A 139,141-nucleotide genomic window follows, 5' to 3' on the forward strand; every position below is an offset into this window, starting at 1 on the left:
TTTCCCCACCTTGAACAAATAGCAATGTTTTTGTACATCCATGCAACTGATTTTATACAAATGTCTACTTTTTTTTTTCAATGGCTTATGTCATGTTGGTCAAAATGCACTATACTGGTTCCTTGCTGAATAGTCCTACTCCATCAAACAAATTGACCTTATTTCATTGCTTGTGTCATTACATACAAATGTGTTGAAGTTGTCGTAGTCTGTCTAGCATGTATATATATACTATATATATATATATATATATATATATATATATATATATGATCTGACAGACCTGTCAGGATGTATAGAAAGATGTACCATGGTGCACAGCTCTGACCAAGGGGTGTTGTTTTACTGTATATTGGTCATTGCTATTTGCATAATGCTGTAAAAGCTTTGTTTTCATTATAATGTCACAATGTCTGTCAACAGAAAAACACTTTGAAACATATTCGCTGTCTTGCAATCAACCCCTGCCACACACAATAATGTGTAACTTTTTAGTTTTGAAATTGAGAATAGTGCTGCCTTGCGCATTGTTCATTAGGAAATACTTACAGAGTAAACTGTCATATTGACAACAAGACAAAACTGTTTGACTATCTTGACATAAACAATGACATCATGACCTGTCATATTAAGTGCACTTACCGTTTCATTGAGGCATAAACTAAGCATTTTGAGCAAGATACACACTTTTGGAGGTTTTCCACTATGTGGTGCAGTTTGCACTAATTGTTTTGAGAAATGCATGTTGTGCAATTACATTAATACACAGGATTAGATGTTAAAATCCCTTGTGCCAAAATCCAAGGTAAAAACACATTCAGAAGCCCCTACTCAAATTAACTTTAAAAAGCACGCTACCCACAAATCCGCCAACAAATGTTTCGTTAAGTTAGGCCCACGACACCTCATGAAGGCTTAACAGTGAAACCAGCGTCCTGGAGACACTCCCCTCCATGCTGCCACCATATTACCACATTAAAATATCCAATACCCAACATACTCTTAACCAGCCTAGGCATGGTCTAGGTTGGCTAGGTTGGTCCGTCCCGTTGACGTGGACTGAACCATAACCATAAAAACTGTAGCCAACCACCATCAACCTAGGCCCAGCCCATCACAAGCACAAAACAAATTAGCCAGTTAGCTTACGCCCCATGTTGCCACCATATTAACACAATAAACATCCAAATACCCTTAACCAACCTAGGCATGGTTGGCTAGGTTGGTCTGTCCCTCTACATTTGACAATGTATTTCATAGGGGTCATCTTTGCCCTTGGACATTTTCAGCCGGTTGGAAATTGGACTAATTTTATTTTTAATTTTTATTTATTTTATTTTATTTGTTTGTTGTATGTTGTATGTCTTGGTGTCACGGGTACGCTGGCGACTACGCCGCTCCGTCCGGCATCTATTGTCTTTGCTATTCTGTGCCAATGACAATGTCTTATAGGCCTATGTGGAGCGCTTTGGGTTGCACTCTGCATGTTAAATGCGCTATACAAATAAATCTGACTTGACTTGACTTGACAAAGGAACTTCATAAACTGTCAATGGCCACATTAGCCGAGGCAATAAACCAAACTGCAAACACCACAGCTTGAGCTTACCTGGCAGCCCTGACTTGTCAATTTTTGCAATACCTTGCCTAGTGACCTGTCTCAAGTCTTCCACCTGTGATTTATCACTAGGCTTGCATCATACCACCTTCCCAGACTCTTCACTGGTTTCTCCAGAACTGTGGGAATCACTTCTTTATTTATAGCAAACTTCTTATCTATTACCTTCCCTTTAACAATTGAGAGACTCCTAGACTTATTTGACTTCACCTTCATTCTGGCCCATTGCAAATTGCTATTTAACTTATCCAGCAACCTGTTGGTGCATGGAAAGGTTGACGTCAAGGTTGTCATGTCGTCCATGAAAGCCCTAATCGGAGGGAGGCGTGGCCTTCATTATGATTCAAAATGCAAAGTGACTTAGAAAAATGGTATTATTCTCTTTCCAATTTCCAAGACACATCAAGCAACTAAAGAAAAATACTAAGGGGATGAAAAGATCTGTGTTCAATGGTTTAGAACAGGATAGAACAGGGATAGACAAAGGACCATGTCAGGTGTAAAACAAGGTAAAGAAATATGTATACTCACACTGCCCAGATACCAGCTGTGCCTCCTACTGCCAGGATAACAGGAAGTAATGCCCAGGCCCACATTATAGACCATCAGATTATCTGTACGTAGTTCACATGACAGGGATCATCAACTCAAGCATCACAGTCAGTCCTCAAAAGCAAAATATTTTATATACTCTATGACACCAAATGTTTACCTTTTGTTTCAGAGGCAAATATAGAATATAAATTTATTTTCTAAGAAACAAAGCTATCATAACATAATGAGGGATATCTCCGATTTGCCTTGAGTCGTGAAAACATTAAAAGTTAAAACTTTGAATCCCAGAATCCACATGAATGAGTAATAGGCTAGTATGACAACAGTAACTCTTAGTAACTGTAAGCTATTGGGGTTTAAATAAAAACATTTTTAAAAGCATACTGAGAGCAACATCTAAGTTGATAACAAATAAAAGAACATTACATACCAATGCAATTGGTCAACACCATGAGACAACCATGAGACAACCTTGAAATGCCTAGTGTAAGTACAAACCACAGCAGTCCCAACTTCTGTCTAAACCCAAGCCCCTCCTTGCTCAAAGAAAGTAATGTTACAATATTGTCTAGATTAGACCAACTCCTTATCTGAGTGTACTTTGATCTCTGTCCTTCATTTGTTTCTGGTAGGAAACTAACCTTCATAACATGATCTGTTAATTACTGTGTTAGGTGTGATTTATGCCATGAATATATTCCTTCGTATTATTTTTTTCAGTTCAGAATACATGAAATGTCTTAATTACATAAGTTCATTCTAATTCTAAAGCTTACGCATTATTAGTCCTGATATGAACTGAATCAGTACAAATTTGTAATGAAATCAAACCTGATCTAATGCACAACACTCTGCACTAGGTTGCTGAAATCAGAAATAAAACAACAGGACATAAAGGGGATGTGCTGTGAACTTACTAAACTAAACTGAGTAATATTAGACTAATGTCTATTCATCAGAATCACATAATGGACAAGAGAGAATGCCTACCTATCCAAGCAATTAACTAATCATACATCTAAAATGTTCTAAGATACATACATGAAGCACTGATAATCAGCAGTAGTGATATCACAACATTAAGTTGTGGAAAATGAGTACAGTTTGCAAAATAAGAACTTAGAAGATAAACATAGAAATCTAAAATATGTTGGATTGTCACAAAAACTCGAGACAAACTAATGAAAAACATTTCTTTGGATCATTTACTCAAAGTTATTTTTTCACAACTTCCCCTTCATTTTGAGTGAACTTTGTGCTTGGCATTAACATTGAGAAGACAACCACCCCCAACACATAACCACCCATGCACAGACACAGATGTAGGCCTACATATGACACAGAAAGTAGATGGTAGTCTTTAACTGCAATGATCTAGGATATAAAAGGGGAACTCACCTTCTTTGAACACATCTAAAATCTGACTGTTGACTAATCAGTTATGGATATTAGCTGTGCTATAAAATAGGTAGGAGTAAATTGTGATTATGGTTTAATGATTCATCCTCTCTTTATCATCTTCAAGACAGCCAGGGGCGCGTCTAGATTTCTAGGCTGACCAGCAATGGTACCATAAAACACATGCTTGGTTATGTGGCCGCTGACCAAAGCTAGTACCGGTAATAATAATAATAATAATAATAATAATAATAATAATAATATTTTTTATTTGTAATGCACCTTTCATACACAGAATGCAGCTCAAAGTGATTTACATTTGGAACATGTAACACAATAATTAAATATAGCTGCAAGCAGCAATGCGGGGGCCAAGCAGTGCGCTATAGCAGGAATGGCGTTGCCATGGCATGAGCAAGCACTCACAGCAAGTTTGATTGCAATTGGATAAAGAATGGCTGAGAAATAAGCTCATTTACTTTGTTATAGTGCCCTTAGAGGCACAAATTACACCAATGTCCTTGTGCGTTCTCAGAATCAGCTACTCTGGACTTCATACACCAAAGAGTTGCTGAGATGTGAGCTCAATTTGTCTATTTCAGCACCCCTAGAGGCCAAATGAGACCACTTTCCTTGCATTTCCTCACAATCAGCTACTTTGTCTCTGTATGAAGTTTGGACTTCATACATCAAAGCGTTGCTGAGATACAAGCTCACTTCCTGAGTTGCAGCGCCCCCTATAGAGGCCAAATGATGCCAATTTCCTATTGCGTCATCACAATCAGATACCAAGTCCCTGTACCAAGTTTGGACTTTATACGTTAAAGCGTTGCTGAGATACGAGTTCACTTCCTGTATTGCAGCGCCCCCTATAGAGGCCAAATGATGCCAATTTCCTAGGGCGTCATCATAATCAGGTAACATGTCCCTGTACCAAGTTTGGACTTCATACATCAAAGCGTTGCTGAGATACGAGTTCACTTCCTGTATTGCAGTGCCCCCTATAGAGGCCAAATGATGCCAATTTCCTAGGGCGTCATCATAATCAGGTAACATGTCCCTGTACCAAGTTTGGACTTCATACATTAAAGCGTAGCGGAGATGTTATCCCACTTCCTGTTAGGCGGCATCGTCGCCATGTGTGATTTGCTGTCACAGGCAAATAAACTTGAAATTAAAAAATCTGACAAGTATCGTTTATGTATTCGGTCTGAAGATCATCTCCGCCAAGTTCTGTGAAAATCGGATGAAATTTGTAACCGCTGAAACTTTTCGTAGAGTTTAGACTAAACCCAATATGGCGGAGGTCCAATATGGCAGAAAGTGATGGGATAGGGGTCGATGAACTCGGGATGTTCCAAGGATTAAGACGCTACCTCAATTGTGAAAATCAGACAAAAGAGTCAAGGATCGTGCGCATGAACGCATGTCCAGCATTGAACTGGTGGTGGCGCTAGAGTGTTCAATGTATATGCATAAAAATTGCTGTGAGTGATGGGGACAGTGTCCTGACTAATGGTATCGAGTTTTGTTATGTTAACTCAAAGCGTCACGGAGATGTTAGTCCACTTCCTGTTTGGCGGCTTCATCACCATATTTGATTGGCTGTCACGGGCAAACAAAAATGAAATTGAAAAATCTGACAAGTATCGTTTGTGCGGCTCGGGCAGAAGATCATCTCCGCCAAGTTCTGTGAAAATCGGATAAAATTTGTAACCGCTGAAACTTTTCGTAGAGTTTGGACTAAATCCAATATGGCGGAGGTCCAATATGGATATGGAGTGTTGGGCATAGAATTCTGTAAATTTGTGAAAGTGATCATGGGACAGTGCTGAATCAGTGTACCAAATTTCCTAACTTTAGACCCAGCGATTCAATTTTCGGCCAGATTTTGACCTGTTGGTGGCGCTAGATGGCTGGGTTTAGAGGTCCGTAAATAAGTGTGAGTGGTCAGTGGAGTGTCCCGAAACTTTCTGCCAAAAAATCTGAACTTTTTAGCCAGGCGTTCTATGGGCTGCCATAGACTCCAATGTCAGATAAATAGGAAAAGCTAGTAACTCAATGGGTGCCTTCGCAGCTTCGCTGCTTGGCCCCCAATAAGAGTCAGTTATTATCAGTCATTCCTCTTCATTGCTGTGGCCGTTTATGATCCAATCAGCAACATATCAGAACTACTTTGCAGTATGCAGTATGTAAGGGATAACGGCAGCCGAGGTGTCCTGTATACGGAATTAATGGACGAGGGCGAGGGGCAAAGAACTCCCCCGTATAACTGTAGAATAATCTGAAAAAGTAGTCTAAAGGATGTTAACTAAAGGCTCTCATACAGGTATGTTTTCAGGTCTTTTTTTTTTTAAGATACTCACTTAACTCGCCTGTTTGATGTACAGAGGCAGGGTGTTCCATAGCTTTGGGGCATAATGGATAAAAGCAGCTTCTCCACTTAGATAGATACTTTATTGATCCCCAAGGGAAAATTCAAGCTCCACTTTGCTTGTGGAGCACTTTGGGTAGCCTACAATTATAAAATTAGTATTATAAGATCCTTTGTGGTTGATAAGATATTAAAAACTCAGAGATATATGAAGGTGCTATGCCATTCAGAGCTTTGTAAGTAATTAATTAGTGAAGCCTTACACAGTAGTTCATAACAATAACTCAAAGACAAATCATGGGAGGTTGGTTTTAGCATTTATTGGTTGAAGTTTGATCATATGTTTGTTTATGATTTGTGTGTATGTGACTGTCTTCAAAGCTCCAACTCGATCTTTACATCCATCTTGCTCTTGTATGGTTCAAGAATGGGGTGCACTTCCTCTGCCAGGAATCTGGTAACCTAGAAGACAGAACAGAGAGAAATGTTTGCATCCACGTGTTGTAGGTACGTTTGACTGTATGAGCATGTAGCCACGTGCATTTGTGCGTGTCTCTGTGTGTCTGTCCACACCTGTTGGGGTGCACGGCCAATGAAGGTCTTGGGGTCCAGCAGGGCGTCCAGCTGGCCAAGAATTGGGGCGAAGTAGGGGTCAGCTTTGACCCGAGCCAACAGGTCATTGTCACCCCCTTCCTGTTTTACCACTGCTGCAGCCTGCTGCGACAGCACACGGATCTTCTCATGGCAATCCTGTATGTGAGTGTGAATGTGTGTGAATGTGTGTGTGTGTGTGTGTGTGTGTGTGAGAAAGAGAGGGAGAGAGAGAGAGAGAATCAAAAGACAAGACTTACATTAGAATCAGTTATTGTTAATGATGAACACTAAAAACAAGTAAATAACTAGATGTACCGCATAGCGGTACAAAATGACCGCCGCTCAGTCCTGTACATCCGTTCCGCGAAAATAAATCACACTTCAATTTGTCTCCATATTTTACTCCATCCCCCACTCTTGAAACTTTTGTGTATGCTTGTTTGGCATGCCTGAGTGTGTGTGTGTGCGGCTGCACAGAAAGTAGCCTACTGGTGCTGAAAAGGTGAATAGATTGTAGAATAGCCAAAGAAGATGTAGCATTGTTATAAAACCTTTAAAATCTCTAAACAATCACAAGTAGGGCAGTTCATCACAGTTCATCCATTGCAACTGCAACACCTGTAGGCTACATTGTATTTGGGAAAAGCAAAAGGTATCAGCATAATGTTATTTATTTATTTATTTTTTATGTATTTATAAACAAAAACATCTCTGTCAGTTCCATGCCGTTTTCAACAGCTATCAAAACAAAGGTCATTTTGGATGGATGGATTTTTTGTGAATGTTTCTTCTTCTACATAAGATTTTAGTCATCTTTAGTTCATGTAATACTTTATTGTCAATGCACAAATTAAGTAACAGTAGTCTGAAACGTTATTGTTAATGCACAAATTAAGTAACAGTAGCCTAGTCTGAAACGAAATGCTGTTTTACATCTAACCAGTGGTGCAAATAACTGACATGTCCAAATGGACCTTGATGAAATGCGCCGCTAGACTGTTCATACACATTTTAACGGGCCAAAGTTGAAGAGCTTTTGTCCGTTATTGTTCGCGTAAAATATAGGCTGATTCATGTTCCCTTGCATTGTGTAACTGAGGTCCATGGCTAGTCTGGCTTTCATCAGACCAAGCTCAATCTTTTAAGAAATCAAAAAAAAAAAATAGCGGCGGCAGATCAGGCTGGGTTCACCCAGCCTAGTCCATAGGCACCGATATTGTTTAATTTTCCGATTGAGATATACACGCTCTGGCTATTCTAAATGCAAAAATTCATCAGGGAGTTATGACAAAACGGTAATAGAAAGCTGTTAGCTTCCCTAAGCTACAGGTAGGATTATAAGGTAGGCCTATTTACAACATAAATTGTCAATAGGCTATGCTGGCGACACAAATAAAATCTCCTTTGGAAACCAATGGCTTACACGCCTTACAGTATCAAGCGGACTTAAACTGTCATATCGCGGGCTTAAAAGTTGTAATAACATTCACGCAGCTCCATGAGTCAAGGAAAGCGCTTGAATGAAGTAGCCACTTCTAAATGGGACCCACTACACAGTAGCTTAAGGTGTGTTGCTAAAGCAGCCATAATGAAATTAAGGTGTCATTGTTTGGATACTTCACACACCGCGTGCTTTTAATTTCACAAGACTACAACTACCAAGCTGTAATCAAAGCACATCGATTCCCCTCTCACACCATGCACGCACTTACAAACAAACAAAACAAAATAAACAGGCGGCTCAGTCTCACGCATGTATAGGCAAAACTGTATCAGACCGGTGTAACGTTGGTAAATCTTCCATTGCACAGAATGATTTTGTAGCACGTGCAATAAATGACAGTCGAAAGACACAAACAGTGCTGCTATCAATTTGCTTGGTATAACCGCATTTATAGTTTTCTACAAATGCAATCAATGAAATGCCTCCATCACTCAACCAACGCTAACGGTAACATTACCTAGGTCCTTATTGATATTACAAGATTAATGTACCTGCAGTAAAAACCAAGCATGTCCGATAAACATCCTCAGATTTATTTCGGCTTCAAGAAGAAATGGGAATTACACTTCATGTGAACATCGTCCTATCCTTATTAGATGTCCGCTGCGGTAAATTACAGTCCTTCTAGGAAGCGTCCATTGTTTTTTCCAACCCACTTTTAACTTCCAACAAAATTACGTCTCACTGCAACGATGCGCCATCTAGTGGACAAACGACTACTTATCGCCAATACTGAAAATGCAGCCATGATGATGATGATGAATATTTATTTTGGCTTTCTTTTAATCCTACTGAATTTGTAATTATGTATAGGCCGTTCTAATACCGATAGTATGTGGGTGCCTGTGTGTGTGCATGTGTATATGTGTGCACCGCCATTTACAGGCCAATGAGTGTACTAAATGTACACATAACCTAATTTTTTTAGTCCCCCCCATGGATGAAATTCTACGAAACTTGGCATACCCCCAGAGAATGCCAGGTCAATCATACACATAAAATTTGGTGCAGTTCTGAACATCATAACTGAAGATAGGGGCAATTAAAGCAGAATAATATTGCATTTTCATTTTTTACCGGGGGGTGGGGGTGCAAATCACAAATGAGTGATTATGAGCCAGGTTGATGTGGGCCCTTGAGACCAACATACCATAAAAGATTCTTCATCCTCAGTGCCACGGTTCAGGTAGTTATTTAGGAAAAACTGTTTTTTTTTTTGTTCGGGGGCCCAGCCCGGGGCTGTGGGGGTGGTGGTCCCCGGGACCTAAATGAAATTTTCCGTAAAAAGTCTAGTGGGGCTACATACCCACCAAATTTCATGTACCCCGGTGGTTCGGTGTCCCGGGTATCAATGACCAAAAATTCAGGGAGTAGATGACGGGAAAAATTCTTGAATTGTGTGCATGTACAAATTTATGTTTATGTGTGTGGGTGTGGGTGTGTGTGTGTATGTGCGTGCTTGTGTGTTTGCCTGCGTATGTGTGTTTGTGCATGTGCATGCATGCGTACATATGTCTACTGTGTGAGTAGGTGTCATACGTATGATTACTGTAAATGTATGTGTGTGCGTGTGTATCTGTTTATGCACATGTGTGCACATGGAATGGGTTAACATGACCCCTGGAGGCAAACATACGGAAAAAATTGGTCATCCTAGGCCCTACAGTTCTTAAGATATTCACAGAGAACTGTGTCTGCCCTACCCTCCTTTCGGGGGGTCCAGTCCAGCGGGGGCTACAGATCAAAACGAAGAATGACGGTTCTATGCTATCCATGTGGGGGTACATGCCCACCAAGTTTTGTGTACCCCGGTCTTTCAGTGTCCCGGGAATCCTTGTTGGTGTACGTCACTAAATGTACACATAAATTATTTTATTGTAAGGCCCCCCATGAACGCCGCTTCGCTGCGCGGCGGTCATAACTAACACCTCAAAACATGTAGCTTGGTATGACAAGTAAATAACAAACACCCCAAAACATGTAGCTTGGTATGACAAGTAAATAACTAACACCTCAAAACGTGTAGAACACACAGAGAGACGCTAAGGATATATTTTACCGTATGTGGTGTATGTATATGTGTGCACGAAGCAGTGTGTGTGTGTCTGTTTGTGTGTGTCTGTTTGTGTGTGTCTGTTTGTGTGTTTCAAGATGTGACATCGGCTCAGCTCCTCCATACCTGTCTGTTTCCGCCGGCCTTCACGATGGCCATGATGATGTTCTCTGTGGCCATAAAGGGCAGCTCATGACGAATGTGTCTCTCGATCACCTAACAAAGAAAGGGAGACGGGAATGAAGAAAGACCATTTAAACAATGCTCAACAATCTTAATATATATATACACACAGCACTTTTGAATAAACTCACAACTCTTGGTTATTGCTGTACCTTAGGATAGACCACCAGTCCTTCAGTAATGTTCTGAAGGGTGCTGAGGATGATGTCTGCCGTGAGGAAGGACTCAGGCAGTGAGATTCGCCTGTGACAGAGGAGAATGTCAGAGTGTCAAAGTACTCCTAAAAAGAAGGATATTTGTGTATGTTTGTTTGAGTGAGTGCAAGTGTATGTATGCATTTATATGTGTGTGCCAGTTCATGTTTGTGTGTGTGTGTGTGCGTCTATGTACCTGTTGGCACTGTCATCCAGCGTTCTCTCCAGCCACTGAACAGCACAAGTCTGCAGAGGGTCAGACACTAGCGCCATCAGGTGGCGGGCCAAACTACAGCAACGCTCAGCACGCATTGGGTTCCTCTTATACGGCATTGCACTGGAGCCTGACAGAGACCGAATGAGTGAGTGACAAGAGTGACAGACAGACAGACAGACAGACAGAAACAGAGAAAAGAGAGGTTGGTAAGAAATGCATTAAGCAGAAGTGGAGTTGATTTTAAAAAGCCATGACCTGACATCACAACAATGAAACTCACCGATCTGCTCCTTCTCAAAAGGCTCCTCGATCTCTTTCAGGTTAGCCAGCAGACGAATATCAGTGCAGATCTATAGAGGCCAAAAAGCATAACATTCTACTTGAAAGTTTTGCATTATAACACAGGCATTATAACAATCCCTGTGTCATTTTGATGAAAATTCTCACTGTAGTTCCAGAGCCACATTCAGAGTTTTGTTTTTATTTCTAAGATGGGATTTAAAGAAAAACAAATTAAGCCTTCTTGAATCAGTGTGTCTGTACACTCTACGGAACTGCCTTGTTTCCTCACTGTGAATGACTGTCTTGACAAAATGAGAAGCCCTCTACTACTCTACTCTACTACAACTGCAAGACCCCCGAGAAGCCACAATAAGTATGTCCAGCTTACCTTGTGAATGGAAGCCCCCATACTGGCCAGCACAACAACAGAGTCTATGTCCACCTTGCGGCTATAGGTCTGCCCAGTCACCAGGTAGGCCCTGCACCAAGACACACACATTTGGTTAGATGACATCATTTCATGTTATCAGGAGAACGTGTATACCTAATATTCTCTTTGATGTAGGTGATGCTTGATGTAGGTGAATTATATCTTTATAATTATGGCTCATTTGCTTATGGTGTGGTTTCCATAATAGAATACTGAGAGTATTGGATTCAGAACTTATATTCATTATTAGTTTATGTCCTGATGTTTCTGTTATGTGTTCTTTTTCCACATATGAGATGACTGTTTTATTTCATTCTGGTGTTGTACTGTCCCTGTGTACAGTATATCTGTGTGTGACTATGTATTTAGAGATAACGGGGAATATTATGGTTTTGCAGTGTTTTGCTGTTCTGCATGGGTGCATCCCCTGCGTCAGTAGCTATCTGCTCTGGATTGGCAGGTTGACACTAGTCAAGTTTGATTCAGTGTGGTCCATGTAAGATGCGATGACCAACTCTATCTCCCATCAGCCTGGAAGGATACTTAAACCCTAACTATTTCCTTAGTTAGAGCAGTTGGTGGATCTTTATGCAAAGTCATGCTGTCTCTCCTTTGATGCGCATCATTTAAAAAAAAAAAACCTGATTTCCTGATTTTCCCTACCATTGGCCTGACTGGGTCTTCATCTGTGGTATCAAATTTACTATCAATAGATATCTACAAATATACAAAACAGCTTGCTATATAAGCCGCATTGTGCATTGTGTAGGTCTAATATAAAAATAATTGTGAGATTGCTGATGAATATATAAAAAAAGCTACAATTATACTCAGCTAGATGTAACTTTTCTTATTGTTCTACAAGTACTTACTTTTTAAAGCCAGCCATTTCTGTAACCATTCTGTCCAGATCCTCTACCTAAAAGTAGAATTTTAGATAAAATGTATTTGCTTCATATACAAGCAAATCTAAAGTTGAGCATTTACATTGCTAGATATACGTATGTGCAAGAGTACCATCCATAGTCACAGAACAAACACAATCAACAAAAGTCCTCACCTTGTCATGGTCCCCCTGAAAGAGCTGGAGGAAGCTGGCCTGGGTGCCCGTAGTGCCTTTGACCCCCCGGAAACGAATGTCATCGCGAGCGCGCTGAAGGTTCCGCATGTCCATGGTGAGATCCTGCAGCCAGAGGCACGCTCGCTTACCCACCGTGGTCAGCTGGGCAGGCCTGGAGGAGAAAGAGAAGAAAGACAGGGATGACATGAGAAGTAGACCCATAAAGACGCAGAGAAAGAAAGAGAGAGAGAGAGAGAGAGAGAGAGAGACTTGACAAAATAGCACAGGAAAAATATACATATCCCTATAGCAGCCCTTTATAAACATACTTACTGGTAATGGGTGAAGCCCAGGGTGGGTAGATTGGCATACTTCTCTGAAAAGTTGGCAAGTCGATCAATAACACGAGCCAGCTGACACATGGAGATGGGAGATAATGTTAGGTAAACAACAAACAACTGTACTGCACTCAGCAAACAGCTGACGGCTAATGACAGATGTGCTTACCTTGGGGAGGAGGATGTCAAAGCCATCCCTAAGCATAATTAGGTCCTAAGAGAAAAATGTAAACAAAACAGAAAAATCATGTTCATTTATTCATGTTTCCTGGCTTGCTTTGTCATTTAGCACTGGTTAGCACTCTGGACTTGTAACCGGAGGGTTGTCGGTTCGAGCCCTGACCAGTGGGCCGCGGCTGAAGTGCCCTTGAGCAAGGCACCTAACCCCTCACTGCTCCCCGAGCGCCGCCGTTGTAGCAGGCAGCTCACTGCGCCGGGATTAGTGTGTGCTTCACCTCACTGTGTGCTGTTTGTGCTTCACTAATTCACTGATTGGGTTAAATGCAGAGACCAAATTTCCCTCACGGGATCAAAAAAGTATATATACTATACTATACTATTTAAAGAATTACAGACAGATCTAATCCAGTCTCTGTACTATTCCTGAGTTCTTCAATAGTTCTATTCCCGAGCTATCCGATAGTTCTATTCATGGAGTTCAAACTCCAGTGTGATTCTGTTACTGACCGTGTTGTCTCCGACGTAGCAGGAGGTGGCGCCCAGGTGGATGATGGGAGCAGCGGCTGGGCAGCAGTGGGCGAAGGTGTGCACGTGAGCCATGACGTCGTGACGGAGCTTCTTCTCCTCCTCCGCCGCCATGGCGAAGTCAATGTCGTTTGCGTGGCTCTCCATCTCTGCCACCTGGGCATCTGTGATAGGCAGGCCCAGAGCCTGCACGAAAAGAGGGACAGAGAGAGAGAGAGAGAGAGGGACAGAGAGAGAGAGAGAGAGAATGAGGGGAGGAGGATAAGAAAGGGAATGTAAAGATAGAAGAGAAAAAACGTTAAGGATGCAGGGGTATTGGAATATTTAAATGGGGAGTGGGGTGAGGAGAGCAGGGGATGGGGATGATGATGATGACCGCTCTGATGACCAAGCTGACACTCACACATGCATTCACACAAGGTTAGGACCTACTACTAAGTTCTGCACCACACGTAGGGCTAGCGTGTAGGGAGCAGTTAGGTTCTGTCTAGGCTTGTGTTTTTGTGTTGTACGCTGCGGAAGGCATTAGTTTAGTTAACCCCTAGTTATTTAGAGCTTGGGGCTTTCCTGCCTCGTAACACCTTGCATCTGGCATACACTTTCTGGCCTACACTTGACTACTGAGTAGTCTTTTGACATAAGTATAAATATATATACTCTTTTGATACCGTGAGGGAAATTTGGTCTCTGCATTTATCCCAATCCGTGAATTAGTGAAACACACTCAGCACACAGTGAACACACAGCACACACTAATCCCGGCGCAATGAGCTGCCTGCAACAACAGCGGCGCTTGGGGAGGAGTGAGGGGTTAGGTGCCTTGCTCAAGGGCACTTCAGCCGGGGTTACTGGTCGGGGTTCGAACCGGCAACCCTCCGGTTACAAGTCCGAAGCGCTAACCAGTAGGCCACGGCTGCCCCATGATGTTACATATTGACTGTTATCTACATAACAAAAATTTGTATTTCAGTGTACAATTCTATGTAATGTTACAGGGATAAGTATTCTTGTAACAAGAATACTTAGGCTTACATTCAGCCTAGCAAATTAAGTGATACTGAATATGAGAATATGTGAATGTACACTACTTGAAGGCGGAAACAGGATCGAAACAAAAAGCTGTGATATGACGTCAGGTAGGTGGGAATGATATGAGTGCATGATAACATAATAAGAACATAATGTTGTTCACTCATCAAAGAGCAGAGAGAGGGGAGTTTAAGAGATCACCAAACTCTCCAAGCCTCTCTTTCGGATCTTTAATTCATCTTTTTTTTTTCCATTCAATTCTTAATAATCACATTCTGAAATTCTACTAGGACTAGGGACATAAGGTGAGAATATTTCTCATGGGTATTTTTTTTTAAACTTTTATTTGAGACATTGCTGATAATCAAGAACGAGAGAGTTGCGAACAAGTTGTTTTAGTTTGATTTCATGAAGCTGATAACATCTCAACGTCACCACAATAGTGTACTTGTATGTATGGGGGAAATATGGCCATGTGAGAATGAACACCCAGCTGTTATAGCCTATAATAATGTGTATGACTCATCATAATCAGTATCAATAAGTCTGTGTGCCTTGGCATTTTAGTTTGACCTTTGGTTAGCCTTAGCCCCAAAAAGGTTGAGAACCTCTGCTCTAGGCCTAGGCCTTATACACTTGATTGTCTGGGTTTCATCAGTAGGCCATTTATTTACTTCTAACAAGGGTTAGTTTCATCATGCCAAGGGACATATTTCCAAAGGGTAAAGTTCACCTCTCTAGGGTCACTCTCCAATTACCCTGACATTTAGTCTCACTATTTTAAAACAGACATACAGAGAGCTGCACATAGCATATAATCAAAAGCCATGTGTCTCTTTCTCTCTCAAACAGACACACAAATACATAAACAATTACATATTCACATTCATTCATTCTCTCTCACTCACGCATTTCTGAAAAGGTACTGATAAGAGGAGTGACCTTTGATGAAATGAACCAGTGTCCCTCAGCTCAGATCTGTGCAGGACACTATGTAGCTTATTATACATCCCCCTCTACTAAAAGACAGGGTGAGGAGGATGGGCATGTGACTGGTGAACCCACACCAATTATTTCCTCGTGAGATAGCCTACTCAGTGTGTTGATGAATGGAAAAACACGTGGCTTTACTTAGGTTTGTTCATTCTTTTAATCAATGACAGTCATGTGTATTCCTGATAAGATAAATTAACAGTAAATGTGAAACAACTTTCATGTTGCTTAACTTTGTAAATTGTATCTGCATTAACACAGGACCTGTTCACCCAGTCAATGACGGTGGTGATGACCAAAATGCAACGTTTGGTTCTTTGAAATTGCACATAAAAACGAAAAGCCAGCCTGACACAAGGCGTATCTGAGCAGATCGACGCAACGCCTACCCTAACATGATTTGTTATTGTTGGTGGACCCTGTGAAATGTAACATTGTACTCTATCCAAATGTGCAAATGCCCGTGATTATGATGAAACTGCAGCATTAGCCTGCTGTATTCGTACTGTGCTACTCGTGCAAAAAAGGACCTCCTTTAAACTATATTTAGAAGATGGGAACTTGAGATGATTTGTTCAAGGTCGAAAACTTTGGACACTTTCCCCAATGATCGCAGACTGCATGACTCCCAATAAGACAAAATATAGCTCTACCTATAGCGCAAATAAGCTGATTATAGCCGCAGTAGACTAGAAAACGTTTAGACGAGTTCACAATCATAATATCATTAAGCATGCAAGCACAGGACCAAAGTAGGTTATCAAACCTTTTCAGCTTTGGCGAGGTAGATCCAGAGCTTCCTCCAGGTAGTGAATTTCTTCCTGTCACTGAAGTTATAAGCCATCTCCTTACTAGCATATCTTGACACCAGAGGCGACCGGTATTTCATAAACTCGTCTGAAGATGCATCCATGACTGCGAAGTTAAACAATATAAACCGTCAAAAATTGTGAACACAACACGCACTCCAGCCCAAGCCTGCTGCTCTCATCAGACAGTTTGAGCCTCCAGTCCCATGTCCAGTCCTCACATGGGTATGTGATTACGGCAGTTCAAGTGTAGCCTACTACGACATAAGGTCGTTTTTGCGTCAAAAATATCACTCAACGGCAGAAGGTCAATATGAAAGGGATAATCACAGATCAGTGGGGATAATAGTGGTCTGTTCACAGAAATGAATGCACATGCACGGTCGACGTTGTAAAACGGCCCCGACGCGAAGCGGAGCACTTTAATCTGGCCCGCCGAGCATTTAGTTTATCATAGATCCGGCCCGCCACGCACTTTGATCCGGCCTGCCGAGCATTTAATTAGCGATAGACGACGTTGTGAGTAACTTTAGGCTACTGCAAACAGACATGGGCAGTATTTTAATTATATGTATTTTAATTACTTACTAAGTATTTTGTAATTTGTATTTTGCAGGATTGGAGCAAATTTAATGTAGTTTGTAACAAAATACTTTGAGGGATTGGGATTGTATTTAGAGTATTTCAAATACCTAGATACTTCTGTAATTTTTGTCATTTTTTGTCTAATAAGCCAAAATTTCACCACTCAGTTAGATATACCTATAACCATGACAATATGCTTATCATAGTCTGGGAGTCAAAGGCCAGAATCTTGGTGAACCTGGTTTTGTCGGTTAAAGTTTTTTTTTTGTTGCCTAGGGGTTACTCCATAAGAATAGGGTGGGTGCCCAATGATATACCTTAAGCAATTCCCTATATTCAGCTAAAAGGAAAGTCAAATGAGGGAGCCAAAATGGTCAACATGGGTTGTAAACCCAATTTTTTGTTTGTGCCGCAAATTGTATGTCACCATGTAGACAACTTAAAAGCATTATGTCTGTCTTTTCTGTTTCATCATCTCCTTAGAACATTAAAAGTTGAAAAAAACTTCAGGAGCTTGAATTGTCAGGTGTGTCAAAACGATACAGATAAGATACTGGGGGAGAACATTAGGACATGGACTAGATGACCTCTGACCCCATGACCTTGAGTACTGTACCTAATAGCTGATGTTCCCTCTCACTACAAGACAGTATTAAAACCACTTAATGGATTTGACATGAGGATTTATGCCAGGGATAACTTCCGTCAAGGTATGCAGAAATAATGAAGGAGACGGACGCAAAGACCTCCCCGATGCGAAAAGAGTTTTCTCCACCGAGTTAATTAATTCTGTATATCGGGACACCTTACAGGAAGTTATTCTGTAATTCTGTATTCTGACATTTTTCACACCAGTATTTTGTATTTTATTTTGTTACATTTTATGAGCCAGTATTTTTAATTTGTAACAAAATAGTTTTTGATGTAGGCCTATTTGTGCCCACCTCTGACTGCAAACTGCTTTACACTCTTCTTAGAGAGTGATTACAATGTCAATGTCAAAACAGCTTGTTACATCGAGATACATAGTATCTCTTCTGCAGCAGATTTAACTACGTTATGCTATGGGAATGCATTTGAGCCCGTATGCACGAGAGGGAGAGAGCGCGGCAGGTTCCAGCTGGCTTGACATTGTTGATAATTGATAGGCCTACCTATTTAAATAAGAAACTTTTAAAAGGAAATCCCACTACTGACCACTTATAAACTGTGAGAGGGCACAAGCCATAGGCGCACTAGCCGTAGGCTATATTTGAGTGGAGCTGGCAAGAATCTTACAGTGACAGTGCACCATTTACAAATGAATTAAACAAGATCAAATTAACAGTATTTCTTAATAAATTAATTTTCTACAACAAAATTACTTTGTCATTTAAATGATGTAAAACTATATATACAGTATATTACACACATTATTTTTTGTTGTGTGGCCCGCAGGCCAATTTTCAAAACCCATGATGTGGGCCTTGAGTCAAAAAGTTTGGACACCCCTGGTTTACAGTATCAAAGGCTGCAGGTATATAATTAATACTGATGACTGAGCAGACTCCTGATTTGAGGTGCTGCTGTTTACGGGTTTGAGTCCGGGTGTGTGCAGGGCTGAGCCACGCAGGTTAAACAGTAACAGTAAATGTAAATAGGTTACATTAGCTACTCTCAATGCTTCAGTCACAGAGCAATTTCAGTAGAATGACCACTCTTGAAACCAGACTGCAAACGGTCTAGCAGTTTGTTCTGATACAGGAAGTCATAAACTTGCTTGAAGAACACTTCGTCCAAAGCCAACAAGAAAGGAAGAAGGGAGACAGGTCTGCAGTTCTTTAACAATTGTATGAAGTGTACTTTTTTTTTTAGCAAAGACATAACCCTTGCCTGTTTAAAAGAAGAAGGAACTATTCCAGAACTGAGTGTAGTAGACTGCAGAAGAATAGACGGGACAGGATCCAAAGGGCATGTTGTTGGATGACTTTGCTGAAGCAGTAGAGAAACCTCTTCAAGAGGAGAGAAAGAGTCCAACAAGTCACAAGGCAAAGCTCTCCTAATGGGCTCATCAAACTGAGCACTTATCCTGTTGTGTTTGCGGCACAAAACTAGTAAACATAAAACGAATGCAACTTTCTGTGAAAATGTTGCAAGGTCATCTGCTGACAGTGAAGTAGCTGATGGCAGTGGTGGAGGATTGAGAAGAGGCTTGAAAGTTGAAAAAAGTTTTCTACTGTCAGTTGTGCTCTCAATCTTGCTCTGAATGTATTTTTTGCAAGTGTAACAGTGAATGAAAAAGATGATAGCAAAGACTGGTAGTTAAGATCATTTCCATCTCTGGATTTACGTCATTTTCTCTCAGCAGCTCTAAGTATTACTATTAATATAGTAATAGTAACAGATAGATAGATAGATAGATAGATAGATACTTTATTGATCCCCAAGGGGAAATTCAAGGAAGAGGAAATTCAATTGAACAATATATCTAACCGAGTGATAAAATAGTATTTTTTGTAATTTCATCACCTTTATGGAACTACCTTGTTTCTTATATCAATTAACATTTGTCAAAATGTTTTTAATAGAAAAAAAACCCTCTAGCTTAGCCAAAAGTGTAGACCCAAAAATTCACCATTTTGGGGATATTATTGAATTTATATTGAGTTTTTGGGAAAATGTCTAAATGTCATATTTTTTAATCTGTTTAAGGTACCCAATTTATTTGAACTATTTAACCTGTGAGAGGTTTATGTTTGAAGGAAATTTGATGTGGGGATTTGATACGTATTTGATAGAAAAGGAGTTTTTTGCTAATAGGACACTGTTTTTACTGGAAATGTCCCCATAGCATAGGAAAAAGTGTGTAAAAATGTGCCATTTTGGAATACGGTGGCCATATTGGATTTTTGGACAAAATTCAACATGCCCCAAGTTATAATCTGTTCCAAAAGGGGTTCTGACCAGGAATCCATTGAGAAAACTTTGACCAAAAAATAGGCCTAATGTTTCCAGCAGATGACCTACAGCCAATGGATGTCTTAGGCCTATTTTCTAACTCTGGTGGGAGGCCTACCTTGCCAAAAATAAAACATCATGAAATTCCCTCAGATGGTAGCATAAACCATAGGCCTATGGCTCAAGGATTGGAATTATGTAAAACAAATACATAAATTCTGTCAAAATACTGGAAATGTTGTCCCAATTTAGTACTATAGCCTAATCTGAAACAAGAAAATGTCCAATGATTCTAAAAATGGAAACATGCTTTTAAAACAGTAGCCTAGCCTATAGATATATTTTTGTACACTTAGCCTACATTATCCATGTATCTATGCATGCCATCGTATCCTTCCTGTCCCACATTTGCCTACTGTACCTGTCCCAACATATCTAAATTCACCCTACACCATAGGCTATCTGGAGCGTGATCAGACAATTTATTGCGACTTAGTGGTTCCTATAGCCGCATGTTTGTTATGTTTCGTGGTGCAGGTTGCACGAGTTTCTGTTGCTGTTTGCAGAGCCTGGGCTGTCTAGAGACCGCATTTTTCACGGTGTGTTGTTCAGGGGACAGGCAGCTAGCGGAATGAGGAGCTGTTTGCTGTATGTGACAAAAAACGCGTGGTCCTAATAGGCTACATTTGCATTAAATGTAGACTAGCCTATTAACTTTTGCAGTAGGCGTAAACTATACAAGCAAACCCACACTGAACATAAACAATCCGTTTCCTGTACAAGCTTTTTTTTGGGTCCAGCTTCTCGGAAAATCCATGCAGTTAGTGTGAACTGTTGATAACAATTTGAGAATTTCCTGTTTGGGTTAAAACGTAAGCATTCCTCTCTCCGACGGTGGCTGCGCAATAACGACCCAGCAAATAGCCTCATGCTGTGAATTTTGATCATAATGTAGGCTATGAATTGGTCACGGTCAGTCTAAATAAAGAATACATCGGAGTCGAGGAACTGGGAATGATAATTATAAAATGCTTGCGAAGGGTGAGAGGAAATGAAAAAGAAGATAGCACTCATTTGTAAGAGAACGTGAAAGACGCAGCAAGCGTTTGGCACTGCGCGTGCATAAGCTTTCAGATCGGTCGCAAGGATAGCCTACAGCAGAGAAAAGAAAGTACGAAGGGGTGACATATTAAACCGGCCGATGAGACAAGATGGCCGGCCACTTCACCGGCAGATGCGCTGGTAAGTCACTGTGTTGCAGACCACGTTGCTTGAATTCTTCATTCCAGTCAAACCCACTGCTTGCCAACCCTACACCCTGCCATTAAAATGTCATGTCTGTGTCAAACGCATCATAATACAGAAATACATGGAGCCAGGTCAGCTGCTGTGATAATATCTTTCTCTCTATCTCTGGTTTTATGAAGAGCCTGCCTTGCCTGCGCGACGTATTTTGCTCATAGGTGGGCTGCAGACTGGGAAAAGCTCTGCAGGCAACACCATCCTGGGGAAGCAGGTGTTCCCAACAGAGAAAGTGACATCAGAGAGTGGCGCATTCCGAGTGGAAGTGTTTGGGCAGATGGTCACTGTGGTGGACACGCCTGGGTTAGGCTGGAGTGAGGATGGAGTAATGGATGGTGGTCAGCCGCTGGAGTCAGCTGACACCTGGAACCTGAGCTCGGGTGTACTGCTCTGCTCTCCGGGGCCTCATGTCATTCTGTTGGTGCTCTCCGTTTCCCAACCCCTCACTGAGAACCACAGGAAAACACTGGAAACTCACCTGGAGGGAATGGGAAGAGGTGCGTGATAAAAAATCACATGGGGGTCCCAGTATGCCACCTTCTGTCCCTCCCTCTCTTCCTGTCTCTCTTGCAATTTATGTGCAGTATCAGTGGTCATGAAACTAAGTTGTGACTGGATACTCTTCACAGGTGTCTGGAGGTACACCATTGTGTTATTCACAGGTATTGATAGACTTGGTGCAGATGAATGCTTGGAAAGCCACATCATCGAGGGAGGAAAGCCTCTCCAGCGCCTTGTGGAGAGGTGTGGTAACAGGTACTGTTGGGCAACTAAAGCTATTTAGTGTTGAATCATGACATTCGCTCAAGTTTTTTTATTTTAACAAATATGTCTCCTACAGGTACCACAGCTTGGACAACACTCAGCTAAATGAGAGGACTCAGGTTCAGGAACTATTACTGAAGATGGAAGAGGTGGTTGAGCAGAACCAAGGATGGTTCCTAGAGGTGGATGGTTCCTGGGACCTCCTGCGCGACTACAGAGCCAAGAACAACCTGATGTGGAATGTGGTGGTACAGGCAGAAAGGAGAGCGACGGAGTCATGGAACCTCCAGGAGGGGATGGATGTATCACCCCCGAGAGGTTGGGAGGGTTACTCTTATGTGTTTTCATCAAAATAAATATTTCACTGAAATATCAAAAATATTACGATTGGTCTCAATTGTAGTCGCTTAGGCAATAGGCATAATTGTTGTCAGTCTAACTGCTCTGTTGGGAGTGCAGCTTTGGTACCATCTAGTGGTAAGCCAAAATATGATGTCTTATAGAGCAATTCACAGTTTATTGGGGCTATGCAAAGGAAGCCTCGTTTGGAAGTAATTTATATTACCTTAGAACTTGTATCATCTGATGTCCTTTCCCTCCTCCCTCTCCTCCTCTCCTCTCCCCTCTCCTCTCCTCTCCTCTCCTCTCCCCTCCTCTCTCTCCTCTCCTTTCCCTCCTCTCCTCTCCTCTCTTCTCCTCTCTCCTCTCTTCTCCTCTCCTCTCCTCTCCCCTCCTCTCCCCTCCTCTCCTCCTCCCCCTCCTCTCCTCTCCTCTCCTCTCCTCTCCTCTCCCTCCCCTCCTTTCCCTCCTCTCCTCTCCTCTCCTCTCCTCTCCCCTCCTCTCCTCCTCTCTCGCTTCTGTACGTCTCAGAGCTCAGGATTATCCTGCTGGGTTGGAAGGGTGCGGGGAAGAGCATGGCAGGGAACACCATCCTGGGTTTCCAGGGCTTCGAGGTGGGCAAGCAGACAGAGGTCAGCCTCAGGAGACAATCTCAGGTGTCAGGGCGTCGGGTCACCTTGGTGGACACCCCGGGGTGGGGCTGGTGGTCCGTGAAGCAAACACCCAAACAGGCGAAGCGTGAGGCACAGAGGGCCGGCGAGCTCCTCCGCCCGGGGCCGCATGCCCTGCTCCTGGTCATTCCCATTGTGTCCACCCTCACATCCCGGAAGAGATTCGTTCTGGAAGACCACATGGAGAAGATCTTTGGCCAGGAGTGGCCCCAGTACACTCTGGTGCTGTTTACCTGCGGGGACTGGCTCCGAGGCCTTGGCTACTCCATCGAGGAGCACATCCAGAGAGGCGGGAAGGAGTTGGTCAGGCTGCTGGAGACCTGTGGGAATTACTACCACGTCCTGGACAACAAGAGCCCTGAAGGCCACAGACAAATCCCTGAACTGCTCAACAAAGTAGAAGAGATCATTGCACATAATACAACAGAGCCTTACCTATACATAGACAGTAAGTATTGATATAGGCCTTCTTACTCTTGGTCATATTCGCCATTGTAGATATAGACTCAACTGTTTACACCTGGTTTATGCGTCTTGGGCTAACGGATCAGAAGAGGACAGCTGAGAGATTAGGACATGCACACACTCACACACACACACACACACTTATTTTTACAGTTGCCACTTGTTTTTAGATTTGTTACTTCCTAACAAACCTAGTTAAGATAACCCAGAGGAAGTTGAAAACCTGAAAATAGAACTGCTCGGGGGGCTTCAATCTCCAAACTTAACAAAAGCCAAACCTCTATTAGGAGGTTAACCACTTCCTTTGGGTTAATTTATCCATGTCTGTCACTTAACCCCCTACTTGGAAATGTACTCCCGGTCAGTTTAGATTACGAAAAGTAGTTAGTCAAATGTGTCCCATGCCACATTAGTATGGGGTTTCAGTGATTGGATGCATCTTTTTGGTTGTTTATATCTAGTTAACTATAACCAAGAGTTCACACATATCAGGTGATACCACCCTCATAGTGTATATCTTTTTGATCACAGGGGATCATAATGAAGATTCCGTGGGAATGACAGAGTCTCCAGGATGTGCAACATGTAATCTCCAGTGAAGAACAGGATGCACACAATGTTAAGCTTGGACTTTTCAACCAAACTGTTGTGCATGGCAGTTTGTTTAAATGCAGTTTTGACAGAAGTCATATAATCATTCAGGTTTATTTGTACACCTTTGGAAAAACATGTTCCTCTGATTTCTTCTTTCTGATGTATATGATTGTGTTTCTGTCCAAATCTAGTTTAGGTTTCCAATGTACTATCATTGCCATTCCTTCACTTGTAATGCAGCACACCTTACTCTTGCACTCGGTGATTACCCTTATACGTTTACAGAAATAACTCTGAAGAACCACATGTTTCTCCCCTGTTCACCCTCACTTTTCCCTTGTCTTCCACAAACCCCCTACTGTATTTATTTATTTAACTGGCTTCTCTTGCATTTTACATATTATTGATAGTAGCTCTTTTATGCCTCCCTTGCACTTTTGAAAGATATGAATTGGAACTTATTATGCCTTGCCTGATTGAGATAATTGCACACGCTATTTAGCTGCATTTAAAGCTGTTTATAAGTTACTGTTGAAAATTGTTTTGACAAAGTCCTCAACAATGGATATTTTATGCAAGCCTATATATGGTAGCTATAACACTTATTATTATTACTTATTCACACCGATTTTCTTCATGTTCAAGAACTCATTAACTCATTTCTGTCAGGTTCACACATGACCATACATTTAGTAATTGTGTCCACTGGTACAGTTAAAAGTGCCAGGGGGCTCTGCACAGATGTGGACATAGTCAAGATTTAAACATTTATTCATATGCTGCTGATATTGTCAGTTTGGTCAGTATTGTAACTGTGTAAGGGGATCACACTTCCCTAGACCAAAATGGTTACAAAAGGATTCCTCCTATCCATCCAGGATAGGTAACAATCCTTGGCTATTCCCAGGCCCAGAAACCGTATGGATTTGGGATTATGTCCCTGATTATCCGTGCTCTATTCTGGAGTAGGCTAGCCATGCATGGTAGATGCAAAATTTGCACATTCGGATTACTGTTTACTTTGTCCTGCATAATTGGGACGTGGAGTCCTTCCCATCAATCAAAACTAGCAAATGAAATGGTATGCCACTCTCACAATCTTTTATCTGGTTTGTGATTACTGTCATGATAAATGTACTGTTAACAAACTATCTATAAACTATGCCTTTAAAGTAAAACAGCAGGTGATGGTACATGCTTTGTCATAGAAAAAAAAAACATTTGTAAAGCTGTTTAAGTGTCTTGTGAAACAGGACTTAGGCTACATAACCCACATCTGTTGTAGAAAATATGTGTCAATATAAATATGCATCTGTTAATGACTACTGGGGTATCAGTGCAGTTTTGTGCTTCAGTGGCAGTCATATTGTATATTTGTTGGTATCTTTAGGCACTCACATTATGGTTGTGTTCCTGTTTCATATTTTTTTAGAATTGGACAAATATAGACTTACATGAGGAAATATATGGCATTATACACATTAATCATCCAATACAAAAAAACACCACTCTGTCTTTTTGTAATGAAGGGAGTCATTCAATGAAACAAAAGGAGCTATTTTTAAAAAAAAGGAAAACGTAAAAATGATTGCTTTCTTCTGCATGGTAGTCAGAAAACCCAGTCCATCTTCTATTTTCAAGTTGTTAGCAAATTAATGATCTACACCAATTGAGATTAGACACTGGAGGGCATTTGCCATGTACTGAATGTGCTTGGCTATAGATCCCTGAATTACTGAGCATTATTTATAATGTCATAATAAAGCTGTAAAGTTGTGCCATGTATTATTGCGGAAACAACCTGTGTGTGTGTATGTATGTAGTAGGTATAAGAGAATAGTTTACAGTTGACTAGTCACACAAGAAGCTGGATACTGAAACAGTAGACTAAAATAAGTTTATTTAGGACTAATTTCAACAGTACAAGATAAGACAAAAGTAGTTTCAGGATACATGAAGGTAAGTAAATGCAACACAATACGCAATAATACTTGTCAAAACAATAAGTAGGGACTCTGATACTGATTATAGACGGTACTACTAAGAGCATACTGATCACTGCTGAGACTGACATGCATTAGGGTATGGGATGCACATCTTCACAAAGCCTATAAAAATAATAATATGAATCATGACGTTAGGACACCTTACTCAACTGCCCATCTTTCCCATCAGTCAACACTTTGAAACCTTTCTGTTACCAGTCTTTAGTTTCTACCAACAGTCTGCCATCCTACTCCTACATTTCACACCACACTACAACTTGCTGCCATTTCCTTCGGCAAGGGTCTTCCGTTGCTTGGCAAGCCGCACCTCTTCCATAAGCTCCTTCAGATACTGGATCTCCTTGGTGATAGAATTACATTTTTCAGTTAGTTCCTGGTTCCTCTCTTCAAGCTGGTCACACTCTGTCTGCAGCACCTCCTGTTCGGCACGCTTCTTCAGGCGGTACCGCGTTGCCGCTGTCTTGTTCTGCTCCATCTTCCGCTGCCTCTTCTCCAGGACCCTGGATCGGGGTTTGGACCCTCCGGGGGCTGCCGGAACTGCCACCATCTCTGGGCTGGATTTGGGCCTGGTGGGGTAGGGACGGGTTCGGCTGGAGTTGGTCTGGCAGGCTTTTGGGGACAAAGACGTGTCTGTACCATTGTTGGGGCGGTCCACAGCGCAGGAAGGAGCTGGGGTGATGCCCACCTCCTGTTTTGGGGGGGCGAGCAGCAGGACGATACGAGTCGGGGAAAGGGACAACACGATCCTAGAAACCTGAGGGGTCTCCACTGGGACGGGCTTCTCCACTTCTGAGACGTCCACCTCACTGCCCAGCTCCAGGGTGAAGACTGGGGAGGGCAGGGGGAGCGGAGATGGGGATGGAACTGGAGAATGGGGCTCCGTTTTGATTTCTAGCTCTGTCTGAACCTCTGGGACCAGGGCAGGCAGTGTGCTGGCATCAAGAGTTGGAACAGCAGCATCAAGGATGGGGTCTGGGAGGGTTTCGAGGGAGTCTAGGGAGGAGACAAGCTCCTCGGGAGAGCTGGGAGAATTTTCAGGGTCACAGGAGCTGATGAAGGAGTCCAGATCAAAATCATTCAAATCCATTGTCTCGGCCATCCAGTCCATTCCGGAGAAGGCGTCCTCTGTAGATACAGAATATAACATTTATTATTAATATTTAAAAATTAAAACATAGGGCTTAAAAAAAGGCTCTCACTGGTGCAGAAGCATAACAATTTACCTTTTGCTTCACCTGAACCCAAGTGTGTGTGGTTCAACTGGTTTGCAGCCACCCAGGGGAGGGGCAACAAGCCCCTGCCCACTTTATCGTCTGGCAATGGAGGAGAAGGGGAGGATGGAGGAGAGAGGGAAGAGAACTGAGAGGAAGGTGAAGAAAGAGAAGAGAGGGGCGAAGATGGTTCCTCTGGTTGGGAGGCCATCATTTCATCAGGGTCCAGTAGAGACCGAAAAGGGTCAGCCGTCAGAATCGAAGGCCCCCAAAATAGGGCCTCCATATCGTCTGGGCCAAACTGTGAGCTCATTAGTGACATGGCTGTGGGTCACGCGCAGGATCAGGAGATCTCGGATCTGGTGGAAGTCGAATGTTTTCTCTATGCTGTCTACTACAGCAGTGCTGGGGAAAGTCACAAAGGACCTGCAACAGAAGGTGGAGAATTGGTAAGTATTTCATATTGCCACAAAACAGAAGAATATTTTCCAACATTAGTATTATACATTAAGATTTAAAGTATAATAAATATGGAGTTGCATTGCAGTCGTGTTACAAAAACTTCCGCCCACTCCATATAAGAACAATGTCAAGCGGTAACTCCACCCACTAACACGACTGTGAAATGGCAGGATGTTTTCCAGGTCATGTGGAATCAAAGAAAAATCTCTAATGAGATTGTCGTTTAAACGAATAAACATGGCAACCAAAGACAGTGTTTAATAACTACTCTGCCTAACATTTAAAAAAAGCAAACCCTGCATTATATTAAAAATCGTCATAGTTTTGAAAAGACAACGAAGGTTGTCGCCATTTTGTTGACCAGCTCGAGCCAGATTCTTTGTTAAGAGAGTGAGGTCGCCATTTTAATGAAGCCAGACGGTACACTTCGACACTCGTCTGGTATGTATTTGAAGAGGTCAAAGGCTCATGTTCATCATAATACCCCTCAGATTATACTATAAAACAAAACAAAATACATAACGAACTCAAATGTCAAGCGGATGTGATTATATTTGAGGTCATTCACTTATGCCATCCCATAGCCTAACAGTGTCCTCAAAACGTCTTGTTGAGACTTCCATTAATTTCAATTGAATACACAATAGGCTACAATATAACAATTGAATGGAATATATATATATATATATTACAGTATATACTTGAATATAAAATAAATGTTGCATTGGATACAGCGAATATCAGATAAACAACCACTGCCACACAACATTTGATTTACAATAAATAATGGTACTTACGCCATTTTTGTAGAAATATTGTTGTAAATCAGTGCACTGCGTTATGCACTGCGGTGTTTGCTGCTGTCTGTCTGCTGCAAACAATTACGCGGCCATCGTGGCTTCAGAGCGTTGTCGCTCGGGCTTCCAGAAAATAGACCTGAAATGTTGGAGAAGAGAGAGTGGAAAACGAAGGGCGCATGTCGATACTCTGCATTTATATGACCGCCTTACACCCGGACCTTTTTTTGTACACGTCCGCCTAAGTCCATCACATAGTTCCTCATATAAAACAAAAACTATTCCATTCTATTACATGTACTTGTGGTTTATAATATTCAAACTCCAAAATCTTGTCACGGTTAGGTAAACTTGACAATGGAACTGAATTTAAAACACTGATCTGATGCTTCCCAAACAACAGCTCTCGACATGGCTCTGACGCTTTGCAACCAATTTCGCCCTCTAGTGGAATCAACGAAATAATTGATCCTCGGTTGAATTCAAGGGCAACTTGGCCCTGCCACACTTCAGCCTAGCATAGGGTAGAAAATAGCAGGAGACAATAATGTTTGTTGATTAGGATAGCTTGATCTTGTAAAAACAAAATCTCATTTGGTTAAATTAGTTAATTGGTGCACATGAATTGCAGGGTTAATCATTCACTGTAGGCCTACATGTCAATAACTCGACTTGCCGACTGATCATGTCATCATTTCATGTGGGCATGCATAACGCATTATATTCACCCGCTTAGCCATCGAGTTTTATCATCCAAGATCAGCCCTTAATGGCAAGTTTTATTCTTAACACATGTGAGTTTTCGGTCCTTACTGTTGGTATAGGCTATGCTGTATGAGTCTATGAGTGCTAAAAATTATGAGAAATATGAGTTATTTTATTTTGTGATTTTGTGTCAAATTTGTTCTCAATGGTACCCAGCAACAACACAATTCAAAGTGCTATTATTAACATATTTTAAGACCGTTTATTAGGCAAACATGCATGCAACACACACACACACACACACACACACACACACACACACACATGGGGTTCTGCCTTTCCAGGTAGGCTACCTTGTTCCTTGCACCTACACACATTTCTTGCTTCAAAACACTGAAAGGCTAACACATAATAATAGTGGACATAGGATAGAGGCCCCAAAACAAATACATTTGTATAATTCCCATGTCTGAGAATGAAATGAATTTTCCTCATTTCAGACAGTAGCCAGTTACATATAATGGCAGTAAACAAAATGAATATAACAGACAATATTGATAGTATCTTTTTCAGAAGATTTCTCCTTGCTTGTTTCCATTGATTCACTCCTCCACAATTGGCATCTATAATGAATGCACACACAGTCTTCAAGCTGCAACTTAGAACGTAAATCTATTAACAGCGAGGAAAGTGTGAGAGTTCGGTCCACCATGATTTCCCCCTGGAAGTGATACCCCGGCAACAAATATTGCTCTGTGACTGTAACCCTGTTTACTATGTGACGGTTCTTAAAAGGCACCGAGGCAGAGCTGTTTTGGCATCAGCACCTACTTGTCCACAGATTGGTCTCTAAGGGAGAATGGTCAGTTTTGGTAGTCTTGGCTGTGGCAAATAGGAATCTGCCTCTAATGTGTTAAAAAATTTCAATGGCCAATGAGAATATTTCCCCAAATCTCACACATGCTGTCAGGGGCATAGCACAAGATCCTGGGCCCTATGCATAGGCAGTCCTGATGGGCCCCCATGCCCCCCCCCCCCCCATATATTCCAGAATTTTCAAGGGCCCTCTCCCCCCTTGGGGCCTTGGTAATCAGTCCCACTTTTACCCCCTGTTCGACGCCCCTGCATGCTGTCACCAGCAGAAGTGATTCCCCATCTCAGACCCTGGCTGTGGCCAATGAGAATGTTTCCCAAGCACAGTTCATGTCATTCAGTCCCTCCTGCAGTTGCTCGGCTGCTGTGCGGACCTTTGAGGCAAACGTCTTGTCTGTGGTCTTCTTCTGCTTTTCACCATCACTGATAGAGTAGTACACCTCTGGGAAAACATCAAACTCCTTCAGGATGTCGTCCGTGCTCAAGACTGTTGGCTTGGCACTGCCAGGCTTTCCATAGCGGCTCGCCGCTTCTGCTACTTGTGCCATCCACGCCGCCTCTTCACTGGCACCAGTCAGATCATGTCGCATGAGCTCTTCCATGCCAGTTCGCACTATCGCCAGACTCTCTTCCAAATCGATCACCTGGTCTCTGTACGCCTTCATGATATCCTTGCCTCTTTTTCGCTCTGTGCCCTTATACTTCTTCTTCTTCACTGCCGAACTTGCGCCCATGCCACCGGCAACTGCCACTCCTGCCCCGACCGCCGTGGCAATCAGTGAGACCCCCATGGTGACAGGTGCCAAGGCAATGCCCACCACGGCCGTCACCCCTCCGACGGCACTTCCCGTGCCTCCGCCGATGCCCATCATCCGGTGCTTCTGGCTAGACTTTTCTACTTTCTCTGCAATTTCCCTGAGCTCTGAGATGTGCCAACAAAGCGTGTCCCTGCGTCCGGGCAGCATGAACTGGAAATTCGTTAAACTCTTGCATACCCGTTGCGCTGTCTGGTTTAACCACCTGCAGGAATGCGCACAGCAACACAAAAACACTCAGACACATTTGTAGGTAGCCTATGAGCTCATGCATTCTGGCACAGGAGAGCATTTTCACTCAAACCTACATCCTCACATTCAGATGTATGTACGTACACACACACACACACACACACACACACACACACACAGTGGATTATCAACAAATGGTTATCAATCCATCTTCTTTCCACTATGTCAATTTGACATGGAAAATTAAACTCAGATTTCACTGTTGAATTTGCCTCAGTCAATACAATGATGGAGTTTAATGATATAGACATACAAACAGTTGCAGTTTTTAGTTAGATCTATTCACACAGTGACTGACTCATTTGATCCGTGGGGATGTTTCTTACCGGGTTTTTTCCTCTACAGTCATAGGTCTGCTGTAGCGTGTGAAAGGTGCGGGGTGCACTGAAACACAATTATCACAACATGTCATAGATTAAATATTCATCACAAATTATTATGTATGTTAAATTAATCAGGTAAAACAATGTTTAAAATGTGTTGAATCTGGACACAGAAGTGTGTTAAAAAAAAAAATGCAAATTGTTATCCCTGTACACACATGGGGTTCTGCCTTTCCAGGTAGGCTACCTTGTTCCTTGCACCTACACACATTTCTTGCTTCAAAACACTGAAAGGCTAACACATAATAATAGTGGACATAGGATAGAGGCCCCAAAACAAATACATTTGTATAATTTCCATGTCTGAGAATGAAATTCTTTTTCATTCTCAGACATGGGAATTATACAAATGTATTTGCAGACAGTAGCCAGTTACATATAATGGCAGTAAACAAAAGGAATATAACAGACAATATTGATAGTATCTTTTTCAGAAGATTTCTCCTTGCTTGTTTACATTGATTCACCCCTCCACAATTGTCATCTATAATTAATGCACACACAGTCTTCACAAGCAAGTTGCAACTTAAATCTATTAACAGCGAGGAAAGTGTAAGCGTTCGGTCCACCATGATTTACCCCTGGAAGTGATACCTCGGCAACAAATATTGCTGTGTGACTGTAACCCTGTTTACTATGTGACGGTTATTAAAAGGCACCAAGTTAAATTAATCAGGCACTCTTAAAACTATGTTTAAAATCTGTTGTCCCTATCTGGACACAGAGGTGTGTTAAAAAAAGGAAACAACACAAACTGTTGTCCCTAACAACGCAAGTTGTGTTGTTTTCAACACTTATGTTTTAAGACTGAGTAGTGTCTACTTGAGTAAGTTTTCTCCTCAATAAAAGGTACTGAGTTTTAAGTAAAATATTATTGTATATTTTAATTCATAATGCAACTCACTTTCCATCGTCTTCCTCCATTTTGACAGATGTTGTTCCTGCTGTGAATAAAACGGGAACACATATGATGAGTGCCACTTTCAATGAAGAATAGGTGATATGTATGTACTGTTGACACCAATCATGTTTAGACACTTACCTCCCCCTCCCTCTTATCAAGAAGTGGCTCTGATGAGGATCTTGGCAGTGTCCTGGGTGGAGATTTTGGCAATGTCCCAAGTCTAGGTGCTGGCTCATATATAGTTCCCTGTGTTAACATCCAAGCATGGACATGTGTGAGAACGACATCTAACAGCTTGGTCTGTTTTTCCAACAAAAAATGATTCAAGATTGCAGCAGTCTGAACCCTTCTCTCCGTCATACATCTTCAGGTCATGAACCTCATGTCACCTTACATTCTATCATGCTTTAGCAGCCAGCTCACATCAGATCAGTCAGCAACTCATTCATATCATGGCTCTAAAGAATAAAAGTGTGGCATTCATCTTACCACATGACATGTATTATTGGTGACTGAACATGTTTAGGTGTGTTGAACATATTCATCTTTGCCCCACATAACCCCATCAGTTTCAGTTCAGTTCAGTTCAGTTCAGTCTTAAGTTGAAATTGACATAATGGTGGACATGATACCAAAAAAAATGGTAGAAGCTATATAATAAAAAAAATCTTTGGGAAGGGAGTATATTTGCATGAGCAGTGATGCAATGGTGTTTTACTCTTGTGGCTAAATAACACTCTTAAAACGAATGTGTTGGAAACAACACAAACTGTGTCGTCCCTATCTGGACACAGAGATGTGTTAAAAACAACCCAAGGTGTGTTGTTTTCAACACATTTGTTTCAAGTTTCTGAATTAATTCGTTTCTGAATTAAAGCCTAAATTTAAATGTACAAGAAGAGTGTCTAAAGGGCTCACTGTGTTGTTGCCTGTACATGTTTATTCTACCTCATAGCCAGAGTCCCCGGGAAGCACCTCAAGATAGGCCCTGCTGTGCTCTGATTTCCTTCCATGAGAGGAGAGGGGAGAGGTCGCCGAGGGTGTTGGAGGTGGTGGAGGTGAGAAGGTGGGTGGTGGCGGCCGGGCGAGGGCATTACCTCCACTGGTTGCTGATGGCTAGTAAGATAAAAGAGAAGAGATGACCACCATGTTGTCAAATTAGGCTTAACCTCTCTTTTATACAACCAGCTGTAGACTATACACATTTTGTCTATTTGTCTTCCCTTTACAACTCTCACTTTACCTCTATGCAGAACATATTTAATATACAATAATATGTATAATACTGTTAACTGCATTTCACAGGCCTTGTACCAAACGTCATGTAGCTATAACTCTGTAGTTTAAACGTTTAAATGTTAAAATGCTTAAATGTTAATAGATGAAATATTATTCCATTGCTGTAAGTCGCTTTGGATAAACAAGTCCACCAAACACTGCACTCTTGGCTGAATCGAATCAAATCCAATCTAAGTCTCCTCTAGCCATTGGCGTTGGCCTTTTTGCATAAAACAAGAGTGCAAGCACAAAATATTTATAATTCCTGCCTTCAGGCTGACAGAAAAGGCGTCATAATGACGTGAGACTGTTGTCTCGGTTGGTTTACTGTTTCATTGTCAGTCTGTGTGCATCAGTAAGAAAATTCAGATTTAGCCTAACAATTTCCCCCTATGTGTCAGAACCTGTGTGATGGTAACAAACCTGTTTTTGCAGCTCTGAGGCATGGGCGGATTATTAACTTTTGGGCCCCTGGGCCCAGATGTATTAAGGGCCCCCCCACTTATCCCCATAAACCAAAACCAGACATTTGTTTGAAAACACCTATAGGTTAGAAAACTACTCCTGAAAACTGTGTGCAAACCTGCCCACAGCATATAAGACCAGAGTATATTCTCGATAAAAGTGTGATGCCATTTCCTCTTGACATAAAAGACAGCCTATGGCCTACACACGGTGAAAACAAAACCAAGTGGTTGTATTTGTTCATTCTTATGATTTAGATAAAATGGCATAAGCGTTTCAGTCTGAAGTTTGACGACAGCTGGATTGAGTGTGTGCACGTACAAACTACCAGCTGAAAAAATGACCCAAGTAAATAGCCAAATATTCAGTGTCATTCATTTTTCAATTCACATCAGTCATAAGTTTGTTGTCCCAAACCGGAATTGTCTGAATCATCAGTGCTCAACTTCAAGTCACAAATCCTTAAAATTAGGGCTTGAGTCAGACTCAAGTACTACTACAAGCCTTGGTGTGAAAAACTCAGAGCACATATTTATTTTGGTTTACAGGGACTTTAAACAGAACATATAGATGCAACAGAACATTAGTGTGCTGATTATGTAATAAAATACAGCACATATATAAAACTATCCTGTAAGATTCTACAGTCTTCAGTGGAACCTCTAAATAATTGTAAAATAATGTAATGAAAATATAAAAATGATTATACAATAGCTGTAACTTTTCACAATGAAAATACTGCAATTTCCAGTTACCTCTGGACGTGAGAGTCTATCATAATTTCTCTGGGTCATGGGGGGTTGCAGTCTGTCCAAGGTCTTGAGTTTTGGGGGGATCGGAGGTGGGGTGGGGACTGTCTGATTCTCTGACCGCAGTGTGTTGTATTCAACAGGCTGTCAGGGCAAATAGGACACGTCCTCATAAAGGTTATCAGACAGATGGGGCCAGTTTGGTCATTCCCACTCACATATTCACATTCTGACCAAAACACAGACACAGGCCTAAATCACCCCAATCTTTCAGCAAGTACTCGATTTATTTTTTGACCTGATTCAACAAAAAAAAATCCATGACTGGCTGAGCACCTATGCATTCTGCTGTTTTTGCAGTTGACATGTAATTTTGTTTTATTGAATGGAAGGGTTTTGCTAACAAAAAAAATGTTGTTTATTAGATTATGTATGGTTATTTATTTGATTGTTTAAAAACTAAGTTCTAAAATCTAAAAGCATGGTAGTCGGCTGAAAGGTGGACATCCTCTTGCACAGGTGGACATACCTGTTGGGATGTCACGTGTATTCTTGACACCTGTTCTGATAGTAGAGGTATTTCCTCAGTTGAGGTGTTGGGTGTCGCTGAGGTAGGGTTCTGTGTTCCTGCACTGTAGATGCGTCTGGTTCTCGGGGAAGGAATAGGCTTCGGAGATGGGGAGGTCAGGGGGCTCTCCACGGCAACAACGCCCTGAAAGTGAACATTGGTGCCAATGTTAAAGCCACATTAAAGAATTTTGGTCTAAAACTAGAGAGTGCGTACCACCTAAAAGTCATGCAGAAACTTTGCAAACTCCAATAGGAGCATCGTTTACACTGAGAACAGCTTGTACATATGCTAAATAGTGTTTGGTGATAGAGTTGCATGCTGTAAAGGTTTTTCCATATTTGCTTCCATGGAGTGGTGTCATGCTGCCCATTTGGGTTCTCCTCCTCTCACCTCAGAGTCCTGTGACTGGGTCTTGTGTGGCCCCGGTGATCTGCTGGGCACGGATGGTGAATGTGGAGGCCTCAGGGCAGTCCGGGGCGAGGGTTCTAGCTCCTTCTCAGTGGTGGAGAATGAAACAGGAGATGGAGTCTGTCCGCCATGGCTGGTGTCGCTCGAGGTCAGAACATTGGGGTGCCGGTAGATGTTGCTCTTGGGGGGCACGACAGGGGGGCAGCCAGGACGAGGGGAGACAGGGTGTTCCAAATCCGCAGAACCCTGAAAGAGTTGCATGCAGTGAATCAAGATGAGTAAAGAAAAGTTCAGTAAATAGGCTTAGTCCACTGCTGCCAATGTATGCAATCCAAACTCAGCGTGTACGGTTTATGCATCCTGATTTATAATTAGCTTTGAATCACTCACAGTTGAGTGGCTAGGCGTGTAAATTAAGGCATTGTGCTTTAAGCATAGCTCCGCACAAATACATCATCTGTGATTTTGGAGATGTAGTCTGATTGAGAAATAATTGATCAATCAATTAAGAACACCCATCAGTTCAGCGTGACATTTACATGATCAATGTTGGGTGAATCATGAGTAGCACTTTGATTCGGAGATAAATGTTGTGGTGTGGGTGATGACGTAAGTGATGCTGGTGATCGTAGAAAGGGCTGTTGAATAGAAAACACATACACACATGCACGCACACACACACACACACACACACACACACACACACACACACACACGCACATACAGACACACATGCACACACGTATGCATGCATGCATGCATGCACGCACACACATTAAACAAACCAACACACAGAGACCATCATGATTTTTGAACACTGTTGATGTCTTCTTCAAAGAAAAAAAGAAGCCATGATTCACATTGGATTTACCTTGAGACTGACTGGAGGCCTGCTGGGAGTTTCAGGGCCTCTAGGTGTCTGGTACAGAGAAGTTTTTTTAGGAGGGACTGCAGGAGGTTTAATGGGTCTAGACTCGTCTTGGTAAAAGTCCACTCCATGTGTGGAACAAAGAAAGTGTGCATCAGCATCTTCTTCAGTCATTTCAGTGTTTTTTAATGGATTACAGGTCACTGATCCTTAAAGTTATATTGCCTTTCCAAATTCAGGCCTTACACACAAGCCTGAAAGCCAACACATCTGAGTCTTACATTTCTTTTAAAGTCATTGAGGAAGGAGTTGTTTTAAGTTATTCCAGGATTATACTGTGCAGATCTATGTAAAATGGTTGCTATTTTTACATAATCAATATTCAAATCACTTCAATCAAGGAGGTGACGTCTCATGTGATGCAGGAAGGGTACTATTTCTGAACGTTCGGCATTGTTATCTGGTGGCTGGCGATATCCACTGGTTTAACCTGTCGAGTGACTTTCATGGCGGTGAGGGGTTAGGTATTCTTTTATCTGTCTGTATGAGTTATGTAATTTGCCCCTGAGTTTTGGTAGCAAGCCACAGTCACTGCAGCCAAACAATAAACAGAAATGGGTGCCGGTATTACAGGTAGTATTTGCATTCACATTTTAAGAACTTAATTAGGTCTTATTCAGACTGGCTTTGCCCTAGAAATTCACATCAATAGGCCTAATCTACAAGAACACAATACTTATTTTTTGCTCTCTTTTACGCTTGTAAAATGAAATGAAAATCCACTGATAAATCCACTGATACGTTTTTAAACTCTTTTTAAAAAATTTTACCTTTGGACTTTGAACATCTCCCTGCATCACAAGCCAACCTGCAAGTACAGTATTGCCATGCCACATCCTTTAAAATCCTGCACACACGTATGACAGTGGCTTCACATTCTGTAAAACTCTGTAATTACTCAGCCTGGGTGGGCTATAGCTCCAGGATAGTATGAGTCCACAAAGGCCAAGGTCTGAGTCCTGTCTAAAGTCATCTCTTGACCCCACTGACCGATGCATCGTTTTCCTAGCTTACCCTCTTCCACTCACACCTTCTGCACTGTTGGGTCAATACGATGTTAAAACCCAAATAAAGGTAAAATGTAGAATAAGAGAATTGCCCGACTTACCATGTTCTCTTTTGAATCCCACCTTTTCATTAAACATTCATTCAACACTCAACATTACATCCTCGCAAGTGCAAATAGAGCCAGTCACTGACAACCTGGTGTTTTGGTCTCAGGAGGATGTTGTCTGACACTGACACTGAACAGTGTCTCCCACACTACAAGTGTAAAAAGGACCACGGTGTTCCAGAGGTGGTGCTTAACCAAAACAACCAATCAAGTAGTCAGGATGTCTTCCTCATTCCTCTGGTTCAATGCCCTTCTGTTGCCTCTCTCTCAAATATAGGGGATTTTCATACATGGGAAATTTACTGAGTTTAACACACGTCAAAGAACAATTGCGCAATTCTGAGAATGTAGGCTACAGATAGGATAGTTTTGATTTCACCAGTGCTTTGCATCAGTCAAAAAACCATGACCGTTTTAGAGGCTTTGGCCCTTGGCGTCATGGTGACTTTATTATGATTATTCATTGTGTTATAATTGTAAGACAATATTACTTTCTCAAACTGGTGGCATCAGTATAACAAAGTGTTACACAGAGGCATATTCATGAGCCCCCATGTTTGTTCACTGTTGCTGCCTGGTTGCTGCCTGTTGCTGCCTGGTAGCTCTAGCTGTTGGCTGCAGCATCTCGAGCTAGGTAGAACTGATTGTTTTACTAGGTACTTGAGGACCTTTAGAAACAGAGATCTATGTAAAAAATCACCATAATTAATTGTCCGCATGAATTTTCTTCAGGAGCTTTTGTTTTTCTTGTTTGTAATCTTGTGCAACATGTAGACAAGACTTGATCCACCCCTTAATTCGATTGACGGACAATAGACTACATTTTTTTGTTTTTTTTCTCAATGACCTTTAATTCTCCTTTAACACCCAACAAAAAAACCAATTGTACGTACGAATTGTCTTCAGGAGCTTTTGTTTTTCTTGTTTGTTATCTTGTGCAACATGTAGACAAGATTTGATCCACCCCTTAGTTCACACAGACTACATTTTTTTGCTTTTTTTCAGTCACAACTGATAAGCCTAAGTATGCCCGTACATACAGAACGCACAGAAACACAATGCATTCATGTCACAGTTACTGTGTCTGTCGACACCCATTGTAAAGACAGCTCTGAGTCATCAATTGGATCACGGTATTTCTACACGGTATTTTCTGTTACCAGAGTTAATGTTGTACTGTTACTGGTCAATTTCATGCAAATCTGTAGCAGTCAAGGAGTATTGTGTAATTTGGAGTAATTTGGATTCAGAACTAATGATTTTTATATTCATAAGTGGTTTATGTCCTTATGTTTCTGTTATGTGTTCTTCCACATATGATATGACTAGTTATTTCATTCTGTTCCTGTACTGTCCCTGTGTACAGCTGTGAGAATAAGTTTGCACGCCCATGCTAAAGTTTACTAAAAAGAGCAATAAAAAAATCATCTTTTGGAAATTGTACCTACGTATGGTGAAGGGTATGTGTATACAAGTTTATTGTATATTGGGCCTTTCTCAAACCCAAGGTCGCTTTACATAGTAGAAGGAAAACACAACAACAGACAGACAAACAATAACAATACAATAACAATAACAATACAACAAAGACAACCTATGTCTGTAGAGCTATGTGTTGGATGTGGAGGAGAAAGGTCTTGAGATGTGCCTTGAAGAAAGGCAGAGAAGGATAGTCACAGAGAGGTTGGAGTTTGGGGCCCAAGGAGGCACTGAAGGACCTGCCACCCAGGGTGGAAAGTCTGGTGCGGGGGATAACTAAGATGTTTTGGTCAGAGGATCTGAGTGAGCGGGAAGGAGTGTAAGGGGTCAGGAGGTCACACATGTAGGGGGGAGCAAGGATGGGGGGCTTTGAAGGTGAGTAGTGGTACTTTGTATTAATCCGGGACGGAACTGGTAGCCAGTGAAGTTGATGGAGAATGGGGGTGATTTGTGGAGATCGTTTGGTATTGGGTGAGGAGCATGGCTGCAGAGTTTTGAATGTATTGCAGTCTTTGAAGGGATTTAGTGGGGAAACCAAGGAAAAGTGAGTTGCATGCAATCTAGATGGGACATGATGAAGGAGTGGACCAAAGTCTGTGCATCACTAACAGAGGAAGGGTCGGAGGCGGGCAATGTTGCGGAGGTAAAAGAAGGCAGTCTTAGTGAGTGCTTTGATAAGAGGATCAAAGCTGAGGGTGGAGTCAATTTGAATGCCAAGGTTTTTGACTGACAACAAGAGTAGAGTGAACAGGTGAACAGATCTGTGAGATTTGGAGAGCATGCTTTTAGGGCCAATCAGCAGAATTTCGGTTTTGTCTGTATTGAGTTTGAGAAAATTGTTTTGCATCCATAATTTTAAGTCAGAAAGGCAGTCAGTGAGGGAGCGTGGTGTGGGGTCAGAGGGAGAGGGAGTGGTAAGATAGAGTTGAATGTCATTTGCATAGCAGTGGAAATTAAGACCGTGGCTACGAATAATCTGGCCAAGAGGGAGGCTGTATATGAGAAAGAGGAGGGGCCCAAGTACAGAACCCTGGGAGACACCACGAGTGACAGGGGACTTGGGAGACTAATGTGGACCAAGTGTGAAAAACTGCTTTAACTGCTTTCCTGATTTTAAGGAAGACTATTTATTTATTTACGATACATTATTCATTCACAAAGAAAATTGGTGTCTTTAAAGGTTAGATTTTTCCTATTTTTTTAAATTAAGGCAATAAGATCAATTTCCAAAATATGTCTTTTTTTATTCCTCTTTTTAGTCAACTTTAGCATGGGTGTGTAAACTTATTCTCACAACTGTATATCTGTGTGTGACTATGTGTTTAGAGATAAGTGAGAATATTATAACTTATAGCAGTGTTTCACTGTTCTGCATGGCTATGACGTATATTTATGCCAAAACCAAAGATTGCAGTGCAAAGCAGTGGTGAAGGCTTTCTGATAAAAAAAAAAGCATGAGGTGAAGGCTTTCTGATAAAAAAAAGAGTGAATTTTCCTACACTGTATTTCCCAATCAAACTAGCCTATGTAAAATACAGTGAAGACACATTTGAAGATTCCATGAATTTGACTTAGTATGGCTCTTTTGATGTAAAATCATTTGTTAATGTAAAATTCCTTGTCTTGTGACAATTTGGCAGATTGACTCCTTCAGAGCCAATCCGAATGGAGGACTTACTGGTCTTCACTTATCCTGATTGGTGGAAGGAACCATGGGAGAACCCATCATATGTTCTCTTGAACATATAACAGAATACTGTTCCCTCTTAAAAGAGGAAACCGTGGAAGCCTCCTCAAGACGGACCATGGCTCGACTTCAGCTACTGATCATCTCTCTGCTTGTTCTTCACGTTGCAGCGGTCATCAGGTAAGATTGGGACTTTAATATCATGGCGTAGAGAGGAGTAGAGTAGAACAGAGTTCAACAGAGTGGAGGGGCTACATGCTTTCAATCCAAAGAGAGGCTATACATACCTATGATTAGACTTTATTTTCAACCATAATGCCTCCACATTCTGGTAAAGATAATACACTTTCAGTACTTACCAGTAAAAGTGACTACACTTACTACTTTTGACAGTTTTTTCCATACAGCATGTGGATATAATGTTAATGCAAGTACAAAATTGAATCAATGCTTTATTGGTGATATACAGCCAATGTGATTGTGCACATTACATAAAACAGTTTTGTACCCTTTGCTATTGTACCCTTTGCTTCAATTTTGTGGTTAGATTCTCCGCCATTGTGCCAACTCTTTGCTATTCATGGCAACATCATAACCTCCATCCGTGGCCTACTCGTTCTTTTCCTAGTAGGACAAATGTAGGTGGGGGGAGTGATTGAATGGCATTCCAACTGCCCCCTGGGTGCCAAATTAAGGGCTGCCCACAGCTCCGGGGGTATATGTGCGCTCCTAGTGTGTGTAGGGCTCCAAGTATGTGTGTGAATGTGTGTGTGTACACTACCCCCAGATGGGTAAAATGCAGAAAACATTTTTTTCTAGAGGACCAATAAAGTGTAACTTACATACTCTTTGCTCTTTTTCAGCTTACAAACATAAGCTCCACACTCATTATTAAAGTGTGTATGTGGCCATTTTCCTCCATGCTCTCATTGTCTGTTGCAGGATCCCTCTGAAGCGTGAGGTACTCAGCGTAGAGGTGGAAGCCGACATGGACTTACAGGACCAGGGACTGGATGAGGAGTGGATACTCAAGGAGTTAGAGGAGGATGACGAAGAGGCAGTTGCTGACATCTCTAAAACGACGGTGCTGGGAGAAACGCATCCAGATAACCCATCAGCATCACCGTTTAAAACACTCATTCTGCACCACAAGGAGGTAAGCAGTTAATGATGTTTTTGGTTTTTTTGCAGACATTTTGAACTATACAACATGATAGTAGAACTGTAGTTCAGTTATGGGTGCAGCTACACATAGAGGTAATGTCTTGTATTACTTTTGCATTTAGTTTTCCTCCAGTTTTATTTTTTTTATACCACTGCTCCAGTTGCACTGTTCCTTCTCTTTTACACCCCTCTCTTCCTCTGGGGTGACACCAGGCAGGGCAATCAGGGTCAGGCTATGTCATCAGGAAAAAGTTAACAAGTTTAAATACTGTACATATTGGACATCTTGGACTGGCCAACCAGACTGGTTTGGGAGAAACAATACCGATACTGGATATAAAAGCCACAAAGTTTGCCTTTGCAGACACTTTGACGTTTGACTTCGACACCGTGTTCGAAAGTCGACGCTGTGTGACGAACAGGGAAATCCCTGACGAAGAATTCCTCGAAACATGAATAACGTAGAATGCGACAACACTAATGAAAGTATGAGGGAAAATTGCTACACTAATGAGAGGAAGCCAGGTTAAAAACTCCACAATAAGTATGTAAGTAAGTATAAGTATATATACTCTTTTGATCCCATGAGGGAAATTTGGTCTCTGCATTTATCCTAATCCGTGAATTAGTGAAACACACACAGCACACAGTGTACACACAGTGAGGTGAAGCACACACTAATCCCGGCGCAGTGAGCTGCCTGCATCAACAGCGGTGCTCGGGGAGCAGTGAGGGGTTAGGTGCCTTGCTCAAGGGCACTTCAGCCGTGCCTACTGGTCGGGGTTCAAACCGGCAACCCTCCGGTTACAGGTCCGAAGTGCTAACCGGTAGGCCACGGCTGCCCCAATAGGAAGCATCCTAACCAGATGGACAGAATACTGCAAAGAATTGTACTACTATGCACTGGATCCTGACAGCGGCATACTTACTGTACTTCAAACAGCAATGAGCCAGTTATACAGGAATAAGTTGAGGAGGAAATTAGAACTCATAAGACACAGAATTCACCTGGAATTCTTCCACCTACTCTCTACTGAGACTCTTAAGAGAAGAAATTCACCAAGAATACCTCAGCATACTCCGATGGTGGACAGAAAGACGCAGAGCAATTAGACTTACACCGCCTCCATTTCAACATTCCAATCAATCTTTATCAGTAGGCCAATTTTATGTAGTGATCCCTCTTCTTGTCCCTCATCCAGAGCTTGTATGGGCTGGTCAGGATCGGAACCCCCCCACAGGTGTTCAAGGTGGAGTTCAGCACAGCCTCCGCAGGCCTACACATCCCATCAGCCAACTGCTCGCACAAAGGGCATGCCTGCCTTGAGTCCATGCAAATCCGCAGACACAGAAACAAACACACACACACACACACACACACACACACAAATGCATGTTATATTGTACGAGTGGCCTCCTTGCATTTCCCTGTACAGGGGCACAGAGGAAATATGACTCCTCCAAGTCAAGCACGTATGTGAACAACGGCACTGAGGCCTCAGTCCACATGGGCAACTTAACAGTGAAAGCCATCGTCAGCCAGGACGTGGTTCATGTGAGTAACTCTCACACATATCATATAATTAAAGACACACAGACATACAGTACATCTACACTTTTACACATCTAATAACAGCTAACTCACTCACTCACAAACACACACACACACACACACACACACACACACACACACACACACACACACACACTGCACACTGTTCTGGTCACTACAACAACATTTATGTTAGTGCTAAGTAATAAATCAAATCTCAATATTAGAATCCATCCATCCAATATTAGAATCTATCCATCATTTGTAGTTTGCAGGCGTGCAAGTGCCAGCCCAACAGTTTTTGCGGAAATTGTGGATGAACCTTCAGTTGTGGCGTCCCATATTGATGGGGTGTTAGGTCTGGCCTACCTCTCCATCCCTCACCTTGGTGACCTTCCAGTGTTCGACCGCATCATGGCCCTGAAGCTGCTGCCATTGAACATCATCTCTCATTACTTCAACAGGTAAACCTGCAAAAATTGCTGATGTACAATAGCATCGGCAGCATCACTGACTGACAACCGGTTGATCCAGGTTCAATTCCTGCCTTTGCGAGTTTGTGTCACTTTGGGGAAAAGTGTCTGCAAATATCAGTCAATTTTAACTTTAGCAATAATTAATGATCATTCCACCATTTATCATGGAATAGTCATGTCATGACAATCAGGAATACAGGTAGTATAGCTAGTGATTCCCAATCGAGACACAGAAATGCAACAGTGTGAGTCTCTGCATATACATATCTTGGCATTTGGCTGGATGGGGAACCTTGTAATGAAACTATGACGAACATTAGTTTCTTCTACAGAAACAAAACCAGCCTCCCTATATGTAGTAGAAAACAAATTGTTGAAGCAATTTTTATGTCAGTGTTAGACTATTGAGATGTGATTTATAAATGGAAATGCAGCTGCTTCTTCACTCAAAGCCCTGGACGAAGTCTATCACTCTGCCCTTAGAGTTATTACTAGTGATAGCTTTAGTACTCATCATTCAATGACAATTTGTGTCCTCTATTATAAAGTGGATTGCCATCTTTAGCAGAAAGGGGAAATACACATTGGTATTTATTTATCTACAAAGATATTGTTGGGAAGATACCATGTTATGTTTCCAATATGCTTGTTTGGAATTTTAGTCTCCATCAGACCAGATCGAATGACTGATGTTCAAGGTTCCTCATATCCAATATCCATTCTGAGTTGGTCTGAGTTCAGCCTTTTGCTGTAATGCCCCTACTTCCTGGAAGATCTGTAATCACAAACCTTCCTACGTCAATTTGTACCTATTTTAATTAAATGTATATATTATTACAGTGCATGTTATCTTCTTATTATTATTATTCTTCCCACCAAATGTCTACGTCTAATTCAGCTTCAACCGTTTAACGTAGAAAACTTCGTTCAAACTTTGTAACGTAGGTCTTGAAAAGGACACTTGAGGAATGTATTTTTCACTTTTGTAAACTTTATACTTTTTGAGATATTAACCAAAAACAAGCTTATTTTTCCCCATAGACTTTACATTAGCACTATGACATCAAAATGGACTAATTAACTTGATTTGCACCTGTATCAACTTCCAGCTGCTCAACTAGGACCCATCAAAGGGCTAGTTAAACTGATTGCACATGTATCAACTGCTTTCTGCTTAACTAGGCCAACTCTCTGTGTCTCTCCATTCTACAAGGATATAAGGCACATTCCATCCAACTTTCTATCCATTCATCCTCTTCAAACCATTCACTCATCCACCCATTAAACTATCCATCAACATCCATTAAACAATCTGCCTATCTACATCCATTCAACTTTCTGTCTATCAACATCCATTACACTATCTACATTCAACTTTTAAACTATATACTCTGTCTCAGGCTTTAAGCATACAATCTGGCTCTCTTAAGACTACAGATTCTGTTCCTATTTCCTCTGCCCACAACTGTTTCAAAATAAATGTCCTCACTACAATAATTCACTATTAAATAATTTAACTATTTAAACTACTCAACTATTTAACTGTTCAGCCATTTCAACTGTCAGTTGTTATCAACTATGACTCCTGCCAACTGTTTCCAAATAAAAGTTTGTTTGGCATTTTATGTTAATATACAGTATGTTTATATTTTCATGCACTGGTAATTTCCTCGAAATTACATTTTCTAGTTATTATTATTATTATTATTATTATTATTATTATTGTTATTGTTATATTCATAATTAATTACTATTATTTGTATGTATTTTCATATTCATGTATCTTATTGTATTTCAATTTTTTGGTTTTATTTGTAGGCCTATACTTTTCACTACAATTATTGTCTACTATTTATTTTGTTGTTTCATATTGTAATCTCGGCTTCACTGAAAATGAGGACTACCCTCAGTGAACCTCCGAGAATAAAAAAAGGTTGAATGAATGAATGAATATGTGTGTGTGACTTAAAATGTGTGTGTTTGTGTGTGTGTTAAAACAGTCACACTGGCCTGGGTGAGCTGATGCTAGGAGGAACGAATCCGGATCACTGCGAGGGAGAGCTACACTACGTTCCTGTGGCTGACAAATCCAACTGGCAGATACCGCTGGAGAGGTGAGTGCAGCATACCTCAGCCATCATGATAGTCCAGGAGTCCAGGACTATTCAGGGACATGCTCACATCTGAGGTAGTGCTAGAGGGCAAACAAGCCAAATAAGTGCTTGGGCCCGTCGGGCCTTTTTTTAAGTGACCGTCAGTCATGTCATCATTATATAATTTCAAAGACACAACGACACGACAGTCTGTTTCTCTGTGTGTTTCTGAAAGAATTTCCGTGGGGAGGAACCTCACCCTGTGTGAGGAGGGGTGCCGGGCATCGTTACAAACTTGTGCGAAGGGGATCTTTGGCCCAGCCGATGACATTAATGCTCTTCACACAGCTATTGGGGCGAAGCCCAGTGAGAAATACGGCGCGGTAAGAAGTGTCTCTGGTTGCCCATGAACTAGGACACGGGTGCACAGTCCTGCTCCTCCCTGCACCTTGATCTATCTACCTGTTCCTGCTGAGAATCAGTGCAATTATAAACTCCCTTGAACAGATATAGAAGGCTAATCAAGGGGGGGATCATTTAATATAAGTGACATTAGATATTGTGCATGTTATAATTACAGAAATATATTACAACCTTTAGAAGCCAACCTGGAATAGCACAGCATTAACTCCATTCTTCAACGAAAAATTAAAACCAACTCATAATATCCATGTTAAAAAGTTGCATCATGCAGAATGATTCTTTTTTTCCCCCAGCACACTGTGAAGTGTCATGGAATGTTACGCCTGCCTATAATCTCTTTCAACCTTGGAGGAAAGGTGTTTATTCTCTCTCCCCTTGACTACATCAAAAGGGTAAACTATACACCCGCACACATTTACTCATGATTATGTTATGCCTTTGTACTGTACTGTATGTAACACATGCTCTCACATACACACCCATACCGTTATGTGTACAAATGTAATTTTAATATTACTTAGCACTAACATAAATGTTGTTATAGTGACCAGAACAGTGTGCAATTAAAGTGTGTAGCTAGGTGTGTGTGTGTTTGTGTGTGTATGTGGATGTATGTCTGTGTGTGTTTGAGTATGATATGTGTGAGTGTTACTCGCATGAACCACGTCCTGGCTGACGATGATGCTGACGATGGCTTTCACTGTTAAGTTGCCCATGTGGACTGAGGCCTCAGTGCCGTTGTTCACATACGTGCTTGACTTGGAGGAGTCATATTTCCTCTGTGCCCCTGTACAGGGAAATGAAAGGAGACCACTCGTACATTATAACGTGTGTGTGTGTGTGTGTGTGTATGTGTGTGTGTGTGTGTGTGTGTGTGTGTGTGTGTGTGTGTATGTGTATGTGTATGTGTGTGTGTGTGTGTGTGTGTGTGTGTGTACATATATGCTCTTCTTATTGGTCTGTGGTGGATGTCATAATTCTAACTATATGAGACGTTAACCAACCCGTGTGTCCTGTGGGGTGATCTGCTCACAGTTTTATTGTTGGCATTAACCCTCAGCGTCCTGCTTCCACAGGTAGAGGTCACCCCCAGACACCAGCACCAGCACAAGCTCCACGTGTGTGTGTCACGTTTCCATGCGCACAGACGCAGCCTGCATGGGGAGCAGTGGGTTCTGGGAGAGACCTTCCTGCACCACCTCTACACCGTGTTTGACCGCGACCAGGACCGCGTGGGCTTCGCCCCTCTGAAGAGGCACAACTCTGGACCCAAGCCCCACTTGCCCCCTGGCAGTGCCGCTGATGGTCTCCCGGAGTCACTGCTGGTGGGTTAAGGCTGTGGGGGAATCTGCCCCAGAAGCCTCTAGGGCAGAGATGACAGGCTGTCGCTTTGGGCAGTAAGAGGCTTTATGATCCAAGTGCAGAGCTGCTGTTAGCAGATGCTGTTTGCAAACCTGTTTCTGGTTTCCTTAATAATGCTTCAAAGCTAATAAAGTAGACTAGTTTGAATGCATACTGGTTGTTTTTTATTGACTCCAAGGGAGAAATGTGTAGCTGAAAAACTGGCTTTTACCTGGGTGAAAATATACACCCAGTACACTAAATACATCACTTTTATAATGAACTGTGTTCCCGTGTATATCCAGAGTAAAAATTTGACTCCCCCATTTTCTTTGCATAACACTCTGGTTAAACAGCGCCATCTGGTGACAGAAAGTTGAAATGATTCTTCATTATCTAATTCAAGGAGGGGGAAATAGACGTGTGTGTGTGTGTGTGTATCGTCCTGTACTTTTACAATATAGGACAATACAGGCTTGTAAAAGCCCCAGCTGTAAAAGCCTCTGTGAAACATTTTCATTCGTAAATTCAGCCATTTTATGCAGGCTACAAAGAGAAAAGGGTTTTAATTAACTTGGACTACAAACCTACCAGGAAATCCTACAGAAATGTCAACGTGATGTACATATAAGCAACAAGGGCAACAAAAGTCAAATAAAAAACAGTAACAGTAGGGGCAGTAACAAATGCAGGAGTGGGAAAGTACAATCAGTGTGTGTGTGTGTGTGTGGCCCATCATGCACTTTTTTGGCCATTTTTTCTGATGTGTGTGGCATATGTGCAACAGCCATTTCAACAGCTAAACCACATGTGAAAGCAAACAGGCTTCCACTTTTGTATACTATAAGTCCTTTTCTATTTTTCTATCTGTGATAGTTTTGGACTTACTGCACAACCCACTTTATATAAAAACTAATTATCTCATACACTGAGTTCTCTGGCTGCAATAAACAGTTGTAAATCATAGGGCCATTGGGAAGAGTTTACAAGTGACCTTGGGTGACATGAAATGCACTTTTTAATTCAAATGTATTATTTTATTATTATTATTATTATTATTATTATTATTATTATTATTATTATATAATCATGACACCAGCATTAGCAACACAATATGGAAGTTGATGAGGGTTTTCTGTCAGATACAGGCAAGCAAAGCCAATTTACATCTGTCTGCTTGAGGCAAGTCATCACATGACACTAGACCTCACAACATTCACATATTTTAAAAAATATATATAAAATAAAATAATACAATGGCAAACTGAGTGTCTTCGGTTATCAATTAACAATGGCAGGACCACACTGCAAGAGAGTGGATTAACATATAAACATAACATTTATAAACAGACATTACTCAAGATTGATGACCTATGTAAAGGCAGTAAACAAAAATTAAAAATATGCGAGCATGGTGGTATGAGTTGACTTTTGGTCGGTTACATTTGGTTTGGGTTGGAACGTAGCCTTCCTTTTCCCGCATTCGGCCATCACCAATTCCCTGGCTCTCTGACATAAATTTTCAGACAGAAAGCAGGCGTACATTCTGACCACTTACACATAGGCTACTCTGAAATACACTTGGGTAGCAGTGGACCATGTCAACTCGTGACTAAAAATGTCTGCGAATTTCAGAGTGATTGGCATTTCACTTGGCAAATCAGAGTGTCAAAATGGAGAGCTCTGACCAATCGAGATAGGGGAGAGCGAAGAAAAGCGAGATATCCCGAAAGTGCACGAATGCAATTTGGGGCATAAACTGCTGAATGCGAGGCAGGGGGTGTTGATAGGGTTTGAACACTGAGTTGGACACGCGAGGTAGAGAAGTGGAATTAACAAACCCTGTCCGAAACTAAACGCAGAAATGTTTTGTTCGAAAGAACTTTTCATCGTTGTGTCGGTGTTAGTAATTCACAGTCATGCCATTATCAGGTAGGCTAATGTTGTTATATTATGTCACGTTAGAAAATGTCAGGTCTACTAACGTTCGTGGCAACATTGTACATGTGTAGCGACTGTTTCAAATGTGCGTGAATAGTTCTATATGACACTTTAATTTGGTGTTTTCTGATGCGTCATTAATGTTACATGCGTTGTTTGTTCCAATATTAATCTCGTTGACTTGACTGGTCGTCTTTTTAAAGGCATATCAATTTAATTTTTGCAAAATGCTTAAGGCTTCCGACAAACGAAGATGTCATCCCTTTTGCTTACCCGATAACAGACTATATGACCTAAATGATTTAAAAAGCGTGCGTTATCCAGGAAGTGTACTTTAGGCTAAGCATGTCCCTTTCTTTTACTGTCTATGAGCATGTCTAAGCAATGAAACCATGGTGCCTGATCACTTATTTCAGGGTTCCTTTACACAAGATGCGCACGGCAAGGCGCACTATGAGTGATAACGGAATGACGGTCGAGCAACTTTTGGCATTGGGCAAGGCCAACAGCGATCTAGCGAAACAGTCAGCCCCAGCGACAACAGTCGCACCTACCTCCGCTCCCACGCCCGCAGAGAAGCTCACGAACTTTATGGATGTAAGTAATCTGCGTTTGGTCTCTGTATGTGTGGTGGAATGAGTGTGGGGTGAGTCCTAGCTAGGTGTTAGTGTACAGGAACTGTAGGCTACAGCGAGGTTTGCCTGGTATGCGTTTTTTTATTTTTCAGTTATTTGCTCAAAATGGAGACCTGACCAATCTCTGATACTGATACGAAATGAATGCTGTGGTCATTATCTTTCTCTTCCTCCTTCAGGCTCAATACTTTGGAGAGATAAGCATTGGAACCCCACCTCAAGATTTCAAAGTGCTCTTTGACACAGGCTCCTCAAACCTTTGGGTGCCCTCTATCCACTGCTCCTTCCTGGATATCGCCTGCTGTAAGTAGAAACTCCAACAGCAGTTTCCTTCTCAGCCTCTGTGGCTGTTTTGTTTTTAGTTTCAGGAGCCCAGCAGTACACCTGATAGAAATCAGTTCAATCAATCACTTTGAGAGTGACATTAGTTGATTAAAATGAGTGGACTCAGGAGGATCTATGTTTAGGCAGTTCAACTGGGAACCTATAGTCACATTGATTCTTTGCAGCTGACACTAGCTCCCTGTGACTGCATGAATATATGACTAATGACGAGTAGTCTTGTGACCCAAACATGTGAACACACACCGGCAACATATCCATAAGTTAAAATGATCCAATTTCCCCTAGGGCTGCACCACCGCTACAACTCCAAGAAGTCCAGCACGTTTGCGAAGAACGGCACCAAGTTTGCCATCAAGTATGGCAGAGGCAGCCTGTCCGGTTTCATCAGTGAGGATGTGGTCAATGTGAGTGACTTCACAGGGGGCTGTGAGCATGCACACAAATAAGTACGGAGAGTACAAGATGGGGCCTTCTCTGGATATGACTGCTGCCAATAATGGTGGACTCCAAGGAGAATAAAGAACACACCATTGTTAAGTTGCAGATGGGTAGTAGGCTACTTGGGGTGGTGACATTTTTCCAGCTCTGAAAGAGACTCTAGAAGTGTCAATGCTTCTTTAGAGGAGGACCTCCTGGTTAGCAGCAGATTGAGGGCATGTCTTGTCACTTCTCTCCATTTCCTTAATCTTATTTGACCCCTAAGTTGAGCCAACCCATATGTGGCACATTTAAAGGAGGCGTACACTTAGGCTAAAACATATCCTCAAACATTCGGTATGTGACCAGCTTCCCGACGCATTCAATTTTTTTTTTTTTGAATCTTTGAGGAGTGGGTTAGTAACTATAACTAATAATGTGTCCAGTTGCATGCTCACATTTCTCATTCGACATTATTAAGTCTCTGGCCAATATAGTGAGTGTATAGATGCACACTCCCCAGTAACAGGTGTTTTTCATGTCTATGATTGTATTTTCTGTGTCCCAGTTGGCAGGTGTGAATGTGCCAGGGCAGCAGTTCGGAGAGGCAGTGCAGCAGCCTGGCATTACATTTGCAGTGGCTCGTTTCGATGGCGTTTTTGGTATGGGTTATCCCACCATCTCTGTGGAGAAGGTCACCCCTGTATTTGACCAGATCATGGCCAAAAAGCTGATTCCTCAAAACGTCTTCTCCTTCTACCTGAACAGGTGAGTGTGGTGTGTGTGTGTCTTCATTTACATGTAAATATTTGCATGACTGATGCGTCGACAAACATGGTTTGCTATACAGGTATTTCATTTGATCCAAAATGCTTGCCAATTTATACTGAACAAAAATATAAATGCAAGAGCTATGTTTTTGCTTTAATTTCTCTAAATTGTAGCAAGATGGGTACGATTTGTTCTATGCACACAAAAGGCTCATCTTAAATTTCATACACAAATTTGTTAATCCGTGTTCGTGGGCTCTTCAGCTTTTGCCAAGGTAATACAGCACGTGACCGGTGTGGCTTATCTGAAGATGCTGATTATAAAGTATGATTATTGCACAGACTTTGGTCACAATAGAGGGCCTCTCTTAACTACCGGTACATGCAATGCTGTTAAAATAAGTTTAATTATGTTTTCATTAGTCAAGATTGTCAGATGCCCCCTTTCTATTTTCTTTGTCACTCACATTGTCTACTATTATAAACAAGAAATATGACTCGATAGAACTGCATGTTTATCGGATATAATGTAGACAGAGGGCATTCAGTGCTACATGACACTGGCTCGCATGCAGTTAGGATACAATGTAAGATGTGCTTTTTTATTTTTATTTTTTTATTTCTCTCACAACGCATTGCCACTAATGGCACAAGTTTGGGGGACTGCAATTTGGCATGTTGACTGCAGGAATGCAGTTTTGGATTTTACCAAATTTCTGACTAGGATATGACCGAAATAACCCTTATGGAAGAATCCTTAGATCTTTTACTTTAAACTCATGTTGCGCTTATATTTTTGGGCTAATGTGTGCATATTATCTGGACACCTCAACTGACTTCACGCAATTACTTGTTAGGCTGAGGGTGTTTGGCTGTTTACCTTGCAGACTACATGAAATATAACTTCTATTGAATAAGCACTGACAATACACTTACAAAGCAAGAATAAACCTTCAAACCTTCAAAACGGCAGGTAGTTGATATGCCACTGATTCAGTGCAAATTCAAGGTTCTCCACACCAGCGATTTAAAAACAATCGATACCCTGTGTGGTGAACTAACTTTAACATTTGTCCAGGAAAAGCAAACCATTCACATGACTTATCACAGTTCAAAAGCACACTTGCTTATTTACTCTTGGAGACCTAACAGACAGTTGTGATTCGTTTGCCTTGATTTCAAAACAATGTCTATGTGCCAACAACTTAAGATTACTGATCTCCATCTCTGAGGTTGCATGATCCTAGCCTCCTTTACAGGAAGTTTAAAATGGCCCAACTTTGACTGCGTGAAAAAGGAAGTAGCATGTGGTTTATCGAGGAGTTCCTGTTTAAGCTTGGGCTGTGTTGTGTCGTTGAACACTGTTTGACCATGATGACTTGGTTGTTTTCACATGACTATGATCTGACTGAAAAAAAGTGTTTTTTTTTTTCAGTGGTCTTGACCCTCCTTTAATAAGAAAGTAATGGCCTGCCTGTTCTCTCCTTCTCCCCCCACCCTGTAGAAACCCCAAGGCCCCAGTTGGGGGAGAGCTGATGCTTGGAGGCACAGACAAGCAGTACTACGATGGTGAGCTGCACTACGTCAACGTCACACGCAAGGCCTACTGGCAGATTAAGATGGATGCGTGAGTAGGACGGCAAATGATAACCTTTTGGCTTTGTATGTGTTCCGTTTTTTTAATTGCCATGAAAAAATGTGGACAGACGGGATAACTTTGATTAAAACCCAATCTGAGTTTTTCTCCCTCTGGTCTGGGGTGTAAAATGAATTGTTTAGATGCAAGGCTATAATGCATAAGTACAGTTCTATGGCCCAAGAGCCAAACCTCTCTACCTGATTCATATGTTTTTGTGATGTCCTCCAGGGTTGATGTCGGCAATCAGCTGACTCTCTGTAAGGATGGTTGCCAAGCTATTGTTGACACGGGAACGTCCCTGATGGTTGGGCCCACTCAGGAAGTCCGGGCTCTGCACAGAGCCATTGGGGCTCTGCCCCTGCTGATGGGAGAGGTAGGAGGGAGAGGGAGGGGTCTTGTTGTGGTTTTCCCAAAAATAATGCGTTTAAATGCAGATTATAACCTAATGTAAACCTTCACCCGTAATTAATCTTGTAAATATTCAGATCTTTTCATGTGTAATTTAGATTGCCCATCATGGGCACTGGCAATCATTCAATCACTTAATCCACTTCCAGAATAGTATAGCCCCCCTTCCAGTTTTAAAATGACAAATAACATCGGTTATGTTACACTTGCATGCCTGAGGGATGAACAAAATGTCTTACCAAAGAAAAACTTTACTGGTGGGTTTTACTTATGAAGGTTCTCCTTGTTGCAGTACTGGATCGAGTGCAGCAAGATCCCAACTCTGCCAGTCATCTCGTTTAACCTGGGAGGAAAACTTTTTAATCTCACTGGAGAAGATTACATCCTACAGGTAACAAGGACTAGGTTTTAATGTAATCTTTTGTGACTAATAGGCACGTCAACCCATCTTGCCATTTTATTATTATTATTATTATTATTATTATTATTTTTTTTTTTTTTTTTTTTTTTTTTTTTACCAGCACAACTGTCTGTTCAGTTTCAGCTGAATCAACAGTACTGCAAATGATTTTCACATGTTCTCCTTGGTCTGTCTGTCCCCTCCCCAGGAGTCTCAGATGGGGGCTAAGATCTGCCTGTCTGGCTTCATGGCCATGGACATACCGCCCCCTGCTGGCCCTCTGTGGATTCTCGGAGACGTGTTCATCGGCCGTTACTACAGCGTGTTTGACCGCGACCACGACCGTGTGGGCTTCGCTCCTGCCAAGTGACCGGAGGGGAAATAACTCCACGTTTTGAAGGGCCACGTAGCACAGACCAAAATGAGAGGCCTCAAGTCTAGAACTGGTCTCTTGGATTCTCTCCCAACCAAAGGAGCAACAGACCTAGGAAGCGATCTAGCCATTTCACGTCAATTCGGGGATGGATCCACTTTTAAGTCACCAGCTGTTTGGAAAAGGTTTTTTCTTGCTTTTTAAAACAAGTATAGCGTTGCATAGATTTACAATAATGAAATACTGAATGAGGGGTACTGGATACGTTTTTAATAAGTTTGTTTCAGAAGTACTTTGTGTCTAATTTTGTTGTGTGTGTATGAATGGGCAGTCACTGGGGTGGATTAAACCAGGAGATTTTTGTTAATGAAGCTTAACTTCCTGCTCAGCTTGCTGGGTCTTTTTGTGAAGTAATGAATCAACCAAAGAGCACTGAACAAATGTGAATGAATGAACACTGACTACTTCTCTTATTCCCATTCTGTCAGATGGGTGATTGTTGCAATAATCTTCAGGCTTTAATAAACAAAATCCCTACATCTATGAGGTGTTTTTTGTTGTTGCTGAGTCTAAACTTATAACCAAAAGTTTGACCTATGGTAGGAACATGACAACGGACTACTCGTACAGTTAACAAAAGCTTTGTGTAATTGATTGCTTTAAAAACGTGATTTCTAATATTGGATTAGATGTATTAGATTAGATATATAATTGACAGCTATTGTGCATTCATAGCATCCCAGGTTAAACAAGTCCCTGGGACATAATTGTAAATGTCAGTCTTGTCCAAGCAGACAGGTCTAGAAGAAAGTCACATTCTTCTCAGGGTTTTTTTGCTATCTGCCATCCCATTTATTTGGATATACAAAGTGCTTGGTGTTTCATTCAATTCAGAAATTAGAAAATCAAAAACAACAAAAAAAAGATGTACAAATAAAACCACCAAAAACATCAGAAAGTAAGACAACAGACACATTGCATGCATGTCCTTGGCCACGCTAAGATGCACCAGGCAGAGGTAGATGCCTTGCTTTGGGCCAGATAAATGCAAGAGAAATGAACGTTGGTTAAAGGTGCAGTCAGTGGCTTTTGTTGTATTGTTGAAAAAGCTTTTACACCCACAGTAATGACTAATCTCAAGTACATTATTCTTTTGTACAATTTTTTTAATGGTCTGGAAATTAAAAACAGAATAGGGCTGGAATCGAAACAAAATGTTTAAAGTGCACAGTAATATTAGGGAACACTTTTCATCATGCTGTCAAAGTTACATCAAGAGTCTAGAAGCATTTTCATTTTTGGCCAACAAAAACGACTTCCTGCACCTTTAAAACGTAGAGTAACCTGTACACAATACTGCCACACACTGTAGCTCGCAAGAGACAAAAGGCTTCCTGTAACTCACACACATACACATTATGGGCACTCTTCTATTAACAGACAACCCTCCTGCTGACTATGTGTCCCAGTGTGCACTATGTACATGCACATGAGGCTTTAACTCGTTAGCCCATAAAGACATAGTAGTTTCTCACAGGACTGTTCTTACTCAGTGAGTCGTGTTTTTGGTTACAAGTATACAATAAATACAAAAATACTAAAACTCCTCACACACATGTACATCTGTATTACTGTTTTATTGTGTTTATTTTTTTTCTATGGCAAAAAGCAGATCCCACACACCTTATCTGAAATGGCTGACTACTGGAGTATATCGAGAGAAATGTCCCAGCACCCTGCACTAAGGCAACCCTTGTCTTAGGTGGCTCATAAACCATTTAGTTCATCCAAAAATCTATCTACCACCCCTGATGTGCAACATCTCCATATCAGAAACCTGGTCCTGAAGGGCCACTGTGAGAAGTGGCTTTTGTTTTCATAATAAAAGAAAAAAAAAAGCTGTATACCTTTTCAGGTGTTCAACACAATGCTTGTGGGCAAATGAGGTCACGAATGGAAGGCAACTGAGTTCTTTTTGTTCTAAAGCATAAAGGAGGAGTAACAGAGTGGTTCTACCACACAGGTTCTACACTGAATGCAAACGTTCTGCTACTGAACAAAGGCTAAATACTAAAAGTGGACAAAGCAGTTAGTCTTGTGACAATTCTGAGCATGAGGATTCCAGCTGAAACAAATCAGACCCAGTCACGTCTGTAATCATTATTTCCCATGCATAACCAGAGAAGGAAGACAAATATATAAACTGTCTTTTTTAGTGTCAATGTGTGACAGAGCAGGGATGATAATATCAGTACCCAAGGAGGTATACTAGGAAGTGAGATTAGTATGTTTAGCATAAAGCCTGAAATGTGTTAATTTCACAGACATTCCTGTTTTTTTGTATAAAAATGGTCAATTGTTTGCTATAATCTGTAAAGAAAATGGCCAGCAACAAGGCAATAGCCACAAACTTTTGTCTTGGCTTGTCAATTAACACAACTTAGTATGTTGATCCTAAAGCCTATCTTTTGTAGTATGCACTTCAGTTCTTTCTTGGCATGTTTACAGATGCACAACAAAGTCCCTAAGTTCAGACCCTAGCCTTCCCGTAACCCCTGACATATGCATAAGAAAAGAAACGAAACGGACATCAGCGGACAAATGAAAAGTTGTCTGCTTGTTTTTACGCACGGAAGAGATCTACGTTTGTTTGCAATGTTACTCTTCAGTGACCTCTACACAATCCAGCAGAAAAGCTAGAGGCAGCTCCTTCCCCCATGCCCTGTAAACTCACATGATCCTAATGATTCACATCCAACTCACAAGGCGTTCTTATCACCCGACCAGGGAAAGGGCGCCAGTGTCACATTGTCATCTCACATTCTCCACAAATCTGATTAGACGGAGGGTCGTAAAAAATGACTTGCTGTTTAGAGATTAGGGGGAGCTTGGGGCCGATCACTCACTCAATTTTCTTATTCAGTTTTGATGCAATAAAGGAGAAAAGGCTGTTTGCTACTGCAAATCTTTTGTCCCGTTGCAGGTAAAAGGAAAGCAACTTGCATTCTGTTGGGTGTTATAATCTTTGAGAAACATTTGATATTAAAAAAAGTAAAACAGGGCAATTCTGCACACTAGTATATAAAAAAGAAAGGAAAAAGCAAAGATGAATACAAGCTACAAAGTGCTACATAATGTAGAACACGGAGTACTGAGAGAGAGTGAGGTGATGCCTCTGCTCTCAAGAATGTCAAGAGACTGGTGTAATCAACATCAGTTTATTCATTTTAAGAGACGAGCTCTAAAACGATGACTTCAGGAAAAAAAAGGGAGGAAAAAAATTGGACAAAAAAAAAAAAAAAAAGAAAAGAAAAGAAACAGAAAAAAAAAAAAATCAAGTCATTAGACAGCTGTGGTGGTTCAGGCCAACAGAAAGACCAGGCTAAAGAGCCTGAGTCCGACCCAAAAGCCCACTGACACTCAACACTAGTTCCCTTTCTGGGAAACAAGGACCCGTCTCAGAGCTTGTAAACAAGCAAGTCCTCTCCTCCTGACTTCTTGAGCCTCCTGGGTCACCGAAAGGAATTTGACTAATCAAACGCCTGTGGGTAAGAGAGAAGGCAGCCTGTCACGTGAGAACGGTGACAACATCGTTCATATCCATGCAGCTTCCACTGTCATCTCATATAGGCGCTGACGCGCTTTGAAAGACACGAACAAAACATGGAACAGTTTAAAATAGCATCTCTTCTAAGCCCATGCAGGACCAGAAAGACATACCAAAACATGAGCTTGTTCGACCCACTGTAGACCACTGCTAGAAAACGAGCCCCCCATCTGCCTTGCAGCAAACTCACACCCACCAATCAATTAGGAATTTGCCATTGATTAAATATTCGATCTCACATAGTGCTTAACATCTCCAGTAGCTCTGACAGAAACAGTGCACAAAACACTCACTCATCACAGTGTGTGTCTGCCGTGTGTGTGTGTGTGTGTGTGTGTGTGTGTGTGTGTGTGTGTGTGTGTGTGTGTGTGTGTGTGTGTGTAACTGATATGAGGGCGCAAGGAAGTCAAGAGGTCATACAAATTAGGCAGCGTGTCCCCCATAGTCTCTCATTGCATGGTTTAGCTGCGATTGCTTCTACTGCAGATCTTTAAAACATCAGTACAAAATATAGATGGTGACACATGTAGAAAAGAAAAAGTGGTCCATGAGATTCTGATTAGCCTCAGAACGGTGTTTTCTGTGGACACAAAGGGGCCTCTGCTACTTTCTCAGTTGGCTGAGGGGCATTTTATTCTTTTATATGGTTCTTACAAGAGAGTATGATTCTATTGCATTACCTTTAGAATACACAAGAGGGCACTGTGATGACTCCCATAGACATTTACATGGGCTTTACACAGATGCTGCCTCTCTCTTACTGCAGATGGCTGCTTTTAGAGTGAGCTGTACCAGGGCGCAAGCCAACCACAGAGTAAATGAGTCTGATGTTTTTAAGCTTTAAGGCTGGCACCTTCACGGCCCGTTTCCATGGCAACAGACGTACGCACCAGCAGCACCTCAGACGCCATGCTATGGTTGGTCAGTCTCCTGTAGGCCAGTCCTAAGCAGGCTCTCGGGGTCGGAGAGGGCACAGTAGAGCGTGTAGCCCAGCTCGTCCACTTCCAGGGGCGTGAGCTCGCAGAAGAGGTTGACCCGGGGGTAGAGAGCGCAGGGCAGCCGGCCGGCCTCCAGGTGTCCCACCAGCGAGCGCAGCAGGCTGATGAAGCGGTCGGCCAGCGCCTCCTGCGTCCAGTCGCCCTCGTGCTCGCTCAGCAGCAGCAGCGAGTTGGTCAGCTGGCTGGCGTTGAGCCTGCCCAGCGCCGGGTTGAGCTTGCACACGGCCTTGGCCACCTTCAGGCAGGCGCAGCGGCAGCCGCCGTCCTCCTGGTCCAGCGCGCGCAGCCGGGCCGTCTCGGCCACGCGGAAGCTCTGCCGCCACAGGTTCTCGTGCCGCTCGGCCGCCAGCCGGTGGGGCTTGGCGATGAGCGACGCGCCGTCGTCCATCACCAGCAGCGGCAGGAAGTCCACGTAGAGGCGACGGTCCGTCTCGTACTGGACCTCCAGCGTCAGCGTCTCCGACGGCACCACGGGCCGGATCACGTAGTCCAGCACGCTGCCGATGGCCGGCCAGTTGATGGTGCCGGCCACCAGCTTCTCAAACACCTCCAGGACACTCTTGGGGGAGAGGTAGCCGCCCACCATGCAGCGGTCCCAGTAGCTGCTGCCCCTGGGGAAGTACTCCAGGTTCTCCCGCCGCACCAGCCAGAAGCCGGGGACGTTCATGATTGTGTCCTCGCCCGGCACCGACGACCACAAGTTCTTCTCCAGGATCATGGGCACCATCAGCTGGGCGTGGTCGGCGGTCACCACCTGAGACAGATAAGGATTAGACAGGTGCTCTATGGACTGGTTTGGGCTGCATTTAAAAAGGGTATAATGTGAACTTAACAGTCAATGTAATGAAATTAAACTCTCCAGAAATCTCCATGACATAAAAGAGAAGCATAGAGTTCATAAAAGCATAGTAGTAATACAAGCATTGCTACTGAAGATAGGCAAGACAGGTAAGAGTTTGACAGGTGCTCTACAGTACTGACAGGTTATGGCTACATATCTACCAAACAATGTAATGGAAATAAACGGCTCCATTTACAGAAATCTCCAAATGTAACCGCAGTCCGCAGCGTAAAAGAGAAGCATAAAGTTCAAAACCGCATAATAGCAATAGCAGTGGGACACAGAAGTGGACGGACACAAAAGTGAGAACAATATTTTGTTTCTACAATTCTACATGGGAGTGGCTGGCTACAATGCAAAATCGCAATTCCAGTGGATTGTAATTCAATTTTTGATCATATTGGAGTTTCCTGTGAACAAAACAGACGTAGTGAGTGAATTCAACACTTCCTCTTCAGCGTGTGGTCACCAGCCCTCTCCTGGCGTGCCCCATCTCCACAGACTCACCTGGAGGTCGTCGTAGAGGCTGCCGCTCAGGTACATCTCGCGGAGCGGCATGTCGGGCAGCTTGGCGTGCAGGAAGACGCGGAGCTCAGAGCAGATGTCCAGTGCGGCGCGGCGAGCCACGGCCTGCTCCTCGGCGGGGATGGCCACTCGCTCGCGGAAGAACGCCCACAGGTGCTCCTGCAGCGAGAGGCGCATCCGCGCCCGCGCCAGGCCCACCTGCTCATGGGCATTGCGACCCGCAGCACGACGCATCAGGTCTGGACACCGCGGGATGGTGAGAGGAACCATGCAGGTGTGGGAGGGGAACAGGGGACAGGAAGTCATATTATGTACGAAGTACATTGGTAACTGAGACATAGAGGAATGATCAACACCTTCACTACACCAGCATGTTAATCTTGGAGTAGAATTCAGAGAGAAGAAACAGTTGATGTTACTGGCCTTTATTTAGTACCTAATTATGATCAAACCTTGGAGGCCATTCTGAGATCAGCTAGGCCATCACCTATTCTAGGTCATGATAACAGACTGTTGCATTAACCAGTCAACTGCAGTGAACTCACTTTCTACTTAACACACACACACACTTGCTCTTGGGATGACATTAGTCAGTCACACAGCCACATCAAATGTCAAATGAACTTAAAAACCACAGGACAACGGCCGTAGTAAACATGTTTCACAATTAGTAAAGCGAGGCCAAAAACTTGTCTAAGTCTCATTAATACAACTAATACTTGTCTACTGGAATGAAGCCAACGGGTACTTTCTAAGCTTGTTCAATACGATTAAAGGAAGACCACTACATCAGCTTCTGCTGTTCAATTTAAATACATGAACAAACTACAAACTATCACATGAGGACACTATTAAAGATGAGCTATAATAAACATACTACCATAAGTGCTCAAACCAAAGTCTGTGGGATTGAGGCTACTTCGGATGTTTACAATGGTGAGGATACTACAAAACAAAGGGCTATTTCTATAGCAACCAAAATAGTCAAAGGATCACCCACCATAGAGGTAGTACAGCCATCCCCCTGTCAGTGACAAGACAATCACCCATTACACCACCAATTCAGATGTCAAAAACAATATCAAGCTGATATGATTATGCAGCGGTCATCTCACTGTGGTACTTCCAGAGGTTTTACAGTCGTTTTCCAGCTTAATCACTGACAGATCCGTCTGGTTCACCTGCCTGGCAGCTCACCAATGACCTTTCCCTGGTTCGCCTAGAAGCTCACCTGGCTCAAAGGAGTTGGCAGAGGTGGGCAGCGTCTGCAGCGAGCGGCTGACCGTGGACTTCATGTCGCGGTTGAGGGTGCGTGGAGAGGACCCCAGCCAGCTGGGCTCCTCCCAGCTGCGTTTCCCCGACGGCTCCAGCTTCGTGGGGCTGGATGGGGCACTGATGGCCCGGTCATACATCTGCAGAGGGAGCAGAAGCCAAGGGTGGGGGGACGGGTTTTACAACAGGAACAAGAAGATGGAGGAGGGGTATACATATATGTGTTTGGTGTTTTTATTATTATTACCACTGCTTTATTATTATTCTATGTACTATGTATTTTATTTCTTATGTAGGCATTTTGTACTCTGTTGTATTATTATTTGGTATTTTGCTATTATTCATAGGTAATCATTTGTAAAGAACTTTGGGTCAACCCTGTCGCGTAAAATGACTTGGATAATGAAACACTGGCAGGAGAAGCTATACTGAACATTGATTGATTGATTGTTTGATACATTGATCATGTATGTTTCACTTTTACTAGTGCTATGAAATTATTATTTTATTTTACTCTATTTATGTAATTGTCTTATAAGCTGGGGACCCTCCTGTGAGTCTGAAATAAAGATTAAATTGAATTGAATAATCCAGATAACCGGGCATGGCAGTTTAAGAATGTTGTGTTGTGCCATGTAATGTTGTGTGCACTGGTGTGGGGAGGGGGCACTCACTCGTTTGACTGCCAACGTTGCAATGCCCAACATGGCTGCCCCGCCCACTCCGAGCACCAGCTTAGCATTGGAGAGGACAAAGTCGATGGCAGTGCCCAGGCCATTGTCATCTTTCTTGCCTTTCCGATCCCCGTTCACTCCTGCCATACCTTACTCACCCCGCTCTGCGTGAAAGATAGAAAGATAGATTGATAGAAAGAAAATAAAAGAAAGTGGTAAGAGAGAGCGAGGGGGAGAAGTATGAGAGAGAATGAGGCAGAGCAAGAGGCAAAAGATTAAAGGAAAGATTAAGCCAGTGTTAGATATCAGTTAAGGCGGTCAACCAGATAAAACCAAGAGTAGTTCAAAGAAGAAAGTTAATTAACACTAAGTCTACATTTCGCTAATGTCGTCATCTCTACCAAGCTCTGGGCAACACACTGCTTTAAGCTGCTTATTGGCCTGAGTATGTATGGCTATCTTGTACCAATAAGTAGCTCAGTAGCAAATCCATCGATAAACACTGAGTGTGGTTCCATGCAGCCAATAAACGGTTTCGAATCAGTTTATTGAGAATAAACCGAATATGCCTTTGTCTTGTAAACACCTTATTCTGATTGAAATAAACCGAAAAAGGCCATATTCGGTTTACTAACACCGGTTTATTCCTGGCATGAAAATGTGCTCATTGGTTAGTTAGACTATCAGCCAGTAATATGTTAATCCTCAATTGATGTTCATGGAGACACTAATGGTAACTTATGATATCTTTCCATCATAAAAATGAAATGTCAATTTCATTTATGATTTTTAACGATTATGAAAACAACAAAATTGAGGTAGAATGATTATTTCTGCAGTATTCTGTTTTGTAACAACATTTTGTCGAGCACACCCTTAGCTTTACAGTGGTAACTGTTGTATATTTACCTTTACAAAATGTGTTAAATAATCGTTATCTCCATATTGACCAAATAATCGATTATGATTTTTGCCATAAGCAGACCTAAGGTTGGGGTTCACAAACATAAAACACTGCTACCAATCTTCTTGGGGTGGGGAGTCTGAAGTAATTTAGCACACTAACTGACTGCTAGTCCATTTTACATACAGTCCTTTTATGCACTACAAAGATTCACAGCTCAAACTGTAACTCAATTGGTAGAGCATGATGTGACCATTCCATCTACTGCTTTATGAAGTCCACAAATGCATATGATCCACAAATCAACGATCCCAAGCCCAAACTAATGAACCGCACAGAGAAATTAGACACTGACAAAATGAAAAACGTATAGCTTCACCGGTAGATCAGAGTGCTATCAACTCCAAGTCCAACTTGGAAAGCATGGTGCCGACACAACAGTAATGGCTTCATTACTCAAAGAGCACACACACACACACACACACACACACGCAGTATGTACAAAAAGATCTGTTTTATACTTTACGTTCCTTTGGACAAAAACTGTTCCCTAAATAGGTGAAGTGATAAAAGGAACAAAGGGTGAATAATAATTGACCATGCCTACCTGGTCACGCACTGGCCCCCCCTCTCTCTTTACACCAGCCCCCCCAGACGGCTGTTGAGGAAGAACTGGCCCCTCTTCAGCGCGTCCTCCTTCTCCTGTGGGGCGGACAGCGCTTGGCAACGGCGGAACTCACGGGCCACGGCGCGGCGGTAGTAGTTGCGGTCAGTGTACTGCAAGTGGCGCCCTGCGCGCAGCAGCGCTCTGTACAGCTCCAGCACGGCACTGCGAGACCAGCCGCCCATCAGGGACAACGCTACAGCACGGCCCAGACACACACACGCAGGCCCCTGATGCACAGATGGAGGGAGACAGGGAGAGGAGGGGGTGAGACGACATATGGGAGTGAGAAATGATGATTGGAGAAAGTTTAGTTGGAGAATACTATCTGACAAAGAGAAATCTCAGATTTTTGATAAATATGAGAATACATTATAATGAAGGACTACAACTCACTAAAGGAAGTCATAGGTCATATCATTAAGCCATACTGGACACACACAAATAAGCTCCACAATAACTCATCCAATCCATTTAGACTCAAATTCAATGTACATACGTAATGAAAAGTCCATGACAACATGTGAAATTAATAAGGCTGACTGCTGGCAGATTACAGGCATAATTATTCTTTATGTCAAAAACATGAATACATGAATGCCATAAAGTGATGGACTCTGCTGATATTTTTGTGGTTTCCTCAGTGATAGAATAACTTTTAACAACACAGCCCCACCAAACTGCACCAGAACAGAAAACCATAGAGAGCAAATGGTTTAGCCTATGGCAACAGCAAACTACCATGATGAAAGAAAGACTGAGGTGAATTGACAGATGACATAACCCAGCTATCAGTAGCCACAGTTTTGCAACAACTCGAATAGCTGAGCTTGTCAATGCTGAGAAATAGGTGACTTCCCAATTTTGCCTAGCATTGCTAAAGCCATTAGTTAGTCTGTATGAGGGACCTCTCGTGCCAGTCCAAAATAACTAGAACTTTAAAACGCTTTCACTTTCACCATGTCGTAAATATCAAAGAGGTATCAATATGAAGCTGTCGTTATCTAACTCAGCTCAAAAATCAAACTAATAATCAATCTTGGACTCAAAGATTTTAGGCCCAGCGACTGGTTGAGTAACGTCAAGGCGTGCCAGTGCCAGACACTAACTAATGTTACCAGAGGAGACCGAGGATGACCGCAACAAACAAGTTAATGGTATTCAGAAATTACAGAGCTAGCACGCAAGCTTGAAAATAAACTGGTGTGAGCGTCAGGCTAATCAGAATTCTCTTGACTCCTGTGTCTGACAAACCATACGTAGCTATGCGAATTAGCTTGCGGTGTTTTCTGATTATCATGCTGTCATAAACCGTGTAGCTATAGATGGTAAATAACAACTACTGCAAGCTTACGCGGGGTGACCCACGAACACTTGTAGAAAAGACAGCTACAGTTGGTTAGTCAAGGCTGGCAATGTTGGATAGGAAGACAGCGTTGACGTTGGCCAGCTAACATTAGCTGAAAGCTACATTCATAGCATCATCAGTGACCTCAAGTTTAAATGAATATACATACATCAACCACCAGATTTAAGGAATTACAGTTCCGCAGATGCAATCCTATACATACGGATACGTACGTTTAAGAACCACCTTAAAGAAAATGTCCTTGTACTGTTACTGTTCCACAAAAATAAGGCTCTCCCTCACACCGGGGTCATAAGAAAACTCAGACCGGAAGATGATGGCGGCCTGATATTCGCAGAGCACAGATCACATCCGGTGTTTTTATTTGGCTCATTCGACTAAATGCAGCGCTGCGCAGATCTGGCTGGCAATGGCCTGCCCTATGGTAATAGCAGAGCCCGTTTAGACATGCTCTGGTAATAGCCGATAGCGACTTGCCTGTAGCACGCTTTACTGTCTATGGTCGCACCTTCTGAGGAACCTAGCTGGTACTACGTGCAACCTGCTCGTCTGTCGAATGAGACTGGGCTGCTGGCTGAACATGATGCATGCTGTACTTAACACGATGCATGTTTACATTGTGCAAAGGTCCAGCATGCATTACGTTTAGCCAGATTTGTGCCTATAATGTAATACAATACACTCACATTGTACAGGGGTAGGCCTACATAGGTAGTACAGGCTTTTCTCTAGGAAGAAAAAAAAATAGGAACAGTAAAGAAACAACAGTAGGCTAGTCTTTTGATGCCACACGAGTATGGAAGCATATCTGAAGCAAATCTGAAAAGTGACAATGAAATCCTAAAATCAATTCCAATAATGTTGGTTAAAAAATACCCCCGTTTTTTTTTTTTTTTTTTTTTTTAACCAACATTTTTTAATGTTCAATCTGCCAAACGCATTGCAATCTGTCAAGCCACTCGTCAAGGCGGGAACTAGGCTACGTCACTTCCGTGTTTCCGTCTTACCCAGTTAGCGCTTGCAATGTAGTGCGGCAGGTTAAGTCCATATTCCAGGACAATCGTTCACGTTGAGATACAAGCACCAAAATTGGCATGAATAATCAGTAGAACCTACTTTTTGAGGAAAGCACATTAGCCACCTGAAAATCCAACATGGCGGCTATTCTTCAAGATGGCCGCCACATCAAATGTAAGAAAAACGTTTTCTGCTGTAGAACTTTAATGGCTGGGCGTTTTACATGATCTAGGCATCAATTTGTATGTATTTTAACATGGCAAAAAAAATGGTGCAAAGAAAGAAATCTATTTAAAGGCTAGTTTCCAAGATGGCGGCCAGAAATAGTTGGACTGCACTCGAAAATCGTTTATCGAAGCTCACTCTCAAATATCGTTGATCCTCTTTCTCACTCAAATATCATTTATTCTCTCTCTCGAATATCGATCAAGGCCATACTTCTTTAAGTTGGGAAGACTGGTGTGAAAAGAGGCAGATGAAGAGTCCACATTTTCAATTCTGGGAGCTTGTGATGTCAATGCAATTGGTGATGTTCTCTTTGATCAGGTCTTTTAGAGAAGCAAACTTCACTTTGTATTGTCAATCATTGTCTTCACTCATCCCCTTCTTCTTTGCAAACAATGTCAACTATGCTAGATGGCTTTCCATACACCTTAGAGACCTGGTCTCTTTACAACAAACACATCCTCAGTTGGTCAATGAATTTCAGCAAGGGAACTTTGCTGAAAACAGAGTTTTCCGGATTGGCTTTTGATCAAGCCCATGAACAGGCCAATGCAATTGTCAAAGGTGATGGTGGTGCCATTGGAATAACTGAGAACCCATCAGCCCTAATGTGTGTCTGACAAAACCAAAGTACCACCTAACTGGAAAAGCTTCCTGCGAGACAGTGACAACAAGACTGAACTTTTTGGGTTTCTAGCTTACCTAATTGTGACTTGGTGTCCAGACAATGGGGTAATTGTGACCAAAGAAGAAAATGTTCTTTGCATAAACCTGACAGCCTGGAAGGCCTAAGTCTTTGCAACCATGAAGAGGCTGACACTAGAATCTTTCTGCATGCCCTTCATGCAGTTGCGTGTAACCTGCACTGTGTTGAACCTGTGCGATTCAGGCCTGCACACGCCCGGACTTGAACCTGCGAACAGCAGCACCTTGGATTGGGAGTCGAGCGTGCTGACAATTGAGCTAAAAGCCCAGGCTACTAGCTTGCATGCCAGCAGCACACTTGAGGCGTCGGGGAGTGAGGTTTACCAACGTTCCACAAACACAGCTAAGCTACATGCGCGCAGAAGAAATCTGTGTTGATTAAGGCCTGTGACACGGATATTCTTGCTATTGCACTCAGTGTTTTTGGGACTCTATGGGATGCAGGCTTAGAGGAGCTGTGGATTAAATTTGGTCATGGTAAGTCTGTCAGATGGCATGCTTTTTGTCCATGCCCTCACTGGTTGTGATGTTGTGTTAGCCTTTCGTGGTAGAGGGAAATGGACTGCCTGGCAATCCTGAGAAGTATGCCCTGAAGTGTCTAATCATTAGTCTAATCACTGGTGGGTATTGACTGAGCTTCTCATATTGACTGAGCTTCTCAAAGACATATCTTTGAGAAGCTCAGTCAATACCCACCAGTAATGGATGATGTGGATCTTAGCACACTTGAAGTTTGTCATAGCAATGTACAACAAGAACAGCACTGCTAATGGAGTTGATGGAACAATACTTGACCTGTTTGCACGGAAGCAGAGGTCCTTTGATGCCATTCCACCAACAAGGGCATCTCTTGCTAAGCATGTGAAGTGTGCAACCTATCAAGCTGTCTGTATCTGTATATGGCAAGTATATATCAAATGAATATGGAGAGTCCTGCCAACTGGGGTTGGAGGAAAGAAGGTGACATTTTGCAAGTAGTGTGGATGACACTGCCCAGTGTTTCCCACAGAATTGGATTCAATTTGTGGCGGTAGCTGACTTGGACAACGGGGGCTCCTTGGGACAAGCACTTTTGAATTTTGGAAAACACTTTTCCATTTACATCGGGATTTTGCAAACATTCAGTGTCATTCAATAAAATGAGCCCTTCAACGAATTGACAAGCAGCTGTAAGTAGGCTAAGCATGCTAAATTCGACATCCAAACAGTATTCTAACTTTAGCTTTGAGATACTGCTTGATTGCATAACTTAACTTAGTTTAGTCTCTTCAATGTAGCCTACTATGTTGTGATAAGATCTTAGCAGAGTTAACTTAAATGCAGCAGTTTTGAACAAATTTATAGCATGGTCCGATGCTAAAGCGGATTTAATAGCAATTTAGCCAGACGTCTTCTATGTGGCAACAACAATCCTTCAACAATCGTGAATATTTTGTTGAATGCACATGCAGAGGAGGGGCAGCAGGCTACGAGAGAGAGCGGGGCGGGGCAAGGAAAGGCTGCGTGCGTAAAAAGCGCAGCTCAATGGCAATGCAAGGATTTGATCTTATATATTAAATTGAACATATAATATTTATATGTGGCGGTCGATTTTTATTGTGTGGCGCCCCGCCACAGATTGTATGGAAACACTGAATTTCATCCATGGGGGGGGGGGTCTAAAATGTAGGTTATGTGTACATTTAGTGACTGTATACTCATTGGCCTGTAGATGGCGGTGCACACATATACACATGCACACACACACAGGCACGCACATACTATCGGTATCGGCAATTAGAACGGCCGATACATAATTACAAATTCAGTAGGATTAAAGGAAAGCCAAAAATATTCATTATCATCATCATGGCTGCATTTCCAGTATTGGCGATACATAGTCGTTTGTCCACTAGATGGCGCATCGTTGCAGTGAGACGTAATTTTGTTGGAAGTTAAAAGTGGGTTGGAAAAACAATGGAGGCTTCCTACAAGGACTGTAGTTTACACCGAGAGAACGCCTAATAAGGATAGGGCGATTTCCACATGAAATGTAATTCCCATTTCTTCTTGAAGCCGAAATAAATCTGAGAATGTTTATCGGACATGCTTGGTTTGTACTGCAGGTAGGCTACGTTAATCTTATACAAGTTATATCCTAGGACGTAGGTAAAATAATGTTAGACTACCGTTAGCATTGGTTGAGTGATGGAGGCCAATTTGATTATTGATGTATTTGTAGAAAATCATAAATGCGGTTATAGGCTACCAAGCAAATTGATAACAGCACTAATTGTATCTTTCGACTGTCACCTCATTTGCTTATGACCATAACCTAGGCTACTAACAGGAGCTAAGTGAGTTAGCCACATGGCTATGGATAAATCTATTGCCTATGGCTATATACCGTGAGACGCTTTTTGTTTGTTCGAAGTGCGTGTTTAGGGTGTGAGAGGGGAGTTGATGTGCTTTGATTCCAGCTTGTTAGTTGTAGTCTTTGCGATTAAAAACATGTGTGTGTGTGTGAAGTATCCAAACAACGATAACGCTTTCATTATGGCTGTTTAAGCCACAGACCTTGAGCTACTGTACAGTGGATTGGGTTCCATTTAGAAATGTCCACTTCAATTGCGCTTTCCGTGATTTACACAGCTGCGTGAAATATACTGATATGCAAAACTATTAACTTTTCGCCAAGAGGTGGCAGCTTAAGTCCGCTTGATACTGTAAGCCATTGGTTCCCAAATGAGATTTTATTTGGGTCGCCAGCATAGCCTAGTGACAATTGAGTGTTGTGTAATAGGCCTAGCATTGGGCCTACCTTATATAGTTTGTTAACAGTCACGGTTTTGTCATAACTCCCTCTATGCATTTTTGTATTTAGAATAGCTCTGAAACCGGGGGGCGAACACGTCGCAGGGGGGGCGCCAGTGCGTGGATATCTCAATCGCAAAATTAAACAATATTTCTATTGGGTGCCTACCATGGATGAACCCAGCCTGATCTGCCGGCGATTTCTTTTTCGACTTCTTAAAAGATTGAGCTTAGTCTGGCGAAAGCCACAGACTAACCATGGACCTCATAGTTGCAAAATGCAAGGGAACATGAATCAGCCTATTATTTGCACAAACAATAACGGACAGTAGCTCTTCAACTTGGCCCATTAAAATGTGTATTAACAGTCTAGCAAAGCATTTCATGAATGCCCTTTTGGACATGTCAGTTATTTGCACCACTGGGTAAAACTGCATTTTGTTTTATACTACTGGTATTTGTGCATAGACAATAAAGCTGAATATCATATGAACTAGATGACTAAACTTATGAATATGTAGAAGAAGAAACATTCACAAAAATCCATGACATGACCTCTCTTCTTGATAGCTATTGAAAACTGCATGGAACTGACAGGGATTGTTTTGTTTAATAATAATAATAAATAAATAAATACATTATGCTGCTGCTTTCCCAAATAAAATGTAGCCTAGGTGTACCTTTCATCAGTCCAGTTGCAATGGATGGACTGTGATGAATTGCACTACTTGTGATTGTTTAGAGATTTTAAAGGTTTTATAACAATGCTACAAATTGTTTGGCAAGTGCTACAAATCTATTCACCTTTGCAGCGCCAGTAGGCTACTTTGTGTGCGGCCGCAAACACACATTCCAAACAAGCAGACACAAAAGTTTCAAGAGTGGGGGATGGAGTAGAAGATGGAGACAAATTCATTAATATGATTTATTTTTCGCAGCATGGATGTACAGGACTGTGCGGCGGTCATATTTTGTACCACTAGTTTCTTGTCAATCTGCACTATTATATTGAAAAAAGAACATGCACATGCCCCTGCTGAAGTAACCTAACCAACTTATGTTTTATTAACAAAAAACAATTCAATTATGCTAAAATTAGTACTAAAATATGCTATTTTTCCCATTAATTGCATCTATCTTCACAATTTAACACATTCTTTGACATTTTATCGTAGAATTAGAAAGTCCAGACCCTTTTACCTATATTTAGATATCAAGATCATCAAAATGTGATTATCCAATCCCAAGCCAAGTCAAAAATCAAGTATAATGGCTTTCAATGGTGGCCATCTTGGAAAATGGCGGCCATATTGGATTTTTTGCGTGGCTAATGTGCTTTTTGGATAAAGTGGGTCCCAAAGAATATTTGTGCCAAGTTTGATGCTTGTATCACAAAGTGAACGATGGTTTCACTAATCTGCCGCACTAATGGAGGAGTTTGCAGCTGCACCAGAGCCCGTCTACGGATTATTAGACATTCTCTGGCTGCACTAAGGTCTCTGGCTGATTATGTAGAACACCACCGTGTCAACGAGTCTGACTCAACGGACAGATTACTGAAAATGGACGACAGAGTGGGCTATCTAGCCCTACTTGTCCGATTTGATGTCAACCTGGTCCGTTCAAAGATTTTTGAGGCCTTACAGCTAATTGACAGTTAAATGATGAAAGTGTAGGGTGTTGAGCCTGACCTTAGCTACCGTCATTGGTCGATAAAATCTCAAACATTTAATTGGTCAGTCAGTCACCTCAATAGCGCAAACTTCCTTGTTTAGTGTAAGTTCACTGACGAATTAAAACGTAAATTTCCATGTTTTTGTCTCGGTCGATATCAACATGAAGCTGAGTGCCTGACCTGCAAAGCACTTACATGTCGGTCGCAAATAAAGGTGCCAACGACCGACCTACAGGTAGGCTACACAATATTCAGCAAAGCATCGAACGGCAGCGAGGGGTGAGAGCTCATCAGCTAAAGTGACCTTAACATTACGTCTCCAAAAAGATTTTGATGGCACATCAACTCATAACCATAGACTATAAAAAATATAACATGACTAACACTTCTGCCATTGTCTGAGCGGCCTTCTCTGGACGATTGCTGACCTAGCAACTTTCTAGCTTTGGGTAGGAAACTGCACTTTGGTTATCCCTTTAAACTGCCTTTAAGGGATAGCCTGCACACTTACAACAGCAGATTTCAATAATCCTCTATCTAGGCTACTGTAGCCTACAGTATATGCAGGTGAATTAAATATGTTGGCATAACATAAGGGACAGATGTAGGCCTATTTCTTTACAAAAAAATATCTAATAATAATGGATTGAAAAGATGTAGGCCTAATAATAGACCAGACATGATTGAATAGATATAAGAAAATGGACAACATATCCACATCAGTCCCCATCAACCCAACTGTTTTCACAGGTCAGGATTATTAAACTCTGAAACAGATTGTTCAAAATGATAGAGCTATGCTACTGTAAAAGATTCAGTTTGTATTTTCAGAAACACTTTGGATCAAATTTAGAGATATGCAACATTAAAGATGGGTTGCCATCCAAATATATCTTGCACGTATAGAGCTTGCTTTTATTGTAATTATTGTTTTTGCACATTGAAAACTTTCAAGTGTTCAAAATAGTCTTTTGAGCAGTGTTTTTCTGTTAGCGTTGGGCCGGCCAATCAAGCTCATTATCATACATAGTCACCATGTCTGTTGACCCCCACACACACTTAAGTGTCCTCTTTTTCACAAACCCAAATCTGGTCACCCTATTACCCTACATTATAGTGTCAGTAGGCCTATAATTATCCAAAATCAATCATAAAAGCAGGAAAAAAGGGTTTTAACCACAGAATTTGCTGTTATAAATATTGCTGTTATGGAGTATTAACCTTCATAATCTGCCTCAATTCAACATGCCAAAGAAAACATCCTTTTTTTAAAATTCTGTGTGAATAAACTTGGATATCTGACCAGACTTTTAGCCTACTGTATGTGAACAGTTCCAAAATAGATGTGAGTTTCATCAGAGCTACAGAACGAGCAATCAGATTCAATGTCCCATTTGTACATCTTAAGGAAAGATTTTACTGGATCTACTTAGCCTACCTATTCGTTTAATTCTGTTAAACTAGGATTAGAATTAATGGACTAGCATTAGAATTAATTATGTTTTTAAGGGGGGGAAAAAGATAGGCTACTTTGAGTAACCTTTTTAAACTGCAAATGACAGCACCTTTCATCAATTGGACAAAAAAAAGCCCGAGCTGAAACCTTTTAGCCATGGTCTTCCAACTCTCAATCTCAAGTATCCAGGCAAAAATAAAAAGAATTTGCATATTTGCCCCCTCATCTGTCTCTCACCATCTTGTAATGGGTGTCCCGTATACCTGTTTCTTTACAGTGTATAGAGCTCCTTCATTATCTTTGAGACTAAAGCCCTCTTTCTGTGTACTTAATGAGCTCCCTCTTGTTAGTAACTATACTCACTATAACCACTGTTCACTATAGGCCATAATCCAATATACAGTGTCCTTCCACAGAAGCCAAACTCTTGGTTAAGTGTGATGTGTCAGCAGCACGCTTCAACCAGTCACTTCATTTAAGTATAATCAGGCACGTTCCCCCCCTCTCTATATTACAAGGTCACTTCAAAAATACTTTCCTCCAGTTCCACTGAAGAGAAAATTTTTAGAGCACACCCAACTGCCCCAAGACAGGAAATTGAATTCCTTAATTGAAGTCACTAGGTACCTATTACTACTATGCCTTGTGTTGAATGCAACAAAACTTGTTGTGCAGCGACCAGCTCCGCGTTGTGCTGCCATTTATTTTTGAGCAAGCAAAAGACTGAGGTAAGACAATGCTTGGTTATATTCTTCTCTTTTATTCAGAAGGATGATATCTAAAATACATCTACAAGCCAGGTGAATTTGTTTTAGTTTGTAGATTACCTTCCAATTTTATGTGCAGGGCATGGATTTTGTGCGGGTTTTGTGGATTCATTATTGAGCAAAATTCCTGTACCTCTAGACACAGTCTTTATGTGCTCTAGTCAGACTGAAAATACTTCAGCGCATTGTTAGCGTAACTGATGTGGATGGACCTTGACGATTCAGTGGATGCTTGTGCTATTTAGCCGTTGCTCCTCACCTTTGTTTTGTTCATGGGTGGTTGAATATCATCGATTAGACACCATAATTCATGAGACTTCTTCTCTTCAAGTCCCTGAATTATATTTGTTAAATTTCGGACTGGAGACCTTTGTATTTTATTAAGTCATATTGGTTTGGTCAGAGTCTGAAAAACAATACATGTTAAGATTATGGCTGTATTGAAATTGGCATTCACTGATATTACATGTTTTCTGCATTTTGTTAAAAATTTGTTCATTTTATGATTTTGTATATTTCTGTACAAATATACATTTATGTCTGAAGGCAGAATCTGGAAAGACTAAATACTGAATGCATCATTTTGCCTGAACTATGATGTGATTGTGTGTGAACTAAGTTTGCTGATAACTTTTGTAGGCGTGTGAAGTGTTAAAAAAATGTGCAGTGTAACTATAGGGTATAGTCTATTGCCTGGTCAGTGGTCAGCTTGAACCTTAACCTGGTCTGGTGGTGAGAGTGCTTGAGAAAGAAAAGAAAAGTCTAAGAGCAAGTATTATGAAAAACTGAGGCCTCAACCAATCAGCTCAAATCAAATTACCACTCAGTCACGCACCATGAGACAAGTTCCCATGACAACAGAATGCAAACAACCATTCTATAGTCATCATAGGATGGGTAGGGAGGGGGAAAACAATCAGGATTGACGCCAACCTCAGAAGTCACGTGTGTCAGGGCACATAATAGTTTATCGTAACAGTATATGATGAAGTATGAGATATTTCACTATAGAAAATTCCTGGGATAGAACTTGAGGGCATTTCACCAGCGCAGCTCCCGTTGTGCCACAATGGATCTGTTGTTAGCCCTGACAGACTTTTCTTCTAGGGGACAGTAATGAAGTGATTGAATTTAAGCCACAACAATAAAGTAGAGAAACTCGTGCAGCACGAGAGAACACTCTTAATGGCATTATTATGGTCCAGTTGATGATTGAATAATATGTTCCCCACGTTGCTTGTGAATTAAAAACTGTAAATGTGTGTCCCATTTCTAGTTCTAGTTCTAATGTTTTCTCCTATGGTACTTTTCTGATGGCCTTATGACATTAAAATGACTTATTGGTTTGGTATTCAAGGTACTGTATACTCATGCTGGTAAAGAGTAGAGCTGTAGATTTGTTTTTCTGGACAACTTTGATGTTACATAACTTGTTTGTGGTTCAATTAAATTGGCCATGAGTTCAGTATATGCACATACTGTAGGAAGACACACATTATGTAAGTTGCTTTTTAAACTAAATAAGCCACAGGCTGCACTACCATGTGAGTTATGTTGAGACATTTAAACACAACATAAACCTACAGTAGAACCAATAGTCTACATAAATCAATACGATTTTCGAAGTTGCAGGCACACAGTACAATGTTATAATCCTGGACATCCTGTTATTGACACACTATGCTTCTCTTTCCAGGTAACTTTGTTTGGTTGGTGTCTTGGGTCCTCCCCTCCACAGGATGGCGCTACATGACTACCCCTTACCAGACCTTGACATAACCTTGCAGGAAGCAGGCCGGGTCCTCCAACTCACCCTGAGCCCTGACCTGTACATGCAGTACAAAAATGCCCTCTCCCAGCAGAGAGAGATCCTCCAGGAGGCCCAGAGGAAGCTGTCTGAAGCGGGTTCGGGTCGAGAGAACTGGGTGACGGAGCAGTTCAAAAGCCGCCTGCTGTCCTGTGGCGATGCGCTGCCCACCTCCACTGCCATCCCCACAGTCCTGCCGCAGTCGAAGGCCTGGAAGAATGACACTCAACTGGGGAGGGCAGCAGCACTGGTGTGGGCCATGGCCAAGCTCTACAGTGAACCCTGGCTGGTCGAGGGAGATGTGCCAATGGAACGTACGCAGCAGTCAGAAGTGTTTGCTGCCAGCCGACTTCCTGGAAAGAAACAGGATGAAATTAAGGTGAACTTTGGTGATAGGGCATATGCATACTGATTTACATAGCATGAGGGGGAAATATAGCATATTTCATATTCATGTCGGGTTTAAGGTGAGATTCGATTTGATTGTGATTGAAGTGTCATTTTGATTAACTAGAAGAATCCCAAACAACCATATAAACAACTATTTTGATGTGCATAAGGGCTAAAAGAGGGTGGGGAGACTGCAACATATGTTCACTGCATGATATTGTTTATAAGATGTGTTGTCTTCATGTGAAATACCACAAGGAGGACAACAAAACTGTGGTCATGGGTTGGAGTGGAGAGGGGGAGATAGACAGGGTGACAGTCAGAGACAGAGACAAAGACTGGAAGTAGATATCATGTGCACCAAATTACAAGAGGTTGTATAACACTAGTAATGATGTTCAGCCTCCTTTCATTGTTTCAAAGATTATCAACAGCATTTAATCTATATTAGCATTCATCTTCAACACAACAGTAATTTCTGCAGTTCAGTTATTATTTTGTAATACACTGATACACACAAACACATGCCTTCTGATAAGATGTGTTTACTTGAAGGAGCAGTCAACAATCTATCAACAACAATCAAACAATTTCTGTTGCTCCTTATGATCCTCTGTCTGAACTGTGTGTGTGTGTGTGTGCGCGCTCAAAAGAACTGTTGTGATGTGTACACACAGTCCTGGCTCTGTAAATGTGAAACAAAGTGGCTTGGATCAATCCATGCACTATTCCAGTTAATCAACACATTACTTTAGGTGCTCAGAGGGTGGGGTATAATTTGATTGGCTGTTGGGCTCAAATACTGCTTACAGCAGATTTAAGGGTTGTTTTCCCCGTCGTGATACAGGTTATACAGGTAGCTACTTTTAGCATTAAGGGGATATACAATAATTCAGAACTGAGTGTGTCTTTTCCATTCCAGCTCTACCCAGACAGTGTTCATGCCATCCTCACCAGCCGAGCCGGAGCATTTCCCATACAGATCCTGCACAGGCCCAGTGCAGAGGGTCCTTTCACCGCCTTGTCTCTGGGGGACATATATGATCAAATAGAACACATCAGTAACCTGCCTGCTGCTGGCACAGAGCAGGATGCCTCAGCCATCTGTGCCCTCTCCTCGCAGCCTCGTAGAGACTGGCATAGCGTGAGGGAAAAGATCCTGAAGAAAGGAGGGCCCACCGCGGCATCCCTGGACCTTATGGAAAGTGCCATCCTGGCTGTCTCCCTGGAGGATGGACCAGCACCACCTGACGTGGCAAGCACCCTCAATGCTATCCGACTTGGGGGCAGAGGTTGGAACTGCTTGAGGTTTTATGACAAGGTTGGTAAACGATTCCCTTTTAAGAAACCTAACAGAAAGATACAGAGAGACACTTTGGTGTGGCTTAAAATAAAGCTATTATCTTGTTCCATGGAGGATGCCTTGTTGATTTGCCAATTGATTAGAATCCTAGAGTTTGGATTCTGTTTAGATGAGTAATCACAGCATATTCCTTCAGTAATACTGTGATATTAAATCAAATTGTAGATTGTGTCATATAGGCACACGTTATAATAATCAGATTTAAAAGTGAAATTAATGTCTGACTTAAAGGAATGTTCCGGAGCAAAAACAACTTAGAGTCTATTTCCAGAAGCTAACAGGTTCAAACAGTTGTTTGAGAGCATAATTATGTTAATTGGTGCAGTTTTGAGCAAGACAGCATTAACACCAAATTGTCCTACAATGCAAGTGCAAACAAACTCCATTTATCACCACTGACAATTTTCAAAATAGAATGACACTTTTGTGGTAGTGTGGTGAGGTTCTCTACAGACACATTGAAGTATTGTAAACGTTGTAACCAATATAACTGATCCTGTTCGACGATGATTGGCTAAAAAGCGTTTTTGGGGATGGCTCGAGAAGGAGGCGCTTCTCGAGGGCTGAGGAGCATAAAAGGCAGGCCACAGCCATCCGTAGATCAGATCTCATCAAGGGTACCAGCTGGTAACATCACCTTCACCCTATTGCTTGACAGTTCGGTCTGGACATTGTTTGGGCTGTCTTCTCACTGCAATACGGTGAATAATGATCAACAATCTTCAGAGTCTTCCGTCTACATTGTCTCGTTTGGATGCTTGGTCTAGAGTGCTAATAGCTAAGTGTTAGCTGAAAATTGCTAATTGACTAACAGGATTTGGAAGTGGACTTTTTCCACGACACTCCTTTTCAATGTTAATATCGATACTAGCCTATATTGTCACAAACAGCTAAGTATTCATGCATTTGTTTGAACGCAGACGGCTACTCTCCTATAGCGTTCACAGCTAAGGTAGGCTAAAATACACACCCTTCAGAATTTTTTTTTATTATAATCTTTTGAAACACTTACAACGTTTACAATACTTACATTTGTGTGTGGAGAACCTCGCCACACTACCACAGAAGTGTCATTCTACTGTATTTTGAACCTTGTCAGTGGTGAAAAATAGAGTTTGTTTCTGTCGTGTGTCTATGCCCTTTGCTTGCATTGTAAGACAATTTGGTGTTATGCAAACGACTGTCTTGCTCAAAACTGCACCGATTAACATAATTATACTCTCAAAGAACTGAGGTTAGAACCTGTTAGCTTCTGGAAATAGATCCTAAGTTGTTTTTGCTCCGGAACATTCCTTTAATCAAGTGGACTGAAGATTTTAGGGTAAAAAACTCTTTTATTCTTTACAGGTGGTTAACATGGTGGTGTTCAAAGACAGTGCAGCAGGCTTGCTGTTTGAACATAGTGCTGTGGATGGAATGGTGGCTGGGCTTGTGGCTGAAAGTGTCTTTTATCTGTCAGAGTCACAGAATAGAAACTTCATCCATGCCCAGACAGAGAATAAATCTGTAGCTCTTGACACTAGCTTGACAAAACCCAAACCCTTAACATTTCAATTGGAAGGTATAGCCATGCCAAGTCAACCTGCTGAAATATCTACCCCAGAAACCCACCCTATTCTCACTTTTGAAATGTCGTCGTATCCTGATGTTTTCACCATCCTGAGGAGCCAACGAGGGGTTTATGATGCTTGGGTCAACTTTTCCCTGCAGCTAGCCTTGAGACAAACACTTGGGGAATCAGCTGCAAAATACATCCTTGTCACTCCTACACACATGCGCCATTTCAAACATGGTCGCTGTGATCCCACATACTCCCTTACGTCCAGATCTCGGCAGTTAATTAGCACACTTGCTACTTGCATTGGTCCAGATGGGAATCCTCGGTACACCAAGGAACTCATAGGCTTGTTCCATTTAGCACTTTTTGAGCACAAAAATCTAATTAAAGCCACAAAGAGTGGACAAGGTGTAGGGCCTCACTTGGCAGTCTTGCGTCATTCCATGTCCCCAAACAATCCCTTGAAAAAGTTTCTGGATCCTTTTGGATGTCCGTCTGTGTACCTCACAGGAAAAGACCTAATGGAAGGTGTGGAATGTGCAGTTGGAAATGTGTATGCGCGTGACCAGCTAGCAGTCACCTACCTTGGAAGAAAAGACCGGGTTCGTATGGTCCTGAATGGAAAAGGTAGCTTTGCAAGTATATTGGACAAACTTCACACGAACCTGCAAGTGACACTGAAGCTAATTATGCTCCTGGCACTTAGATATGCTGTTGCTGGGCAGATGGGGGCACTTGAGTGTATTCTGCAGGGGGGAGATGAGTTCAGAATGAATGTAAACACTGAAGCTAGAATTCACAGAGGTCCTAATGTGTGCAGCAAACTACCACAGTCATCGGAGATGAAACCAGATTTCACATTGGTGATTCATGGTGGAGCTGGTGAAGATGTGTCATTAAACCAAAAGGTGGTGGAGGTCCTTGAGTTTGCCCTGGAAACTGCCCTAAGCCTTGGAGCACAAGTACTGAGAAATGGAGGGAGCAGCTTAGACGCAGTGGAGAGGAGTGTGGTAGCCCTGGAGGACTGCTTTCTCTTCAATGCTGGCAAAGGTGCTGTCTACAACAAAGATGGCCAACATGAGCTAGAGGCTTCCATAGTGGATGGTAATGGCAGTAACTCAGGATCAGTGGCCTGCTTGCGTACTGTGAAAAATCCAGTGAAGGCAGCCAGACAAGTCATGGAGAAAAGTGTGCACTCTCTGCTGGTTGGGGATGGGGCTGAAGAGTTTCTACAGGGATTACCAGAAAAAGACAAGCCAGTGGGAGCTGAGTACTTTGACACCGATGTGCGCCATAGAGAGTTGGATGCCAAACTCAACAGTATCCAATCCACCAAAAACAATCACCCACAAACTGTTGGCGCAGTTGCCCTGGATAGATGGGGTAAACTGGCAGCTGCAACCTCAACTGGTGGGCTTGTGGGCAAATGGAAAGGCAGAGTGGGCGACACTGCTGTGGTGGGTGCAGGAGTATACGCTGACGAGAAAGTGGCAGTGACATGTTCCGGTGACGGTGATGTTTTCCTCAGGCAAACCGTTGCTCAAAGAGTTGCTAGTCTGTACAGTCACAAAGGCTACACACTCCAACAGGCCTGTCGGGAGGTGATCTCTGAGAACCTGAAAGGCTGCCAGGCTGGAATCATTGCAGTGGATCACAAAGGCCAAGCTGTGATCGAGACAAATGCAGCTGTCATGTTTGTCGCATCAATGGTCAACAACACAATTCGTGCAGAAGTCTTCAAACCAGCAATCACCTTCTCCAACACAATCTGGGAGACTAATGAACTGGTTGCTTACTTACAACCTGACCCATGGACTCCCGGAGCCACTGTACTAACCCGCAAATCTTTCAGTGGTCCTTGTAGCATTTTCCAGCTTACTGTTCATGACTTCATAACGATGCTACTGGGGGCCCGAAGAGTTGCAAATCTGCTTTGTGAACAACTTGGGGTTCACCGTTGTGCCCTTGTAGTCCATCCCCAGGAAGACCAGCCTGCCCAGATCAAAGTACTGCCTCTGCATGGCCTGGAACCTAGCTGGAGACCACACCTTGCTGGGGAAGAAGAGTTTAACCCCAATGATCCAGGCTACTGCTGCTCTAAGAGTGGCCCACGTTGTAAAGATGCTTACCTTGATAGCATCCAAGCCAAGATACGAGCTAAGCTTCCAACACCTAATGCTCCATCCTGCTATGACTTCCTGGGAGACCCATCACATAACAATCTTTTCTCACGAATTGTACGTGGCGAAGAGAAACAGTGGCGAGTGTGGGAGGACAACAGTCATGTAGCCTTTCTAACTCCCTTCCCCAACACACCTGGACTCACAGTTCTGGTGCCCCGCAAACCACTCTCCAGTGACATCTTCCGTCTAGAAGAAGCAGACTACACAGCCCTCATCCTAGCTGCCCGAAAAGTTGCACAGCTCTTGCAGGAAGGTATGAGGGCCCAGGGAGTGGCTCTCATTTTCGAGGGCTTTGAAATCGATTATGCCCATGCAAAGTTGATTCCCTTAGTGGCTTTATCCTGTCCAGAGGTCACTGCTGTGCCACCACAGTTTTCTCAAACCTACCCAGGGTTTGTCACCTCGGCCAATGGCCCACCCGCATCACCAGAAGAACTCAAAAAGGTCCACACTCAGATCACACAGAACAAAGCCCCAAGGTCATGGGAGAATCCTCAAAGCCATGCCACATTAGCGATAACCAACCAATGGTACAGAAATCTCTTCCAGATCCAGAGCACCCTCTTCCACAGCACTGTAGAGTATTTCCATAACATCTGTCATTATGCTTATGCTTTGACCCCCATCACCACTGACACTATCTCATCCCCAATGGGTCTTGGGTCTGACTCAGAGCCTGTGTTTGTCAACATGCTGGGACAAGATGTCTACTTGGCTGACTCCATGCAGTTTGTCCTTGAATATTTCCTGCGGTTCCAGGAAGGTCTACCCGGAGCCTACTACGTCTCACCCAGTTTCCGGGGAGAAGATCCTGATGCCACACATCTGAACCAGTTCTACCACATTGAATGTGAACTTCTGGGCAATATGGATGCCGCCATATCTGTGGCCGAGAGCTTTGTGGCCCACATAACGCAACAAATGCTGAAGAAACACTCTCAGATCATCCTGAGGACAGCTGGTACTCTGTCCCATGCACAGGACCTGCTGAAAAAGCTTGAAGGGGGGAAACCCCTCCCAAGGGTCACCTTGGAACAAGCCATCCCTATGATGCCATCCCCTGACTGTCTGGAGTGGGTTCAAGAGGGCCAGCCTCAGTTTGGCAGAAAGCTCACTCGGAAAGGTGAGCGGGTCTTGATCGAGAAGTACAGTGGTGTCGTTTGGCTGACAGAAATGGATCACCTTGGAGTGCCATTCTATCAGGCATATGTAGAAGGCTCGGGCAGATCTAAAGCCAAAGCCGCCGATCTCCTGTTGGGACTGGGTGAGACTGTAGGCCTGGGAGAGCGCCACCCTAACTCAGAGACAGTGCAAGAGGCCTTGAGGCACCATGCTGTTCCCGAAGAATCATACAAATGGTACATTAACATGCGACAGGTCGTCCCTTTACGCACCAGTGGGTGGGGCATGGGCACTGAGCGCTACTTATGTTGGCTTCTTCAGCATAATGATGTCAGAGACATGCACATCATACCACGAATGAAAGCCAAGAAATACATGCCTTAAACATTGTTCCCATTCAGAAAATGCAGAGTTTGTGGACAACATGAGTGATATGATAGTTATTTCAAATGTCAATTACACTACTTACACAAATATTTTTGAATCAAAGAATCAGATTTTTAGGCATTGTGATGTTTCAGCCTTTTGATATTTGATTGTTTGTCATAAAGGATGTTTAGGAGGCATTTTAAGTGGATCTGCTAATAGTGATTTTATACAATTTTATTATTTTAGAGCATGCTATGATCTTAGCACAAAATATCCTTTTAAAAATACATTTTAATGTCTTTTTATGCTTTTGATTTTTCCATCTAACTATTTTTTATCTATATTGCTCATGTTTTTTCACAGTTTTTCATTTCATTGTATCTGATTCATTTATTTCTAATTTGCGGATTATCATGTACCTATGAAGTGATTGAGACTTGATGTAATACTTCAATTATTAGTCTGAAAAATGAATTATTTCCAGTCCCAGCTGATAGGCTACTCAGTTTCTAAACCTTACACTATTATTGCTTTTCAACATATCAATGAATAAAGATTATTAACAAAACATTTATTGTTTTTTTTACCTTTTAGCAAGTGTTGGTTTTAGATTTATTTAGTTATTAAATAATTACTACAATTGAATATTAGAAATACAGTTTATATAATACGTACATAAGAAACACACACACACAGTTTGATAGCTGGAATTAAAGTCAGCATGTACTGCTTAAAAAACATCTCACTCACTCAGCCAATTCTTTCCATGTCAGGGTTCTATCATAACAGGTAAATTACCTCAGGAAATCAGTTATGTCCTGCAAACAGAAGCAGGCGTCAAGATAGCCCCAGATGCCAATTATCACAGGTCTCCACACCGACAGCCCCAAACAACCTGATACACAAGACATGCATTGACAGGATAAGTGTATCCCCATGACACACACACACACACACACACACATTAGGATGGACGCCATGCTACCGCTCCCTAGGCCGCGTGATATGGTGCTCGTTCCAGCAGGACACCACAAGGCCAAACCACAGCTGGGTCTCTGAGATAAGTGTGACACGACACAATAGACAAAGAAAAGAGGCTTCTTTCATCCACAAAAACTCATACTCAATCGTAAACACATGAGAGCCAAACAGGTTTTAGGAGAATTCCAGCTAATGGCTCACTGAAAAATTGGTATGGGTGATGATGGCATATCAGATGATTTACAGTAGGCTAGGCTTACTTCTCACTAAATGTTAATCTACTTTGGTGAACCTAAGGTGGTAGTGTCAGCATGAGTCGTCTGTTATTAATCATAATTATAAGATGGCAGACTTATTCAGTCAATATACGCCTCCAATTTTGTTATATGCACACATGAATCAGAGGATTTGGACAAACAAAAACACCAGAAAATGACAGATGCCCTAATAATGGATTTTACATTTCTACATTGATCCTCCTGGCATTAAAGGAACCATATGTAGGATTTTGGCCAAAACTGGTACTACAATCACTTTCAAAATACTGTAGAGCGGTGTACACCGCATATGTGGCAACTAGAGCAGAGCTGGCAACCCAGATGCCGAAACACTACTGACTTTGTGATTACTAGATAGGTGGAGGGTGGCGGATCAGGCTAAAACACAAATATGTAAACATCAACATCAGTTGAGGGCTGCAACTTAACTTTTTTAAATGACGATATCCTAGCCGGACTACTGTTGTCAGTGATATAAGTATTTGAAATTAGCATGATTTCCTAATGTCTAGTGACAAATCAGGGCCATTGTATGATTAATTGAATTACATTTCTTACATACGGTTCCTTTAAAATATAGGCTACACTTACCAACATCAAGGAATGTTGATTTTTTGGGGGAAGTTTTGATGGCGCCATGCCGATTAGCACTTGCCGTTTGTGCATCCACCACAAGAGGGGACTGTTAATAACAAACCAACATAGGGGGTGAAGCAAGTATAATGGCAGGCCAGGTTCGTGCGCTAGTCGCTGCAAAGTGGCTTGCCGAAGCAATTAAAAACAACAAAGTGGGACCTAAGCTACGAATTCTCGACTCCTCTTGGTATCTCCCTAAATTTAATCGTAATGTTCTACAAGAATTCAACCAGAGACATATACCCGGTGCCTCCTTCTTCGACATCGACGAATGCTGCGATAAAACTTCCACCTTCGATCACATGCTACCTTCCGAGACCGAGTTTGCTGCATACGTGGGAAATTTAGGAATCAGTAATGACACACATGTAGTCGTTTATGATACCAGCGACTTCGGGGGATTCGCAGCACCACGGGTTTGGTGGATGTTCAGGTTCTTCGGCCACGAATCGGTGTCTGTGCTAAGCGGGGGAATGAAAAACTGGCTGAATGAGGGTCACCCCGTTTCTTCAGAGTACTCCGAACCGGAACGAGCAGAGTTTCATTCAACTACTACCAACAGCTCTTGGGTGAAGACCTACGAAGACGTACTAGAAAATTTAACAACTAAACAGTTCCAAGTCGTTGACGCAAGGGCTAGTGGAAGATTTCGTGGCATTGAACCAGAGCCAAGACCAAGTAAGCTGCATTCGGTTCTGTTCAATTCTAGCTGTAGGCTACGCTTAATTTAAATGACACAGTTGGGCATGACACAAAATGCATTTTGATTGACAATATGAATAGGCCAGAAAATGACAGACTGACATTTTCTGCCATCTACTCAGGGTCAGGGCATGCTATATAGTTGCATTCTGCATTCTGTCTATAGTTGCATTCTGCAGGCCTATCTGTACAGTAGCTGCAGGTTAATAGGTTATCGGTTGTTGGAAAAAACAGTAATTAATTTACAACAGGTGGCGCAATCTGACTACATAGCCTGCATGTTGGTGCTGCCAAGCTGAGTTGGGCTATAAAAATAACATAAAATAAACACAGCCCCTAGTTAAAAATGAATAATCAGACAAAAACAAACAAAAACATGTTGGCCTAAGTGACAACACTCACACTCTCTCTTTCTCTTACTGATATTTGTTCTCTTGGTTTCTCTCTCTCTATCTCTTTCACTCTCTTCTGCACACTCACACACACATCTGTCACACACACTTTACTCCTCTCCCCATCAAATAGCCACTGAGCCAGGGCACATCCCAGGTACCATCAACATGCCGTTCCCTAACTTCATGGATTCCGCGGGGTTGGAGAAGGACCCTGAGGAGCTGGCCCAGATGTTCCACGAGGCTGGAGTGGACCTGAAGAAGCCCTTTTGGGTCACTTGTGGCTCGGGTGTGACAGCGTGCCACATTGCTCTGGCAGCGCACCTGTGTGGGCATCCAGGTGTATGCCTGTACGATGGTTCCTGGTCAGAGTGGTTTGCCAGGGCGGCACCGGAGCACGTCGTCTCAGAGGGAAAAGGAAAACAGGCGTGAGGCCACCAGTGTGGTCTGAAGAGCACATACCTGATAACTAATAATGATAATTGTAGGTTTTGTAGGTTTTTAAATGTTGTAGTGTTTGGTAGAATACAGTGCATCAGAGAGGTTTGCAACATCAGTGCGATACAGTCCAGTGCAAAGTTCAAATTACATGGCCAAGGCTACAAAGTGTTCCCACAACCTATGATGATGCACTGTACTCCAGCTGTCTGACCCTCAGAATTTACTCTTACATTGTGCATACACAAACTTCAGGATATTAACATTAAATTAAAGGTGTGGCATTAAGAAGATTTAGTGCCTGTATACTTTAAAGGTGCTGTGTAAGACTGGTGAGTCTGTCTATTGCCTCTCAGCAGAAACTGTTGATGAGGGACCCCTGAGTAAGGTCTCTGCTTTAATCAGATGCAGACCCTTTGATTGGCCCTAATCTGATGCTCATAAATCCTTTTCAGAGTTAAGTTACTTTGTTATAATGGCAATATTTTAAAGAGGAATTGGGCAATACCTTGTATTTGTATTGTATTTGCCTTGTATTTGTTTGCCAGTCACTAATCCTGGTAGGCTATGTGCTGCTATGTGAATAGACTATGAATGTTCAGAAATTATGTTGTGTTGATGGATATGGCAAGTTTAACAATAAAGAATAGCCTATGCCCTGTTTTAGGCTTGGGGTAAGGTAGGTAGGTATGTGAAAATAACAAAGTGCACTTTTGAATAGGCCTACTGATTTAACCTTGTTTATAAAAAGTCTATTAATTATCACTGTACAGTACAAAAAAGCCAGTGTATCAAATATGTCTGCCAATGTAATTGAAATATAATAATAAACAAACTCTATTTTCAAATATGTTTTTTATTATTATTATTATTATTAATAAAATGTTGTGACCCTGAAATGAACTGACTTGTTAGAGCATGACGATATAACCTCCAAAAAAACATATTAATCAGACTTTCTCACAGTTGATAGCTAACTTTCAAGTGTGTTTGGACGTTCAGTGATGTCCCATTCTATTCCTTAAGTTAAGTAAAGGCCAACAAGAGCATAGGCTATGAAGAGGCTGATGAATCAAAGTCACTGACATAGCCAGGGCGCAATGAAAAGCCGGTACAATCCGGTTTCAATGATATTTTAGGAGTCCCTTAATAAGCCTGACAGATTTATAGTCATCGGTCACAGTTGACTGAGCTTCTTATTTTACTTAATAGCAACGTAGTTGTAAGTTATTTAACAAAGCCGATAACACTTTTCCAGGTATTAACACAAATGACTTTACTACATTTCGAAAGAAGCGCGAAAAGGGGCGTGTAGGCTATTTAAAGAGAGGTCGACGATGTGTAGCCACCATGACGGCCATGATGAGCGGGGCATGTTCATGACCAATAACATGTTTTAAATGTAATACCAACATCCACTAACTGATACTTTCGTCTTAAATCAGTATGGGTGCCCTGAATACTACCAGGGTGACCCAATATGTAGGCCTATTGAATCATCTTAACTGGGCTATTTAATAGGCTTAGCCAATATTTCAAAATATAGACATACTCTAGGTACAATCATTTTACCAATTTACCATTTGATAACAGCTCTAGTCAATAAATACTAGCTGCTACTCGTGCAATTGTTTCATTTTTTAAATGTCATATGTATTGTGGATTTCGATGTTTTCGCTCATGACGACACACTAACCATGGCGGATCATGGCGTACGAAGGAGGTCATCCGTGATAATGCCTGAGGGTCCTGAAAGTAAAAACAAATTGGGGTCCTGTAGTTGACAGCAGATTCGTGTTTTCCCTCTAACCAGTTGTTTACATTAAAAGCGACTGTAAGTCGGTTCAGGCTTAACAAACGAAGTTTAACGTTCTTTGTAGTATCTCATGAAGACGTACTTACTGCTTAACACTTCAAAGGCAACTTGTTTGTCTTTTCAAATAAACTAGGTAGCTACTCGCTCCTGTAGGGTGTTTGGAGCTAGCTAGCTTACTATCGCTAGCTAGCTAGAATAACTAAGTAAACGGCATCGTTGACTAGAAACAGCATAAATCTAGGGTAAGCCTTGACTACATTTGGTAAATTTCATTTTCTGTCCTTGTTTGATTGAACACAGGCTTTTTTCCAAACCGAAGAAATAAAAGTTTGACGCGGCAACTCAGGTAGACAGGCGCAAGGTCTGATGAAATATCTGTCAGATCGCTATCTGTAATCACATGCAATCCCGCTTCTGTCCATAGGACGGTGTTAATGCCACGCCATGTCTGGCATAGCCCTCAGTAGATTGTCGCAGGAGCGCAAAGCTTGGAGAAAAGACCATCCATTTGTAAGCAACAATCCATCGTTCTTTCATTGCGATTTGACTGTCCTATATATGTTATGTCATATTATGTGTCCTTGAATATTTTGGCTGCACATAGATTTTACGTAACGATTATGCCCTACTAGCACTGACCCTTGTAATGCATGTATAAGTGGGCGTATATATCTTGACTACTTTGATAGACTACATATGAAAGAATTTCTGTACCTCTTTAACACAATCAGGGATTTGTTGCTGTGCCAACCAAGAACCCTGATGGCACCATGAATCTGATGAACTGGGAATGTGCCATCCCTGGGAAGAAAGGGGTAAGTAGACGTCTGGATGCGAGGTAATCTGAAACTTGGTCTTGGGTCTTATTTTGAGTAGAATGAGCAGAACCAGAGTATGTTTTTGAGGAATTAAGTAGCACATATAACAGCTTTCCTCTCACTCTGTCATTGACTGATGTATTTTTTGTGAACTCATTGAATTACTCTAGATCAGACAGTGTGTTGTTCTGTGTGTGTTCTTCTGCAGACGTTGTGGGAGGGAGGTCTGTACAAGCTTCGCATGCTCTTTAAGGATGATTACCCTTCTTCACCACCCAAATGTGAGTATATAACAAGCCACTGGTTACTCCTGCCCTGTGGCATCACTGGCCATTGTAGGGTGTTGTAGGCCTTGGGTCCAAGAGGACTCAAGAGTCAGTATTTTAGTATCATGATGCTTTAAATACTATAAAAATACTATAAAACAGGGAACTAAGGCCAACACTTGTGCGCAGCAAACCTTACCACAAAGTAATTCATAGAGCCCTAATATAAATGTCAGCCAAAGTGCTAAGTCTGAAGGCTAACAAAGGCTAATTTAGTAACAAAATCGCCACAGACCTCAACAAGGGCTAAATCCTTTTGTAAAAATGTAGCAAGATCCTAAGCACAAAGGTCAGTGGGTCAGCTCCATTCCCACTCATCACATGATAGCTTTAGTTCATGCACGGCACACATACTCGTTTCTCAACTTTGCACTCTGCCTGATATTTAAATTAGGGCCCATAGTCTATTAAGTGTACTACACTTTAGAAATTGACATAATATCATCAGTCCTTATGTTCACTTAAGGTCAGTGTGTGTGAATATGGAATATGGAGCCAATCATTTTCACCCTCATTTCAATGAGGAAATATTGGGGCAAATACAGTTGCTTCAATTTCTTTTTTGTAATCTTGTGTAATTTATTAGATGATGATTTCTTATGTGTGTTCCTACTGGCAGGTAAGTTTGAGCCACCGATCTTCCATCCCAACGTGTACCCCTCAGGCACTGTGTGTCTGTCCATCCTGGAGGAGGAAAAGGACTGGAGGCCAGCCATTACAATTAAACAGGCAAGAGCTAAGAGCACTAACGCATCAACACAGACACACGTAGCCTGAACACACACACACACACACACACACACACACACCTGAGCATGCATACCCCCAAAAACACATGCAAACATTCTCTTAAACTGCCCCTGTTCCCCCATTTCAGTTTTATTTATTATCTGACTCTCCACCCACATACAATTCTTAAGGTCAAGACTGAACAAGTATTTGTCGACCTTTGCAGATCTTGCTAGGCATTCAGGAGCTGCTGAATGAACCCAACATCCAAGATCCAGCACAGGCAGAGGCCTACACAATATACTGGTATGAGGGCCCATTGAAGTTGAATTTTTGAGTTTACAGTTTAATATAGGTATGTGTGTGTGTGTGTGTGCCTAATGACCCCGCACCCATCTGTCAAACATTTTATGAATGTGGGTGTTCTTACTTTTCAGTCAGAACAGAATGGACTATGAAAAGCGTGTGAGGGCACAAGCCAAGAAGTTTGCTCCCACTTAAGATGACACTGAACAGCCACTGAGGAGTTTCTGGCCTGAGAAGGGAGGAGGCACTAAACACCAACCCATTTCTAAGGGTGGGAGGGTGTGTAAATATATAAATATGACAACTTTTGTATTATTATTATTATTATTAGTTGATGTTGTGTGTTGTCATGGTAGCCATGTTTTGACAATGTGTGGTGTAATAAAATCAAATCAACCAACAACAGAAAAAAATAAACAAACCAACAAAATGAACAGTGGAGGAAATTTGAACTTTTTGCTTTTGTTCACAACTTGATGTTTTTGTTAACTGAATGTAAAATAAATAAAATTAAAGTATTCCAAATATTTGTGTAGTGATGATGTTGGGTGAAAAAATGCATGGCCGAATCTGAAAAGGTAAGCATAGTCACGGAAGCACACGTGTACACCTGCGTTCAACATCTACCAGAAAGTAATTAATAGTCGAGTACATTCCGAAATAAAAGTTTAATGATGTTTTGCGTAAGTGTTGTTACTGCGCCGAAGAATTTGCAGGGGATCAGATAGCAGACGTAACATCTGAAAGGCCATGCACTCCTCAATTATGACATCACAGCAACCCTATCCGCATGGAAATCCAAGCAGGGGGTCGGCTGAGGTAAATCATTCATTTATAAACTACACACAAGATAGCTTAGGTGTCAGCAAAGAGTCTATACGGCGTGAGAAGTGTTATCAATGTAAGTATAACAAGGACGTTCATTTTGTGCTTTTGAGGATCATTTGCCATGAAATATTCAGTATTGTTAATCGGGTGGTACTGAATGCCCACATTGAACTGTATACGGGACATAGTTTAAATAACTAAAGAGGGCGTGTCTTTTCTTGTTAATTTTCTTGATAAGCTAATTGATGTGGTCTTACGAAGGTAAGCGTTAAATGTATGACATTCTATACATGCTAGCCTACATGTTATTCACATGCCATTGTAGGCGGTACTAGTTTGCTATCCAGATATGTTTTGGTTCGATTAATTTGCACCTCGCCCAGGTAGGACAACGAGAATAGCCTAATAAAACAATTATGTGGTGTAGCCTACCTTGGCTTGAATCCAAGCAAACAATATCAGCTCTGCAGTCAGCAAAGACTGTTCACTATGCACATCCATCTCTCTCTGTATTGGTCGGTGGGCTATTAGCCTAGTGTGTTTGTGCCTTTTGTGTAGTCACTGAAGCCTAACCCATGTTTCGTAATTTAACTATTCTTCATTCTATTATGTCCTGTTGTTTTTAAGTGGTGTAGCCTACGGGAATAAGTAGTAACTCGGGTGAAATGGACGAAGGAAAATCAAAGGTGAGCTCAAACTGGTTGTGGTGAAGGTCAAGTGACAGAATGAAAAAAAATAAAGATACTTTTTTAGCCAACATAGTCAATGAACTAGCTTTCTTTTGTTTTTAATCATGATATAGGGATACATGGCATATGTCTATGTGTATACACATTTCTGTAATTCGTTTTTGGGGATGCATTTTTGTGTGTCAAGTCACTTTTATTTATATAGCACATTTTTTGTATGCACAGAGTGCAACCCATGTGTGTTTGTGCGTGTGTGTGTGCGTGCGCGTGCGTGTGCACTAGATGAGAAAGTTGGTTGCTCCACAGGTGCCTCCTCTGAAGGCTCCTCACTACGCAGGCACTAGTGCTGTATTTGCAGACTCCCACAACTCCTACCACAGCCTGGGCCACTGCATGCGCACCGACATCTTCCCAGGTATCACCAGCAAATATCATTCATTCATCCATCCATCCATCCATTCATTGATTCATTCATTTTGGCATTGGTGTGAGCAGGCACAGCACCAGGATTTTTTCTCTACCGAGGCTAAGGGGGTTGGGGAGCTTGACTTATATGTGCTGGGGTGCTCAGAAAATAACCAATTTTCATGATAATGCATAAATGTGCCTCCACCACAGACCTCAACAAGGGCGGGGCTATGCAGATTTCTGGGGCTATAATCTCCCCTAGCCCTGATGTAGCTCCGTGCCTGGATGTGAGTGACAGCCTATCCAGGAGCTCTGCTCCTTTGGAATGCCTGAATTTTCCTTCCGGATCATTAAAGTATCTATTTATCAATAGAAGTATCTATTCCTTACAATGGCCTCAAATAGATGCATTTTGAAACCATATGTGTTCATTTAGAAAGAGATTATTTTTTTAATTACTCTTGGTGGTAGTAAACCCATTGACAAGTCTTCAAAAACTCTGCAGGCACATGCAATTAGTTTGATCTTAGGATACTTTCAAAATATTGTCAGCCAGTTGTGTTGCCTTGACAACACCACCAGCAGCAGCATTGCTAAAAACTAGCAACTGATAACTTGTAGCAACTGATAACATATTCTGATAACTATCAGTAGGCCTACAGTTTATACAGTTGCTTCCTGGAATTTATGAAGATTAAAATGTCAACACAATTTTTAAAACACCCATTGTATGGGGGCACAACATTTTGTGAAGCGAGCTTGGGCTATCATCCATGTGTGGGTTTTTGTTGTCATTTTTGGCTGTTCTTGTGAACTTGATTTTTGCAGGGGCACCGTCGGAGTGGTCATCCCTTGTGAAGGACTCCTACATGAGTCACCCTTTGCCACCCACCCCCATTGACCCCCAGAAGTGGTATGGCCGAAAGACTGACGACATGGGTATGATGATTCTCCTCCACCCTTCCTTCCATACATGCCACTTCTCACTGATGTGAGCTATTTATGGTAGGGATTTCAGTCTTGTTCTGGACCAATATTTTAGGGATATTACATTCATGTAGCAGATGCTTTTCATCCAAACGTAACGACTTGCATACGTCAATTATATTACAAGGGCCACTGTCCCGGGAGAAACTTGGGGTTAAGTGCCAGGCTACTTCATGCTAGCTCAGTTCCTTAACCACTACGCTACCTCCACCACTATAAATCTATAAGACTATGCTTTTTGTTTATGCTGATGATTTCTTACTAGAATTTACTTTTATCTGTGTCTGTTTTCTTTCTCTCTCTCTTTGTCTTGCCCCCTCTTTGGCTATCCTTGCCCCCCACCCCCATCAGTGAGGTGGACAGAGAGAAACATTGTGAACCAGCGACTAAAGAAGGCTCTGATGGCAATGGACAAGAAGGGTGGAGGCACCTAAGCTGCTTGTGCTTTTCACACCTTGCTCACCGCAGAAGTTATGTTTTACACTTTCTGCAAGCAAGCATTTCCTTCTGGTCCCACCGCATATATATATACAACACTCCACCTACACACCCATATAAATACACATACCCACATATATACAACACTCCACCTACACACCTAGCCATCCACCCATGTACACACACATATGCAAACATTCTACTCTCAAACAAGTGATCTCACAACACCTCACTCCTTTCACAACCTAGACCAAAATAAATGTCAATTCTAGCTTAGGATAGTGTCACTTGCGTGAATTACTGCTGTATTAAACAGCTTGCCATATTTAATACATTGTGTTGGCACCTCATGCCCAGACATCAAAAGGTAACATAAAACCAGTCTCATTCGGAAATAACAGAAAATTCAAACAAGCTACATTATTTGATGATTTCAATGATTGGGGTGAGAGAGTGAAAAGACCATCTTAAATAATGACATTATATTCAGAATATGACAGGCGAGCATTAATATATCAATTTCATACGTTTAAACAAACTGTCAAAAGTAAAATATTTTCCAAAATATTTAGAAATAATTTTGAATGTATTTAGAAATGAATTGTCACTGTTTACAATATTTCTGATTACACTATTTTACTTAAAATATCTTTAAAATGTTTAGCAGCACATAACAATGCATGTATGCCATTTAAGTAATATTTCACAACCCTGATGCATTTACAAAAGAATGGAAAATGTACAATCAGTTAACTGTTGAGTTTTGCAGAGAGGGGATGTGAAATAACCCTCAGCCTAATCTAGCATCAGAGGCATGAGCTGACAGAACTCATTGCAACGTTTCTTTAGAAATGCGATGAGTCAAAATGTCACCTCTTACTGCTAACATAGATGAAGGGCAATGGGGGTTTTAAGCCCTTGACTCTTTGTGGTAGCCTATCCGGAAACTCTTTAAGATGTGGTTATGAAAGTGCAACTGACAGTTTAGAATGGAGAGAAATGTTCCAGCTCACCTTTCTCCCATTTTCTTGCCAAAGGTCTGTGATCTCAGTCCAGTTGACAATGTTTGGCCTGTTATGAATATCAACATGAGTTATGATGGCAATCAGATGATTCTTGAGTTGGTACTAAACATTCATATACAGTATCTCACATGGCTATTTTTTCTTATTTCAGAGCTATGAAAACTCTTTAGAACTAGATGTACCGCAGAGCGGTACAAAATATGACCGCCGCCCAGTCCAGCACATTTTTTCCACAAAAATAAATCACGCTGAAAGGCCTATATGATTCTAACTGTCTCACTAAATTGCATTATCCACACTCAATTCTCACTGGTATCTGCTAGACAACAAGTACCAAAACATGATTAGTTCATAGATTTCACATGTAAAATTCATGTTATACAACCCCACCCCCATCTTGCCTGTTCATAATTCTGAGAAATTCTTGAATTGTGTGCATGTGTGCGTGTACACGTTTATGTTTATGTGTGTGGGTGTGTGTGTGTGTGTGTGTGTGTGTGTGTGTGTGTGCGTGCTTGTGTGTTTGCCTGCGTATGTGTGTTTGTGCATGTGCATGCATGCATACATATGTCTACTGTGTGAGTATGTGTCATACGTATGATTACTGTGAATGTATGTGTGTGCGTGTGTATCTGTTTATGCACATGTGTGCACATGGAATGGGTTAACATGACCCCTGGAGGCAAACATAGGGAAAAAATTGGTCATCCTAGGCCATACGGTTCTCAAGATATTCACAGAAAACCTCCTTTCGGGGGGTCCAGTACAGCGGGAGGGCTACAGATCAAAATGAAAAACAATGGTTCCATGCTATCCATGTGGGGTTACATGCCCACCAAGTTTAGTCTTACCCGGTCTTTCAGTGTCCCGAAATCCTTGTTGGTGTACGGTCACTAAATGTACACATAAATTATTTTATTGTAAGGCCCCCATGAACGAAAAAGTTCACAAAACTTGGCATGCCTTCGGAGGGTGTCATAATGATCCTACACTTTCAATTTCGTGCAGTTTTGACCATGTCAGCCAGAGATATTGTGATGAAAACACCTAATTTTTTTGGCTTTTAATTTTTAACTAGGTGGCGCTATACATGAAATAGGTGGTAATGGGATGGGTTGACATGCCCCCTTAAGACCAACATACAAAAAAAAGGTGGACCTCCTAGGCCCTACGGTTCTCGAGATATTCACAGAAAACTGTCTCCGGCCACCTACAGTGATCGATTCGCTCGACGTGCACACATACAAATCGTTTTGCTCCTATTATATCACCTAGCCAGGAGCAAAAGTATCGTCACTCGTAGAAGCAGATTCGAGCACTTGTATCAATTGACCTGTAGTCGTGCAAGAAAATCAAAGCGATCTGTAGAATTTTATTAATGAGAAATTATTTCACAGATGCACAACTTCGGATGCATTAGTTCACATTTGGGTTTACAAATGCACGAATGTTGTGCATGTTCTCAGATTATGAAACACGGATGTGCAAATGTGTTTCGCACCAACTGGGCGCCCATACGATTGGAGCAAAAGTGTCGAAAGTCGCATTGACTCTTGAAAGTTGTGACTCACAGGATAGGATTTGTGTACCTGTAAAAAGGATTTGTGAACCCGTAGCCCCTATTTTGTGTTAACAAGATATAGAAAAATATGTACAACTTCAACTTTACTGTTACACATTTATGACTTTAGTGTGCACATGCAAAATCTGCAGTTAAATGTGCTCGCCACTTTTGCACCCAATATACCTTCATATGTAAGATGTATGCCTCTTCAATGTGTGCATTAAAATAAGTGAGGCATGCAGATAGACACCTGATGAGGCATCTACCTGCACTCCACTCTTACCCTAGCCTGTTTTGTAGTTTTTGTTTATGTTTAATGTAGGTATGTCACCTAACATGTAGTGCAATTAAAAGAGAGTAAGCGTGCTGTGTGCTTCCAGGACAAGGCGTGTGCATGAGCGTATGAGGAGGGTGCACACCGGGGGTCCAGGGCCAATAGATAACCCACAGGACCCAACCAATGCCAAAACCACACAGCGACCCACCAGGACCGAGTCTCCCAAGCCATCCAATGGGGCCCCGTCAGAATAACGATGGGAGAGGCAGAGAGAAAGAGTGAAATTAGTAAAGTTTATCAGAGAATGTAAATAAAAGGGGGAGGGAAAGAAGGGGATGCTATTTATATTACTACTACTAATAATAATAATAACAATAATAGTTCCAGCTACCCTCCCCTGCCCAGTGTTCGATGATATGTGAATCTGTTGATGAAGTGTGTTATGATGGTGTGGAGATGGAACTCAGGCAAAGAGGGTCAGGACTGTAAGTAGGTGATAAAGGGGTACCAAGGAGAGGTTGTATCCTGAGTATTGATTAAGTTTGTAGTTGATAGGTTTTCTAATGATATATAGGGCTCTATCGTGCGTCCCAGCGCAATTGACTTTGTATACTCGCGCTTTTGTCTTTCCTATTTTGCAGTCAGCGCATATTGGAATTTTCCCTCCACAGGTACGTGCCTGTAAATTAGGGAATTGATTAAGCACCGGGCGGTTCAGCGAAAAGACGGGCGTGTTCCGGCAAACGCTCACTGTTGATATTTTGCAGTTTCAGAAAACAATTCCGCCACAGACCAGGAACTCCCTGGTCTAAAGTCTGTGGCGCAAATGCAGATGCTATTTTGAGGGCCTGCTTGAATGAATGTGTTGCACACCAATCTACAGACACCCCGTGATAATATTTGTCCATTTCGGTTTTGTTAGTGCATTGGTGACCTAAAAATTAGTAGCCTACAACATCTACATGCAATATATTTACAACAACAACGCCTAATTATGACCTATTAATTTGGACAACTTAATACAGCCCTATAAAGGCCAAAGTTACCTTTAGTTTTGTTCCAATTTACCGTTATGTATGGCTTTAAACATCGGCGTGCTTTTAACATCAGTCTAAGCATAATTCCAGCTGCGCTAAGGTTTTAAGCACCAGAATTTTGCCTACCTTGTTGTAGCCCATCTGAAATAACTCCAAGCTTTATGTTCCCTCCATCCTTTCGTTATTTTCAAAAAACGTTTTATATCCATGATGGCCTTAAAGTCTTGAGTTAGTGAATTAGCTTAAATCAGCTTTTATGAGCTGTTAACCAGCAAATAGTACAAGAAAGCAGCAAGTATGGCTACAATTTCTGTAGTTGCTGCACCCATTCATTCTCTCTCCTGCTCAAACGAATGTTGTGCGTGCATTAAGTTGATGATAAAGTGTTTACAAACTCTACTTAACAGAAGATATTGTAAATAGCCTACTGTCATGCAGTTAATGGGATATACTGTGCAGAGTTGAAAGTTAGGTCAACTTGAAAACTGTTTCTCACAGGTCATACCAGTGCTGCTAAAGCACACTTTGCTCCACTCATCTATACAACATAGTTCCCATTTCGTAAACCATACATCATTTCAAAGAAAAAAATATTACCACTTTCGGGAAATCAGTGTGGTGTCCATTAAGATGTGAAATCTAAGCGTACACATTTTCACGAATCCGCGGATGTGTTGATGACATAAATTAGGAAATATTAGATGACTTAAGGAGGCGTGATGTTGAATTGCATGCCGATGCCATTTAACCCAAATGCCCCAGCAGCAGCACGGGAGAGAAGAGATTAACTGACAGAAGATATGTATTGTCTATAGAGAGGTAATGTTAGATTACATTGTAGGCCTACATAGCAAAAATATCACCATGCATTCATAATCTCGATTCAGTGAGAGTGATCCCAAAACATCGGAAAGTATGTCTTTGTGACAATTCTGTATTACATTTTGTCAAGAGGAAAAATCAATAGCTGACAGTTCCTAACTGAACAGTACAATTATAGCCAGAGTGGCCTCCTGCTCGCCCTGGCAAATACGCCACCATAATAGCAATCAGCTATGGAACAAGCGTGCCTGTTGTTAAAGGGAATGTGAGATGACGCCCTGATTGGTTTATTGCACGTTACACCCAAACCACACCCATGATTAATGTAGCTACTTCAGACCACCCCATTTTAGATTTGCGCCTGGCGCAACAGTCAAATATCCCGCCGGTAAAATAGCATCAGCGTCCAAGATCCGCCCACAAAGTGACTTGCGTTTTGCGCAAAGACACTTCCGTTTCAGACAGTTAAAATATAGCCCATAGTCTGTTAACAAGTTTTTCCAATGAGTGATGTGAGCTTTGTTCTTAGATTTCCAGTTCATGAGGATTGTTTTCTTGGCGATAGTCAGCGCTACCAGCAGTGTTTTATTGCAGGAGTTGCTTAAATTGACTGTGGATGTATCACCAAGTATGCATAAGGAAGGGGATGCTGGAATGTGACAGCCAAAGATGGAAGAGAGATTTTTGTGACACTCACCCAGAAGTGGTTGATTGGAGTGCAATGCCAAACCGCATGAATGTATGTATCTGGGTTATTTTGTGTGCAGTGAGTGCAAAGATCCGAGCCAAACCCCATTTTAGCCAATTTATGTGCAGTGAAGTGGAATCTGTGAAGACCCTTGTATTGTATTAGTTGTAGATTACTATTCTTTGTCATGAGGTAGATGTTTTTGCACATTTTGGTCTAGAAGTCGGCACCGGGAGTAATTGATAAGTCTGATTCCCATTTGTGATATGGCAGGCCAATTGTTTTTTCTGAACGAGATATAATTTTGTAAATTTGGGAGAGTATTTTTTTGGGAGAGGGAATATTAAGCAGCTCTGAGATTGGTGGGGGAATGTCAAGGTTAGCTGTCTGGATGTTCATTTCTAGGATAGATGATTTAATTTGCAGGTATTGTAAGAAGTGTTTACTCTCGATGCCGTGCTTCTGGACCAAACAGGAAAATGAGGCCAGATTATTGTATTGAAGAATGTGTTGAAGGTGAGTGATGCCCTTTCCCATCCATGTGTGAAAGTTAAGTGTTTTTTTATTGATGGTGAAATCTGGGTTATTCCCAATCGGGGTGCGAATTGATGGTGCTATAGTGAATCAGTGATGTGGTAGAATCTCCACCAGGCTGTCAGAGTAGCTGAAATTGTTGGGGCTTTGAAGGATGGATGTTTTTTGACCAACTGACTGCAGAAAGGGAGATCTGAGATTTTAATTTCTTTACAGATTGTTTGTTCTAGGTCTAACCAGGTGTTATCTGAGGGGGTGGGGTGTAGCCATTTGTGGATGAAGTGGAGCTGGTTGGCCAGGGCATAGTGCTGGAAGTGTGGGGCCTCTAGTCCTCCCATTGCTTTTGGTTTTTGGAGAGTGGTGAGTTTGATCCTTGGGGTCTTATCTTTCCAGTAGAATTTAGTGATTAATGAATCGAGAGACTTAAACCAGAGGGTGGTGGGCTGGGTTGGAATCATAGAGAATAAATAGTTTATTTTGGGCAGTATTGTCATTTTGATTACTGAGATTCTGCCCATGATGGATAATGGGAGGTTCTTCCAGCGTTGAAGGTCATCATCTATTGAAGTGAGTAGAGGGGAATAATTTAGGCTAAATAAGTCTGACAGCCTGGGGAGACTTTTATCCCTAAGTAAGTGATATAGTTAGTGCAGAGTGGGATAGGTGAAGAGTTGGCTGTCACATCCCAGCTGTTGGGATGTAATGGGAGAACTGCAGATTTATTCCAATTGATTGAGTATTCGGAAATTTTAGAGAATGTGTCAATGAGTTTGATGGTTTCTTCTACTGATGTTGTGGGGTCTTGAAGAAAGAGAAGAATGTCGTCAGCATAAAGGCTGATTTTTGTGATGCATATATGGAGTCTGGACACCTTTGATGAGGGGGTTCTGACGGATGGCAGCTGCTAGGGTTCAATGAAGATTGTAAATAGTGCGTGGGAGAGTGGGCACCCTGTCTAGTTCCCGGTGAAGAGAGTGAAACTTTGTGATGTTAGTCCATTGGTGATTACTGTGGCTGAAGGAGAGGTGTATAGAAGTTTAATCCAGTTAATGAGCGACTCCCGAAGCCAAACCTCCCTAATGTGGAAAACAGGAAATTCCAGTTCACCCTATCAAAAGCTTTTTCTGGAATCCAGAGTTGCTATGATGGTATTATCTTGAAAATTTGTGGAGTGATGCATTATATTTAACAGTCTGCGGGTGTTGGTGGATGAAATTCTACCTTTAATGAAGCCTTGGTCTGGGTGGATAATGGATGGGGTGACCTCTGCTAATCTGTGTGCTAGCATTTTTGCGATTATCTTATTGTCCACATTGAGGAGAGAGATTGGTCGGTAGCTGGATGGCAATGTTGGGTCCTTATTGGGCTTGAGGAGCAGTGAAATTGAGGCTGTGGTGGAACTAGTTGGAAGACGTCCTTTCTGTTTTGATTCATTAATCATTCTGATGAAAAGTGGAGCTAATATGGTCCAAAATTGTTTGTAGAACTCAGCAGGAAAGCCATCCGGACCTGGTGCTTTATTATCGGGCATCTGTTTCAGGGCATCACTTGTTGAGTTATAGGTGATTCCAGGTTTTTTATTTCGGTCTCATTGAGTTGTGGTAATTTGATGCTGTTTAGAAAAGAGTCTATGAATTCCTGGTTGGGGTTTATTTCTGAAGAATATATAGTATATTGTAAAACTGGTAAAAAACATGATTTATTTATTCAGGTGAGCTGGTTAGCTTCCCTGCTGAGTTCTTTATGACCGGGATTGTTGATTTTTCTTTGTTACGTTGGATTTGATTTGCTAAGTATTTACCTGATTTATTGCTATGGTGGAAGTTTTCCTGCCTTAGACGGTGAATCATAAATTGAGTGTGTTTATTGAGTATTTCATTGAGTTTGAATTTATGTTTCCTAAGTTTTGCGTGTTTCTTCAGTTGAAATGTATGATAAATAACGATGTATGGAGAATGTGTTCATTTCACAGCATGTTGTGTTGTGTTATTTCTTTGTTACTACCACTTAGTGCCAAGCTTACCTCACAAAAATATACTCAACATTTCAATTTTGCTTGTATTAAAACCAGTGTTTCTTAAGTTTTTACACAGTGTTACTGAGATGAGTGTCTATAGGGTGTACTGTGATGCTTAGTGATCTTGACGTGCAATGACAGCTCATTCCATAACCACACACCACAGTGTAAACTATCACCAGGTCTGATGTTGTCATGAACTTAACCTTGGCCAGAAATAACTTCAGAGATCAAAGCCACAAGCAGGCCTCTTTTTATCTGCTACACACGTACGTACACACAAATAGGCCTACTCTTATGCTTTGTCTACTTGAAACTCTTTCTCTTTCTCTTTCTCTCTGTTTTTCTGTCTTATTCATCCCTTCAACTTAAAGTCATTGTATCTGTACAAGTGGCTTGAGGCAGCTGGTAGTTTATGTATAGGGTGAGTTATATATATATAATGAGTTTTTATATATATATAATGTTGCAGCTGTGTAAATTGTAAATAGAAACAGAGGGCTATATTTTGGTGATTTAAAACGCATGGTCACTGGCGAATTTCGGGGTTCGTCCCGTCCACATGGGGGTGGGGGCGCAAAAAGGTTGGTCTTGTTCTTAATCAGTCATGGGTGTGTTTTGGGCGTAACATCCTTTAAACCAATGAAAATGACATCTGTCATTCCTTTTAACCAGGGCTCTACAGTGCGCCATTTCACTGGCACATGCGAGTAAAAATGATGGCGTGCAAGTGCAAAAAAATATCTGGCGCACTTGTGTGAAAGACCGTCAATGTTTGTCTACCAAATACACAGCAACTTCGACCTCCCATCACCTCCCGCTAGTCACTTCTATCAAATTCAAGGGGGCACAGAAAAAGTGGAAAGTTAAACTAGCCAGCCAAGATGCAAAGCAATTTCTTCAATCCACCGAATTCAACAGATATAGGAGGAAAAGGATGAGATTCTGAGAATGCACTGAGAGAAGGAAAGGTAACATGCCTTTTAGCCCAGTTGACAGATTGGCTGCAATATGCAAAATATTGCTGTAGCTAACAGGGACAAAACCTTCCCGTAATACTCCCCTTTTTTTCAAGGGTAGAACGCTGCAACTCCAGGCTTCCATGCATGCTTGTTTGCACCAAATACAAGATGATGCCCCCATCAATGCAGATATTTCAAATAAATATGTTGGATTATATGGAAGAGATCATGTTTCCTGTAAATGTTCTTAATCTTCACAATTGGTGCACTGGTGACTGTTAGCTGCAGTGTAATGTTACATTATGTGTTAGTTAAGTACAGAACTGACTGTGCGCCCAGATTTTTGTCTGTGCTCCTAATTTTTTTAAATTGGGTGCACAAGTGCTCCTGGAAAAAAATGTTTGTGTGGAGCCCTGCCTTTAACAGCAAGCAGTGTAACAAAACAGTGCATCTGTGTTTTGATAGTCAGAGGCGCAGTTGAAAGAATCTGCTTGCGCGTGAGACCGTATGGAACAGGTATTCCACTGAACCATGCTTTACTAAAACCTAACAAAGTATAGCCTACACACATCTGCACTCTTTTATTATTTGAACTCATTGGCAAAGTGAAACTAACTTAACCATGGTGTCATAGTCAACGACAAAACAGTTCTACACAGTAAATTACTTTCACTATTGACTGACAATTCCATTCTTGTAATTCCAAAAATCTCAAAAACTACAGTAGGAGGCAGAGCTTTCAGCTATCGCGCACCCCTCCTCTTGAATAGTCTCCCTTCCTCAATTCGACTAGCAGACACCCTCCCTATTTTTAAGTCTAGACTTAAAACATACCTCTTTACTGCCTCCCATAGGTATGGTGCGGTGTGGAACTTCACCCACTTAAGGGATTTTTGGAATGGACTACCCTGCTGAGTCCTCATGTGACTGGCCATCCGGGTGCTTGGCCCTCTTCTCACCCATCTCAACCTGAAGTCCCATGACTGCCCTATCATCGCCTATTACTGTCCCCCTACCTGGATACCTGGCCCGTACAGCCTAGCGACCCATCACCTCCCTATGACAACTCTGCCCGGATTCCTGGCCCGTACTGCCGACCCACCACATGCCCTTTGACAACTCCTATTCCCCTTGGCCTGGACAATTCCAACGCTGGACTATTTTAACTTTCTGAGACTAAATTAGGATTAATGCATTATCATACCGGATATGTAATCATCCCACCTCTTTCACCTCAGGTGGCTTTAAACTCCATGTCCTATTCTCTACACCTGACTATCATATGCATTTGTCAAGTATACACACCTTACTGTCCTGTATCTGACCCTAGGCAGATGTAAAAGTAATCATCTGGTCTGATAAAACGGCAGATGTAAAAGTAAAATCATATCTGACCAAGGCCCTTCGTCCCGGATTACTCAGTTTGGCTGAGCCAGATCTAGGAAGACTGTTGGTTGATCCAAACTTTTCCATTTGAGAATGATGGAGGCTACCATGCTCTTGGGCACTTTCAATGCTGCAGAAATTTTCTTGTATCCTTCCCCAGATCTGTGTTTTCACAGAACCCTATCTCGCAGGTCTATGGACAATTCTCTCGACCTCATGGCTTGGTTTTCACTCAGACATACACCATCAACTGAGACTTTATTTAAAGAAATGTGTGCCTTTCCTAATAATGTCCAGTGAATTCATTTAGGCACAGGTGGACTCCAGTCAAGTTGTAGAAGCATCTCAAGGACCAATGATAGAAGTAAGATGCACCAGAGCGTGTCATAACAAAGGGTCTGAATACTTATGTAAATAGATATTTCAGTCTTTTATTTTTTTTATAAATTTACAAAACACTCCAAACACCTGCTTTTTTATGGAGTGTTGGAGTATTGTGTGTAGATTGATGAGAAAAAAAATGAATTGAATCCATTTTAAGATGAGTCTGAGACAACAAAATGCGGAAAACTTCCTTCTACCCTTAAAGTGTGAGGAGGATCCTACAAATAAGTATTCTGGCCACAAAGTACATTATTTATAATTAGGACCTATTAGGTTCTTTGTAAGGACCCTGATGATATCACCAAAACCAGCCTCTTTTGGACAGCCGAGGGGAGGCACAGGAGAGGTAGACCCAAGATAACCTGGAGGTGTGTAACAGCCCCCCCACACACACACACTCACACTCACACATGCACACGTATACACACATTCGCCCTTTTAACACATACAACCCTGATGGTAGTAGTTGAAGCTCTGGGTCTCTTGACTGGCTTTCCAGAGCTGCACAACATGCTTTCTTTCGCCCCCTCAGTGCCTCTGACCTTTGAAATACTGTGTCACAACATAGACACATCCCCTTCACCTTACACACACCCACACATGCACACAAACACCTTCAAAATGATGCCTATGCAAGCACCCCCACTAAAACACATGCCAACCGTCATTGCAAAAACAGTCAAAGAGGTGGTTGATGGTGGCCACAGGATGGATATCCCAATTTATCAACAAAATGTCTTTGAATGCGAATCTCTCCTAGCCTGGAAAATTCATACCCTGGTAATCTAGAAAGATTAAGGGTCTGGCCACAAATAATGTAATGGCCCAACTCGAGGGGCGGCACCAAGCATGCATTTGAAAAACTCACTGCACGCAATTGGATAAGACTAGACCAATGTTTACTCTGAATGATTTCAGACTTCAACGCAATTGGATAACACTACGACCAATGTTTACTGACCTCCAACGTTGCAGCGCTGTTGTCATCAGTTTAACTCGCCTCTGGCCCGCATATATCAGATACGCCGATTTGATTGGTTCCCCGGGATGCAAGGGGTAAAAGTAACATGCATCATTGCTCAGTGTCTCGCAGAAGGCAATTCCATTGTGCTCTCGCGAGAACTCTGGATTTCCAGGGTAAATCTCTCCATGAATGACGATCAATCATACATTATGACGATCAATTCGTACATTATATAAACTGGACGGTATAATATGGTATCACTGATGATTTTTGTAACAGACTTGAAGCAGTGTCTAAATAAGCTTATTCTTAAGCGTACAGTCCATTCAACTAAGGTGACATTTGCTAATTGACCAAAGATTCCAAATAATGTTGAGATCTGGAGAATTATGTTATTTTGGATCATGACGTTGTTTACCATCTTTGACGCATGGCTAGGACCAGACTTTAGGTTTCTGTTGTGATACTCACTAACTGACTAAGGTTCTGATGCTGTAACGGAAACATCATCAAAGCATCTTCTTGTGTGTGCGTGGGAGATTTCTCTCTTCCCTCATCCTGGGCGATGAAATTACTTTACTGAATATCACTTTTCTCCTTTTCTTGTGGTTATGTCATCTCTCTGTCATTGGCTTTGTTGGGATTTGCTTCTTCATGCTTTTCTGCCTGCTTCTAAGATCTGCAAGTGTTGCATAAACAAATATCAATTCCTGTCCCATTTAAATTCCAATTAACTTGTTTTGTAACTTGTTTTGCAAGGGTCATTTTTTGCTTTTCTGGAGTAAAATCAGGATGGTGCTGTCTTCCTGATTCAACCATAATCTTCTTTGAAGTTTGGAAAAATGGATTTTGTTTCCTTCAGATTGGCCACATGGCTGACAGTTGCAATACTGCACTGTCTCTGTAGGTCTTTTTTTGTGTGTTCTTCACAGTCTGTAGCATTATATACTGTATTCCTAAGAGTCATGTCCATCACAGATGATGGCTGTGTGAAAGTCAGACAGTACATAACCCTGGAGGCGTCATTGCAAGATATGAGCACACAATACAGTATACTAAATTGTGCACACAATCTAGTAAAATGAGACCACTGTTTAGTAAAACATGTGCACGATTTAGTAAAACGCGTGCACATTCTCACGATGCAAAAATATCTTGCAATGACATCTCTGGGGCTCCGTAAGACTGGCTCTGGCTGATGCAATAATTGTTGAAATTTCACCTGAAATGAACCAGGCTTGAGACCAGACCACTCAAATTTACTTTAAATTCCTGTAAAGAAAAGAATGGGAAATGTTTCCTTTCAAGGGGCCTTTTATCTTATGAAATGATTGGTAATTCAGAGTTTTGTTTCAATTAATTTGTACAAGGGTGTAGATAGAGAAATATAATCTGAACTACATATTATTAAGTCTCAACTACACTCACCTATCTCTAAGCACCCAGTCACCTTTAGTCAAGAAATAGCTTCTAGCTGTGCCATTTCACAGAAAGACAACAATCACCACATGTCTAAAAGTATATATAGTTATGTTCTAAGTATAAATAGATATGATCTGTCTGACAGAAAGCCACTAATAAAATGTATTTGCCACCTTTGCAGCACTGAGTGATGGCTTTGCATGTGGATTTTTTTAGCATTGTTGTCGCCAACCACATCTTATGACATCTTATAATATTTCAACCAATATTGCTCATTGTGAAAGCAGTATTTCTGGAGTCACTAGGTATGGTGGGCGGACCTCTTAATGTGATAGAATAAGCTGATGTTTTGGGCTTGACTGAAACAGGATGTGGTCTTCATCGTATCTCTTTTTTTAATCATGCTGCTAGTTGTCAGGTCTTCTACACTGCGGGAGGCCAGGCATATAATGGTTCTTCACTCTCAGCTGTGTGTGTGTGCGTGTGCGTGTGCGTGTGCGTGTGCGTGTGAGTGTGTGTGTGTGTGCGTGTGTGTGTGTGTGTGTGTGTGTGTATTTGTGTGTTTTTTGTGAGTGTGACTTTTGTTTGTTTGTTTCATGCTTTTTTTCTTCTTCCTGTCTGCAACTGTCCCCCCTGTGAGAGCATGTGGTGTGACCAAGTCACAGAAATATCACCACAGTACTGGTCAAAGAAGCACACACACTCCTGAGACCGAGGGGGTGTGCAGACCTGGACTAAGGGGCTCAGACTGACAGGCAGCTGTGTTGCCACATAGTGTAGAAGTGATGCTTAAACGGGGAGACTGAAACAGAAAAGGAAGAGCCTCACTGCAGAGAGAGAAAGAGTGAGAGAGAGAGAGAGAGGAAGAGTGTCAGTGAGAGAAAGTGGGCAGTGAGACAGAGAGAGGGAGAAAGAAAGATAGAGTGAGTGAAAGAGAGAACAAAGAAAGAGGGAGGGAGAGAGACGAACAGCGACCACCTGAACAACAGTGTCCTGGACGGTTGCGATGGGCAGTGCTTGATCTAACCTGCGCATGAAGGGTGAGTGTTTATACCCTGTACAGCATAGCTGACTCAGGTCAGACATAATACATCTCAGACGTCTTTAACAAGAGCAGACATGACTTCAGATGGTGATGCTGTAAGACACGTCTGACTAATTGGAAAAAACCTACTGGCAACACAGGCTTCTCAATTAGGTGGTTTGCGTCAAGTGTGTTCTGTTTTGCTTATGTTTACTCAGGTTAATCGCCAGTGACGTACGGCATTAGTCTCTTCGCATAAAAAAGATGAGCGCTTGCTGTCACTCTGTGTCTTTGTGTCTGTGAGTGTATGTGTGTGTGTGTGTGTGTGTCTTTGTGTCTTTGTGTCGATTGATCTATCATCAAGGTTGCACCATCATGATCCACAGATGTGTGTAAGAAGTTAGGTGAAATGATTGCTCAGATGTGCCCCCCTGTTGCCCCCCACCCCACCCCACCCCGCCCCGCCCCACCACTGCCACCCTTTCGAAACTCTTGAGAGTTTCACCCGCCCACACATGACCATCTGTGTGTGTAAGCCAGCAGTCATTGCTAAATTAGTGCTTTCGATAATACACAGTGAAAACTCTCACAACATGTTATAATGAACACTATGCACAGTGTGAGGGAGTGTTCACAGCTGTTAGGTTTTCATGCCGACTTAAGCACGCTTTCTGTAGACCAGAGGGTAGAGGCCTCAAAGTTTACGCAAAGAAAATGTATGTATGTTGTGTACTCCTGATGTCACATATAGACATGTAGATGTCTCAACAGTTTAAAATAGAAACGTAGTTACTTAGTTGTTTTTCCACATCTCCCCTCCATTTTGCCTGATTTTGTGTTCATTTAGAATTTAGATGTGTAAGATTAGTCAAGAGTAAGGAAAATGGCTTCTCACTCAGTTATATAAAGATCCTTGATTACTGCTCCGCTTTAACCCTCTCTGGTTTTACTACTTGATTTCGGACACCAAGGTTTGGGCTGGTTAACATCAGAATTCCTTTTTAACGCCTGTCTGACAGTTCAAAGATTTTTGTCCTGGGAGATTTGACAGTATTGTTCCTGGCGGACGTCCCGGGTTCAGAAAGTAAAATTCCAAGTTGCCAAGTATTTGATCCAATTATTTAGTAAACCAGCTCATCCTAATTAGCAGCCATAGACCAGATAATTAGTGATATCACCTGTGTTAAGTGCACAGGTAGAAAGAATATATGGCAGGAATTTACTTTCTGGAATCGGGATGTCCACTGCTCCTGAGGATACTATACAAAACTAGATGTACCGCAGAGCGGTACAAAATATGACCGCCGCCCAGTCCAGCACATTTTTTCCACAAAAATAAATCACGCTGAAAGGCCTATATGATTCTGTCTCACTAAATTGCATTATCCACACTCAATTCTCACTGGTATCTGCTAGACAACAAGTACCAAAACATGATTAGTTCATAGATTTCACATGTAAAATTCATTTTATACAACCCCACCCCCATCTTGCCTGTTCATAATTCTGAGAAATTCTTGAATTGTGTGCATGTGTGCGTGTAAACGTTTATGTTTATGTGTGTGGGTGTGTGTGTGCGTGCTTGTGTGTTTGGCTGCGTATGTGTGTTTGTGCATGTGCATGCATGCGTACATATGTCTACTGTGTGAGTATGTGTCATACGTATGATTACTGTGAATGTATGTGTGTGCGTGTGTATCTGTTTATGCACATGTGTGCACATGGAATGGGTTAACATGACCCCTGGAGGCAAACATACAGAAAAAATTGGTCATCCTAGGCCCTACGGTTCTCAATATATTTACAGAAAACTGTGTCTGAAAACTGTGAAAAACGATGGTTCCATGCTATCCATGTGGGGTTACATCCCCACCAAGTTTCGTGTACCCCGGTCTTTCAGTGTCCCGGGAATCCTTGACGGAAATTTGGACATGCGAAAAAAAAAAAAAAAAATCTGACTAAACCTATATGACCGCCGCTTCACTGCGCGGCGGTCATAATAAATAGCCTAAATCATCAAGCTGACCCCCTCTCCAAAACATCTCATAGTGCTGCACAGACATCCTCGTTGTCAAACCCATGACTTGAACTCAGCACATCGCTGTACACCTGATAGGCTAGAGCTCACTCCACACTAGCGCTACTGTTTAGTGAACCTTCACAACACACATGGACTCTGTTCGGACAGACAGCTCCAAGATCTGTTCATTTGAGGGGAGAGTGTTAGTTAGCTGCTTCCCAATACAGGGCCCCTCATGTGTCTGTTGCTGCAGGTTGTAGTCTTTTTCTGTGCATGAGAGTGAGTCACCCCACTAAACCACAGGTAAGCCAGCGGTGTTTGAGGTCATCATCAGTCTCTTTTTATCTCCATGACGACTGGGGCTGACCCTGCGCAGGCCAGAGGGGAGTGAGCTGTGACTTTTGACAGGAACAATGAGTTGTCTCTTAGCATTTCACTCAACATCACGCATCAAGGTAGCACTGCTCATGTTTGGATAGAGAAACAAAACGATTCCTTCAACACACAGGTAGAACATTTAGCTTGTCTTGAGCAACCAGTCTATTTGCTGATGTTCAACATGTGTTGTCTTTTAGATCCTAGATTTATGTTTTTATGTGAATTTGAACTTAATGAGCATTTCCTTAATTGATATCTTAGAATAGACCTTTTTATTTGCCGAGAGAATGTGGGTGTATTTTACCCTTTGTGTGTGCTGCCTGTGATGCGTTGCAGCTTGGAGGAGTATATAGCTGAATGTGTTCATGACCTCCAACTTCAGTATCCTAACACACCGGCAATTACACCTGGAGACCTAAACCAGCGTCACTTGAGACTGGATTACTAGCTGGATTTGTGCGTACGCACAGGACATAAAAAAACAATTTAACAAATAAACTCTGATCAGAAGGCCGGCTGGGGAAGTGGTTATGCATATCCTTCTCCACAGCCTTATCTGATGTCATGTCGATGTTAATCTGTCCTCTGTTTCTATCAGGAGAATATGACATGTGTTCTAACTAGCTGAGATCAGGCCCAAAAAATCCTACCCAAACCCATGCACTATCTGTCCGAGCTAATTCTAAGAATGTCTAATCCTAACCGCAGCAGCAGCGGTTGTGATAGTGATAGGGATCTCTGAAGTTTATCATATTAACAAGGCTTTAAAATTAACACTGGTGTGAAATGTTTTTTGCGGTGGGCGCACATTCACACGAACTGCATTAAATTCTGCAATGAATCACACCATTATTTATTTACAAGTTTAAGTCCTGCAAAATATAGCAAAACCACTGAAATCATAAATCTGATAATGGCAACAGGAGCATTCCTTGCATCCACTGTTACGTCAACAAATCTCCAAGTCTCTTTGCTGATTAAAGGCTTCTGTGAGTGTGTTTAAAACCAGATGATTCTCTCCATTTCTCACAGTAAACATCCAGAAAGCGTCTTGATGGGAGGCACCTGGCAGCCCTCCCTCTCTCCTCCTCTTCATCTCCTCTTCCTCCTCCTGCAGCTTCTTCTCTTGGCAAGGATGACTCATCAGGCACAACATCAACAGGAGGGTGAGTGAAGTGAAGTAACCCAGAGAAAAAACATAGTCTATCAGGCAGAACTAGCAAAACCAATCAAACATGTCATTTTGTTGCTTTGCCTTGATAACTTGTATGTGAACGTGTATTGCCAAGCATCATTATCAAGCATTCTCACAAAACATTTTTTTACACTTCAGCATGGTCCCGTACGTCCAGACTAATCTCATGCTTAGTCTAATTTCTGTCCATTTGAATCATGACACTTGTCATCACAAGGGTGTAGTCCTTGAAATGGAAAATGAGCCCCTCCATTATTCTTCTCTCTCTCTTTCTCTCTATCATTGTGCAGATCTCTCTTGTCTGAACGACTACTTGGGAAATGTCAGCTGTGTGTGGAACTGTTTAAACAAATCAGAGAAAGTCAAAGATCAATGCATCCTCTGGGCCAAAACGACCAAACGAGGCAAAGAGTAAGACTGACTTTCACGTCAGACTCCAAATGTTTATGAAATCAAACTAACTGGATTCAAACAATGTCCTTTTGATCCCAAAACAATGATAGCACTGCCTGTTTTAGCAAGTGATGTCAACAGAGACATACTGTATAGTGTGATGTTTAGCCAAATATAAAAAATGTGTGCCTGTGTGTGATGAAAAGGATATCTGAGACTGGTTTCTCAATTGAAAATACATTCTTTTCTGATTGGCGTTAAGGTTAATATTTCTGTCCCAATAGACATCTGTAGTCACTAGTCTTTATCAATATGCTATCAAGAAACTGTAAATAGCAAACATAACAATGTTTATGTATCTACAATAGTGAGTAGCTCCGCTTTGTGTTGTGAAGTTCTTTTGTCAAACATTATGGCGACACATCAACGGATGCTATTTCTTACCTCACCACCACAATGATGTGTGAAAATGCAAAAATGCAAGACACTTGAGTGACTTCAGGGTTTGTCTCAAATGTTTCTTTTTATTTATTTATATCAGAAGTGTTTCATGTGAATTGATGTCTCTGGGTCAAGATCATTGCTACAAAGGCTGCCATCTTCAGTTTAACAACAAGGCAAGCTGGTCTTCTATTAACACTTTTTGTGGTGTCTTCCAATAAAACTAGCTTTAGTAGAATACTTTGGTTGAGTCACTGTGCAAAAACATTGTTTGTTTGAGAATAATTCTGTAAATTGTTGTTTCATGTGTATAATTTTGGAACAGGATTACAGTGTTACACACATAGCAGCCCTTGAAGTTAAGTGTAAAGGCAAAGTTGAGAAATCTTCCAACTACACTTTTTCAAAGAATAGTAAGTACTCTCTCTCTCCCTCTCTCTCTCACACACATATCTTTCAATAATAACAAAAAGTCATCTTATCTTGCTGTGTTACAGTCAAGCTGCGGCCTCCTGACATCCCGAGTGTTGCCCGGGGTAACTTATCGTGGAGCCCTGGACCCAAAAAGCCCAGGACAATGGAAAAATTCATCTTTGAGCGACAGTTCAAGAAGGCAGATGAGCCATGGGAGGTGTGTGTGTGTGTGTGTGAGATAGAGAGAGACGGTAGTCAGCAGGTACTAATATGTCTCTCCAGCTTCGATCGATCGATAGAGATAGATAGATAGATAGATAGATAGATACTTTATTGATCCTCAAGGGGAAATTCAAGGGTCTCGGTAGCATACAGACATCACACACAACATGCACTTACAGCAGAAATGAACCTCCCAATCCATGGTGCAGCAGGTTAATGGGTTTGAGTCCAGGCTGGTGCAGGCTGAACCGCAGTCAACACAGACGCAGGTTACACTGGTACTGTGACCCAGATGGGAGTGGGGTTTGGAGGCGTACATATTCTGTCAGACACCAAACAGGACGAGGACCACAAAAGCGTCACGTTAGAATGTTTATTTAAGGGTTGGGGGTTACAGGGGTTTCAGGGGTTCCGGGAGTTCCAAGAGTCTGCGTGTGTGTGTTCCCCCAATAGCCGAGCAGCAATGGCAGGAGCTGGATGATCCGGGAAGTCCTGGGGGAAACACACACACAACAGCAATTGAAACGAAGCAGCAGTACAGTCAAGGGCTAGGCTGTATTAAGTAGAAGAGAGACGGAAGGCAGGTCAAGATTACCGGGCTGGAGATCAAAGAAGTAGTCGGCGGGTCTGGGTTCACAGGCAAAGAGTCAGAGTCGTTTTTCAAGACAGGCAGGTAACTGGTGCGGGTTTGCAGGCGATCTGACAAGTGTGGACTGAAAAGCAAGGCTTTATATACCGGGCATGATGAGTGGTGAATGCAGTGCAGCTGGTAGGTAAACGAGGGTGAGGCAGAGCAGAGCAGGAACAGGTGGAGGTCATCAGACTTTAATCAGCGCGTGTTACCAGGCAGAGAGAGAGCTCATGACATATTCAACACAATTTAAGTGATGAGAAGGTACCCATTTAGTCAAAAAACGACTAAAAGGGTCATGATCCTACCCGATCAACAACCTTACACAGTGCAAGAATTCTGGGTGCACATTGGCTATGTCAGAGACTTCATTCATTCTCCATATTATAAGTCAGTTTAGCATTAATTAATTATTTTAAGGTAAAAGTTCTGCATTGGGTTGCTTTAAAGGGGCTTGTCAGTGACAGACACTAACAGCCATTGGATTTAGCCTCCTTGCTGGCGCAGCTGCCACTCAGGTTTATGGTTCAAACACAGGCTAGTGTGGAGCTGAACTACACAGTCAACACAATGCAGAATACATATGTATGTTGCTCTCTATTTCTATCTAATGATCTTCATCATTTCCATCATCATCATCATCCTTTCTCCCCAGACATCAACCTGCTGTGTTGCTAAGCTCTTCCTCTCCCTTCTCTTTTTCCTCCACCTCTTCATCTCTTCCCTCTCCCAGGCTGCCCGGGTCCGGAACCATCCGGAGACAACGGAACAGCTGGGGCCGCTGCTGCACCTGGGGGTGAGGTACCAGGCCAGGGTAAGGGTGATGCCCTTCATCACTGCGGAAAGGAGCTCCTACAGGGGCACATGGAGTGACTGGGGTCCTGTACTCACCTGGACATCTGACGTGGGAGATCCACTTCCAACCCCACCTCTCCAACGTAAAACAGCCACTACTGCACTAACATCATTACCAGCACTTTACTTATTACTAATACTACTACTGCTACAATTATTATTATTATTAATATTAATTTATTTGGTATTAGTGTGTAACAAGATGTGCTGGAGCTTTACAGATGCTAATAGTAAAACTTTTGGTGACACTATTTGGTGTGTGCATGTGTGTTTGCCCATCTTAGGTCTACCTCTCCCGGTCAAGAAAATTAGTCTACTGTGTGGAGGACTTTGTTTGGTTGTAGCGATGACATTGTGTTGCAACAAAAAAGTCCGCACATTAAGCTGGTGAGTCCCTCTCCCTCTGATTTCCCCCTCCCCTGCCCTTGCCCCAACAAATCCATCAAACTTAATAAAGCCGACCTCGAGCTGAAGACAGTGCCTTAAATAAAAGGCAGTGTCTCCCTGATCTCATTTCCACAGCTGTAACAGATTCAAGATGAAGAGCCAACACATCCCAGACCCGTCCAGATACTTCCAGCCACTCCACACCGTTCACGGAGGGGACTTTCAGGTAGGCTGACGCCATCTGCAGCAAGTCGCTCGGCTCTCAGAAAAAACACCTGGGGCTCTAATTTGCATGAGTCACAGTGTACAATGCAATGTGTTAATATCAATCCAAGAAGAATTAATGGTGTGTGTCATTTGAGTGTGTGTGTGTGTGTGTGTGTGTGTGTGTGTGTGTGCGTGTGTGTGTGTGTGTATGTGTGTGCGTGCGTGTATTTTCCCACAGATAGTATTCTTGTCTTGCTAGGAAATGAAAGCTATGTGGTTTGTCTGTACCTTCCAACTTTACCCAGTAACGGATGCACACACACACACCTGCAGACAAGCACCCACTAAAACATATATTCCATTTCAAGAAACTCTTGTGGTTGGCTGTTTAGGTGGGTCAGGTGTTTGGCGAGACACACTTACACTTCACACCTAATTTTCGAGTCCATTTTCGAAACCTCTCATCTTTTTTTCTTTTTTTCTCTCATCTGTTCTTTTTTTCTTTTTCATTTGTTCATCATTGAAAACCACCTGCTCTCTCTCTGTCTCTCCATATGATTGTGTCTCATTTCCCTCCTTTCCTCATATATTATCGAGTAGTTTTCATCTTTATTAATTTTTTCTTTATTAATATCTCTTATTCCACAGAAGTGGCTGAGCCCCATGTTTGGCCCCGAGTCATTTGCTGCCACCCAGCCCCCAGACAGCATTTCCCCAGTGGAGGTGACCCCGATGCTGTATACAGAGCCCTACTTGGCCCCAGGCGCTTTCATGCCCCTGGGGGGCAAGAGCGGCGAGGACTATATAGGCAGTGGTCAGTCCTCCTGCTACTCCAACATGGGTTACTTCTACTCCGAGTCCCAGCCCGGCCTACTGCACATTGAGTCCTGCCCCATCTACTTCACGTACCCACCTGAGGCTGGCGGGAACATGCCCAAAGCAGACACGTCCGGAACCTCCGGTACATCGTACGAGCGACTGGAGCAGATTCAGCAGTTCCATTTCTCAGAAGCTCCAGACCTCCACAATCCCCAGGGGGAACCATTGAGTCCAGATTCGGGATTTGGGGTGGAGGTGAGTGAGGAAGGGGGTATGAATGAGGAGGAGGAGGAGGAGTGGAAGAGGCAGAAAGAGGAGCACAGCTTCACTGCACGTCTCCAAAGCTTAGGAATTCCCATCCCCATTCAGGCCCCTTTAAGCTCCCCTTTGAGACCCCCTGAGTTGATGTCAACCATCATGGAGTGTGAAGATACTGCTCCTGTAACAACATGCAATTACACCCCTTCACCACCAGAGGCCAGCCTGGCCAGATCTGCCTCCATGGTAATCCAGCCTTGTGGCAGTGGGTATCTGACAGTGAAAGAAATGCAAAATACCTATAGTAACAAGTCCATCTAGGAGCATTACATCACAGGCGTTGAAGCAATGGCATTACAGGCGTCGGAACATTATCTTTAGCTAGTTAGTGTCAAGGAATGCTACATTGAAGGAATGCCTATATTGAGCCAGCATGTTTTAAGCTATTATAGGTTCTCGTTCACTACAATTTCGTTCCGCCTAGCTCCACTCATCCATCTGGGATCGATCCATTGGAGTGGTGCTTCAGAAGGCTGGGCCTTATTAAAAAAATCCTTGCATAAGATTGGATAAGCCACTTGTCCGTCATCTATTGACGTGCTACTTCAACCACTCACATCGAAGCCAACCTGTGACACTGAGAACAGTCTCACAGTCGCTTCTATGCTATGTCACATCTATGAAACTCCCGCCTGTGTCCTGATTGGCTCTACCATACAATATTGTGCTGAAATCACTCTCAACGGGACCGATCCCAGATGGATGTGAGTGGAGCTAGGTGGAGCTAGGCGGAACGAAATTCATCTGGCGAGAGTGAGGTTAGGGAATATATACTTATTTTTCTAATATTTGCTTATAACAACACATTTTTTCACTTTTTTTTCACCGTTATTATACCTTACCGACCTTGTTATAAGTGAAAATCTTCTTGTTCTGTTGGCAAATCTTGCAAGTGAAAGTTTCTTGTATTACCTTAAAATAAGGTAGTACAAGAACAATAAAACAAGAAGATTTTCACTTAGTACAAGGCAAAGAAAACTTAAATCAAGTGCAAAAATGTGTTTGTAATAAGCTAAAATACGTACATATTCACTTGATTTAAGCTTATTTATCTCACTTAGATTTTGAATTCTAGGATTTTTTGCAGTGATTTCTTGATAGTGTTCTGCAAAAAGGCATGTAACTCCCCTTGTGCTGTTAAAATTCATTTTAAAAAAATATGTGTATACTTTGTTTGAGATTTGGTAGCCTTTGTGCAGACAAGCATCTCTTTTGTAGGTTCTTGGACACAAGGATATTCTGTATTCTGTAGTGGTTCTCTGACACAAGGATATTCTGTGTTCTGTAGTGGAATGCATTTGAAAGAGGTTCTTTGACACAAGGATATTCTGTGTTCTGTAGTGGAATGCATTTGAAAGAGGTTCTTTGACACAAGGATATTCTGTATTCTGTAGTGGAATGCATTTGAAAGAAGTTATTTGACACAAGGATATTCTGTGTTCTGTAGTGGAATGCATTTGAAAGAGGTTCTTTGACACAAGGATATTCTGTGTTCTGTAGTGGAATGCATTTGAAAGAGGTTCTTTGACACAAGGATATTCTGTGTTCTGTAGTGGAATGCATTTGAAAGAGGTTCTTTGACACAAGGATATTCTGTGTTCTGTAGTGGAATGCATTTGATGCCCTTTTCACCTCGACTTTTCCCTTGCTTGTTCACAGACAAGCTGTGGCTGTGACAGCCACATGGCCAAGTCTCCTAAAAGATAGGGAAGTTCCCATAGGTTTTATGCTCCATTACAGTAAGACACTCAAGTAGGCTCTGTAAATATGTACCTATAGTGAATTCTATGATTTAGTGACAACTGGTTTTCCAGCCTCTCCTCAGATTTATGGGTGTTTATATAGCTGCAGTTTGTGTGTAGGGTTGTGCACAAGGTATTAAATTAGCAAAATGATTTTGCTTACTAATTAAATCAACTTGAGCCTTAACCCTCATGCACCTTCAGGCTTCAGCGAACATTGTCTGCTGTGTTAAGAATGCATAAAAATAATTATTTAGAAAAGAAAACTAACAAATACATTAAAAAACAAATAAAATGGGGTTTGATGTTTGCTTTTAAAAGAGGGTTTTGTATTTTCAAAAAACATCAAAAAACACACAGCAATAATCAGTATCATGTTGAGTTTTTTTTAATAATGTCACAATTTCTTGTAAATACTGACTATGATTCATAATGTAATGTCATAGTATTATGCCATGAGCTGACTTGTATACAATATTGATAAAGGCTACTGAACTGTTGAGCAATTGTGAAATAGTTTTAAATACTTTAAATAGCTGCTGAATTTAAGTATCAGTCACTGCACAGGCTCTAAATAAGCTCTGCTTAAACACTGATAACACTGCGCTTTAATCCAATGCTACAGAAGACAAGTGTTTATGTTTGTGTACAGTATGTTTAGAGAAACAAGAAATGTAGTAGAACAGAAGATTTATTGCTCAATGAAAAATTATCTCTTACTTCCTTTGTTATCTTGGTGAAATTTACCCTGTTTTCCATATTAAACATTATTTGTGATAACTCAAGTCTGTATACTATTCATGAAAGTTAAAGGAACCATATGTAAGAAATGTATTTCAATTAATCATAAAATGGCCCTGATATGTCACTAGACATTAAGGAATCATGTTCATTTCAAATACTTATATCACTGACAACAGTAGTCCGGCCAGGACATTGTCATTTAAAAAGTGAAGTTGCAGCCCTCAACTGATGTTGATGTTGTGCTTTGTCATTTCATGTTGTGTTTTGGCCTGATGTGCCACCCTCCACCAATCTACTAATCACAAAGTCAGTAGTGTTCGGCATCCGGGTTGGCAACCTTGAGTCGGGGGGGATACACCGCTCTACAGTAATTTGAAAGTGATTGCAGTACCAGTTTTGGCCACAATCTTACATATGGTTCCTTTAAATTGTATAACTTCAGTATGACTACAGTAGTAATCCTTTTGTCATTGACATATATTTTTATGCTGAGTAAAGCTTTAAAGTGATAATACCTTCATGTGTGGTCAATGTGTCATTGGGATGGTCAAATAAAATGTATGTAGATAGATAGATAGATACTTCCCCAAGGGGAAATGTAACATTGCATTTATAATCAAAGAATGAACAGTAAAGAACTCTGACCCTCATTCTAGACCCTTATAGGGCCCTATCATGACAGTCTAAAACGCATGGTCACTAGTCAAAAGCTTATTCAAATTTAGTAGGATGTCCAGTCAACATTGGGAGTGTTTCCGTTATCAAACATCGAGCGGATGGCGCAACAAGGCGTTCCTAGATTTCTTAATCAGTCATGGGTGTGTTTGGGGTGTAACATTATTTAATCCAATGAGAATGACATATGTCATTCCCTTTAACGGCGCGAAGCGCGTCGTCAAAGAATGCATCGGTATTTTGACAGTCAACGGTGCATTTTACGGTGCGAGACCCCTAAACCAGAGAGGGTTTAAGCGGAGCAAGAGGCGCAAACGTTCGACAATTTCCGTGTTCGATTATTGCAAGGGGAATCCCCTTTATGCAGACCAGAGTAAATCCTTGCTGCACTAATGTCAACGGAGACATTATGGTCATTATGTCTTTCTGGATTTGTTGAGGGTTTTTTGGAAAATGTTGTCATAATCTGTAAGTGTTTGGGATCATTTCAAGCCTAAAAGTGTAATTTTTTAGCGTTCGGATTTGTAATAAAATAACTTAATATCAGACCATGCTGCTGCCAGTTACTGTCCGGTTGTTAGCATGCTAGCTAGCCTCTTAGCTAAGGTAACATTTTAAACGGAGAAGTGTAATTTCTTTGAAATGACAACTAGCTGAATAACATAACTGACATTAGTTAAAGTGGATAGTTTATACTCAAGTGAATTTGCAACAGTATATTAAGTTTAAGTCCTTCAACTAGTTACTTGTTAGCGCATAGCTGTATTGCCATAGCTACTCCCATCCACTTGTATAGCATTTTAAGCTAGCGTTAGCTAGCTAGCTAGCTCGGTTCACATGACTAATTAAATTATTCATATCATGTCCTAAAAAATGATTCATTGGTATCATACATGATTATAGACAATAATACTGTGAACACAATTATGTTTATCTGTTCTTATTGCTTATTAAGAGAGAAAGTTTATTTAGTGACACTCCCACTTATGGAGACCGGAACTGTCCCGTTTTGCTACCATAGTAACGAATTATGTTGCTCTATCTTGCTAGTAATCAAGGATCTTTGCCTAAACCATGCTTTACTAAAACCTAGCATAGTCTTCACGCATTTGCACTCGTCTTTTATTTGAACTTATTGGCAAAGTGAAACTAACTTCACCATGGTGTCAGTCAACGACATGACAGTTATTCACAGTAAGTTACTTTCACTATTGACTGACAATGGGCAGAGGTGGGCACAAATATATCAAAAACTATTTTGTTACAAACTACAAATGCTGGCTCATAAAATGTAATAACATAAAATATAAAATATGTGAAAATGCATTTAATTAAAATACAAGTAATTAGTAATTTGAAAATACAAAAATACCCACAAAATAATCATGATATACCAACTTTTAAAAGAAACTCCAAGGCATATTATTGAAAACGTATCCCCAAGAGACAAGAAATACTATTTTCTGATTAGCTGGCAGAGGGCTATTAATTCTGTACATTGGAGCTGAAGTAACCTGACTCTCGCCAGATGAATTTCGTTCCGCCTAGCTCCACTCACATCCATCTGGGATCGCTTCCGTTGAGAGTGATTTCGGCACCAGATTTAGAGCCAATCAGGACGCAGGGCAGGAGTTTCATATATGTGACGTAGCGTAGAAGCGACTGTGAGACTGTTCTCAGCGCCACGGGTTGGCTTCGATGTGAGTGGTTGAAGTAGCACGTCAATAGATGACGGACAAGTGGCTTATGCAAACATATGCAAGGATTTTGGATAAGGCCCAGCCTTCTGAAACACCTCTCCAATAGATTGATCCCAGAAGGATGAGTGGAGCTAGGCGGAACGAAATTATCAATCCAATCCAATCAAATCCAATCCAATCTAACACAACACAGTCAAGTCCAGTCCAATCCAATCCAATCCCAACTCCTACTCAACTGCTTACCTGCTTGGCCGCCTCATTGCTGCTTGCAGCTATATTTTAAGTTAATATTATGGCTGTGGGCGTGTGTGCACGTGTGTGCAACTGACAATGTAACTGATAAGTTAAATCATCCTTAATGTTAAGGTAGGGTAGAAGTTATTTTGCATAGAAAGACAGGAAGGGATTTGACATTTTGTGTGTGCGTGTGTGTCAAGTCAAGTCAAGTCAAGTCAAGTCAAGTTTATTTATATAGCGCATTTCATACACAGATCTCATTCAATGTGCTTTACATAAACAAAACCAAACAATAATAACAAATAAAAGCATAGAAGGGCAATATAGTCAAAGAATAGTTAAAAGGTAAAGATCATAATAAAAAGAAAACATAAAACACAAGGTAAAATAATTAAAAAAATAAAGAATAATTAATAAGCAAAAACAAAGGCAAAAGTAGTAAAAAAGTAACTAGATGTACCGCATAGCGGTACAAAATATGACCGCCGCTCAGTCCTGTACATCCGTTCCGCGAAAATAAATCACACTTCAATTTGTCTCCATATTTTACTCCATCCCCCACTTGTTTGGCATGCCTGAGTGTGTGTGTGCGGCTGCACAGAAAGTAGCCTACTGGTGCTGAAAAGTTGAATAGATTGTAGAATAGCCAAAGAAGATGTAGCATTGTTATAAAACCTTTAAAATCTCTAAACAATCACAAGTAGGGCAGTTCATCATAGTTCATCCATTGCAACTGGATTGATGAAAGGTCACTTACACCTGTAGTCTACATTGTATTTGGGAAAAGCAAACGGTATCAGCATAATGTTATTTATTTATTTTTTTATGTATTTATAAACAAAAACATCTCTGTCAGTTCCATGCCGTTTTCAACAGCTATCAAAAACAAAGGTCATTTTTGGATGGATGGATTTTTTGTGAATGTTTCTTCTAATAGGCCTACTTTATTGTCAATGCACAAATTAAGTAACAGTAGTCTGAAACGTTATTGTTAATGCACAAATTAAGTAACAGTAGTCTGAAACGAAATGCTGTTTTACATCTAACCAGTGGTGCAAATAACTGACATGTCCAAATGGGCCTTGATGAAATGCGTCGCTAGACTGTTCATACACATTTTAACGGGCCAAAGTTGAAGAGCTGTTGTCCGTTATTGTTCGTGCAAATATAGGCTGATTCATGTTCCCTTGCCTTGTGTAACTGAGGTCCATGGCTAGTCTGGCTTTCATCAGACCAAGCTCAATCTTTTCAGAAATCAAAAAATAAATCGCGGGCAGATCAGGCTGGGTTCACCCAGCCTAGTCCATAGGCACCCGATATTGTTTAATTTTCCGATTGAGATATCCACGCTCTGGCTATTCTAAATGCAAAATGCATCAGGGAGTTATGACAAAACTGTAACTAACAAACTAGATCCTAATAGAAAGCTGTTAGCTTCCCTAAGCTACAGGTAGGCTTTATAAGGTAGGCCTATTTACAACATAAATTGTCAATAGGCAATGCTGGCGACACAAATAAAATCTCCTTTGAAACCAATGGCTTACGCCTTTACAGTATCAAGCGGACTTAAACTGCCATATCGCGGGCTTAAAAGTTGTAATAAAATTCACGCAGCTCCATGAGTCAAGGAAAGCCATGAATGAAGTAGCCACTTCTAAATGGGACCCACTACACAGTAGCTTAAGGTGTGTTGATAAAGCAGCCAAAATGAAATGAAGGTGTCATTGTTTGGATACTTCACACACACGTGCTTTTTAATTTCATAGACTACAACTACCAAGCTGGAATCAAAGCACATCGATTCCCCTCTCACACCCTGCACGCACTTAAAACAAAATAAACAGGCGTCTCAGTCTCACGCATGTAGGCCTATAGGCAAAACTGTATCAGACCGGTGTAACGTTGGTAATGGTAAATCTTCCATTGCACAGAATGATTTTGTAGCACGTGCAATAAATGACAGTCGAAAGATACAATTACAGTGCTGCTATCAATTTGCTTGCTTGGTATAACCGCATTTATAGTTTTCTACAAATGCAATCAATTGGCCTCTATCACTCAACCAACGCTAACGGTAACATTACCTAGGTCCTTATTGATATTATAAGATTAACGTACCTGCAGTAAAAACCAAGCATGTCCGATAAACATCCTCAGATTTATTATCCTCAGAATACCCCCAGAGAATGCCAGGTCAATCATACACATACAATTTGGTGCAGTTCTGAACATCTTAACTGAAGATAGGGGCGATTAAAGCAGAATAATATTGCAAATCACAAATGAGTGATTATGGGCCTGGTTGATGTGGGCCCTTGAGACCAACATACCATAAAAGATTCTTCATCCTCAGTGCCACGGTTCAGGTTATTTAGGAAAAACTGCTTTTTTTGCAGTTCGGGGCCCAGCACGGGGTGGCCCCGGGACGAAACTAAATCTTTCCGTAAAAGTCTAGTGGGGCTACATACCCACCAAATTTCATGTGCCCTGGTGGTTCGGTGTCCCGGGTATGGTTGACCAAAAATTCAGGAAGTAGATGACGGGGGAAAAAAAAAAAAACTTTGACAATCCCTATATGACCGCTTCACTAGCTTCGCTAGAATAATTATCAAGGCAGATTCAGAATTTGTAACTTGGCGCAGTTAGCAGAAAGCATTTGAGAACAGTTTGGTATTAAGTCTAGATTTAAAACTGGCTACAGTTGGGGCCTTTTTGATGTCATCCGAAAGTTGGTTCCAGAGCTGAGCCGCATAGCAGCTAAAAGCTGCTTCACCATGTTTAGTTCTAACAGTAGGTTTTACTAACAGGTTTTTTACCTGGGACCTGAGAGGACGAGAAGGTGTGTACTGCTGAAGCATGTCTGACAGGTATTTAGGTCCTGCTCCATTTACTGATTTATAAACAAGCAATAGTGCTTTAAAGTCGATTCTGTGACTTACTGGAAGCCAGTGCAAGGATTTAAGAATTGGAGTAATGTGGTCAGTTCTTTTTGTTTTTGTTAGAATCCTAGCTGCTGCATTTTGTATCACCTGAAGCTGTTTAATAGTCTTTTTTGGAAGGCATGTGAACAGTCCATTGCAGTAATCAACCCTGCTGGAGATAAATGCATGAATGAGTTTTTCTAAGTCATGTTTTGACATCAGCCCTCTGAGTTTGGCAATATTTTTGAGGTGGTAAAAAGCTGATTTAGTTATCGCTTTCATGTGGCTGTTGAAATTTAGATCACTGTCAATTAATACACCAAGATTTTTGTCACAACCACACCAAGCTCTCCATCAACCACGCCCACTCTTGACTCTACTGAAAACACTGCTTCCTGCTCACTCTCCCCTGTCTACTAACAGGCCACACCTGCCCTCGTTGTCCCTCGTTTGTCCTAATTGCCAGCACTATGTAAACCCCTGTGTTTGTTCACTCATTGTCTGGCTTCACACTGAGCTACACGAACTTCAGCGCCTTGCTGCTTGAATCTTGCAGAGAAGAAACCCACGAGTTAAGTTGACTTTTGTGTTTGCCTATTGGACCTTTGCATTTCTATGACATTGTTGGACTCTTGCCTTGTTTCCCTTTGAATTGATCCAGTAACTCCTATGTTTGAAACTACTCCTTCCTCTGAGAATTGAAGAGTCCTGTTTTCAGTTTCTTTGTTTTGAATTCCTGCAAACCAACAAGTAAAATCTCAGAACTTGACTTCTCTGTGCCTTGAGTCTGTGTCTCGTAACAATTTAACAGTATCCTTTGCCTTCAACCCTTTTGTGTCAAGGAGAGTGGCAACCCTAAGTCTTTCCTCCTTTTTACCAAATAAAACAGTTTTTTTTCTTTGTTCAGCTGAAGAAAATTGAGACATCCAGGTGTTTTGTTCTATACACTGACCCATAGATTCAAGAGGACCATAGTCGTTTGGTGACAGAGCTAAGTAAATTTGTGTCATCTGCATAGCTATGATATGAAATCAAATTATTTTGGATGATTTGTCCAAGTGGGAGCATATAGAGGTTGAATAATAGTGGCCCCAAGATCGACCCCTGGGGAACACCACAGGTCAAGGACGTTAGTGTTGAGGTACAGTTTCCGATGGCAACAAAGAAGCTCCTTTCTTGTAGATATGATTTTAGCCAGCGGATAACTATGCCTGTAAATCCAACCCAGTGTTCTAGTCTGTGTAGTAAAACATTGTGATCAATGGTGTCAAATGCTGCACTAAGGTCCAGTAGCATTAGGACTGATGTTTTACCTGAATCTGTGTTGAGGCGTATGTCATTGGAAACTTGAATGAGGGCTGTTTCAGTGCTGTGATTTGCCCGAAAACCAGACTGAAAGTAATCAAAATACCCATTTGATGTTAGGAAGGTGGTTAATTGATTAAAGACTACTTTTTCAATAATTTTGCCAATAAAAGGTAGATTGGATATGGGCCTGTAATTGTTTAGCATGGAGGCATCCAGGTTATTCTTCTTGAGAAGTGGCTTTACAACAGCTGTTTTCAGTGACTTAGGAAAAGTGCCAGACAGCAGTGATACATTTACAGTTTGAAGGATATCTGACGCTGAGGTGAAAAACAGTTTTAAAAAAAACTGGTATGCAGAGTGTCTAATACACATGTGGAAGAGCTGAGTTTCTGTGCTGATTTTGTCAATTTTACCTTTAAAAAAAAGATGACTACTCATTGCATTTATTAGTTGAGAGAAGTTCAGGCGCTTATTGTGAGGGGGGATTTGTTAACTTATCAACAGTTGAAAATAGAATACGAGTGTTATTTGAACTTCTATTGATAATGTTATAAAAGAAAGACTGTCTTGCTTTGCATATTTCAGAGTTATATGTGTGGAGCATCTCTTTATGGATTTCATAGTGGATCTGAAGTTTGTATTTACGCCATTTTCTTTCAGTCTTCCTACACTCTCTTTTTAGAAGTTTTAGCCTCCATGGTGCTTTCTGTCTGTCCTTAACTTTCTTGAATTGTAATGGAGCAATGTCATCCATAATGTTTGCCATTTTTGCATTAAAGTGATCAAATAAGTCTTCTACAGAGTCTGACAGTTGACTTGACTTTAGTGAAAGTGCTTGCTCAAAGAGAGCACTTGTCTGATCATTTATGATTCTCCTTTTCACCATCATAGCTGTGTTTTGATTGTGTGGGGACATAGACACATCAAAGACACGCAGAAATGATCAGATAAAGCCAGGTCTTTAACAGCTGTAGAGACATCGAGACCCTTTGTGATAACAAGGTCAAGGGTATGGCCGAGAGAGTGTGTTGGCCCTTGTACTTGTGTGTTAGGGAGAAAGTATCGATTAGTGCAATGAATTCTTTGGCATAATTGTTTTCAGAATTATCCACATGCAAGTTTAGATCGCCTGATATAATAAGACAGTCAAACTCTATGCAAATGACTGATAGCAGTTCACTTAGGGCCTGTCCACACGGAGACGCTTTTTAGGTTAAACGCAGAGGTTTTGCTTCGTCTTGACCGAGCGTCCAAACGAATCCTGTAAACGCACTGTCCGAAACCGCACTTTTCTGAAACCTGGTCCCAGAGTGGAAAAATCTGAAACCGTAGCCTGTTTGAATTCGTTTAGACACCGAAACCGCACATCCTGCTTGCGTATCGATGATGTCATCGCCACACCTCAGCTGCCCTGGACTTGCACTTATAGTATTGCCTAACAATACTAGTTTTCATACATGACATTACCTACGATTACACTCCGTAAGATAAATATCACAACTGGTGCTGCGCAGCCCCGATAGCTTATGACTTGGTGGACTGAACACTGTATTTCCCGGTGTTTTTTTATGCATTCTAGCTACTGTCAGTGACGCGAGAGAACTTAAGTTATTAGGAAAGTGCGGTGTAAGTTTAGGCTACATTAATTTGTGCGTAGTGCCAGTGTCATTCATTTATTTTACATGTCTTACAACATATATACATGCATTCACAGTCGAGTGAAATCAGATATAAGCATACAAAGACGCTTAGAACTCACCTTAAGCCGATGGTAGCACACTGAATGCAAATGCGCGATTTGATGCAGGCAAACGTATTGACTGTTACTAACAAAGGTTTTATAGCAATAATATAAATGTGGCGACAGAATAGCCTAGAACTTGGGTAAGCCTTGCGTTTAGTAGCCTAATTGCGGTGATAGCCAAAACTAACGTGAATCACGGACTATCCTACAACCAAAGAAAGTAAAGGTGATTAGTAGGCCTACCTGCGTTGGCCAAATAAAGGACGGGACTGCACCCTTCACAAACCGTAAAATAAAATTTATTAGTTTTACAGTTGACTACAGTTGACAGTTCACCATCAGTCCACACAAACAATTCTGGTTTCCTTGCACTAGCCATTTCGTCATGGTCTATTCTGTCTGTTTGTAAAGCACAAACTTTGGTCAATTTCTGTAAAGAAACAGTGCCACCTATAGGCCTGGGGTATGAAGTAACGTGTTGAGATGGATCCGTTTGGACGCAAATATTCTTGATACGGTTCCAGGGAAGACGGAGGAAAAAAAGATCGGTTTGGTACGTGTAGACTAGGCCCTAGCTCTTCAAGAAAAACTTTAGCTGAATGTTTTGGAGGCCTGTAAATTGTCAGTAAAAAAATCTGAGGAGGAGACAGATATTCAAATGAAGTAAAGTCACCGAATGACGACTGATTGCACTGAAAAGAGGTCTTGAAAATTGTGGCTATCCCCCCCACCTCTTTTATTTGCTCTGTGTGTGTGTGTTACATGCTCTTATGGGTGAATATGTGTGCTTTTGTCAGTGGGTGTTATTTTGTGTGTGTGTGTTTGGGAATGTGTGTATGCTATGTGTTCTTGTGGGTGTATTTTTGTGTGTGTGTGTGTGTGTTTGGGAGTGTGTGTGTGTGATGTGTCCTTGTGTGTGTATCTGTGTGGGCTTTTGTCGTGGGTGTTGTTGTTGGTGTGTGTGGTTGGTGGAGGTGTGTGTGCGTGTGTGTGTGTGTGTGTGTTTGTTTGTGTTTGTGGTGGTGGGGGGGGCGGGGAAAGCTTGTGAGAAAGCTTGGACCTCAGTGAGTATGTTACGTGTATTAATGTGTGGTCTGACATTTATATGTGAGAGTCCTACTGCCAACCAGCTTCCGTTGGTTTTCTTTGTTAACGAGATGTCATGCCAAGATAGAAAGAAAGCAAAAATAAAAGAAAAGAAGAAGCACAAAGACACAAAAACATTCACATTACCCCTGTGTTTGAAATGTTAATGATTAATGATTTATTATGGACAAATATGGTTGGGACAGAACACTATGAAGAGTTTTTTTAGTCATTACAGATAAAATGTTTTGCTCAAAGCTTGCATACATTATATGTCACAAAGCCCACATGTATCAAAACTTAAGAGTGCCTCCTTTGCATTTCTGCTGGTTAGGCTGACAAGAGGAGCAGATGAGGTATCTTTGTGTGTGTGACAACATATTGCAACACTGACTGGAAACTTCACTGGAAAAATGACAGAGATGCATGGGTTAAGAACAGCTGTGGAGAAAAAAACCCCACAAACAGCGCCTTTTCTGCCTATGCCCGCAACATGACTGAATTCTACTCTTCTTGACGTCACAAAGCAGAGCAATCAAGTTTCCAGATGTTCAGGTGCATTCTACTTCAGAAGAATATTTCCATCTACTTTGTATATGTATATTGTGTCAGCACCACTAAACATGGATCCCGATATTCAATGAGGTGAACTGCACCTGAGATGAAATATAACTCTCTCTTTCTTTCTTTCTTTCTTTCTTTCTTTCTTCTGTGTGTGCTTGGGTTTTGGGAAGGCTGGGGTTTGTGGCTTACACCACAAAGAGGACCACAATCTAATGTTTGCTTGGTTGTATACCAACAACTTCTCAGACAATTGCATTAGCATCTTGGCAATGAAACTTAACAACTTTTCCTTCAGAAAACTATTTCCCAAGGTCTGTTACCTATTGTTACTGAACCCAAAACACTGTTGCTGTTTCAGCCGTTCAGCCTGATACGCAAGACAACTGCCCTTTCAAAAAAACACAACACAAAATACTTTGTTCAAAGCATGTCTCAATGTTAAAATGTGTCGATACTTAAGAGTGCCTCTTCAGCATATCTGGTGGTTTGATGTATACTCTTGGGGCTCACATGTAGATGAAGTCTCTCTTTATGTGTGAGTGTGTGCATGTGTATGTATGTGTGTGTGTGTGTGTGTGAGAGAGAGAGAGAGAGAGAGAAGGGGATGGGCGGTAGAGAGAGAGTGCAAGAGAGAGATAAGGCAACATCTTGCAACACTGACTACTGAAAAAAGGTACAGATGTGGTATAAAAACATAGTGTTTCTGTTACTGAGTGCATGCATATTATGTTCATTTACATTGTGTGCTTGCATGCACATAATGTAAGTGCATGTGTGTGTCTCACTGTCACTATAACATCCATACTGAATAGGACACAAACAAAAGTAGAAACAGAAACCAAGTGTGGTAAAAGCTGGACACAAACATAACCATGTGAAGTTACTTGAACGAGTTGTCATACCTGTTCTGTGTACTTCTATTTGTACTATGTGGTGGCGGTAATAGTAAAAAAAAAAACCCATCACATTAAAAAAAAAATGTAAGGTCGTTTTTTGTGGTCTAGTTTTATATCATCCATTTTGATGGCAAACTATCATGTAAAGAACAGATGCTGTTATCATTCTGACTGTTCTTGTGCTCTGGATCAGGAAACCTGCACAAATGAAGAAATAGCTTTTAAATTGTTCACATCCCGAATAGTGCCAAAGTACATCAACTAGTGAGATAATTAGCTTTTATCATGGTCAACTGTATTGGTGATATTTACTCATCTTACACAGTAGCATTACTGCAACATACTTGTCGTATCTTATCTCATCTTCTACACTTTTCATTACATTCCTTGATCACTGTATAGTGAATATAACCTATGAATCAAATAATTCGGTAACACTTTATAATAACTACACACAATTCATCATTTATTAAGCCTTTGTTACTTTAGTTAATGGTTTGTTCATCATTAGTAATTTATTGTTCATACATAATTTATCATCAGTAAAGCATTTGTTCACACAGTTATAAATGGTTTGTTCATAGTAAATAAGCCTACATCTAAAATATATTTATACATTATTGTTGATGCTTAATAAATGATGCAATAATATGGTTTTGATGAAGTAATATTTCCATTATTTAACAGTTGTTACATACACCTGCACGGTAACACTTTATTTTAATGTGTCACTGTTACAGTGTACCTACCTAATTAGGTACAGTGGTACAACCTGTGTAACAACATGTACTATCATTGTACTTGCATTATGTATTTGTGGGTACCTACATATAGTTGTTACATTGTAATACTGAGTGCTTTTACCAAACTTTGCCAATTTGCCTAGAGCTGACCTGAGACCTGCTGGATGGGGTAAATCTGGTCATGATTGCTTTACGCACACATTGTATATCAAATCTTTCTTAGCTCCAGTTAAGGCCTCATTGTCTTCAGTACATGTAACAGCTGTGCTGCTACAACCTTGTTACTCTTTGATACAGTGGAATAAACCTATTAAGTGTACCAGTTAATTACTTACATGTACATATGACATGTATGTTATGTCTTCGATGTCTTGGAACAGGTCTACTAATTCACTACATAGTACATATATTAACTGTGTTGGTACACACTTATTGCTCTTTGATACAGTGGCATAAACCCATTAAAATGAAGTGTACCAGTTAAGTACCTAATTACATATTACATGTATGTTGTGTCATTGGTGTCTTGGAACATGTCTGCCATTACCCTACATACTGTAGTACATGTATCAACTGTGTTGGTACACATTTATTACTCTTTTGATACAGTGGAATAAACCCATTAAAATAAAGTGTACCAGTTAAGTACTTACATCTACATATATACATCCTGTCAATGATGTTATGCATCCTGTAATTGATGTGTTGAAACGTGTCTGCTGTTACACCACACAGTACATGTGAATTAGTAGACCTGTTCCAAGACAAGACCTGTTCCAGTTTATTCCACTGTATCAAAGAGTAACAAGGTTGTAGCAGCACAGCTGTTACATGTACACTGAAGACAATGAGGCCTTGACTGGAGCTAAGCATGCTTTGTATATCAAATCTATCATGACCAGATTTACCCCATCCAGCAGGTCTCAGGTCAGCTCTTTGCCTCTGATGAAAATTTAGGCAAATTGGCAAAGTTTTGTAAAAGCACTCAGTATTACAATGTAACAACTATATGTAACAACTATATGTAGGTACCCACAAATACATTATGCAAGTACAATGATAGTAGCTAATAGTACATGTTGTTACACAGGTTGTACCACTGTACCTAATTAGGTAAGTACACTGTAACAGCGACACATTAAAATAAAGTGTTACCCTGGTTTATAATGGGAAAATGATTTCATTTAAAAGCGGTTGTTTCATTATTTATTAAGTATAAATCATGTACTTACAAACATTTTTTGGATAGGCTTATTTACTATGAACAAACCATTTATAACTGAACAAATTCTTTACTGATGATAAATTATGTATGAACAAGAAATTACTAATGATGAACAAACCATTAACTAATAAGTAACAAAGGCTTAACAAATGATGAATTGTGTGTAGTTATTATAAAGTGTTACCAATAATTCAAGTAAATAATTCTAATTGTTTATGGTCTCCACTAACTGGTAGCTTCATTAAACATATTCAGGTGGCAAAGCAATACAGAACTCAGGTAAAGGTCTTGTAGTGACAGTGATATCAAGACAAGGGCTATACTAGTTTTAGACAGGAACTTAAAGCCCTCTTGCAACGACAAAATATACAGTTCAATAAGGGACATGTTTGTGTCAAATGTGAAAAAGTCCAGACCAGTCCCAGAGAGTCCACATTTAAAGAGAGAAAACATTGCCATGGTTGCATAAAACCCTATGGTGTATTAACCAGAAACACATTAGGAGTAATGTCTACCAGATGTGTCTGGGGCTGCATGCAAACTCAAACCTCCTGATCCTTTGAATATGCATATTGTCATGGTCACTTCACTTCCATGCATGGCGCCTTCAGATGCATGCTCTCTCTGCAGTCAAGGAACTTCAAGATGAAGCTTCATCTCAGAGATGTATGGATAACTCAGGGAAGTGATAAGGCTTTTGCTCTGAAGCGTTTTGAGTGGATATGGTGGACTAGAATGAGTATAAACTGAAGATTTCAGGACACATGATTTTTCAATAATGTCACTAATGCCATTACATATCACCATGTCATAACTAATTTTGATTATACAAATAAAGGTTTTACTGCATTTCTATGCATTCCAACTCACAATACTGTTGATATTTGTCATATTTTTATAATGCTCTTGCAGCAACGGGATGGAAGGCAAATGTTTTTCAGCATATTCCTTTCAGTTTAGAATTACAGGGAGCAAGGTGAATAACGGGATATGCTCACATCCATCTCCACTCTTCTTTAAAGAGGAACTTTCAAAGATACCATGTAAAATGCTCTGAAGATGGCTTTTCTGGAATGCGAGCCAGAACGGTCTGTTGCACTCAGCTTTCTAATAATGTCAGTGTGTTTTATTTTTGTTTCTTTAAGAAGCCAAGACATGTTCTGTGTGTTCTCTGAGTGAGTTTTGAGAACCAGGTCATGTTCTGCAGGTTCTCTAAGGGCTTAGATCAAGGAAAGTGGTTTCTGATAAAACAGGAAGTGCTATCGGTGGGGGTAAAGTCCCTGAGAAGAAAAGTAAAGACAACTTTCATTTGTGGTCCAGTGACAAGGGATATAAAAAGGAAATGTGTTTCTGTGTTTGTGTCTGCGTGGATTTCTGTGTGTGGCTGTGCATCTATGTATTTGAGAGCGAGAGACAAAGAAAGAGAGAGAGAGAGAGAGAGAATGCGTTAAGTCATGATTATGTGACCAGCAAGTGCTTACTCCAACTCTGTGACCTGGCCTAGATAGCAGAGAGCCAGAGGACATTCCTCTGTCAGCGAAGAGCCTTCAGAGGACGTGGTCAGGAATGTCAGCCGCACTCACACGCACTCCAGATGCCAAGAGCAGAAAAAGTCCTTATGACCAAGATCTGAAAATGACCTCAAATGACCAACTCAGCTTTGTGTCTGGGACTCAGGGATTGAAAAGTGACATTCAGACACAGGCTGAGGAAGTAGGTATTATTTATTTTATTCATAAACCAGCTGGTTGCTATAATACACACAGTGGCATTCCTTTGCATAAATAAAAGTATTGCATAATTCAATTGCAGCCAAAATATTTTTTTTTCACTCCACTCCAGGAAGAGACCTATTTACAAATGATTTAGTTCAATAGCTTGTTTTTTTTCAAGCCATAACTGTCATGTCTTATTTATGAAATAGGCCACAACAAAGTCTGAGACTGATTCATGTGTAAAGGCGTGATCCAAAATACACAAAATGCCAGAGCCTTGGACGGACTTCCTAAAACAGTACACACATCGTGCACGCTTGGATGGGTTAGGGGGAACAGTCTGGCGTCTGATTAATGTCTTGTACAGTGAAGTCACTGAGGATGTCTGGCATCACCTCCCACCGAGTTTATTTAGACCCATGGGGAAGAGCATAACATTGCAAATGCAATAACATTGCAGACAGGAGTTTGGGGGCCATGAAATTGTGCCATGATAAATGTGTGTGTGGGGGTGGGGTCAATGAAGATGAATGACAGAATATCCTACTGTCTTCACAACTATTCAAAAATTAGGGTTACACTTTACTCGACAGTGTCGACATAAGAGTGACATGACACTCTCATGAACGTGTCATAAACAAGTCATAAACGTTTATGACGTAACACTTCTGTTATTAAGTGACATTCGGTTTTAGGGTTAGGTTTAGAGTTAGGGTTAGGTTTTATGTGTCATGACAGTGTCATGTGTTCACGACAGTGTCATGTCACTCTTATGTCGATACTGTCAAGTAAAGTGTTGCCAAAATTAGTCCACAGCTGATGCAATAACTCCTCTAATTATGAGGGAACCACTAACACACACACAGAGAGAAAGAGAGAGAGAGAGAGAGATGAAAGGGTTGTGGGATGTTGGGAATAAAAGAGAGAAATAGTAGAGAATACTACCATACCAGTGAGAGAGAGAGGGAAGTGACTGGGAGGGAGAAGATGGGACGGATATTGTGTTTGTGGGAAAGTCAGGGGGGGCAGGGAACTGAGAAGAGAGAAGGGAGTACAGAAGGAGGGAGGGGGGAGAGAGAGAGAGGGAGAGAGAGAGATGGAGGGGAGGGAGACTTTAGAAGAGTTAGCTCCTCTTCTCTCTCCTCTTCTGACGGTCCAGACGACAGCAAGCGGATGGCACGCAGCAGGGACAGAGGTTAGTGTGCCGCCACCAAACCTGTCTGCCCAAAACCGTGTGAATGTCTGTGTATGTATGACTCAGTATTCTGTTTAAGCAGCAGAAGTGCAAGCAGGTTTAATACAGGACAGACACACACACACACACACACACACACACACACACACACACCAAAACAAACTCCTTCACAGGATATTGCTTTGAACTTTTCTGTATGTGACCTCCAGCATTTATTCCAGTGTTTGCATTATGATTACAGCTTTCTATACCCCGCAAGTTCTAGTTCATCTTTTACATTTTATGTTCATTATATTTAAAGTTTTTTCTCTAATTTCTTAAACACTAAGAATGACTCTTCAAATGCAATTTCCGAAACTATTAACAGTTGCGGGCAATCTTTTTTACCAAACAAACACATATCCACTGCTTTACTCACAGTTTGTAATTTTGTAGCACAAAACCTTTTGCAAAACTGTTAAAGCAACTCACTGCCTTATAATTAGTTTGCAATTAAATATTACACTTCTAGCAAAACTGTGAACTGTTTTGATACAAAAACACTATTTTTAAAAAGAGTTAAGAATTGTATGATTTTACAAGACATTAATTCATTGTGGTTAGAGTGTAGGGTTTTGTGAAAATAGCCAATATTTGCAAAAATAAGCACCTTATAAATTGCAACGGAATTCCGCACACAAAAGAAACAGTATCACCAGTGCACTTACATGTGTTAATGGTTTAAATGCCATCGGAATTTCCTCTAAGAAAATTTCTAGGAGAACTCCCTACGGAGGGAATTACCTTCTGAACTCCGGGATCCCGTATGAAAATATAAAGGAAAGACTTTCTGTAATGCTTTGCCCGCAGTTCTCTTGTACTGTATGTGAACTACTGGCATATTACAGATGGTCTACATTTGTTTCATGAGAACATATATCCAAAAACAACAGAGCCTTAGTAATACAATGAAATCCAGTGCTTTACAAAAGGCCACTGGCAGTTTGTGGATTTTAGCTCTTCGGCTCAAGGTATTGTGGCTACAAAACAAAAGAACTATTGATTCATTTCTTCAAATAAAGTTCAATTAGACCATCGCCAAGAGGAAGAACTTATACTTTGGGAGAGACTCCCAAAAGACTCCAGGACTACATTCACACACACTGAATACACTGCCAGGCCTTTAGTGCAACAGCAAACTAAAGTTGGGCAGACAAATAGCTTAAACCTGTCTCTGCTTTCTTTCAAACTCTGGCCTGTGTTGTAAGTGACTTCACTTGCCTGGAAACAATCAACCTTCAACCAATAAACTCCAATCACGCAAAAGCCTCACACGCTCCAATAGTTCTGGACTGTCTAGAAAAATATACAGTACCTTCTCCGAATCACAAATTCAATGGGTAGTCTCTCTTGGTTGTGAGTCACTTTTAATTCCACCTGTATCTAACCCCAGTCATCACCCCTGTTTAGTATCTCCCTCAAGTCTGCTGATGTCACAGTATCCACGGTGTGGATGGAGTTTATCTCAGAGACACTCAGTTGGTGGACATGTGGAATAAAATGTGGTTCTGTCTTTTCTTGTACTTGTATCTCCCAGATTTATTTCTCAATAATGGGTCAGTGTGGGTATGGGTTATGTGAATCAAACCTCAAGTTAACCAAATACAGAGAGAGTGCTTGCACTGCTTCGAGTTATAAGGGGGCGCAGATGCAGAGGAAGTCGCTTTGTCCAAGTTCAGAGCTGACCTAATGGCCAGACAGGCACAGAGCCAAGAAAAGCAGTCGTCCACCAGAGCATAGGGAGAGTAGGTCAGATTCACTTGCCCATGAGTTCCCAAGTATTCTCTCCGGCCCACCCACACACGCACGCACGCTCAAAAACTCATATGCATACAAGATAAATGTGGTCAGGCACACATATTCAAAGACAAACCTTTATTCGTATTCTCTCTGTTTGCTATGCCATTTTGCCATCAAGCCCTAAAATTGTTTATTAATTTATTTCCATTACCATAAAATTACAAAGGCATTTTGGCAGGCACTCAGTGTTTAACGACAGTTACAATTACTGTGATGAATGGAGGTGCAAAACGCACACCAGAAAAGGAGGTGCTGGCAACCAGTAAAACACTTGCAAAAGGAGAGAAGTGCCACACACTCCCGAGTTACACATATAAGTCTTTAATGTGACAACGTTTCGGCCTGTCGGCCTTCCTCAGGACACGTGACACGTTAAGCAACACTAAAGAAGATTTGCTCTCGGGGTCCCCCTACAGTTGAGAAGTACTATAGACCCTTTCAACAATAAAAACAAAAACAATGCTTGAACATTCTATTTGGTTCCCAATCTACTTCCTCTGCATTAAGATAACATATGGAATGTTAAAAAGGAAGTCTTGTGGGGCCAACTATGATGTTGATAATGGAACTCTCTTGAAAGGGTCTATAATAAACAAACTAAATATGCGCCTTTGGCAACAAAGTATGAACATAACTCTGATACAATATAGAGGGAGGGAACCAACAGCAGTCTGTAGAAAGAGATCTCCGAATGCCTGTAGTAAAGCAGATCTTTTCCCTTTCGATTTCGGGTTGGGGGGGGGTGGAATGGGGGTCAGTGTTCCTACCCTAACACCAAACTTCCTATGGCTGTTTTACAAGTGATAAGACCTGCTTAGAGTTCGGCAGAAGTGCCGTTCGCCCTATTAAGAGTTTACAGTATGTGCTATCAACATGATTTTGGAAACGTTATTTTAAGGTAAAAAAAAACTCTTTAGGGGGCCTTTAAGACTATGTTAGAATATCTTAAAAACATTATAACCATGAGCAGACTTATTTATGAGGGCAGTCTATAAAGATGAAAGTGTGGCTTTGGCTACCTAGAAGATACATAAATGTTTTAGATTACATATTTCAAGGAAGGATGAGTCAAATAAGGAGAGTCAATCAGAGTGTACGTATCAGAGAGTTTCCAGGTTAACACATCCAAAAGCTTGGATGGCTCGGGTTATGTGATAGCGTAAAACTTTAACCACTGACATCTACACTTTGTTATGTTCATCCATCAGGCGCAGTCATGTTTGAGGCTCTTCTGTCAACTCTGCTCTTCTTGCCGTGGGTGACCCCTGTCCCCCCTACCCCCACACCCTGCCAGCGCTGCTGTGACCATCTAGAGCCACCAGAGGGCGACGTGGCACACATGCCCGAGATTCGCACACACATTGACATGACCATCCTGAAAGGTTGGCTTCTTGGTTTTTCGGATCCACCGCCATACTGACCATGGCCATGGTTTGCTTAGAGCCTCTCGCCATTTATGTAGGAAATCCGAGATGGAAGAATAGCTGGGTTGTCTTATTTCTTTCTAGCTCCCAAATACAGCTCATAACAGGAGACAAATAAAACCTGACTGTACAGACTGTCCAGATATTTTGCATAAATAGTAAATCAGTTTTAGTTGGACCTTGTTCTTTTTCAGCACTGTGTTCCAAATACAGCAACTGGCAGTACAATATGGAACCTGCAGAAGAAGAATCTAGAGGCATGCAGAATCCCATTGCAATATATAGCCTAACACCTGCTTAACAGATTTAGAGTCTGAATTGGACTTTCCAATACACAAGTCCCTGTGTCATAGGATGGGTAATAGGATGCAGATCTCCTCTCTGGCTTCTTGTGTGAGGCAATTTGTTCATTAGGCCTCTGTGTTGGATAATCAAAGGGCAGTCGAAGCAGTGAATCATCAAAACAGTGTGATTCCTGGCATCCTTCAGGCCAGTGGAGGCGGCGGTGTGAATTTATCTGCGTACTTTGGACAGACTGTCAGATAGGTATTTGGAGAATGTGCTGGAGTTGTATTTGGAGAAATGGTTGGAGAGGTATTTTGAGAACACACTGATTGGATCTCCATAATTTCCCATGCAGCTCCATTGACATCAAATGCTGTAATGTGGCAGTGAATGCATGGTGTATGAATGTGTGTATGTGTTCTTTACATCATTGCATTTTTGCCACTTTGTTTTACCCTCATGCACATGGAGACATTCTTTCATCTTCCTCTCTCTCTCTCTCTCTCTCTCTCTGTTTCTCACTCACCATCTCTCTCTTCCCAGGTGAGAAGGGTGATCGTGGAGAGAGAGGGACTCCAGGCATACAGGGAGTGGAGGG

General features: G+C 41.6%; 15 protein-coding genes and 1 long non-coding RNA gene across 30 annotated transcripts in view; 10 read left to right on the plus strand and 6 right to left on the minus strand.

The window, feature by feature from the left end:
• Positions 1–2,624, minus strand: part of LOC125296657 (modulator of macroautophagy TMEM150B-like) — an 8,800-nt gene extending 6,176 nt beyond the window's left edge. For 2 of the 3 annotated variants that reach the window (XM_048246693.1, XM_048246690.1), the window contains exons 1-2: positions 2,604–2,624; positions 2,150–2,232 (exon numbers count right to left, since the gene is read on the minus strand). In XM_048246693.1, the coding sequence (XP_048102650.1) occupies positions 2,150–2,214 (65 nt within the window). In that variant the 5' untranslated portion in view covers positions 2,215–2,232; positions 2,604–2,624. Of the gene's footprint in view, positions 1–2,149; positions 2,233–2,330; positions 2,381–2,603 lie in introns of those variants that run through there. The other variant, XM_048246692.1, reaches the window with a different exon arrangement.
• A 3,626-nt stretch (positions 2,625–6,250) lies between these two features.
• On the minus strand, positions 6,251–16,563 carry adsl (adenylosuccinate lyase). Its single transcript, XM_048245731.1, has 13 exons — positions 16,294–16,563; positions 13,488–13,691; positions 12,970–13,014; positions 12,796–12,875; positions 12,463–12,634; positions 12,275–12,321; positions 11,361–11,451; positions 10,971–11,040; positions 10,670–10,817; positions 10,432–10,522; positions 10,223–10,312; positions 6,519–6,695; positions 6,251–6,407 (listed from the first exon to the last, which is right to left on the minus strand). The coding sequence occupies exons 1-13, from the start codon at positions 16,438–16,440 to the stop codon at positions 6,321–6,323; spliced, it is 1,449 nt and encodes a 482-aa protein (XP_048101688.1). The 5' UTR covers positions 16,441–16,563; the 3' UTR covers positions 6,251–6,320.
• A 2,959-nt stretch (positions 16,564–19,522) lies between these two features.
• Positions 19,523–25,316, plus strand: si:dkey-110g7.8 (GTPase IMAP family member 8). Its single transcript, XM_048244727.1, has 6 exons — positions 19,523–21,100; positions 21,286–21,657; positions 21,790–21,916; positions 22,002–22,243; positions 22,796–23,383; positions 23,932–25,316. The coding sequence occupies exons 1-6, from the start codon at positions 21,070–21,072 to the stop codon at positions 23,997–23,999; spliced, it is 1,428 nt and encodes a 475-aa protein (XP_048100684.1). The 5' UTR covers positions 19,523–21,069; the 3' UTR covers positions 24,000–25,316.
• Positions 25,317–25,874: 558 nt separating this feature from the next.
• atf4b (activating transcription factor 4b) lies at positions 25,875–28,648 on the minus strand. Its single transcript, XM_048245286.1, has 3 exons — positions 28,471–28,648; positions 27,224–27,637; positions 25,875–27,125 (listed from the first exon to the last, which is right to left on the minus strand). The coding sequence occupies exons 2-3, from the start codon at positions 27,531–27,533 to the stop codon at positions 26,251–26,253; spliced, it is 1,185 nt and encodes a 394-aa protein (XP_048101243.1). The 5' UTR covers positions 27,534–27,637; positions 28,471–28,648; the 3' UTR covers positions 25,875–26,250.
• A 1,593-nt stretch (positions 28,649–30,241) lies between these two features.
• LOC125295792 (mucin-2-like) lies at positions 30,242–38,016 on the minus strand. 5 transcript variants are annotated; one of them, XM_048245282.1, is made up of 11 exons: positions 37,910–38,016; positions 36,745–36,866; positions 36,413–36,511; positions 35,856–36,119; positions 35,424–35,606; positions 34,901–35,038; positions 33,351–33,518; positions 32,541–32,648; positions 32,403–32,442; positions 31,442–31,499; positions 30,242–31,068 (listed from the first exon to the last, which is right to left on the minus strand). In XM_048245282.1, exons 1-11 carry the CDS (start codon positions 37,944–37,946, stop codon positions 30,333–30,335), a joined length of 1,953 nt encoding a protein of 650 aa, XP_048101239.1. In that variant the 5' UTR covers positions 37,947–38,016; the 3' UTR covers positions 30,242–30,332. The 5 variants fall into 5 exon arrangements, with proteins under 5 accessions (XP_048101239.1, XP_048101238.1, XP_048101237.1 ...); XM_048245281.1 differs by having other exon boundaries at positions 36,745–36,995; positions 37,910–37,996; XM_048245280.1 differs by lacking the exon at positions 37,910–38,016 and having other exon boundaries at positions 36,745–37,893.
• On the plus strand, positions 33,427–48,278 carry LOC125295796 (cathepsin D-like). 3 transcript variants are annotated; one of them, XM_048245287.1, is made up of 9 exons: positions 33,427–33,468; positions 41,035–41,261; positions 42,024–42,237; positions 43,448–43,800; positions 44,066–44,261; positions 46,274–46,387; positions 46,602–46,749; positions 47,083–47,181; positions 47,866–48,278. In XM_048245287.1, the coding sequence occupies exons 5-9, from the start codon at positions 44,212–44,214 to the stop codon at positions 48,121–48,123; spliced, it is 669 nt and encodes a 222-aa protein (XP_048101244.1). In that variant the 5' UTR covers positions 33,427–33,468; positions 41,035–41,261; positions 42,024–42,237; positions 43,448–43,800; positions 44,066–44,211; the 3' UTR covers positions 48,124–48,278. The 3 variants fall into 3 exon arrangements, with proteins under 3 accessions (XP_048101244.1, XP_048101246.1, XP_048101245.1); XM_048245289.1 differs by having other exon boundaries at positions 43,682–43,800; XM_048245288.1 differs by lacking the exon at positions 33,427–33,468 and adding an exon at positions 35,950–36,021.
• Positions 48,279–49,867: 1,589 nt separating this feature from the next.
• On the plus strand, positions 49,868–55,601 carry LOC125295793 (cathepsin D-like). Its single transcript, XM_048245285.1, has 9 exons — positions 49,868–50,062; positions 50,488–50,668; positions 50,886–51,009; positions 51,337–51,455; positions 52,037–52,236; positions 53,743–53,865; positions 54,106–54,250; positions 54,578–54,676; positions 54,894–55,601. The coding sequence occupies exons 1-9, from the start codon at positions 49,995–49,997 to the stop codon at positions 55,053–55,055; spliced, it is 1,221 nt and encodes a 406-aa protein (XP_048101242.1). The 5' UTR covers positions 49,868–49,994; the 3' UTR covers positions 55,056–55,601.
• A 2,661-nt stretch (positions 55,602–58,262) lies between these two features.
• On the minus strand, positions 58,263–64,588 carry mief1 (mitochondrial elongation factor 1). The gene is made up of 5 exons (XM_048244902.1): positions 64,487–64,588; positions 62,976–63,139; positions 62,261–62,441; positions 61,012–61,268; positions 58,263–60,417 (listed from the first exon to the last, which is right to left on the minus strand). The coding sequence occupies exons 2-5, from the start codon at positions 63,120–63,122 to the stop codon at positions 59,578–59,580; spliced, it is 1,425 nt and encodes a 474-aa protein (XP_048100859.1). The 5' UTR covers positions 63,123–63,139; positions 64,487–64,588; the 3' UTR covers positions 58,263–59,577.
• On the minus strand, positions 63,055–88,518 carry LOC125295580 (MIEF1 upstream open reading frame protein-like). Of its 3 annotated transcripts, none has more exons than XM_048244909.1 (3): positions 66,125–66,225; positions 64,487–64,773; positions 63,055–63,139 (listed from the first exon to the last, which is right to left on the minus strand). In XM_048244909.1, exon 2 carries the CDS (start codon positions 64,726–64,728, stop codon positions 64,516–64,518), a length of 213 nt encoding a protein of 70 aa, XP_048100866.1. In that variant the 5' UTR covers positions 64,729–64,773; positions 66,125–66,225; the 3' UTR covers positions 63,055–63,139; positions 64,487–64,515. The 3 variants fall into 3 exon arrangements, with proteins under 3 accessions (XP_048100866.1, XP_048100865.1, XP_048100867.1); XM_048244908.1 differs by lacking the exons at positions 63,055–63,139; positions 66,125–66,225 and adding exons at positions 76,364–76,710; positions 88,466–88,518 and having other exon boundaries at positions 64,516–64,773; XM_048244910.1 differs by lacking the exon at positions 63,055–63,139 and having other exon boundaries at positions 64,516–64,773; positions 66,061–66,225.
• Positions 76,617–83,621, plus strand: si:ch211-256m1.8. The gene is made up of 3 exons (XM_048244901.1): positions 76,617–76,736; positions 77,670–78,068; positions 79,458–83,621. Exons 1-3 carry the CDS (start codon positions 76,617–76,619, stop codon positions 83,355–83,357), a joined length of 4,419 nt encoding a protein of 1,472 aa, XP_048100858.1. The 3' UTR covers positions 83,358–83,621.
• mpst (mercaptopyruvate sulfurtransferase) lies at positions 85,231–87,617 on the plus strand. Its single transcript, XM_048244903.1, has 2 exons — positions 85,231–85,915; positions 86,465–87,617. The coding sequence occupies exons 1-2, from the start codon at positions 85,324–85,326 to the stop codon at positions 86,761–86,763; spliced, it is 891 nt and encodes a 296-aa protein (XP_048100860.1). The 5' UTR covers positions 85,231–85,323; the 3' UTR covers positions 86,764–87,617.
• Positions 88,519–88,551: 33 nt separating the features above from the next.
• On the plus strand, positions 88,552–91,289 carry LOC125295579 (SUMO-conjugating enzyme UBC9-like). 3 transcript variants are annotated; one of them, XM_048244906.1, is made up of 8 exons: positions 88,552–88,718; positions 88,886–88,931; positions 89,010–89,095; positions 89,317–89,400; positions 89,612–89,684; positions 90,349–90,458; positions 90,685–90,764; positions 90,896–91,289. In XM_048244906.1, the coding sequence occupies exons 3-8, from the start codon at positions 89,030–89,032 to the stop codon at positions 90,957–90,959; spliced, it is 477 nt and encodes a 158-aa protein (XP_048100863.1). In that variant the 5' UTR covers positions 88,552–88,718; positions 88,886–88,931; positions 89,010–89,029; the 3' UTR covers positions 90,960–91,289. The 3 variants fall into 3 exon arrangements, with proteins under 3 accessions (XP_048100863.1, XP_048100864.1, XP_048100861.1); XM_048244907.1 differs by having other exon boundaries at positions 88,553–88,603; XM_048244904.1 differs by lacking the exon at positions 88,886–88,931 and having other exon boundaries at positions 88,553–88,827.
• Positions 91,290–91,561: 272 nt separating this feature from the next.
• Positions 91,562–94,390, plus strand: LOC125296579 (testis-expressed protein 33). Of its 3 annotated transcripts, none has more exons than XR_007193799.1 (5): positions 91,562–91,665; positions 92,220–92,278; positions 92,564–92,696; positions 93,518–93,694; positions 94,028–94,390. XR_007193799.1 is itself a non-coding variant. In XM_048246565.1 (5 exons), exons 2-5 carry the CDS (start codon positions 92,258–92,260, stop codon positions 94,108–94,110), a joined length of 348 nt encoding a protein of 115 aa, XP_048102522.1. In that variant the 5' UTR covers positions 91,562–91,665; positions 92,220–92,257; the 3' UTR covers positions 94,111–94,390. The 3 variants fall into 3 exon arrangements, 2 of the variants coding, with proteins under 2 accessions (XP_048102522.1, XP_048102523.1); XM_048246565.1 differs by having other exon boundaries at positions 93,518–93,628; XM_048246566.1 differs by having other exon boundaries at positions 92,588–92,696; positions 93,518–93,628.
• Positions 94,391–108,147: 13,757 nt separating this feature from the next.
• On the plus strand, positions 108,148–112,818 carry LOC125295497. The gene is made up of 4 exons (XR_007193669.1): positions 108,148–108,236; positions 111,651–111,784; positions 112,104–112,224; positions 112,748–112,818. It is a non-coding gene; the product is annotated as an uncharacterized LOC125295497 (long non-coding RNA).
• Positions 112,819–112,951: 133 nt separating this feature from the next.
• On the plus strand, positions 112,952–116,957 carry il2rb (interleukin 2 receptor, beta). The gene is made up of 6 exons (XM_048244936.1): positions 112,952–113,060; positions 113,145–113,278; positions 114,648–114,852; positions 115,054–115,156; positions 115,292–115,382; positions 116,012–116,957. Exons 1-6 carry the CDS (start codon positions 112,952–112,954, stop codon positions 116,759–116,761), a joined length of 1,392 nt encoding a protein of 463 aa, XP_048100893.1. The 3' UTR covers positions 116,762–116,957.
• Positions 116,958–134,936: 17,979 nt separating this feature from the next.
• Positions 134,937–139,141, plus strand: part of c1qtnf6a (C1q and TNF related 6a) — a 5,286-nt gene continuing 1,081 nt past the window's right edge. Inside the window, exons 1-3 of the mRNA XM_048246167.1 lie at positions 134,937–134,995; positions 138,043–138,216; positions 139,087–139,141. The exon at positions 139,087–139,141 is cut by the window's right edge and continues 1,081 nt beyond it. Coding sequence (XP_048102124.1) covers positions 134,974–134,995; positions 138,043–138,216; positions 139,087–139,141 — 251 coding nt within the window. The 5' untranslated portion in view covers positions 134,937–134,973. The remainder of the gene's footprint in view (positions 134,996–138,042; positions 138,217–139,086) is intronic.

This window comes from Alosa alosa, chromosome 6, assembly GCF_017589495.1.
Source record: "Alosa alosa isolate M-15738 ecotype Scorff River chromosome 6, AALO_Geno_1.1, whole genome shotgun sequence".
Taxonomy (NCBI): domain Eukaryota; kingdom Metazoa; phylum Chordata; class Actinopteri; order Clupeiformes; family Clupeidae; genus Alosa; species Alosa alosa.

What these genes read in the sequence shown, in the direction of transcription:
- adsl (XM_048245731.1), bottom strand. Translation starts at nt 16,440, where the DNA reads ATGGATGCATCTTCAGACGAGTTTATGAAATACCGGTCGCCTCTGGTG. An exon ending in TTGACATCCTCCTCCCCAAG is followed by an intron (nt 12,876 to 12,969) that starts GTAAGCACATCT and finishes TCCATGTGTCAG; the next exon opens with CTGGCTCGTGTTATTGATCG. An exon ending in TGGGGGCTTCCATTCACAAG is followed by an intron (nt 11,041 to 11,360) that starts GTAAGCTGGACA and finishes TGGCCTCTATAG; the next exon opens with ATCTGCACTGATATTCGTCT.
- si:dkey-110g7.8 (XM_048244727.1), top strand. Translation starts at nt 21,070, where the DNA reads ATGGCCGGCCACTTCACCGGCAGATGCGCTG. An exon ending in CCTGGAGGGAATGGGAAGAG is followed by an intron (nt 21,658 to 21,789) that starts GTGCGTGATAAA and finishes TACTCTTCACAG; the next exon opens with GTGTCTGGAGGTACACCATT. An exon ending in GCCTTACCTATACATAGACA is followed by an intron (nt 23,384 to 23,931) that starts GTAAGTATTGAT and finishes TTTTGATCACAG; the next exon opens with GGGATCATAATGAAGATTCC.
- atf4b (XM_048245286.1), bottom strand. Translation starts at nt 27,533, where the DNA reads ATGTCACTAATGAGCTCACAGTTTGGCCCAGACGATATGGAGGCCCTA. An exon ending in GGGTTCAGGTGAAGCAAAAG is followed by an intron (nt 27,126 to 27,223) that starts GTAAATTGTTAT and finishes CTGTATCTACAG; the next exon opens with AGGACGCCTTCTCCGGAATG.
- LOC125295792 (XM_048245281.1), bottom strand. Translation starts at nt 36,915, where the DNA reads ATGACTGAAGAAGATGCTGATGCACACTTTCTTTGTTCCACACATGGA. An exon ending in ATTCACCCAACATTGATCAT is followed by an intron (nt 36,120 to 36,412) that starts GTAAATGTCACG and finishes CAACTCTTTCAG; the next exon opens with GGTTCTGCGGATTTGGAACA. An exon ending in ACTGTAGAGGAAAAAACCCG is followed by an intron (nt 31,069 to 31,441) that starts GTAAGAAACATC and finishes GCATTCCTGCAG; the next exon opens with GTGGTTAAACCAGACAGCGC.
- LOC125295796 (XM_048245287.1), top strand. Translation starts at nt 44,212, where the DNA reads ATGGCCCTGAAGCTGCTGCCATTGAACATCATCTCTCATTACTTCAAC. An exon ending in ATCTCTCATTACTTCAACAG is followed by an intron (nt 44,262 to 46,273) that starts GTAAACCTGCAA and finishes GTGTTAAAACAG; the next exon opens with TCACACTGGCCTGGGTGAGC. An exon ending in CCCTTGACTACATCAAAAGG is followed by an intron (nt 47,182 to 47,865) that starts GTAAACTATACA and finishes CTGCTTCCACAG; the next exon opens with GTAGAGGTCACCCCCAGACA.
- LOC125295793 (XM_048245285.1), top strand. Translation starts at nt 49,995, where the DNA reads ATGTTTTGTTCGAAAGAACTTTTCATCGTTGTGTCGGTGTTAGTAATT. An exon ending in CACAGTCATGCCATTATCAG is followed by an intron (nt 50,063 to 50,487) that starts GTAGGCTAATGT and finishes CACTTATTTCAG; the next exon opens with GGTTCCTTTACACAAGATGC. An exon ending in TGGCAGATTAAGATGGATGC is followed by an intron (nt 53,866 to 54,105) that starts GTGAGTAGGACG and finishes GATGTCCTCCAG; the next exon opens with GGTTGATGTCGGCAATCAGC.
- mief1 (XM_048244902.1), bottom strand. Translation starts at nt 63,122, where the DNA reads ATGGCAGGAGTGAACGGGGATCGGAAAGGCAAGAAAGATGACAATGGC. An exon ending in TGCCAACTCCTTTGAGCCAG is followed by an intron (nt 61,269 to 62,260) that starts GTGAGCTTCTAG and finishes CGCGGTGTCCAG; the next exon opens with ACCTGATGCGTCGTGCTGCG. An exon ending in GCCTCTACGACGACCTCCAG is followed by an intron (nt 60,418 to 61,011) that starts GTGAGTCTGTGG and finishes TATCTGTCTCAG; the next exon opens with GTGGTGACCGCCGACCACGC.
- LOC125295580 (XM_048244908.1), bottom strand. Translation starts at nt 76,540, where the DNA reads ATGGCAGTGGAGGTGGGCAGCGCATCGCCACAGGACAGCAGGCGGCTT. An exon ending in TGTACAGGTCAGGGCTCAGG is followed by an intron (nt 64,774 to 76,363) that starts GTGAGTTGGAGG and finishes TCTGTGCATCAG; the next exon opens with GGGCCTGCGTGTGTGTGTCT.
- si:ch211-256m1.8 (XM_048244901.1), top strand. Translation starts at nt 76,617, where the DNA reads ATGGCCAAGCTCTACAGTGAACCCTGGCTGGTCGAGGGAGATGTGCCA. An exon ending in AGAAACAGGATGAAATTAAG is followed by an intron (nt 76,737 to 77,669) that starts GTGAACTTTGGT and finishes TTTCCATTCCAG; the next exon opens with CTCTACCCAGACAGTGTTCA. An exon ending in GCTTGAGGTTTTATGACAAG is followed by an intron (nt 78,069 to 79,457) that starts GTTGGTAAACGA and finishes TATTCTTTACAG; the next exon opens with GTGGTTAACATGGTGGTGTT.
- mpst (XM_048244903.1), top strand. Translation starts at nt 85,324, where the DNA reads ATGGCAGGCCAGGTTCGTGCGCTAGTCGCTGCAAAGTGGCTTGCCGAA. An exon ending in TGAACCAGAGCCAAGACCAA is followed by an intron (nt 85,916 to 86,464) that starts GTAAGCTGCATT and finishes CCCATCAAATAG; the next exon opens with CCACTGAGCCAGGGCACATC.
- LOC125295579 (XM_048244906.1), top strand. Translation starts at nt 89,030, where the DNA reads ATGTCTGGCATAGCCCTCAGTAGATTGTCGCAGGAGCGCAAAGCTTGG. An exon ending in CCATCCCTGGGAAGAAAGGG is followed by an intron (nt 89,401 to 89,611) that starts GTAAGTAGACGT and finishes GTTCTTCTGCAG; the next exon opens with ACGTTGTGGGAGGGAGGTCT. An exon ending in GAGGCCTACACAATATACTG is followed by an intron (nt 90,765 to 90,895) that starts GTATGAGGGCCC and finishes CTTACTTTTCAG; the next exon opens with TCAGAACAGAATGGACTATG.
- LOC125296579 (XM_048246565.1), top strand. Translation starts at nt 92,258, where the DNA reads ATGGACGAAGGAAAATCAAAG. An exon ending in TGGACGAAGGAAAATCAAAG is followed by an intron (nt 92,279 to 92,563) that starts GTGAGCTCAAAC and finishes CGTGTGCACTAG; the next exon opens with ATGAGAAAGTTGGTTGCTCC. An exon ending in CCGAAAGACTGACGACATGG is followed by an intron (nt 93,629 to 94,027) that starts GTATGATGATTC and finishes CACCCCCATCAG; the next exon opens with TGAGGTGGACAGAGAGAAAC.
- il2rb (XM_048244936.1), top strand. Translation starts at nt 112,952, where the DNA reads ATGTGTATAATTTTGGAACAGGATTACAGTGTTACACACATAGCAGCC. An exon ending in CTACACTTTTTCAAAGAATA is followed by an intron (nt 113,061 to 113,144) that starts GTAAGTACTCTC and finishes GCTGTGTTACAG; the next exon opens with TCAAGCTGCGGCCTCCTGAC. An exon ending in TCCAACCCCACCTCTCCAAC is followed by an intron (nt 114,853 to 115,053) that starts GTAAAACAGCCA and finishes TGCCCATCTTAG; the next exon opens with GTCTACCTCTCCCGGTCAAG.